A 144179-nucleotide genomic window follows, 5' to 3' on the forward strand; every position below is an offset into this window, starting at 1 on the left:
TAAAAAACTAAAAAAACTAAAAAAGGTAAAAAACAAAAAAAAACTAAAAACTAAAAAAGAAAAAACTAAAAAACAGGAAAAAACTGAAAAATAAGAGAAAAAGAAAACTAAAAAAATATTAATAAATATAAAAAATATAAATATAAATATAATATAAATTAGCAATCAACAAAGCACCGAGACACAAATGACGACCGGGACACAGGGAGTATAAATGACGACCAGGACATAAGTAAAAAAAAAAACTAAAAAAACTAAAAAAACTGTCTGTCTGTCGAGTGACGTCGTGTTTTTCCGCATATGACGTCTGAATTATTTCACACTAATACAAAAGAAGAAAAAAAAACTAAAAAAGGTAAAAACTACAAAAAAAACTAAAAAGAAAAAAAACTAAAAAAGCTAAAAAACTAAAAAAAAACTAAAAAAAGGTAAAAAACTAAAAACTAAAAAAACTGAAAAAACTAAAAAAAGGCAAAAACTAAAAAAAAACTAAAAACTAATAAAAAAACTAAAAAAGCTAAAAAACTAAAAAAACTAAAAAAACTAAAAAAAGGTAAAAAACAAAAAAAAACTAAAAACTAAAAAAGAAAAAACTAAAAAAAAGGAAAAAACTGAAAAATAAGAGAAAAAGAAAACTAAAAAAATATTAATAAATATAAAAAAGATAAATATAAATATAATATAAATTAGCAATCAACAAAGCACCGAGACACAAATGACGACCGGGACACAGGGAGTATAAATGACGACCAGGACATAAGTAAAAAAAAAAACTAAAAAAACTAAAAAAATGGTAAAAACTACAAAAAAACTAAAAACTAATAAAAAAACTAAAAAATCTAAAATCTAAATAAACTAAAAAAGAAAAAAAAGAAAAAAAGAAAAAAATAAAGGAGAAAAACAAAACTAAAAAACGAATGTATATACAGACCGGGACACCGGGATACAAATGACGACCGGGACACAGGGAATATAAATGACGACCGGGACACAGGGACACAACTACAATGGGGACGCCGGGGGGCACAGGGGGATATAAATGACGACCGGGACACCGGGACACAAGGAATATAAATGACGCCCGGGACACTCAAAGAGAAATCACAGACTGGAACACCGGGACACAAATGACGACCGGGACACAGGGAATATAAATGACGACCGGGACACAGGGACATAACTACAAAGGGGACGCCGGGGTGCACAGGGGGATATATAAATGACGATGGCGACTCAGGGAATGGTCGATTAGCAATCACCATCAACAAAGCTCAAGGGCAATCATTAGAATCATGAGGTATAGATCTGAATACGGATTGTTTTCCCATGGACCATTATATGTTGCATGTTCAAGAGTCGGTAAACCTGACAATCTATTTATATGCACAGACAATGGGACAGCAAAGAATGTTGTATATTCGCAAGTTTTACGTAGTTAAAAACATATATATATATATATATATATATATATATATATATATATATATATATATATATATCACAGGTGGGACATAGGGACACAACTACAATGGCGCGTAACTAATATGGCGCGTAACGACTTACGCGCGCGGGGGGGCTTGGGGGGGCGCGAAGCGCCCCCACCAACTAGGTGTTGGGGTGGCGCGAAGCGCCACCCCAACAGCTAGTATATATATATATATATATATATATATATATATATATATATATATATATATATATATATATATATATATATATATATATATATATATATATATATATATATATATATATATATATATATATATATACATATATATATATATATATATATATATATATATATCACAGGTGGGACATAGGGACACAACTACAATGGCGCGTAACTAATATGGCGCGTAACGACTTACGCGCGCGGGGGGGCTTGGGGGAGCACGAAGCGCCCCACCAACTAGGTGTTGGGGTGGCGCTTGGCGCCACCCCAATATATATATATATACATATATATATATATATATATATATTTTGAATGAAAATATTTTGATTGAGAAATTTTTGGAGCAAACTTATTACAAAAAGTGTCGTTTTCTTCCATGCCAAGGGGCTTTTTGGGCAGCTTTTTTTAGGACATCCAAAAAACCCCAATCTTATTAAAAATAAATGGTTGGTTTCATGAACGTTTTCTATTGGCAGATGAAGGTTATAGTCCTGATCCTTATGGCGCTATTATTAATGTTGTCTGGCATCAAAGCTTAAGAAGGTGTCAAGAAATCAAGTGTCAAGTAAAGGTAAGTTAAGTCAAGTCAAGTTAAAAAGTGTCAAGGCATCAAAGAAAAAAAAATCTGTTTCCTATGTAGATCGACAGATAATCTAAATATTCTTTGATAAATCCATTCAATATTATGTGTTCTTGTACTGTGATATTTTTTGGCTTCCCTTACAAATAAAAACCTTTCAAATAAATCACCTTAAAAATGAAAACGATAAGAGCAGGAAGTAGTAAAAAAAAAAAAAAAACATAATATCAACTAGAATTTGTTATCTCTGTTGAAAACTATGCAATGAAAGAATTGTTTCTTTTCCGAACTGATTAACAGTGTAAAGTAAGAATCAAGATAAAGCGGACATAGTAAAAAAAAAGACAGATTATTGGTCACGAAGTTTTTCAATTCGAATTATAAAATAAAGTTAATTGTTTTATTACATATTTAGTGAACCATTGATTTTGATGACAATGTTTATTTATTATCTATTGCTTATTTATACATAGCGTTATGAGGGTTATTAAGGTTATTACATATTATGAGGTTATAAGAGTAACCTCAAAAATACGATATGTTTTTCAGAGGAATTGTATAAGGTTAGTTTAAGGTACCCATTTGACTGAATGTATGTCAAACAAAAGGCTGTACGAAAACTGTGGTTCACTCCTTCTTTCTGGGGCTATAATGAAAGAGAGGTTAAAGCGGTTAGGCCATGTCATGCGTATGAGGGATGGCATATATTCTGTTTCCACAGATAAATAAAAAAGGGTTCATAATTTGGGAACAAACCCAATGCCTAAGGATAAGCCTGGTATAGTATGTCGTTAAAGCCGATTGTATTAATAAATATTTTGTCTTGTGTACCCACTTCCCCAATTGAAACACAGTTCCCCCATAACCTGATTCACACAAGACAAAAAAAAATTGTGTATTTTTTTTTATTTAGCTGTGTTGCATCGTTTTGTTTTTGCTTAGTCAGTTATGAATTGGTGCCCTGGAATTGTTCAAAATACAAACAAGTTTACTGAACTATTAGTTCGACATGTTCTCGATATTTAAAAAAATTCAATTAAATCTTCAATTTCCTCCAAATTAGATCGCAATTTATTCCATACTTACGGTCTTTTATGCTGAGCAGAATGCAAAGACCTTGCGTTTGCTGGGGTTGGGATCTAAATAAAATTAGCACCGTTTGTCGTAAGTTTGTGAGGAATCAATTCAGTGACTATAAAAACAAGCTGACGATCAACCTTCAAAACACTTGTACATAGACCAACGGAAGTTCAACCAACCAGAAAAGCGGCAACCATTTATTATAAACTTTGTCAATCGGCTCCAAAGGAAATGTGTTTAGTTTTCAGTGGTCGTAAATTAAAAATGGCCTTAGGCATAAAAACAATGACAAGTTTGTAAAAAAAACTTTGTTCCAGGTTTTATCGCACGGTGTACTATGGTGAGACCGAAACTACCCCAATGCGAATGTCAACTCTCCAATATGAATCTGAACAGAGAGAAACAACCGCAATGGTAAATGGGTAAGACTCAAACCTCTACTTCCATTGTTTAGCAGGTATCCTAAATTGTGGGTCATCTGACCTCCAAAGACACCTTGAGCATCCGTAATTTGTCTGTTTTAATATTACTTTGTCTGTTTTAATATTCTTCCTTTTATTATAAGACGGGTTACAATTGAAAAAAGAATAAACTGTTGCCAGTGCTACAATCAAATTCGACATCGCAATAAGTTTTGTGAGAGATATGTTGATCCTTTTGCCTTAGCTTTTTTGTGAATTAAATAAGTTCAGAAGAAATAATTATGACTATATTTCTGCATCAGGTATAGTCAAAGCCAAAAGAGTGCCAAGAACTACAAATGCTTAGAGTCGGGCTAAGGTATGTTTATTTGTTTAATCTGGATTTCAAGGTGCGTTGTTTTTACATAGTTGGCAATTCAATATTTTGATCTAGGGTTGTCTTCAATGGACACTTGAAACTAATTCACAGTTTTCATTTTACCAATAAAAGTATAGTGGCGAGCAATGAAAGTGTAAGGCTGCGTGTGTAAAGGTGAAAGGGCCCAGTTATCAGCTGGAGCAGGTGAACAGAGGCGAGTATGTATGTAACAATTTCTTAACGACAGAAGAATTTGGTAATTCTAATTCCACCTTATAACCTTCTGCTTAGCCTAAATTTCATTTTTGCTTTATTCTTTTCTATATATTTTTTATTTTTCTTGTCAGCGACTCATAATGTCATAAAGATTAAATCCAATAGTATAAATACCTAAAGACGATACGATATCATTAAAAGCTCTGTTAAACGAAAACAACCATTTTCAATTACAGGGTTTCCAACCCCTATTGATTTACCAGATTTTATATTAATTTTCTTTATTGCGCAGTGTTTTTTAACAAAAACTACTCTGTTCGTTCTTTTTCAGAAACCATTATAGGATTATAGGATAAAGATTCTCCTGAGCCATTGTTGACGCATAGGGGTCGAATTGACGTTTCTGTTACTGGGACTTTTTTATACAGTGAACAAGCTTGTCGCCTGACCTTGCTGTGACGGGGATCAAACCCCAGACTAAACCAAAATTAATCAAAATTAGGTTAATCAAGTGTGAAGAAGACTGGTTTAATAAAATTTGTAACCATCGGTTTGCATAAAGTGGTACTGCCTTATCAGAAAAGGTTATGGCGGTACTTCATCACATCAAGGCAGCTAATTAGCCTTTTTTTTTATGAAACCTTTATTTGAATCTGTATTGAAAATTACATAAAAAAAAACTAGTTTTTTTAACTGAAAGTAAGGAGCGACATTAAAACTTAAAACGAACAGAAATTACTCCGTATATGAAATAGATTGTTCCCTCCGCAATCCCTCTCTCTTTACACTAAAGCTTTTAATTGTTTTAAAAAGCAGAATTGTGGCAAAGAGTCAAACTTTAGCGTAAAGAGCGAGGGATTGCGGAGGGAACAATCTATTTCATATACGGAGTAATTTCTGTTCGTTTTAAGTTTTAATGTCGCTCCTTACTTTCAGTTAAAAAAACTAGTTTTTTTTATGTCATTTCTGAACGTTTTTGAATTAATGCATGTTTGATTTTGACTCTCCACACGTAAACTATTCAAATGAAATTTGCATATTAATTCCTTTTTTGGCTAAATGGCTTTTTCTTAGTTTTGATCATACGATTTTGAGAAATATAGGATGGGGAAGGAGGCCTAGTTGCCGTGCAATTTTTCGGTTACAGAAAAAGGCAACTATTAATTTTAATTTTAACGATTTTTTTTATTAGCAAAAAATATACGTAACTTTAGAATTAACTTACGTAACAAACTTTTATATTCTTTAATTATTATTATGTATATGAGGGGGTTTGTACCCTCGTTAATACCTCGTTCTTTACACTAAATCGTAAATTTTGTCCCAATTCTTTAAGAATGACCCCTGAATCAGAAAGGCCGTAGAATAAATAGTTGAAATTACTAAAAATACTTTAGCATAAAGAGCGAGGTATTTATCTCATCCTAAATACCTCGCTCTTTATGCTAAAGTATTTTTAGAACCCCTCATATGCGTAATAATCTCTGTTTGTTTTAAGTTTCAATGCTGCTTCTTCCTTTCATTTGAAAAGACGTTTTCATGTTTATTTTTCATTGTTTTCTTATAGTAATGCTAGAGAATCCTGCGCCCTTTTCATTGAATTTCTGTTCCCCCATGACAGATTCCTCCAAGGAAAGATCCTCCAACATAGCCCCCTCTCCTCAGCCTCACCCCCAAACAAAATAAAATCCCCCTGAAAACGTCTGTACACTTCCCAATAACCATTACTATATGTAAACACTGGTCAAAGTTTGTAATTTGCAGCCCCTCCCCCAGGGATTGTGGGAGAGTAAGTCATCCCCAAAGACATAGTTATTAAGATTTTTGACTATGTTGAACAAAATGGCTATCTCAAAATGTTGATCCGTTGACTTTGGGAAAAAAATGAGCGTGGGAGGGGGCCTAGATGCCCTCCAATTTTTTTAGTCACTTAAAAAGGGCACTAGAACTTTTCATTTCCGTTAGAATGAGCCCTCTTGCGACATTCTAGGACCACTTGGTCGATACGATGACCCCTGGGGAAAAGAAAAAAAAAAAAAAAATTTGTCTTCTGGCAAAAAATACAAAATTCCACATTTTTGTAGATAGGAGCTTGAAACTTCTACAGTAGGGTTCTCTGATACGCTGAATCTTATGGTGTCATTTGTGCTAAGATCCTACGACTATTAGGGGTGTTTCCCCCTATTTTCCTAAATAGGGCAAATTTTCTCAGGCTCGTAACTTTTGATCGGTAAGACTAAACTTAATGAAATTTATACATTTAAAATCAGCATTAAAATGCGATTCTTTTGATGTAGCTATTGATATCAAAATTCAATTTTTTAGAGTTTTGGTTACTATTGAGCCGGGTCGCTCCTTACTACAGTTCGTTACCACGAACTGTTTGAATATCTATTTTTTGTCTTTTGTCGGTTTGTTCTTACTTGCAATATCCTCATGAAGATTTTGTTACAAATTTAACAATAAGTGGTCAATATAAAGTAAATATGGCGTGAACCTTTTCTTTACTTTCTGAAAAAACCTCTCTTTTCTTGATCCTTCAAATATAGGAATGTAATCTATATTCAGTTTTCCAAGAATACCTTCTTTGCACAGTTTGATTTTTTGATCAAACTGTGAAATTTTTTCCAATGTAAATAGAAATGAAACCAGGTATGCACGTATAGTTTTAGCTTAGATGTGATTAATTAGTTGACATTAAATTAGATGTAAAACACGCCATAAAAAATGGCAAAATTACTTAGAATAATGACGAACACTAGAAATTAGATGAAAAATTGTAGATTTAGAGTTTTTTTGAGGACCATTGCCTAGAACTTCTATTTCGCATGTGTCTGATTAAGCATTAAAGATTTTATCTTTATCATTAGTCCATTAAAACTACAAAAAAGGTTAAAAATCAGCATTTGAAAAACAGAAGTGTTTCTGGTACAAATTTTCTGAAAAATTAGCTTAATAACATATCCAAAATGGACCATAATCAGCTGTGGAGAAATACGGCTTTTTTCAAGGAAATGGGGGAAATCTCGATTTTAGATCTCTGCAACATTATCATGCAACGTAAAATTGTCCATGGGGAAAAATATCTGTATTAAGATCCATACTGCATTTATCTAATGATTGCTCTTGAGCTTTGTTGCTGGTGATTGCAAATGCTAATCAAATTGGGAATTGCAATCTTTTAAATTGAAAGGGCAGATCCGTTGGAATTATGGAAATGCGAGGAATAAGAAAAACCTCACCCTCAAAAGGCCCTGTCAAGATTATTGCCTCTATTACGTTTTCCATTGTTTGTTTTTTTTACGGCAAGTCGAGTGCCATTGCAAAGCTTTGGTGGGTTGATATTTCGTCACTGTATTATTGGTACGCCTATTTTTAGTTGTAGCACGTGTGGTGGAAACCCTGGGAGATCTCCAGAACTGTGTCAACTGACTTTTAAAGGACTGCCTGGTCTCGAATCTTGGTCAAAATAATATTGGTGATTTTGTGGACGTCTTTATTCTTGGCTGCCAGAATCGCTCGTTCACTTAGCCATTTAGGATTTTTATAATTGGTTAGAATATTCGGAAATACATTTTAAACCAATTCATTTTTGGACGTCACTAAATTACAAAATTCAGCAGGCAATTTTATACGTCCTGAAATTGAGTCTACTGGGAGCTTTCCGTTTCCAATTTCTACAACGTTGTTATCGACACAATGCATTATCTTATCATAAATGTCCTTTTGCTCAGACGTTAACTTAGAAATATCATTTTGTACTAAGACAATAGATTACTCGTGTTGCAACTTTATTCTCGATCCAATTCTACACAAGTCGAAACAGCACCGTTACGATTAGGTGTAGGCATTCCCAAATCCCAAAGAGGTTTGTTTGCCACACATACGCACAAATCTTCAATAATATCTAAAGCGTAGTTATAAATTTCTGATGTAAAAACAAAAGCCATATCTGACGTCTCTGGCCGTTTGCGATGGAGTATGTCCTCCACAATTTTCGATTTATATTTTTCCCATAACTCTGTAGGAGCTGAAGGAGAGCAAGTTGTTAGTATGATTCCAAAACAATTAGTGGGTCGTGCCATATTCACCTTTTATACCGAAAACATACAATGCGCACACAAACGTGGAATATTGTAATTCCATAAAGATAATCAAATACAAATGTAAACATGTCAACAAAGGCAGCGACATGGCAGTTTTGGCTGGCAGTCCGAAATCAGTGATATCGATGATGTCATACAATATCAGGTTGGGAGATACATAAGCAGTAATGAAGCTGTGTGGCGAATTCTTTCATTTCCAATAAATGAACGAAGTCCAGCTGTTGTTTACTTAGCGGTACATTTACAGAATAGTCACTGTGTTTATTTATCGGAATCCAACGTGCAACAAAGAGCCCTGAATCCACCGGATACACCTTTAACTACTTTCTTCGCCTTATGTCAAAATGACTTATTTTAGAAAAAAATTCTGTATTCTGAAGTGACTGCATATTACACGTGCAATACTAATAAAAAATCATTTGAACGTCAAAAATGGGGTGAGACGGTCGACGGCCAACCTAAAATCTTCAAAGAAACCACGATTGGAATAATCTACCCCATTCACCCCAATCAAGATGAATGCTTCTTTCTCCGCCTGTATTTGGTTAATATACCCGGCCTGACGTCCCTTGAGCATTTGAGAACTGTAAACGGGAATATACATGACACTTATCGTAATGTATAATGAGCTCTGAATTAATTGGAGAACGAACAGCACTGGGATAATTACATCAATGACGCATGCGAAACGTCAACTCCAAGTCAAATTCGTGCATTGTTTGAAATCATATTGACAACTTACTCTCCTTCATCTCCTCCAGAGCTATGGGAGAAATACAGATCGCGAAGCGATGGTGGATTAATATTTTCACAACAGTATTATTGGTATGCCTATTTTTAGTTGTAGCACGTGTGGTGAAAACCCTGGGAGATCCGGGGAATTAAAAAATTCTGATGGATAGTCAACCGCTTCATTTGATTCCAGAACTGTGTCGACAGACTTGTAAATGACTTCCTGGTATCGAATTGTGGTCAGAATAGTATTATTGATTCCGTGAACGTTTTTGTTCTTGGCTGCCAGAATCGCTCGTTCGCTTAGCCATTTATGATTATTATAATTGGTTAGAATATTCAGAAATACCTTTTAAACCAAATCATTGGTTGACGTCACTAAATTACAGAATTCAGGAGGCAGTTGTATACGTCCTGAAATTGAGTCAACTGGGAACATTCAGTTTCTAATTGCCAGAAATTGATCTAGAAATGTTTCACCAGAGCGATAATAAAATAATTTATTATTCAAACAGGACTTACATCTTTAGGTTGAATACCCAACAGCATGAAAATAAAGAAACAATAAAATACTATAAACAATTTAATGCCGGCTAAATTTCCTATAAATACTGAATAAAGAACATGATAATCTTGGATTATGGATATTGCACAAAGAATCCAAAGAATAATGAGCATTACAAACAGAAGCAAAAATATTAAATCTATTGAAAATACTATTAAATAATGTTTATATGCATGTGCGCAATCAGAAAACCAATAATCTAAGCGCCAGTAGAAGATCCATCTATTGATCCTTTGGAAAGAAACTAGGATGAAAACAGGCAGAATTATCCATAGAAATGGTTGTATTATATTTTGCAACATCACAGTATAGTTCAATAGCATTAAGAGACACGCGCTTTGCAACATGTGCAGAATGAAGTCAATAACAAGAAGATTTCCTATCTTATGTTTAGACAATGGCGTTAATATATCAACCGTCATCTTTGTTTGTATTTATTTAAACTACTTTGCATTGTAATATCATATGATATTCCTTAGATTGATGATAGACCAGAAAGAACCCTTGCATAGTTTTATCTTATGAATCATAACTATTTTGTGGGTACATGAAATGGAATTGATTGCTTAAGGAATAATTTCCGTATTTCTCGAATAATAGTTTGAGATTCAGCTGTCCTAATAAAGAACGTTGTTAAGTAATATAATAACTATAGCGTAATTTGTTTCAGGTATATAGGTAAGTAGTTATCTAACCGCTTTGCAAAATTACAACCCAATGAATAGCAATTCCAGCATTTCGACTTCTAAAGATCTACAAAATCCGAAGTCTTATTTAAAGATGCGCTGCCACAAAAGTTAAACTGCGCCAATAGCTCTTTTTTCTTGTGAAAATGCTCCATATGTACGATTTCCAATTTACGGTAAGAGCATAATCCTATTAAAAATGTTATATTCACCTTCTCCTTAAAATATTTACCCTAAATCATCAGAAAATACTGCTGCAAATGGTAATTTTTTGTAAGAGCCTAATCCTAAGAAAATATCATATTCACCTTGTCCTTATAATACTTACCCTAAATCACCAGAAAATGCTGCTGCAAATGCCAATTTTTAGTTTGACGTCAGTGGTTCATCATACCCAAATCTTGATGCGATGTGATCTGCGACTTATTTCGTCTGTGGTAATAGGTATTGGTATTTTCTGTTATTTATCCAAGAAAATTTTTATGCAAAATTAGTTTCTCAAAAAAAAAGAAAAGAACTCTATTTAACAAAAAATTACCAAAAATAAAGTCAAATAATCCCCCAAGCGTAAAACTAGCAAAAAAAATCAATAAATAAATGAAACATAAAACAAACAGAAATTGCAATGGCTTCTGGTTTAACCCTGTCCATGCAGAAAATATGAACGTTCAAATGGTGATAAGTCCATTTATTAGACAGTGAAAACTGACGCAAAAGTCTGGATATTTTGATCAAATATACAGTGATCGTAAACAGAAAAAATACTTAAGCATTAAAACTAAAACTAACATATTTACACAGAGCAAAATAATTAAGTTCTGGTTCAATCACTAGATTTGTTTGAGAGAGTTCAAAAATTGGATTCATCCATAGTTTTGATTTGAACATTTTCTTCTCTAATATTACCTAAATGTAAACTGAATTTCCAATGAAGGTGGTAAAGTCCTCTTCATCTTTTAATTGCAAAATAAATGTTGTACTTATAGTTATATCCTTGATCGGTCACATCACCCAATATATACGACATGTTTCGACATAATACGTTAAACAAATTTTTTTCTAAAACCACACTGCCTTTCTATGACGAACAAATAACCGTTCGATTGGGGATGAGTCTATTCATAAGACAGTGAAAACAGATAGAAAAGTCTGGATTTTTTTAATAATAATAATATATTCGCAAATTTGATGGCATCTATGACGATGGCAATCGTTGTATATGCGATCGAAATATCCAGACTTTTGTCACATTGATGAACTCTATCCTCAATAACACAGCAAGATTAATAAAAGAACATGGAATGAAATGGAGGAGTAAAACTCTCATTGACTTTATTATTGAAGTCTATTATTAGACTTTATTATGATGATTTCAGCATCCCAGATGAATGTGTCAGGAAAATGAAAGAAGTTTTGGAGGTTTTACGAAAAATGGAGTAGCATTTGATAGATGTTTTCGGGATAAATTGCCTACCGAGTTTTCTGGTAGAGCCAACTGACTTACTATATCTCAAACAGTAAGATGTACCAAAAATGTTGTTCAGCTCTATGTTCTAGGCTTATAATTAGAGAAAGGTGGAGGTGGCTAGGACAAGTTTTGCGGAGGAAGGATAACATATTCTCAAAGTTTTTCCCTTCTGTCTACCGTCTACGGCTAAACAAAAAGTAGATCACCCTACATTTGGGTGGAAGGATATAGTGAGAAAAAGATGTAAGGGAAATGGACGTTCCAGGGAAGTTATCATGAGGGAATCATTAATCGGGACGGGGGAGCGTGCGTAGCTGTATTAATATGAGGTGGGTTTGTGCTACTATAAGCTGCTAGTAGTAATAGCAGTATGCACCTTATGCACTCTCTGTTTTGGGATCAGGGAAAGTCAATTAGACGGAGAGTGTGTAACCTCTATGGAATATTTCTCTAGTTGTACAACAGTTAGTCTCCGTTGTAATAATGTTTTAAGGGGTAATTCTGGCGAGTTAAGGGACAACTCTTTCATATGATTAACTTCATCTCAATTTTGCTTAAATATATTTGCTCAACCCCCTCCATCCGAAACCATCAAGAGACATAAAAAATAAGTATTATAAAGGCTGTGATTAAGTGTAGCAATACCCAGTCGCTTGGCACATTTACACTCAGCGGTTTTTCTATTCATTTGAACTTGGATTTGTAATGAGAACCGTTTTGTTCTGTTACTCATTTCTCTTGTTTTTGTCACTTTTAGTTTATTATTGCACTCTAACACTTTGAACACCATAATTGACGTTAGTTTGTTTTATATTTTTTCTTTGATCTGTTTTGCAGTAAAGCTGTTTTTTTTTACATTTTATTTTGTATATAGAAAGCCTTATTTTACTTGTTAGTTGTTTTTTAGTTTTAACGCACCATCATTTGTGTCCCGGTCTGCAATTTCTCTTTGAGTGTCCCGGTCGTCGTTTATATTCCCTGAGTCCTGGTGTATTGATCTTGATTTTCGATTTGGGCACCAAACAACGTCATTTAGAAACATTAGTTATATTTTCTGATGTTTAATAAAAAACGCTTAGATTCTGACTTAGTTTTAGTAAGCAAAGGCTTCAATCGCTCTGGTGGTGCAGCCAGTTGAGGAAATTTAACTTTTCCTGAGGCGCAACACATCTACTCAAGATATAATCATCGACTGGGCTGTAGCTGATTCCTCGGCACCCTTTCTTTTGGCATTATCTCTTTGAGCCACAAGCCTGTTATCACGTTGTTCTTGTGATTCCTGGGCATGATTTTTTTTGGTAATATCTCTTTGAGCCTGAAGCCTGTTTTCACGTTGTTCTTGTGATTCCTAAGCACGCTTTCTTTTGGCATTATCTCTTTGAGATGGGAGCCTATTTTCACGTTGTTCTTGTGATTCCTCGGCACGTTTTTTTTTTATAATTTCTCTTTGAGACGCAAGCCTGTTTTCACGTTATTCTCGTGATTCCTCGGCACGCTTTCTCTTGAAGCCGCAAGCCTTTTGGCATTAATTCTTTGAACAGCTTCCTCGGCTGTTTCTATGTATATATATATATATATATATATATATATATATATATATATATATATATATATATATATATATATATATATATATATATATATATATATATATATATATATATATATATATATATATATATATATATATATATATATATATATACACCTAGTTGGTTGGGACGCTTCGCACACCCCCCCCAAGCCCCCCCGCGCGCGTAAGTCGTTACGCGCCATATTAGTTACGCGCCATTGTAGTTGTGTCCTTGTGTACCACCTATGATTATAGATAGATTTATATATGTGTCTTGAACTACGTAAAACTTGCGAATATACAACATTCTTGGCTTTCCCATTGTCTGTGCATATACAAAGCCTTATGTACTAATAACGACGTCATATGCAACCGCTCTTTTTACAAACAAACAAACATGCATACACACAACTCGTTTTTATATAGATAGATAGATAGATAGATACAATACAAATTAACAGCGTAAAACTTGCAAATATACAACATTCTTCGCTGTCCAATTGTCGCTGCATATAATAGATTGTCAGGTTTACCGACCCTCGAACATGCAACGTACAATTGTCCATGGGAAAAACAATCAGTATTAAGATCAATACCACATTTTTCTAATGATTGACCTTGAGCTTTGTTGATGGTGATTACAAATGCTAATCGAATTGGGAATTGCAATTTTTTAAATTGAAAAGGCAGATCCGTTGGAATCATGGGAATGCGAGGAATAAAAACAGCCTCACCCTCAAAAGGCCCTGTCAAGATTGTGGCCTCTATTACGTTTTCCATTATTTTTTTTTACGGCAAGTCGCGTGCCATTGAAAAGCTTTGGTGGGTTGATATTTCTTAACACTATTATCGGTACGCCTATTTTTAGTTGTAGCACGTGTGGTGGAAACCCTGAAATATCCACGGAATTCAGATGGATAATTAACCGCCTCATTTGGTTCCAAAACTGTGTCAACTGACTTGTAAAGGACTGCCTGGTCTCGAATCTTGGTCAAAACAATATTGTTGATTTTTTGGACGTCTATATTTTTGGGTGCAAGAATCGCTCTTTCACTTAGCCATTTATCTATCTATATATACATAAAAATAAGTTGTCTGTCCGTTACGCAAGATTATATCTTCTATATATATAAAAGAAAATAAACTAGAATGTAAAAACTGGAAATTGCATAAATATTTCGAAATATTTTGACAATAGATTAAAGTAATTCGAAAAAAGAAAAATCGTAAAAAACTAAAAAAACTATAAAAAAAAACTAAAAAAAAATTAAAAAAAGAAAAAACCCTAAAAAGAAAAAACGTAAGAAAAATAAAAAAGATAAAAAATAAAAAGAAAAAAAACTAAAAAAAAAACTAAAAAAAAACTGGGAATTGCACAGATATTTCAATAAAAATCAATAAAAAGACGAAACTAAAAAAAAAGAAAAAACTAAAAAAGAAAAAAAACTAAAGAAGAAAATGTATCTATATATATAAAAATAAGTTGTATATATGCATGTTTGTTTGTTTTTGGGTTTGCGTTTGACGTCATTATAAGTATATGAGGCTTTGTATATGACGTCATTATAAGATGACACTACAGACCGGGACACCGGGACACAAATGACGACCGGGACACAGGGAATATAAATGACGACCGGGACACTCAAAGAAAAATTACAGACCAGGACACCGGGACACAAACAACGACCGGGACACCGGGATAGAGGAAATATAAATGACGACCGGAACACTCAAATAGAGAGTACAGACTGGGATACCGGGACACAGGGAATATAAATGACGACCAGGACACAGGGACACAACTACAACGGGGACGCCGGGGGCACAGGGGGATATATAAATGACGACGGGGACACAGGGAATGTTCAATTAGCAATCACCATCAATAAAGCTCAAGGGAAATCGTTAGAAAAATGCAGTATAGATCTGAATACGGATTGTTTTCCCATGGACAATTATTATGTTGCATGTTCAAGAGTTGGTAAACCCGACAATCTATTTATATGGACCTGAAGAAATACTTTTTAAAAATTTTAATATTAAAATAAATGACAATGATAAAAAGTTCCCTTTCCTATATTGGACTGTAAAATTTCATAAGAATCCCCCTAAACCACGGTTTATTGCTGGAGCAGCTAAATGTCCAACCCACATTGCTGCTACTGACCTTTCTTTAATTTTAAAGGAAATTGTAAATAAACTTAAAACTTATTGTTCTGGTATTAAAAAATTTTCGATTTTTAATCCATATTGGAGGGTTAATAATTAACTGCAGGTGATAGATTCTTTAACGATGGTTTCAGCTAAAAGAATTGAGTCTTTCGATTTTGCGACAATGTATACTAATTTATCACTTAATGTAGTGTTTGATAATTTAAAAACTGTTATCAAGAAATCTTTCCTCTTATCTAGTAAAAGGTTCTTAAAAATAGACATTTATAATAAAAAAGCTATATGGACAAATTGCTTTAATACTACAGTTAACTTGAGATGTTACAGCTTGGATATGATTTTTGAGTTATTGGAATTTGTTTTATACAATACTTATATAAGATTTGGGGGTGATTTGTACAAGCAAACTGTGGGAATTCCCATGGGGGGGGGGAATGCCAGCCCATTTATAACTGACTTGTTTTTAAGTCACCTAGAATATAAATATATGATGGATAAGAATAATCCATGCTTTCTCAATTAATTTAAAACATGCTTTTTCAAATAATAAAAGATATTTAGATGATATTTTGGTCTTAAATTGTAAGGATTTCATTGATATTTCTAAAAATATATATCCATCAGAGCTTATTCTTGAGCCTAGTCATAGCGCTGGTCATGAAGATCATTTCTTAGATTAAATATTAATATTTGTGATAATCATAAATTAAGTTTTAAAATTTATAATAAAACGGATGATTTTGATTTTGAAGTGATTAGTTTCCCATTCCCTGAAAGTAATATACACTCAAATATCACATATTCAGCGTTTTTCTCACAGTTACTTCGTTATGCAAGGATTTGTAGTAATTATATTGATTTTAAAAATAGATGTAAAATCTTAAGCCAAAAATTGATATCAAGAGGTTTTTCTGCAAATAAATTAACTTTGCAATTTAAAAAATTTAGTTTTCATTATAACGAACTTTTAAATAAATATCAAAAGAATTATCTAGAAATACTTAAAGAAATTTTCAACTAATTTCGGAGGTTCGAGAAATGTTGTCGCAGTGCCATTTATTTTGAATTGTGTTTCTAATTGAGCGGATTTTCTTAAAAATTAGCCACATGGTAAAGATGAATTCCATAATTGTTTAGTTCATTCAGGTTTTTTGCAATGTGTTAATATTTGTGATTTGGTAGAATTTATAATATTTAGTTTACCTATTGTTTCTAAAGGGAGGGATATATTAACAGGATAAGCTTGTTTTGGTTTTACTTGGTTGTTTTACATTTGCTGTTTTTTTTTTCTTTCATAGGCATGTATTTTGGGGGTGATACCTGACGCGGGGATGCCATGGATATTCTGTGGTAGCCACAACACTGTGCTAGGTAGAGAATTTAGAGTGGCGAAACACTATATAGGCCAGTGTATTCTCCTGATGAGCCCTTATGTTGGGTGTTGCCTCTGAATTATTTGTCTATATTATTTTTTCTATTGTTTGGTAAGTGACGACTTATACTTATTGACGACTTGACTGCCTGTCCATGGATTATTCTTTATGGTTGATTGTGTGTGGCTATGCTGTTTGACCTATGTGATTGTATGGATGAGTAGGGTTAAGCCCTAATTCAAGTGCTGGTCTATATTAATCACTAATTTAGGAAATCAGTCTTCCTTTTCTCCTTCTGTCTCTTTTTTGTGTGTGTTTGTGCTGTTGCATTGGTGATTTCTCTTTTCATGATATATATATATATATATATATATATATATATATATATATATATATATATATATATATATATATATATATATATATAGAAAAAGGAAAAAAACTAAAAAATAAAAGAGAAAAACAAAACTAAAAAAAAAGAATAAAAAAAATAAGAAGGTAAAAACTACAAAAAAGATTAAAAAGAAAAAAGAAAAAAAACTAAAAAAGTTACTAAAAAAGGTAAAAACCAAAAAAAAAACTAAAAAGAAAAAAGGGGAAAAATACAAAAATTTATTTCATCATATACCAATTCAAAAACGAATGTATATACAGACCTGGACACCAGGACACAAATGAAGACCGGGACACAGGGAATATAAATGACGACTTGGACACAGGGACATAACTACAATGGGGACACCTTGGGGCACAGGGTGATATATAAATGACGACGGGTACACAGGGAATGTTCGATTAGCATTCACCATCAACAAAGCTCAAGGGTAATCATCGGAATCCTGAGGTCTAACTAAAAAAAGTAAACAACTAAAAACTAAAAAAAAGACCAATTAAAAAACGAATGTATATACAGACCAGGACACCGGGACACAAATGACGACTGGGACACCGGGACACAGGGAATATAAACGACGACCGGGACACTCAAAGAGAAATTACAGACTGGGACAACGGGACACAAATGACGACCGGGACAAAGGGAATATAAATGAAGACCCGGACACAACTACAACGGGGACGCCGGGGGGCACAGGGGGATATATAAATGACGACGGCAACACAGGGAATGTTCGATTAGCAATCACCATTAACAAAGCTCAAGGGCAATCATTAGAATCATGAGGTATAGATCTGAATACGGATTGTTTTTCCCATGGACAATTATATGTTGCATGTTCAAGAGTTGGTAAACCTGACAATCTATGTATATGCACAGGCAATGGGACAGCAAAGAATGTTGTATATTCGCAAGTTTTACGTAGTTAAAAACACACACACACACACATATATATATATATATATATACATATATATATATATATATATATATATATATATATATATATATATATGTATATATATATATATATATATATATATATATATATATATATATATATATATATATATATATATCTATATTCACAGGTGGGACACAGGGACACAACTACAATGGCACGTAACTAATATGGTGCATAACGACTTACGTGCGAGGGGGGCTTGTGGGGGCGCGAAGTGCCCCCATTAACTAGGTGTTGGGGTGGCGCGAAGCGCCAACCCAACAGCTAGTACCTTATATTAACATCAGCACCAGACTTTAAAAGACATTCAACAGTCTGTGAGTGTCCATTCGAAGCTGCTGAATGAAGTCGACTTCTACTATTTTTAGTTCTTATACTAATGTCACCACCAGACTCTCAGAGACATTCAACAGTCTGTGAGTATCTATTTGAAGCTACTGAATGAAGTGGACTTCTACCATTTTTAGTTTTTATACTAACCTCAGCACCAGACTTTAAGAGACATTCAACAGTCATCGAGTATCTATTTATAGCTGCTGAATGGAGTGGACTTCTATGATAACTAATTATTATATAAAAGTCAGCACCAGACTTTAAGAGACATTCAACAGTCTGTGTGTATCCTTTCAAAGCTTCTAAATAAAAGGGGGCTCCACCATCCTTATTTCTTATATTAACATCAGTGCCAGTGGTTGTTTGAAGGATAGATCGATATTGCATCTTAAATTCTCATTTTTATGTTTTTCAGTGACCTGCTTCTTATGAAGTAATAGTTTAACAGTTTCTTGTTCATTCACTTTTGTATGAGTTACTCGCACTTTCCATTTTTATTCTGCATGGACGAGAGTTAAATTTTTTGTTTTTGAAATTCATATAAATAAATTGTATGCTCTCCCTTTCAATTATTTTATAGATAAAATTCCAAGGTAAAGATTTTCGTAATACTGTTTTCAAAATCTTCATAAGCTTAATTTTCACTTCAACCTTCTTTTCATTCTCTTTTGAAATGCTTCATCAGGATCTTTTTCAAGTGTTTATTATAACATTTTGAAATTGTCAAAACGTTCAGATAATTCCTTAAAGTTTTGCGATTATTCCAATAACGCTGAAAAGTTAACTACATCTGCCCCATTTTCGGGGGGTCCTCAACATTTCTAATTCTTCTGTTCTCTGCCTTAATATCTTTTTTTATTACTTTTTAGTTTTTACTAATGATCCTTTGCCATCAACTCTTGTCAATATATTGCACGGAGATTGATTAATTTTAGTTAACTTATTCATATCCTCACTTAAATACTGAGTTGTAAGAATTCATTGGTTAAACAACTTCACCCACAAAATTATTTAAAATAATTTTCACATTTTTTAAATCCATAGTATCTCTCTCCGATTTCGGATCACCTAGATTAGTTAATTGTTTCAATTGTAAATCAAGATTACCTTCATCAAACATTAATCTGCTTTCATTACTTTTATACTTCCGATATTCACTTCCTAAGCTCCTAAAATTATTAATTTAGTGTACACAAATTTTGTTAAGCGAATATCCAAGTTCTTTCTGAATTTGAGATATCTATCATTTGTTTTCAAATCAATTAGTAACATCCGTGATTCTATCTTACCTCATTAAAATAGTTGAAAATTTTTTCGTTTTTCAAGTCAAATGCATGGTTTTGTCTGATTCTATCAATTTCTTTTGGATTACAACACTTGAAAAATGCAAAATACTTACAATCTAATCGCATAATTTTAGATGTATCAAAATTGCTCTGAGAAATACAGATTGTTGACGTATTTCGTTTTCTACCTCTCAAAAATAAATCTCCATTTTTGTCTGATCCTTATATGTTACAAAATCGTCAAAAATAACTTAATTTTGAACTTTGGGATCTAGGTAATCTACATCATTGATAACACTTTATTATTACTCGCAAAAAAAGATTCATATCAGTTTTTTTTCCAAGAAATTCAAGTTAATCATTAAATCTTTACATTAATCTTCTTCAAGATCTTTAGCATACACATAATTTTTTTGAAAGTATAGTTAATCATAAATCAAGTTCAACAGTATATCGGTTTTATCATAACCAGAGTTACCACAAATCAATATTCGAAACAGCCATTGAGGTGCTAGCAAATGTTTATTTTTAAAACGATCTTTATTTTTTCCACATTTATATACTTTATTTAGTACTTTTCCATCCATTTACTGAGTAAAAGCAATTTTGCTAAATGAAATTTAACTTTGAATCTTATAGCTTTGAAGCTTACAGATTTGAAGCTTATAGCTGAACTTCATGGATTGTATCACATTGCTTTAAGGGAATAAATCCCCAGGGTACCCTGGTTACTTTATTTTCCAAGCCCTTTTTTCAGTGTCATTAGGGCCTAGAGCTGTTTAATTTCGTTTTTAAGAACATTCGATGTTTCTTTGGTCTTAATGTAAACTATCCCTATGAATATATTGATAGCTATTGATTTTGCATTATTTATTTTTCATAGCTACCAATATATTCATAGGGATACATCCCTTTCTTTTTTATTTTTTAATTGTTCAGTATTTTGAAATATATCGGAAAAAAAATTGTAATTTATTTTATATTCAAATTTAGCAACATTTTCAGAAAGCAGATCTAATGATGAAGCCATAAAGCAGTGTGGATCAATGAAATACATTTTGTTTGATCAACAATTATTGTTTTACAAAATGATATAAAACTCTCTGCTGGACCAAAAATACCGCTATTAGAATTTGACCTCTAAGAAAAAAATGAGAGTCATATTTTGCGAGATTATGCATGACAATGGGAATATGTTTAGGAATTCTAAAGTTTTTAATACATTTTGCCTGAGTAGATCCACCCATATTTTCATTCATATGGTTGTGATCTAAATGAAAACTACTATCTACCATTTGCTTTTCACAAATATGACTGTTTCTAATAGTTTCCATTTTTCTCTTACTTTTGCTTGTGTATAACCATTATCTCTCTTTCTTCATATTCATTGGCTATTTTTGCACACACTTCTTTCACAGTAGTTAAAAAATGCCCGCTATCATCTTCACCAAAATATTCGTCAATAAATGGTCCAAAATCAGTTCCATTTCAATTCATTGATTATTTTGTGTAAAGTAATTAATCTATTCCATTGAATACTTGGACTACTATAGTGTACTTCTTCTTTAAGCATATTCTCTGGGTTATCGGGAACTTTTTTGTTTTTTCTTATTTATAAATAAATTTGAAATGTCAATATTCCATTCTTTTTTAAACTCTTTTTAAAGTTATATTTCGAAAGAATTGTTGAATTTGGTCAACATCCTTTTTATTGATTTCTATTTGATTATTTAAAATAACTTTCTACTAAATAATTTTTCAAGTTAAGTAATATCTTTATTTCGTACCCTATTATATTTAATTATTTTGTCAATATTCTTTAAAGTATGGTTTTTGGCAAATAACCACAATTCATTCATTATACAATGCGGCATTTGATTTTTTATCTTGACGAATTTGGATTTTCGTTCTGAACAACTTTTAATCACTTTTGAAATGTCAATAAAAAGGGCGCAGGATTTTCTAGCATTACTATTAGAAAACAATGAAAAATAAACATGAAAACGTTTTTTCAAATGAAAGGAAGGAGTAGCATTGAAACTTAAAACGAACAGAGATTATTACGCATATGAGGGGTTTCTAAAAACACTTTAGCATAAAGAGCGATGTATTTAGGAGGAGATAAATACCTCGCTCTTTATGCTAAAGTATTTTTAGTAATTTCAACTATTTATTCTACGGCCTTTCTGATTCAGGGGTCTTTCTTAAAGAATTGGGACAAAACTTACGATTTAGTGTAAAGAGCGAGGTATTAACGAGGGTACAAACCCCCTCGTATACATAATAAAATATAAGATCATGAAAGTTTGTTACGTAAGTTAATTCTTAAGTTACGTATATTTCTTACTTATAAAAACATTCGTTAAAAATTAAAAGTTCTAGTTGCCTTTTTAAGTAACCGAAAAATTGGAGGGCAACTAGACCTCCTTCTCCACCCCTTATTTCTCAAAATCGTCTGATCAAAACTAAGAGAAAGCCATTTAGCCAAAAAAAGAATTAATATACAAATTTCATTTTAATAATTTATGTGCGGAGAGCCAAAACCATTAATTCAAAAACGTTCAGAAATTAAATAGACAAAAAACCGATTTTTTTAGCTGAAAGTAAGGAGCGACATTAAAACTTAAAACGAACAGAAATTACTCCGTATATGAAATGGGTTGTCCCCTCCGCAATCCCTCGCTCTTTACGCTAAAGTTTGACTCTTTGCCACAATTCAACTTTTTAAAACAATTAAAAGCATTAGCGTAAAGAGCGAGGGATTGCGGAGGGGACAAACCATTTCATATACGGAGTAATTTCTGTTCGTTTTAAGTTTTAATGTCGCTCCTTACTTTCAGCTGAAAAAATTGGTTTTTTTTTATTTAATTAAAAAAAAAATCGAAAAAAAACTGTACAATGATAAATAGTTTGTCTACTTTAGGACTATAAGAATAGTAAAACAACTTTAGGGTTGCAAGATAAAAAACAATCTTGGGCTACAAAACTTAGCGATACAAAATTGAATTACAATACACTTATTCCCTCTCGAAAGGCTCCACGGTCAGGGACGCAAGGGGGATAAAAAATACAAGCAACAACTACAATATAAGCAATATATGTAAGGGGGATACAATATAAGCAACAACTACAAAAAAAAACAAAAAAACATAGAACACGAGAACATACCTGAGGCCTGGGAGTCGAACGCGGAGAATAAAAACACACACCATGAACAGAACACAGGGGATATCAACTCCTTAGAGGAGAAAAAAAATGTTATTTCTTTTATCTTTATTAAATGATATAAGATTCGTCCTTTAGGAGGGGAATTGCAGACCACTTTAAGTATTCTTTATACACCAATGCACGCATGGTAGGCAAATTTAGAACATGGGTCTTTGCGGTAGAATCAATTGGAAAATATCATCAACAACAGAATCATCTTTCTATTTGTAATAAAAAAGAAGAATAGGCAAATTAAAAAAAAATCGAAGAAAAAACGGTACAATGATAAATAGTTTGTCTACTTTAGGACTATAAGAATAGTAAAACAACTTAGGGCTAAAAGATAAAAAACAATCTTAGGCTACAAAACTTAGCGATAAAAAATTGAGTTACAATACACTTATTCCCTCTCGAAAGGCTCCATGGCCAGGGATGCAAGGGAAAAAAAATACAAGCAACAACTACAATATAAGCAATATATGTAAAGGGGATACAATGTAAGCAACAACTACCAAAAAAAAAAAAAACATAGAACACGAGAACATACGTGAGCCCTGGGAGTCGAACGTGGAGAATAAAAACACACACCATGAACAGTACACAGGGGATATCAACTCCTTAGAGGAGAGAAAAAATACTATTTCTTTTATCTTTATTAAACAATCCTTAAGAGACCTTTTAAAGTCTCGAACGAGTAGCAGTTGTGTACTGAAGAGTTTAGTGAATTCCAGACTTGTTGACAAGCAATGAGGGGATTGAAATCTGATCGAATAGTAGGAGTAGGCGGAATGAAGATATCATTTGAAGAACGAAGGCTATAGGGAGCTGAATCAGAAATAAGCATAGGATATTTCCGAAAAGATTTTGGAAGATTGCCGTGAAGCTGATGAAAGACAAAAGAAGCACAAGAAATAATGTAAATAGACCGTAGACTTAAGGGTGGTGTTGGTGAGGAACGGTTGGTGTCCATAAACAGACGCTTTGCTTTATTATACATTACAGAAAGTGACCGCAGCGTAGACGGAAAAGTAGACATCCATACAATGGGGGAATAAGAAACATATGACTGGATAAGACAGAAAAAAGAAGTTTCAGAATAGATCAAGGAAATTTGTGTCTAAGTTTTTGAATGATACCCAAACTCCGTGAGACCTTAACCCTAATCATGGCTATATGGTTTCTGATGAAAAATTCTCATCAAGTAGGATACCGAGAAACCGGAACACCCGATTTTCTGGTCTACACAAGGAGTCTTGTGACACCTGAAGTTGTGCAAGCTGAGGGAAAGCTAAACCAATTCGAGAAAAAATAAGAAAATGTGACTTACCAACATTCAAGACCAAGTAATTCGATCTTATACCAACAAGCGATAGTTTACAAAGAAGAATCCGATGAGTTATCCCTGTTAATCCTATCTGGCCCTTTACTCCACAAAAAGGAGTATTTCACAAGGAACTTACGATACTTGCTTTGCAGATTGTACTCTTCTTCTAAAAGTTTGCTGAAAAATAATTGAATATACATTAAATTCAAGAAAAAATTGTCTTTCAAAAAAAGAAGTAATTTTTAAAAGGGCAAGTAAAAGAACCAAAATCATGGACATACTGCATCTTTGGTATACTTTATTTGTTAAAGAAATATATATAAAAGACACAGAGAAGTAAATACGATTAATATATTCACATACTTGTCGTGGGAGGACCTAGACAACAAAGCAGCCAATCAGATTAAAGGAAGCACTTTGGTGATCCTTTTAACCTTGGGCAATAAAATTTTTGAAAAAACTAACTATTAATTTAATTTATCAATTAGCCCAGAAATGTATTTCTAATTAACAAAACCTAAGCCAGCTTTTGGCGCTAGTATAAGGTTTGCTATGGTTTAAATACACTTTTCAAAAATGGCCTTGACTTCCGAATAGAATAGCCTATTCCTTAAAGTGTCCGCATTCGAATAAGATGTCACTCGATAAAACAGTTCACGCTTTTCAGCTTCAATAACAAGCTTGTTCTACAAATCATTGCATCTCAATGTCGTCATATGGCCGCATATGATAGAACAATGTTTTGTGACATTTGAGGCGACATTGAGCTTCTCAGGCTCAGGGAAGGAGCCAATTCCGCCGTCCCTGTCCCTTGCAGCGGATATTACGATGGCATACTTTTCTCTACCTTGCGCCGTTGACAATGTCCACTTGAACACTTTTTGCACAACTTTTTGCACCGTTGACAATGTCCACTTGATCACTTTTTGCACCACTATAATCACTAGAACAAAAAACACACGTAAGAACTATGTTCCGATAAACATGGGTGCTAGTAGTAGTAGCCCCTCTGAATGCCTCAAAAATATCAAAGTACGAAACTATGTATTAATCATATAAAATATGCTTTTAAAGTAGAAAGAGCCTCTGGCTCCATTCTATTGGCGTACCTAGGGATTTGTGCCCTCTAAAAAACGCTTAACCTCATGAAACAAACACAACTCAAAGCTGAATGTATTGGTGCATTTTAGTTTAGCATGGTAATTATTTTATTAATACCTAGTTGCCCTTCCCCTCTCCTGCAGAAAGTATGGGGGAGAAAAGAAGAAGAAACACCATTATGCTCTATATGAGTTTGTACTTATAAGCATCTTCACGCCCACAGTGACCTAACTCGTTTACTTTAATTTTTTCTTGTCTTTGTCCAATGTTTGTTTTGTTCTTTTATGCTCCGGTTTTAACAGTTAGTTTTCTATGATATATTTATCTTGTTAATAGTGTCTTTTCTTACTTTGTACTCTTTATTTAATAAACCACTGTTTTTTTAGTGGGTAAATAACTAAATACACACTAAACTAAACCAGACAGATAATTCCCAGCGGAAGTAATTTATTGGTAGGGACCACAAGCTAGGGTAGGCTGCACGATTTTTCTACAGGTCAATATTTGGGGCTGTTGAACATAATTAATGATTTGAATGACGCAGAAAACATCGACTGAAGTAGTGATTCAGGAAATTCTGAATTGAGTTTCTGGAGGTTGAATATACAAGCCAAAAATTACCGAGTTGAATTATTTTCGATATGATGTTCTGACCCGTATGAAATTACAGATATGTAGATGAATATAGCCGGGAAGGCTATAAGAAGATGTATACAGAAAAATATATAGATATTTATAGGGGCATAGCTGCAGAATTATTATTGGGGGGAAGAGGGGCTGCTATAATAGCAGGTGCTAATCAAGCGGTAGCAAAGAAAAGTAGCTATTAACAAACTCTCTATTAGGTGAATGTAAAAACATTACGCAATGCATTATAAACTATAAACACACGTTAAACAATCATAAATACAAGTGCTGGTGCTTGGCTTTTACTAAAATTGTCAGGAGTGAGCTGCTGGAGACGACACTAGTATAGCATAAACAGTGTTTTGGGTGGGCGAAGGTGAGTTTTCTATACACTCGTTTTTTTTCAGCCAGATTTACTACTGATACTTCAATACATATCTATCCTCCATGTCACCCGATCCCCACGTCCAGCACATGATGTGCAATCACATAAATGAATCGATCTTTATTCTAATAGCCCGGGTATCCCGCTATTCATTTGCGCGTAATATTGAATGGATTTTGACTCAGTAAGATTTCATTCGATATATTAAACTTAAAATATACGTGATTTATCATTATTTATGATTTTTTATTAAATTGATTTATTTGTGGGCTCACAGATTTATATTAGTAAATAGCTTTGATAGCAACGGACCACATAATGCCGATAATAAAAATCATAGGCAGCGCAATAGTGCTGTCTAAGTAAAGACACAGAATAACTAAAAGTATTACCAAAGATGGTGTAACATTATATTGGTGTTGCACCAAACTTAAATAGTTACCGTATTTTAAATTTGAAAGTATTGAAAAAATAAAGTTACAATTACAGTATTAAGGCCATGATTAAGTGATCTTGAAAATATCGACCTTCAAAATTGAAGTTATGGTAGCCTTCTGTCTCTTCCCAACTGTATCTTTGTTTAAAAAAATGAATTCTATAAAAATTACACCCAAGTATTTATTGTGTAAATCAGAGTATGCGGGGGTGCACATTTCCGAAAGGGAGTATACTCAACATTGTTTTTAGATCTATAATTCCCTTTATAAGGAAAGTTCAATCTTCTAGTGCTGCGTGACAAAACTGATAATAATAGAAAAAGAAAACGAGTTGGTACCGCTTTAACATGCACACAAATATTTCAAATTGTAAGAAAAATATATATATTTTCGCTAAATTCCCTTTATTCTACTCTCACCTGACAATTCGTACAGTACTCTGATGCAGAGACAAAATGTACTACAAGTAGTGCTGTCGTTGTGTGAAATGCAACTAATTTCAGTGAAATGCAACAGGAAGCACATAATATTTTTACGATCTGTCACTAACTAGGCTCACACTTTTACTTGATTAAATGAAAAAAACAAGTTTTTTTAAATGAAAGTAAGGAGCGACGTTAAAACTTAAAACGAACAGAAATTACTCCGTATATGAAAGGGGCTTTTCCTCCTCGACACCCCGCTCTTTACGCTAAAGTTTTTTATTGTTTTAAAAAGTAGAGTTGCGAGAAAGAATCAAACTTTAGCGCAAGGAGCGGGGTGTCGAGGAGGAAAAGCCCCTTTCATATACGGAGTAATTTCTGTTCGTTTTAAGTTTTAATGTTGCTCCTTACTTTCATTTAAAAAAACTTGTTTTTTTCATTTAATTTCTGAAAGTTTTTGAATTAATGCATGTCTGATTTTGGCTCTCCGTACATAAATTATTAAAATGAAATTTGCATATTAATTCTTTTTTTGGCTAAATGGCTTTCTCTTAGTTTTGATCAGACGATTTTGAGAAATAAGGGGTGGAGAAGGAGGCCTAGTTGCCCTCCAATTTTTCGGTTACTTAAAAAGGCAACTAGATCTTTTAATTTTTAACGAACGTTTTTATTAGTAAAAAAAAATACGTTACTTAAGAATTAACTTACGTAACAAACTTTTATATTCTTATATTTTTGATTATATGTAAGAGGGGGTTGGTCCCCTCGTTAATACCTCGCTCTTCACACTAAATCTTGTTTTATCCCAATTCTTTAAGAATGACCCCTGAATCAGAAAGGCCGTAGAATAAATAGTTGAAATTATTTAAAAACTTTTTAGCATAAAGAGCGAAGAATTTATCTCCTCCTAAATACCTCGCTCTTTATGCTAAAGTATTTTTAGAACCCCTCATATGCGTAATAGTCTCTGTTCGTTTTAAGTTTTAATACTTCTCCTTACTTTCAATTGAAAAAACTTTTTCATGTTTATATTTCCATTGTTTTTTTTTATAGTGATGCTAGAAAGTCCTGCGCCCTTTCCATTGAATTTCTCTTCCCCCATGAAATATTCCTCCAAGGTAAGATCCTCCCATATAGCCCCCTCCCCTGAACCCCACACCCAAACCAAAAAAATCCCCCTGATAACGTCGGTACACTTCCCAGTAACCATTACTGTATGTAAACATTGGTCAAAGTTTGTAACTTGCAGCCCCTCCCCCAGGGACTGTGGGGGGTAAGTCATCCCCAAAGACATAGTTATTATGGTTTTCGACTATGCAAAACAAAATGGCTATCTCAAAATTTTGATTCGTTGACTTTGGGAAAAAAATGAGCGTGGGAGGGGGCCTAGGTGCCCTCCAATTTTTTTGGTCACTTAAAAAGGGCACTAGAACTTTTCATTTCTGTTAGAATGAGCCCTCTTGCAACACTCTTGGACCACTTGGTCGATACGATGACCCCTGGGAAAAAAAAAAAAAAAAAAAAAAAAAAAAAAAAAAAAAAAACAAATAAACACGCACCCGTGATTTGTCTTTTGGCAAAAAATACGAAATTCCACATTTTTGTAGATTGGACCTTGAAATTTTTTCTATAGGGTTCTCTGATACGCTGAATACGATGGTGTAATTTTCGTTAAGATCCTATGATCCCCCTATTTTCCAAAATAAGGCAAATTTTCTCAGGCTCGTAACTCTTGATGACAAAGACTAAATTTGATGAAACTTATATATTTAAAATCAGCATAAAAATCCGATTCTTTTGATATATCTTTTAGCATCGAACTTCCGTTTTTTAGAGTTTCGTTTACTATTGAGCCGGGTCGCTCCTTACTACAGTTCGTTACCACGAACTGTTTGATGGTAAGGATTTAAAGACAGTATATACGGAAAATATGAATTTGGAACATATTTTGAAGTGTGATGGACTGTTTCCTTATATTAAAAACGAGCACGGAATAATTAAAAAAAAAATCTGCTTAAAGTAAAGATCAAATTTTACACTTAAGACGAGTAATAGTTTTAAAACAACTTAACAAATTAAATTTTATTTGAAAATTATTGGGGGGACAACTGCTCCCCCCCCCCCTTTTCCCCCCTGAACGACGCCATTGGATATTAAATCATATAAAATCAACGAAATAGTAAATGAAAAGAGGCTTTTACTTATTTAACTCCCCCCACCCTCTTCTTGTAATGCAATACAAGCGGGAGTGCAGGTAGCTTTTATCATTTAATTCTGGGCAGTTTTAATTGACTTCAGGTAAGGTAAGGTATTTCCCCACATAGAAGATCAGTAAGGGATACAAATCGGTCGACGAGGTGCAGAACATGTTCATGTTTCTAGAGCTAGTAAGGCAGCTGCCCTTACCAAATTTGTGAAGTAATAAGTTTTAGTGAGAAATAATGACAGCCCAAGGGCTTAATGTTCAGTTTGAGTTGTGATAAACACTACCCTACTTACCTTACTCAGTTTGACTTACGTTTCTAGGTTACGTATAGCTTGCATACGAGTTAAAGGACCGCTTGTGAAGAATCCGGTTATTGGTATTTTCCCATTTCAATATATAAACTCGCAATATGGAAAAATTTCGCCACAAAAAATCTGAAACAAACAAATTTTAATCGTTAAATGGAAAAATTGTTAAAACTTGACATCATTTTCCAAGCTCATTGCATAATTTAAGTATTATATATAAAATATGCAAAAATTCCCAAATAAAATGAAAATAAGTTCAATTTTCAGCAGAAAGCCTAAATTTTAGTATTTTCAGCTAATAAAAGAAGAATAAACAACAATCTAAACTCAAAATATAATTACTTTTATAAGATACATAAATATATAAGACATATTAAAATTATAAATATTTCAATATTATCAAATATAATAGATTGTTACATAAATAAAATTAAAATAAAAATATATTTTATTACTCCTTGTTTCTACTCTTTTAATACCTTGCTAACCACAGTCCATGTTCCCCGGCCCATAAAAGTATTTGTTAAGTTTGCAGTGCCTACAGCTACAGTCTAAGTCCAAGTTTGATTTCGGTGGAGTAACAACGCCAATCGTTTCCAAGTCATCTACTTTAGATAACATTTCCACCAATCGGGTAGTCAGAACTGATAAAGGCTTGTTCAATGGATACCTGAATAATTTGAATCAACAGTTTATTTAATGTCAAGTAGCTGAACATAAAATCATCAATATTAATAAATTCGACGAAGAGTAAGTAAAGAGCAACCTATTTCAATAGGAACAGAAACTCTATAACATGAAATTTAAATAAAAATTAGAGAAGGGGTAACAGTTGGAGTAGGGGGCTCACACTCCATGACTTTACTTTGGCTACATCGTTTGTTTGAAGTTTAAACAGTTGTTAGATTGCCAAATGTTGAAGCTAAGGGCCACTAACTTGTCCTATCAAACAGTTCGTGGTAACGAACTGTAGTAAGGAGCAACATGGCTCAATAGTAACCAAAACTCTATAAAATGGAATTTTTATAACAATAGTTGCATCAAAAAAATTGCATTTTAAAAGGGCTGCTTCCTCATTAACGCCCCACTCTTTACGCTAAAGTTTCTTACTGTTTCAAAAAGCAGAGTTAAGAGAAAGAGTCAAGCTTTAACGTAAATAGCGGGGCGTTGATGAGGAGGCAGCCCCTTTCACATACAAAGTAATTTCCGTTCATTTTATGGTTTAATGTCGCATCTTACTTTCCGTTTAAAAAACTTTTTTTTTTATTTGTTCGGATGTAAGGGGTTAAGGTAAGTATAACTGAGCGGAAGTTAAAAATTACAACCCCGTATTTTAATACGGGGAAAAATTTAGAAATATAAGGTCCTTGCTTGAGGATAGAAAACCTTAGAGGTGAGTATACCCTTAAGACAGCCCAAGCTGCTGTTTCAGTGCTTCTATTCCCAATTAATTGAGGAAGCTACATTCATTGATGTAATGCAGAAAAAATAATTTTTTTTTAATTAATTTTTTTTAGATAATTAATTTTATTAATTATTGATTAATTTTTTAATTAAATAATAATCAATTATTAATTAATAATTAATTTTATTAATTATCAATTTTTAATAATTTTAATTTAAAATTTAGCACAATTCATCGCACAACAAAAAACATCAAGGACAAATATTAACGAGTGCTCAAATAACTAGTGTTAATGCCGAATCAATATTCCGGGATGCCAATAGAGTGTATTAGTTTTGATGATGAACTTGATGACGTTAGTATGTCTAATATTCCAGAACGTTTGAAAACTACTGGATGTACGGGGATAAGTATAGGTTATATTTAAACAAACTTCCTCAAAGATTGAAATGGCAATTCTATACCATGGAATATTAAAAAAAATCTTGTTTCTGTGGCACAAAAAGCATCGATGCTAACTTAAAAATTTCGAACACCAAGGAAGTTTTGACTTCAACAATTAGTTTGGTCAATTTGATCTGCTGAGCTCAAGAGCTTGGAACTATCAGGAAGAACTGCCATTTGAAACTAATTTGAATTTGTTACTAATTGCTAGCAAATTTGCAACTGTTTTAACGACATCATGTTTTAATTCAAAACCCCAAGGAAACAATGGCAGTTTAATACTTAAATAATTTTTGATTCATTATTCATCTCTCAGCTTTGACAGGTTTTCTTATTAGAAAACGTTTTTATGGCACTTGGTATTAACCAAGTGACATATAGCAATCGCAAATTCTGTCTGTCGGTCCCGGTTTTGCTACTTTAGGCAAAACCGGACTATCAAAAGGGACACTAGCTCTGGCAATTTTAAATAGAATAAGCCTTTTTGGAAATTTCTACGACAACAAATGGTCATATCAAAATTTTTACCAAATGCATTTTGGGAAAATTCGACGCTTAGGGAGGCGTTATCTGTCCTCCGATCACTTTGAATTTTAAAAAGGGCAATATAACTTCTGACTACCAATCCACTAAGCCCATCTTGAAGCTTATACGACCACCCTTTCTATAAGAGACATAACACAGCCTTATTAAGATCTGGTTGGTTTTAAAACTACCTGTGTAAAATCTTTAGCCAGTCTAAAGAAGAATAAGCTCTCTCTCCTCTTTCTCTCCTCTCTCTCTCTCTCTCTCTCTCTCTCTCTATATATATATATATATATATATATATATATATATATATATATATATATATATATATATATATATATATATGCTCAAAGAGTCTATGCCAAAAAACTTGCGGCTGATAGAGAAAGTAAGAAAAGAAAGGGTGCCGAGGAATCACAAGAACAGCAAGAAAACAGGTTTGTGGCTAAAGAACGCAAAACCGCGCAGTTAGATGAAAATCCACCTGGACAGCGAGAGTCAAAACATATCAAAACTGAAAATGATAGCGATGATGAATGGGTTTGGGATTTCGACTTGGATAAGGTCATCAATGCCTACCAGATTTTAGTTAAAAAAAACAAAGGTTCGGCGATATGTATTTCATAGTGACGCTGAAAAATAAAGAAGAAAAAGAAAACTGAAAAAAAAGGTAAAAAACTAAAAAAAAACTAAAAAGAAAAAACACTCAAAGAGAAATTAACAGACCGGAACACAAATGACGACCGGGACAGAGGGAATATAAATGACGACCGTGACACTCAAAGAGAAATTACAGACTGGGATACCGGGACACAAATGACGACCGGGACACAGGGAATATAAATGTCGACCAGGACACAGGTATTTAAGAATATCGCTCAAAGACAAATTTTTAATTGTAAGAAGATCGTTGAAAGAGACATTTCTAATTGTAAAATGACTGAAGAACCTACAATGGCAACACCTGAGGAAGCTGTTCAAAACGAATGTATTCAAGCCGAAGTAGCTGAGTTGGTAAAGCGTTATGTTTCAGGTTCTAGGTCCAAGAGGCTCCAGGTTTGAACCTTGGCTTTAGCATTAATACAAAAGAGGAAAAAACTAAAAACGGTAAAAACTACAAAAAAAAACTAAAAAGAAAATACTAAAAAAAACTAAAAAAGCTAAAAAACTAAAAAATACAAAAAAGGTAAAAAACTAAAAAAGAAAAAAAACTAAAAAAAGGTAAAAACTAAAAAGAAAAAAAAACTAAAAAGTATTAAAAAAACTAAAAACTGAAAAAGAAAAAAAACTAAAAAAAGAAAAAAAACGGAAAAATAAAGGAGAAAAAGAAAACTAAAAGCCGGGACACTGGGAATATAAGTGACGACCGGGACACTCAAAGATAAACTACAGACCGGGACACAAATGACGACCGGTACACAGGGAATATAAATGACGAACGGGACGCTCAAAGAGAAATTACAGACTGGGACACTGGAACAAAAATGACGACCGGGATACTGGGAATATAAATGACGACCGGGACACAGGGAATGTTCGATTAACAATCACCATCAACAAAGCTCAAGGGCAATCATTAGAATAATGAGGTATAGATCTGAATACGGATTGTTTTTCCCATGGACAATTTTATGTTGCATGTTCAAGAGTCGGTAAACCTGACAATCTATTTATATGCTTAGACAATGGGACATCGAAGAATGTTGTATATTCGCAAGTTTTACGTAGTTAAAAACATATATATATATATATATATATATATATATATATATATATATATATATATATATATATATATATATATATATATATATATATATATATATATATATATATATATATATATATCGAAAAGAGAAATCTTTTCTCTTTTATCTATATTCACAAGTGGGACACAGGGACATAACTATAATGGCCCGTAACTAATATGGCACGTAACGACTCACGTGCGCGGGGGGGCTTGGGGGGCGTGAGGCACCCCCACCAACTAGGTGTTGGGGTGGTGCGAAGCGCCACCCCAACAGCTAGTATATATATATATATATATATATATATATATATATATATATATATATATATATATATATATATGAGAGAACATCATAGAACATCATAGTCTGTTATAAAAACCCCTTAAGCCTCAACATATTAAAACGGAAGAATAAATGGATTTTAGATTATCCTAGCTAAAGATAGATGGCGTTTTTTTCTTCTTATAGATCAACTTCAGTTTTGACTTTGACTCTTAATGTCTTCCTTGTCCTCCTCTTATTTGTGCTAATATATGTTCATTTTAAGTTTTGTTTCATTATTCATTTTGTTTTGTATTGGTATTACTCTTCATGATGCACTTATTAATGTATTTTTTTCTAAATCATGATAATTTGCGTAATCAGCCGGAGGTTCCCTAAGGCCTGGGGGGGGGGTTAAAGAGACGTACGAGAGGTATAGCTGGGGCAAAGTTATCCCAAATCCTAAATTTCTTGGCACTTGCAGAGGATAGTCCGGGTACTATTATAAAATTTAAAGTGTTTCTATTATCACCCCCATCCCAGAAAAAATCCTGTGTATGTCTGCTTATGGTAGATGTGTAACATATAACAAATTGTTTTTGGTTGACTTTTTTAATTGGTTTTTTTTTTTAGTCCCTTAAATCAAAATTGAATAAGACAGTACGTGTTGCACATTGAAGAACGTGCTGCAAGCAGATGAATACCCCAGGGAAAATGGTGTTTTAGGAGGAAATTCAACCACCGGATCGGGTGTGTAACGTAGTAATTTATTGAATTCGTTTGAATATGCATATTTTTTTTCTTAATTTTTTAAATTGTATGAATATAGTAATTCAATTGTGGTGCATGATTTCAATCACATCCTCAAATAGCGCATGGTATCTTATTATAAGCTAAGGATGATCCGTGTCAATAATAATCAATCACACAAAGATGCTATTACGCGCAAAAAGAGAATATTCATTTTATTGGGATTCCAAGTAGCTAAGGTTCATTGAAAGGGCTCACCCTTCACGAGGCTGAAAGCTGGAGGGAAGTCATTCATCCCCAGAAGTACATTTTATGTGCGAGACTTTTCTAACGAAAGAATGTTTTTCTTCCTTTTTTCTCTCATCGGAATCTACAAAGTCAGAGACTCACCATAGAATATACGAAGAGGTCTATTTCAACCCCCTCGTAAGATCAGAGTAGGGCTGAATGGGGAAACTCCCCCATTGTTGAGGAAATCGTTGTTTCCATGCGAATGGTCGGTGAAGATGAATTCAACTGCCATTGTCATGAAGATGAGCAGTTAGATCTTAAAATGAAATTTGAAAAACAGTTGTTTTTTTTTATCAAATCTGCTTCGAAAATCCTGTAACCACCTGATTTCTCCAACTAAGATACCACTCCAAAATGAGAACATTTCCAAAAACCGGACTTTCTATATTGGACAAAACGAGTTTTGTGGTTTTGGTGGCTTTGAAAATGTTCTTCGGATTTGTTTTTTGAATGGATTAAGTTTTTCTGTCTCTTCTCGGAGGATTTAAGGACGTCAAACTGAGCAAGAATATTGTAAATACGAGTGGACAAGGGAAATATAGTTCCTTAAAGAATGGAAAAGAAGATGCTAACTTTGTTTAGGAACGTAAAGATGGAAATAGACGCATTAGTCTTTATAATAAGAATCTATATCTGCACACATTGCGCAGGTCACAATAAAATCGGATTGCACTTACAGTCTGCATATTTCCATCATACGGTTACAGAGTATTTATGTATGTGCTCTAACTATTAAGTGAGCTAGTGTATATTTTTGCGTGAGAGGGGGCGCCTGAAGCTTCATAAAGTGCATTTTTAAGACGAAAGATTTTAACTTTTCTAAAGAGGTCATTCAGATCAAGGGGTACATAATGTTTTGAAGTGTTATTTTGCAAACGTCAGCCTTTGCCGTGTAAAATAGTTTTATGTATGAGATATAGTTCAAAGTAATTAGTAATAGTTCATAGGAATATAGTAAATAATTCTATGTTAATTGTTAGGATAGTGTTTTTAGGTTGGTTTTACGCAAAACTATTCCTCCTCCATCTAAAAACAATAATTTATCTGTCTGTCTTACATATGCGAAACTTGGTAAAACTTTCCATGCCCCAATTGCATCTCATGGCTGCAGTAGTAAGTGCAAACTAGTAAAAAGAAAAACGAGGCTCATAGTAGCCAAGAGCTTAAAAACACGCTTAAAAAATCTCTCTCTTGTAAGATAATTTTGGCGTTATTTAATTTAGATTAATTGTAAGATTAATTTGGCGTATTAAGATGGGGTTGAATTAGATGGAGATATAGCTAAACGAAGATTCAGTAGGATCCCTCTCATTCGTTGCGGTTAAACCTATATCACACAGAATAAGTTCATATAAGGACAAATCAAAAAAAAAATTGTGAATTGACGCATTGTTTTATTTCAGAGACGACGAGTCATTCGTCGTCAGATTCCGCAGGTTCGTCTGTGGGCAAAACTATTGTGGACAATTTTATGCAGATGTTATGCATGTGGAAACAAATACTAGAAGACCGGAAGACAATAGAATGTAAGTTTTACCCTGTTATTATTTTTTAAATAGTGTAGATATAGTAAAATGGTTATACCTACTGTATAGTAATATAACTATAGCATTAGTATATATTACTATTTTATATTTTGTTCTCTTATTTCAATATCTTATTGTGTTACCTAGATTTTGTAAGACCTTTTGTTTGTCTCTAATGTACCATGCATTAATTTCTACTTTGCTGCCTAGCCATAGCCTAGGTTTCTACCCATAACGCGTTCCTATCTTCCCCATTGAAGATTTTATGGATGTACCATGTGTTGTGTATTTATCCTTGATTCTACTTTCGAGCGTGCGCAATGACGAATTTATATATTTTTGCTTTGCTTTGATGCGTGATAAAAAAAATATCAGTAGTTCAGTCCCCTGACCACCGTACATTTGTGGTACTGTTATCTGTCTCATTTTTGAAAGAAACTTGTATGACCTAAAATGGGATGCATAACCTTGAAAAATCCTGCTTTTGATACTAGAACTATTCTAACCGTGTCTTAATGGCGAAATCAGACGCTAACACTAAAAGATGAGCAATTCAGATTCATGTTTTAGTTTATTTCCTTCCTGTGAAGTCTCAGTTCCTATTGAATTATTGCAGTGCTTTTAGTTCTCCAGGGATCTAGAGCTCTTGGAAATAGGGTATATTTTCCTTCAGAACTCTCCTAATAAGATTCCAAACCTTATAAAAACATAACTTAATCTGTATCATTAATCAAATTTATTTCACATATATTTCTTTTAACTTTATGGAAGTAATTTGATTAATACTATAAATGCTTGCCAACAAATAAAATAGATTTTATTCAGTTTTTTGTTGTTTATTCATTGTCATAACAATTTAGTTTTAGATATTGTTATGCTAAAGTTTCTGATGGGCTCTAACTCGCTGAGCATCTAGATGATATTCGTTAATTCTGTGTGCTCTAATTCCGTTGGTGAAGTGCTTTCTCACTTAACATATATCCACCCCTTTGCTGTTCTAAAAAAAGAGCACATACTTTATTGAAAAGCTTTTGTTATATCTTGTATCTTTTTTTTTCAACTACCTGACAGACCATCATCTTTAGCATTCAGTCCAGTTAATTTGTACAAGCTCAAAGAATTTCGCTTTTCCGACGATTTTGGGAACTTCGTTATAGGTCTTTCTGTTGTTTTTGAAGCATGTCACCTTTTTGCTAAATATCATATTGCTATTACTAGTACTACTACAAATCAATGCAGCATTAGATGATATTCAAATGATATAAGCTGTTAGACTCCTTATCCTCGAACCCGTTATTAGTATTAGCTTACAGTTACTTGAGTGTCCTAACTATAATAAATTAATAGTAATAATAAAAATGAATAGCTTCCAATAGAAAAAAAACCTTTGATGCCAGAAGAGACAAAACCGAGCGGTATAAATCCTCGCTTACTGGGTTATATATTTCGATTAAGAAGACCTATTGTGTTAATATGTCTGACTAATGTAACTTAAAGTAGTCTGTTTATTTTTTTCAATAGGAAAATAGCTTTGGCAATTTTAAGTTATCAGTTATTATTTTTGGAAGTTGTTTAATATGCCCTTTCATATGCGAAGTTTTTATATGCGAAAAAAGTAAATTATACTGAACTTGATCATTTTTGATAGGTAACAGAACTGACTTTTGAAATAAGATTCGGGCCAAAGGTTATCACAAAAAGAATATATTCAGGCTTGAAAAGAGACGTGAGTAGTAACTGGTCGAAATAATCGCTTTTATTTTTGTTCTGTCCATATTGTCTAATGTTCACCCTTGTATCCCCAATCACCACTTTCTGGCTGTTCTAAGCGTGAAAATCGTATTTCAAGCCGCGACTTAGGCAAATTTATAAATGAAATTTCATTTGACTCCCCCTTCCACCAGGGAAAATCACTCTGCCTCGAACAAAATTTTAGAAGCGCCTTAATACAGGCTACATTGCCCAAAATCAAAATGAAATTTCATTTGACCCTAATGATTTATCGCAGCTACTTTAGATGCGTGCTCTTTCTTAATATTTAGAGGTCATTACTTAGTGAGATATGGATAAAGGAACTAGGACAATTGATTCCTCAATCACCTTCGTAAATTCAGGTCTTGTTTTCATAAACCCATGTCTTGGGTAAGTAACACGTCTTTACCAGTTAGATTTCTGTTGTTGTTTTTTTTATTTCCTCAATCTAACTAATATTTCAGTTATGAAAGTTCTTAAGCCGAACTGGCAAGACATGACAAAACTAGGCGTCCTCAGCACTCGATAAAAAAAGGAAAAGAAAAAACACTAAACTAAAAACAAATGAAACCACCACCAACAATAATAAATACAATTGTCGCTATCAAAATAAAGATAATATTTATGTGTAGAGGTGAATTTTACAAACAGGTGTTTGGTTTGGCTATGAGGGCATCTCTCTCTCCTTTGTTGGCAAATATATTCATGGACTCTATTGAAATCTCCGCTATACACAGTATTTTGAGGGATATTTTATTTTGTACTAGTTACGCGATTAAATTCATTGGTAAAATAATAGGAAATAGACGCATTAAACATAACAATAGGGTTATTGGAGTGTCAGAGTGTACATAATTAAATATGCCGAAAAGTTTCATTTCTTTGCCTTGTGTACCTATTTTGGGAGAGATGCTTAAACGAATTTTGCATAAACGTAACATTGATGCTTGTTTCGAATCAGTGAGACCATTAGGTATTTTCGCTTAATTCTGGGAAGGATTTAACCCGGGGAGATTTAGCTAGTGGGTTGTATATAATTCCTTGTTCTTGTGGGAAGTTTTATATTGGTAGAACTCACCAACACCTTATTGAAAAATTTATTGAGCATCGTAACTCAATAGATAAAACCCTACTGTTAAGAAAGCCTCCTGAAACTTTTGTTTCGGCTCTGGCTGAACATACATTCTTTCATCCTGAACATTTAAACAATTTGATGAGGCTATAGCTATTTCTGATATGAGGCTATAGCTATTGGACAAAAGGTATTTGCATATAATGGTTTTGTTTAGTCCTAAAAAAAAGGGTAAATTCAAACCTAATGACTTTTTATTCCATTTAAATCTGACGACCAGCCATGTTTTACCGCAAATCTACAGATGTTGCCATAGTGAGTTGTTGCAATTTCAAAGTATTGGGTATAATATCTCCCTTTTGAGATAGTTAGCGTAGATCTTCCAAGCCATTCCTGTGGCTGCACCACTTTGCTAGTTACTTCTGTGGCTCTTGCTTCTATTTTCGTGTATTTTTTTTCGGATTCATTCTCTTTTTTTCCCAGTGAACCGTATAAGCTCGCCAAATAACCAATGTAATGTGCCAATACTTCCAAGAAGTCATGAGGACGCAGCTCCTAGCCATTGGAGCCTTGATGCAGTTCAACCAGCGGAAGTGATAGTCAATATGGGTGAAACTCCTGAAACCTCAGATGACGGAAGTGTTTGAGCATTAAATTTGTAATATCCTATACCCCATAAGCTCAAGTTTCATAATCACCTGAATTGAAATCTCTTTCCTTTTCATTCCATTTTACTAGATTTGTTTTTTCCTGATTGAGCTTTTTGAAGATCCTAGTTTGACCGTCACCAAACCATTCATCTCCTTGTTAATGAACAAATTTTTTATTTTTCTCAATTTAAATGCTCTTAAATTTGGATGAATTTTTAGTAAAAATCTCTCAAATGCTTAGTATTACTATAAACACTTTGCTTTCGTTTTGTTTTGTTGTTGATAGCTTTAAAGTTGGCCTGTTACGTGTACGTGCTGTAGCAGATACGTGTATTCACATACCGTAAGCACTCTCCTTGAATCTCAATTTTCTGTACCAAGATTGGGACTTGTAGTCATCATACATCACATTGTCATCAACAACAAACTGAAACAGATAATACTTATTTGCACGTTATATTTTTTTTTTTTTTGTGTGTGTGTGTGTGTGTTCTAAAGCTAAAGAGCAGACGCCTTGTGAGTTTTTTAAGTGGTGCTTATATCCAGTGTTGCCAGTCTAAATATATTTATTTTCATTATCTGAAGGAAATTTCATGTACTTAATTTATTTAGCACACTGAAAAAGATGCACCTAATAACACTAAAATATTTGTTTATGTTAAATTCGAAACTAGATTAAAAATCTTTGTGAAGTTTTTAAAATTGAAAGGAAATTTCATGCCCTTAATTTATTTAGCACACTGAAAAAGATGCACCTAATAACACTAAAATATTTGTTTATGTTAAATTCGAAACTAAATTAAAACTCTTTGTGAAGTTTTTAAAATTGAAAGGAAATTTCATGCCCTTAATTTATTTAGCACACTGAAAAAGATGCACCTAAGAACACTAAAATATTTGTTTATGTTAAATTCGAAACTAAATTAAAACTCTTTGTGAAGTTTTTAAAATTGAAAGGAAATTTCATGCACTTAATTTATTTAGCACACTGAAAAAGATGCAACTAATAACACTAAAATATTTGTTTATGTTAAATTTGAAACTAGATTAAAACTCTTTGTGAAGTTTTTAAAATTGAAAGGAAATTTCATGCACTTAATTTATTTAGCACACTGAAAAAGATGCACCTAATAACACTAAAATATTTGTTTTATGTTAAATTCGAAACTAAATTAAAACTCCTTGTGAAGTTTTTAAAATTGAAAGGAAATTTCATGCACTTAATTTATTTAGCACACTGAAAAAGATGCAGCTAATAACACTAAAATATTTGTTTATGTTAAATTCGAAACTAAATTAAAACTCTTTGTGAAGTTTTTAAAATTGAAAGGAAATTTCATGCACTTAATTTATTTAGCCCACTGAAAAAGATGCACCTAATAACACTAAAATATTTGTTTATGTTAAATTCGAAACTAGATTAAAACTCTTTGTGAAGTTTTTAAAATTGAAAGGAAATTTCATGCACTTAATTTATTTAGCACACTGAAAAAGATCCACCTAATAACACTAAAATATTTGTTTATGTTAAATTCGAAACTAGATTAAAACTCTTTGTGAAGTTTTTAAAATTGAAAGGAAATTTCATGCACTTAATTTATTTAGCACACTGAAAAAGATTCACCTGATAACACTAAAATATTTGTTTATGTTAAATTCGAAACTAGATTAAAACTCTTTGTGAAGTTTTTAAAATTGAAAGGAAATTTCATGCACTTAATTTATTTAGCACACTGAAAAAGATGCACCTAATAACACTAAAATATTTGTTTATGTCAAATTCGAAACTAAATTAAAACTCTTTGTGAAGTTTTTAAAATTGAAAGGAAATTTCATGCACTTAATTTATTTAGCACACTGAAAAAGATGCAGCTAATAACACTAAAATATTTGTTTATGTTAAATTCGAAACTAAATTAAAACTCTTTGTGAAGTTTTTAAAATTGAAAGGAAATTTCATGCACTTAATTTATTTAGCACACTGAAAAAGATCCACCTAATAACACTAAAATATTTGTTTATGTTAGATTCGAAACTAGATTAAAACTCTTTGTGAAGTTTTTAAAATTGAAAGGAATTTTCATGCACTTAATTTATTTAGCACACTGAAAAAGATCCACCTAATAACACTAAAATATTTGTTTATGTTAAATTCGAAACTAGATTAAAACTCTTTGTGAAGTTTTTAAAATTGAAAGGAAATTTCATGCACTTAATTTATTTAGCACACTGAAAAAGATGCACCTAATAACACTAAAATATTTGTTTATGTCAAATTCGAAACTAAATTAAAACTCTTTGTGAAGTTTTTAAAATTGAAAGGAAATTTCATGCACTTAATTTATTTAGCACACTGAAAAAGATGCACCTAATAACACTAAAATATTTGTTTATGTTAAATTCGAAACTAGATTAAAACTCTTTGTGAAGTTTTTAAAATTGAAAGGAAATTTCATGCACTTAATTTATTTAGCACACTGAAAAAGATGCACCTAATAACACTAAAATATTTGTTTATGTCAAATTCGAAACTAAATTAAAACTCTTTGTGAAGTTTTTAAAATTGAAAGGAAATTTCATGCACTTAATTTATTTAGCACACTGAAAAAGATGCAGCTAATAACACTAAAATATTTGTTTATGTTAAATTCGAAACTAAATTAAAACTCTTTGTGAAGTTTTTAAAATTGAAAGGAAATTTCATGCACTTAATTTATTTAGCACACTGAAAAAGATCCACCTAATAACACTAAAATATTTGTTTATGTTAAATTCGAAACTAGATTAAAACTCTTTGTGAAGTTTTTAAAATTGAACAGAAATTAATTAACAGGACTGACAACCTTGGATTTTGAGCTGGCTAGTGATCAACGGTGATAATTGTAGTAAGTATTAATTATTGGTTAGCCAAATGTAGTAATAATTGGAAGTTTTCTTCCAATCTTAATTTTTTACTTTTATAAGTGTAGTAATAATTTGAAAAAATGACCTGTGATGTCACTAATCTGTCTTGATAATGCAGCTTTTCTGAACAGTTTTGTCCAATTTTCAAAATTTGTCAAAAAACACACACAAAAAAAATCTTGATCCAACAGATTTTGAGTGTTGTTGTTTGTGTCAGGTTTTGTCAGGTTTTCTTCTAATTTACTTTTGTCATCAGTAACAGGAGTCCTCAGACTCTTAAAGGGCTCTAGCAGACACACCTGCTTGATCAGATTTAAACGTTACACTTCTAGGGGGGGAGGGGGTTGAAAAGATTTGAAATTCCTTTCTAATAAAAAAAATTGCCGTCAACCACCTTCACACTCCCACGCTCCCAAAAAATCAGCTTTTCAACGCCGCAAAGAAAACTAAGATGGTATTGGGTCTAGACAAGGGATAGGATAATGACCTGGTGCCTGTATCTTTTCAGGCCGTCTAATCACACGCAAGGAATTTTTGTAATTTTACCCCCCCCCCCTTTACACCCCCTTACAGACTTTGATGATATCCTCAGTTTGCTAAGTTGGGCTCTGATGTATTTAAATCAAAGGAATGTCACTCACTGCACTGTTCTCCAGCATATGTTGGAGTGCAGAATAGTCATTAATGATATCTGTACTCACTAGATCACCATTACTATTCAATAAGGAAAATGTTCGGCTCGATGATGAACACCATCGCTTGGGTTCATTATTGGGTGCTTGGGTGCAGGTATAAAAGCTATTAAGTTTTAATTTTGGATGTAAATCCACTCAACGCACTAAAGCCAATGAACATTTTAAAAAAATTTGGCCTTTTCGAGCATTTATTGCTGGCACATATCTGTCATGCGGCTCCACCACGCCTAGGGTGCGTGGCTCGTTCCACCTCCCAACTATGCTGAAATGTCTTTTGCTTGGGTCAAAAGAGAGCAGACAGTAGAGGTACTTTCAAGCAAGTTTTGCCAGTCTTTGAAACAAATTCTGTTTTTTTACCATCACTCTAACGGACAGCCTTTTTTGTTTTTTTTTTTTTTTTTTTTGATATACTGTCAATGACATCCTCACTCCTATACCTTTTTAATCCCTGATAAATATCATCTGACGAATGTTCTTCATCGCTTGTCGAAGTTGTAAGTCTGTTATCAAACCTGCAGTGCCTCCTTTGTTTGGATTCTGGGGTGCAAAATTCAGATGTGCATCTAGCATTATAAGTTTGAACATAGGATTTAAATATTGTGTCGACAAAATATTCCAACATGCTGACAAATTTAGACACATAAGCTAGATTTCCAACATAAATGATTTCTTAACAAGAGATTCTTGGATCTTTTACCCATGCAAGTGCATTTCAAATATTGATGCACCGCTTGTGATTTGACAAATATTTAATATACTCATTATAAGGGAGATGTGGCAGCCCTAGAGAGCGTACAGAGAAGAGCAACTAAGCTTTGTGCCCCACACCAACAGATTTCCTACCCTGAACGTCTGCGTCACCTAAAGATACCCACATTGGTTTACCAGCAGCACAGAGGAGATGTCATTTTTGTCAAGAAAATGTACCAAAACAACATGGCTAACTCCATTTTTACTCCCTCCCTTGCCACTATGACACGAGGCCACTCAATGAAGCTGCAATAGAAGCACTCCAGGCGCAGAGAGAGGACGAACTTTTTCACAGAACGTGCTGTCTCAACTTGGAACAGTCTTTCCAATGAGACTGTCACTGGTGAATCGGTTAATTCTTTCAAAAATGCAGTTGATTTGGAGTGGAGTAACGCGGAATAGAAGTACCAGTAGGAGGCCACACCCCATATCACCCACTAATTGTGTCACCTTATCAATTCAACAGCGAGATGTTCTACTGGAGGATGCAGTCCACCTTATCTCGCTGTAAATGCGATTTAAAGTAATTCTATTCTGAAGTATTACACCTGCCTATTCATGATTAAGTACCATAAAAAATCCATATGTTTTTTTTTGTATTTGTTAATGCTGTAAGGTGTCAGGTATAACCCTTGTGACTCTAATTAGGTCCCAAGGGAATCACTATATTTTGAACATAACAGTACGCTTACAGGTTTAGGGTTGTTTTATGGTCTTATAATTGCCCGTGCTTGTTTGAGCGACTATGAAATGTTAGGTGTTTTTCTTCAGCTGCGTAGACTCGCAAGGGAATCGGGAAGATAAGGCCATTTGCAGGTTAATAAACCCTCAGGTAAAGGCTTTCTTAAACCCATCAAGTTAAACTATTACGTTCACATACATTTTACCAATTTATTCTTTTAACTGTGTTGCTGGTGTTATTTTTTATTATCATTGCTATTTAATATCAAGTACCGGCTACCTGCAGCTCCTTCCAATAATTTTGAAAACAAAAATGATATAGATTTCAGCAATTTAATTTTGACCATTCTATGTTTCAGGAGTGGTCTCGTTCAAGTGGCCTTTTTAATTTCTAAAAAATCAAATGGGGTATAAATGGTTGAACACCATTCATTTCGCCCTTGTGATGTTTGCTACGATCATTAACACCATCGCTTGGGTCCATTATACCCCCAAACAAGGAGCCACCCTACTTAAGACCAGCACAAGTAATATATTGCAATGAGTATGCAATACGTCGCTCCTAATCTGGAAGACGTTTTTCTTCTCGTTTGAGGTGCTGAAAGAGGAGCAAACATCTTACATCTTTTTCCAGACAGTGAGCGCAGTTGTCTGCGAGACGCTTCTGCCACGGGTATATAACCTTTGATTTATATTTCTTCTTTTTTTATTTGGCATACATGGTATAATGAAGTGTCAAATAAATGTTATTTTCGGTATAATGAAAGTGTCAAAGCTTAATTTTAATATGTAATGAAGGTATAAAAGCTATTAAATGTTAATTTTGGTTGTAAATCCACTCAATACACTAAAGCCAATGAGCATTAAAGAAAAAAATGGCCTTTTCGAGCCTTTATTGCTGGCACATATCTGTCATGCGGCTCCACCACGCCTAGGGTGCGTGGCTCGTTCCACCCCCCAACTATGCTGAAATCTCTTTTGCTTGGGTCAAAAGAGAGCAGGCAGCAGAGGCACTTTCAAGTAAGTTTTGCCAGTCTTTGAAACAAATTCTGTTTCTTCACCATCACTCTAACAGACAGCCTTTTCTTCTTTTCTTTTTTTTTTACTGTCAATGAGATCCTCACTCCTATACCTTTTTAGTCCCTGATAAATATCATCTGACGAATGTTCTTCATCACTTCTCGAAGTTGTAAGTCTGAATTGACAAGTAGGTATGTATTGACAAGTATTTACAACAAATATGCTTTGACTTCATTTGACGCATTTTTGCTGATTTCTGCTGATTTGTTAGCTGAACTAAATTGCACTTAGTCGTTTTGGCATAGCCTCAAGCTTCTGACCCATAATGAAGACTTGCAACTTCTTTTATCTAAAGTGGTTTTTTCTGAATTTTCAAATCAACTAAATGACCTAAATTACTTCTCAACAGGATATTTATTTGCCAATTACCATTTCAATTACAATCTAGTACATGCTTAGCCATTCCCATTAGCGTACTTACTTTGGGCCCAAATAAACAGGTTGTTCATCAACCTCTAATATTTGTCCTCCAAAATTAGCTTTAGTCCCACATTAAGCCTCTGATTTACTCCTAAATTAAATTAAAAAACATGTTTATCTACTGAAAGTAAGTAGCAGCATTAAGATTCAAAACAAACACAAAGTATTCCATATGTGAAGGGGTTACCCCTCTCTTCCTTAATACCTTGCTCTCTGAGCTAAAGTTTAACTGTTCTTTCCATTTTTTTTTGTAACGACTCCTGAAACATAATGGCAGTTTAAATAGAATAAGAAACTTTTTCTAAAAATACTAAAAACTTTACCGTAAAGATTTAAAGGTTTTAAGGATGGGAGAAACCCCTTCAGACACGAAATAATTTTGTTCGCTTTTGTCACTTTTTACGTCTTAACCGCCTAAAAAAAAAAAAATCGTTTTGTTTTTTGTCTTGAAAAACTTTATTTTTTCTGGGTGCAACAAAAGAAAAATCCTTTTTAATTATGAGCCCGTTCAGACGTAAGAATTTTTTAAGTTTTTCGTAACTATTTTTCTTTAGTCCAGTGCGCTATTCATGATAGACCTGTGCTATTAATGATACAGAGAAAGAAAATACAAAAGAGCCTGCCGTTTAGATCAATTTTTAGAGTATGTTATCGTATATTAGAGCAGCTATTTATTTCTTTTTTTTTGAATGGTGCCAGTTTTATTTTCCCACGTTATTTTAGATAATATTTCCTCTAAGTCGATTTTCTACTTTAAAATTAAGCTTTTATTTAAAAGACCTTTAACCGTAAAGTCAAAGATCGTAAAGTGTTTTTTTTTTCGCTGAAGTAATGCACAAAATAAACAATTTTTTTTTTTAATGAATTTAATTCACAACCGATAACTTACTTAATTTCTTTTTTATTCTTTGAACGATTCCAAGGGTAACGTTCAAATTTATTCTTAAAATTTTTCATTGTGGATTTTTATTTGGTAGATGATAGATATGTTTAAAACCTGTAATGTACACTATTTCTTTTTTTTTGCCTGTTTAGAGAATATAGACTATTTAGTAGTTCTCAATTGAAAGTCAGCAGTCAACATTAAAACTCAAAACAAATAGAAACTATTACGTAGAGGAGGGAGACCGCCTCCTCCTTAGAAACTTGCTTTTGACTCCAAAGTTTGTTTTTTGTTCCAATAATTTGGAATAACTCCTTAAACACGAGGTTCATTTAATTTAAAATAATAAAATTTTGTGAAAAAAAGAGGTGCAATAAGGAGTGGCCTACCTTCATCATGTCATATGTTTATGTTTTTTTGTTTCAGCTGCTGTTCTGGTTATGTCCAATCTCTTTTACCAACCTGGCCTGGTCTTTACGCAATGGGATTTTATATGTGTTTCGCCATTGAATCGCCTCACAAATATCCAAAATATGGGTTTCTCTTTCCACCTTTGCCGAGGAGTTCTTGGAAGTAAGTGTTTTCAATCTAATAAGATATTGTTTCTTCCTTCATCTAACAGTTAATCTGAGCCACTTATTTACGAAAATAATATGACCATGCGTTGGCCCACACTTTGGATAGTTGGACGGAGAACACAAGGTGGATGGAGTTTCGCTGAAACAAAATACTTAGAAGAAAAGTTTCTGAGCTATTTGTCACATCTCCATTCTTACAAATTACGATTCGGACTGCGTATACGCTATTCTTTGAATTTGACGAAAATATGTAAAACCTCAATAATAATTTGCTGAAACGGATTGTAAAAAAAAAGTTAATTTTTTCCCCTGGCTTTGATTGTTGCTAATTTCCAACTAAAATAAAATTTCTTATTTGAAATAGAATTTATTAGCTGTTTTAAGAATATTATTGGCTTAAGAATATGGTATATTAGCTTTAAAATATTATATAAACAATAATTCTTTTACCATCTTGTCTGCTAAAAGTAACAATAAATCAGTCGAACATAAGAGATTCTACAATCAGTTGTTATCCAACTATACCAACACGATGAGTAAATTGACTATTTAGCTCCATGCATCTGTTGAAGTTGGATCCCTTTTACTACAAGTTTAAAGGCTTTAAAAAAAAATTTATATGAAGCAATCTAAAAAAAAATAAAAAATCTCAGCCCTTTAATCAGCGTTTTATTGCTTTCCACATGAATAGCCAATTTATTTGACTTGTTTTTATAATCAGCAGAAAACTAATTCGAAGAAAAATGCTTTACATGGTTTGAATTGGTCTACCTACATGGTCTACCTACAGTCCCGGTTCTTTATGGATTACGTACCTTCAGGGGACAGACATTATTACAAAAGTATGCCCTAGGTAATAAGAAAAATGTTAAGTCTTATTGGATATATGATAATTAAAGTATATTTCATTGCAAAAAAAAAGTCTAGTTTAACCCAAAGATAATATTTATAATAAATAAACGGTTTGAAGAACAAATTTACTTATAAAAGCAATTGTTCAGCAAAAAAAATCCGAAAGTAAGCAAAGAGAGATTTCCCTTATTATATATTTTGCGAAGTCGTAAAACATCCTGTATCCTATCTATATCCTATCTATTTGTTTAGTTTATTTATTATTTATTACTTTATTATTTATTATAGAGAGATTTATTATATATTTTGCAAAGCCGTAAAACGTCCTGTATCTCTCAGGAAGGCGATATCTATCCTCCAGTCACTTAGAATTTTAAAAAAGGGCAATTTAACTTCTGACTATAAATCCAATAAGCCCCTCCTGAAGCTTATACGACCACCCTTTCTACAAGAGACATAACACAGCCTTATTAAGATCTGATTGGTTTTTTAAAACTACCAGTGTAAAATCTTTAGCCAATCTAAGAAAAATAAGCTCTCTCTCTCTCTCTCTCTCTCTCTCTCTCTTTCTCTCTCTTTCTCTCTCTTTCTCTCTCTCTCTCTCTCTCTCTCTCTCTCTCTCTCTCTCTCTCTCTCTCTCTCTCTCTCTCTCTCTCTCTCTCTCTCTCTCTCTCTCTCTCTCTCTCTCTCTCTCTCTCTCTCTCTCTCTCTTTCTTTCTTTCTTTCTTTCTTTTCCTTGTTTTGCCCATTAGAATAGTCTTCTTAGTTTATTAGAACATGTATGTTATAAAAGCTCCAGAAGGAGTCATTTTACTTTCAACATATTAAAACGGAAGAATAAACGGATTTTAGATTTTCCCAGGTAAAGATAGATTTTTTTTTCTTGTAGATCAGCTTCAGATTTGACTCTTATTGTCTTCTATACCCTCCTTGTTTTTGCTAAGATATGTTCATTTTAATTTTGTTTCATTTTTCATTTTGTTTTTTATTGTTATTACTCTTCATGCATTTACTAATGTATTTTTTTTTTCTAAATCGTGATAATTTACGTAATCAGCCTTAGGATCCCTAAGGCCTGGGGAGGAATAAAAATAGACGTACTAGAGGTATAGCCGGGGCAAAGTTATCCAAAATCCTAAATTTCTGGCCACTTGCAGAGGATAGTCCACCCAAGATAAAATCCTGTGTTTGTCTGCTTGTGGTAGATGTGTAACATATAACAATTTCTTTTTGGTTGACTTTTTTAAATGATTTTTTTTTTTTAGAATCTAAAAAGGAAAATAATTTCCTGTTGGTAAAGGTTTCGTCGTTTCGTCGCTTCGAAGTTGACCAAAGATGGAGGAAATTCATTGGGTGTGTAACGTTGAGTAATTTATTGAATTCGTTCAAATAACCCCTTAACACCTGAATATACATAAATGAAGGCTAACGATAATTAAATAATTAAATAATTAAAAATCTCTCTCTCTCTCTCTCTCTCTCTCTCTCTCTCTCTCTCTCTCTCTCTTTCTTTCTTTCTTTCTTTCTTTTCCTTGTTTTGCCCATTAGAATAGTCTTCTTAGTTTATTAGAACATGTCTGTTATATAAGCTCCAGAAGAAGTCATTTTACGTTCAACATATTAAAACGGAAGAATAAACGGATTTTAGATTTTCCCAGGTAAAGATAATTTTTTTTTTCTTGTAGATCAGCTTCAGATTTGACTCTTATTGTCTTCTATACCCTCCTTGTTTGTGCTAAGATATGTTCATTTTAATTTTTGTTTCATTTTTCATTTTGTTTTTTATTGTTATTACTCTTCATGCATTTACTAATGTATTTTTTTTTCTAAATCGTGATAATTTACGTAATCAGCCTTAGGCTCCCTAAGGCCTGGGGAGGAATAAAAATAGACGTACTAGAGGTATAGCCGGGGCAAAGTTATCCAAAATCCTAAATTTCTGGCCACTTGCAGAGGATAGTCCCACCCAAGATAAAATCCTGTGTTTGTCTGCTTGTGGTAGATGTGTAACATATAACAATTTCTTTTTGGTTGACTTTTTTAAATGATTTTTTTTTTTTTTAGAATCTCAAAAGGAAAATAATTTCCTGTTGGTAAAGGTTTCGTCGTTTCGTCGCTTCGAAGTTGACCAAAGATGGAGGAAATTCATTGGGTGTGTAACGTTGAGTAATTTATTGAATTCGTTCAAATAACCCCTTAACACCTGAATATACATAAATGAAGGCTAACAATAATTAAAAAAATATATCTCCCCACTCCCAATGAATATTTTTTAAATTTTACTTTAAACGACCAAATATGTTCTGCCTCCCTAATGCCAGCTGGGATATCATTCCAAATAGCCAGAGCTAAATACCTAATTCCAAAAGCTGCACGTGTGTTGTCTCGGTACTCAACAATCAAATTATCTGCCTCTCTAGTCTCATACCCATGGAGTGAACGATTTACCCGAAAGAAACTGGTAAAAACTGGAGGACATACATCATTGCAACATCGATACTCAAAAATAGCCGCTTGATAATCTCGAATCTGACCAATGTTAGGCACTCGTAATTTCTTAAAACATGACGCGGTATTATTAACATTTTCTACATAATTACCAAGACGACGTACTGTTTTATTTTGTAGGACCTGCACTTTTTTAAAATTTCCATAGAAATTACTAGATTAAAGGACACAACCATAAGAAATATAAGGCGCAACAGTGGTGTGATATAATAATGAAAGAACTGATAATGGTAAAATATGCTTTAATTGACGCAAAATTCCCAAACCTCTAGCAACTTTAGCTGCAACAAGATCACTATGGTTCTTCCAAGATAGATTACAATCAAGCTGGAACCCCAAATAACGCACTTCATGCACCACAAAGGCCTACCGTTCAAAAATATCTTTTTATCAACACATGGAGGCTTAACAACTCTCCTATAAATCATAAAATTAGTTTTATTAACGTTCACTGACAAAAGGCTCAAACTTGTAAATACAAAAAATGCCTTTAATACCCTATTTATTTTCAACAACAAATCATCGACGGATTGACTAGACACAGTTAAAGCTGTATCATCCGCAAAAGTCGTAATACAACACTCAGGTAAGTAGAACCGCATTGAATCAACATACACAAGGTACAGAAGTGGTCCCAAAACAGAACCCTGAGGTACACCACAAATCATTTGAAAAGGAGTAGAAAACACATCATTTAAAACAACTTGAATAGATCTACCACTTAAAAAACTATTAAACCACCTTAAATAGTTACCACGAACTCCAAGGGACTGTAGACGTTTGAGAATTGAAAAGGGAATATTTGTGGGAAAAGTCAAGTCATGGTCAATTGTAGGAAAAGCCAAGATAGATTGTCCAATTAAATGGGCATCAAGTGCAAGGTTAATTTTACCCCTTGAATTGCCGGTTGTTACTGTCTTCCACTTTTGCTACACCTCTCATATATGTCTCTCCACAATGCCGAACTAGAGTCAACCTGTTGAGGTTCTACCTTGCCTTTTTCGCAATTATAATTGCCAAATTGACAATTGTCGATTATAACTGACGAAGGCAAATTGTTTATATATAGTCTAATTTGCCTACATATTGGCAGATATTGTCAATATATCCATACTTTAAGGGGAAGGCATAGGCTAGATGGGAAGAGGGTCTGAACGTAAAGATGGAAATAGACACATTAGCCTTTATAATAAGAATCTATATCTGCACACGTTGCGCAGGTCACAATAAAATGGGACTGCACTTACTGTAGAGTCTGCATAGGGTTACAGAGTTTTTATGTATGTGCTCTAACTATTAAGTGATCTAGTGTATATTTTTGCGTGAGAGGGGTTGCCTGAAGCCTCAGAAAGTACATTTCTAGGACGAAAGATTTCAACTTTTCTTAAGAGGTCATTCAGATCAAGGGACACATAATGTTTTGAAGTGTTATTTTCCAAAAGTCAGCCTTTACCTTGTAAAATAGTTCTGTATGACAGGAAGGGTTGTGTCCCCAGCATTCACGCTAAAGTTTATTTAGTGCTATATTGATGAAAATTATTTAGGAAGGAAGGGGGCGTGAGAATTGGCATTCAGGCCAATTTCTTTTTCTCGTCAAGTTTTGATATCATTTTTTATAGAGCGTTTTCTTCTTGAATACGTTAAGTATGAAAACTATCTGTTTTCCCTGTTTCTGTTCTCTGTTAAACAGAGAACTACCTCTATTTCAAAAATTTTTCCTTAAGAAAATGCGTGTACTATTCCCTATACCTACTGTTCCTTGTTCCCTACTTAAGTTAGGTGGCAAAAAATGGCTATCTGTATCGTTCTTGCCTTTAAGCACAGGATTGTGGCACAAATTTGGCTGCTGAATTTTGAAAGATGTGCCGCTGTTTGTATAAGTCAGCCAATGTTAAGCTGGTTTGGTTGTATTATCGAGCTTGATCATTAGCATCTACTTACACCTTTCTCAAGCCCGACGACCTCTTACAGGCTTAAAGTCCGAGGGGATACAATCTAGGTAACTTGTTTTTCCCACAGGAACGAAATATGGTGTTCCAGAACTACCTCCCCACAAATTTTTGTCTGACTCATAAATGTAGCCAATGCAAATATATGCAAATTTTTGGTGCGACTTCTTTTTTTTCTGTGAAACAAATCCCCCTTTCACCAGGGATAAACACTCTGCCCCGAACAAAATTATAGATACACCTTTATACAGGCTATGTTGCCTAAAATCGGGACTCTAATGAGAACTGATTACGTGTATCTGAACTTCCTTTTAACGCAATACTTGTTTAATTGAATCCCCATTCAACTAAACCCCTGTGTAACTGAATCTTCGTACAACCCAACCCCTGTTTTAGTGAACCAATTTTAATCTCAATTGTGATGCAATTCAACCATTATTTTACTCGACCTTCATGCAACTCGACCCCATTTATCCCAATCTTGTTTGACTCAAATCTTATTCTAGTCAACCCTCTTAAGATCAACAATGTAAGTAGCAAGAGTAATTCAACCGTTTTGTCGGAATTGATAAAATCTTGAATAAAGTGGTCTTCATTCACTGGTTAATTGTTAGGATAGTGTTTTTAGGTTGCTTTTACGCAAAACTATTCCTCCGCCATCTAAAAACAATAATTTATCTGTCTGTCTTACATATGCGAAACTTGGCAAAATTTTCTATGCCCCAATTGCATCTCATGGCTGCAGCAGTAACTACAAACTAGTAAAAAGAAAACCGAGGCTCATAGTAGCCAAGAGCTTAAAAACACGCTTAAAAAATCTCTTTCTTGTAAGATAATTTTGGCGTTATTTAATTTAGATTAATTTTAAGATTAATTTGGCGTATTAAGATGGGGTTGAATTAGATGGAGAAATAGCTGAACGAAGATTCAGTAGGATCCCTCTCATCCGCTGTGGTTAAACCTATATCACACAGAATAAGTTCACATAAGGACAAATCAGAAAAAAAAATTGTGAATTGACGTATTGTTTTATTTCAGATACGACGAGTCATTCGTCGTCAGATTCCAAAGATTCCTCTGTGGACAAAACTATTGTGGACGATTTTATGCAGATGTTATGCATGTGGAAACAAATACTAGAAGACCGGAAGACAATAGAATGTAAGTTTTACCCTGTTATTATTTTTTAAATAGTGTAGATATAGTAAAATGGTTGTACCTACTGTATAGTAATATAACTATAGCATTAGTATATATTACTATTTTAGCTCAGCTGCAGAAATACGGAAGACTTAGGTTGAAGATCTGTTTCAAGTTGAGATTTATTTCATACGTCTCAATATACTCTGGTTGAATTTCTCTTATCTATTATTTTCTCTTATCTCAATATCTTATTGTGTTACCTAGATTTTGTGAGATCTTTGGTTTGTCTCTAATGTACCATGCATTAATTTCTACTTTGCTGCCTAGCCATAGCCTAGGTTCCTACCCATAACGCGTTCCTATCTTCCCCATTGAAGATTTTTGGGATGTACCATATGTTGTCTATTTATCCTTGATTCTACTTTCGAGCGTGCGCAATGACGAATTTATGTATTTTTTCTGCTTTGATGCGTGATTAAAAATTTATCAGTAGTTCAGTCCCCTGACTACCATACATCTATGGTGCTGTTATCTGTCTCATTTTTGAAATAAACTTGTATGACCTAAAGTGGGCTGCATAACTTTGAAAATCCTGCTTTTGATACTAGAACTGTTCTAACCGTGTCTTAATGGCAAAATCAGACGCCAACATAAAAAGATGAGCAATTCAGATTCATGTTTTAGTTTCTTTCCTTCCCTGTGAAGGTCTGTCTCAGTTCCTTTTGAATTATTGCAGTGCTTTTAGTTCTCTAGGGATCTAGAGCTCTTGGAAATAGGGTATATTTTCCTTCGGAACTCTCCTAATAAGATTCCAAACCTTACAAAAACATAACTTAATCTGCATCATTAAACAAATTTATTCCACATATATATCTTTTAATTTTATGGAAGTAATTTGATTAATACTATAAATGCTTGCCAACAAATAAAATAGATTTTATTCAGTTTTTTTTTTGTTTATTCGTTGTCATAACAATTTAGTTTTAGATATTGTTTATGCTTAAGTTTCTGATGGGCTCTAACTCGCTAAGCATCTAGAAAAATACGAGGGCACCTAGGCCCCCTCCCACGCTCATTTTTTCCCAAAGTCACCGGATCAAAATTTTTAGATTTTCATTTTGTTCCGAATAGTCGAAAATTCTAATAACTATGTCTTTGGGGACAACTCAATCCCCCACAGTCCCCGGGGGTGGGGCTGCAAGTTACAAACTTTGACCATTTTTTACATTTAGTAATGGTTATTGGGAAGTGTACAGACGTTTTCAGGGGGACATTTTCTCGTTGGGAGTTGGGGGCGGTGTGGGGTGGTTACATCGGAGGATCTTTCCATGACGGAACTGCTCGTGGGGAATGGATTTTTCCTTGGAAGGGGAAATGGATTTCACAACAAAATTTAAGAAATGATCAGCAATTACAAAAATAAATTAGTATTTTTTTTTAACTTAAAATAAGGAGGACATTAAAATTTAATATGAACAGAAAATGTTACGTATTTAAGGGGGGTTGCTTTTCGTCAATAGCTCTCTTACGCTGAATTTTTTTTTTTTACTTTTAAAAGATGTCAGCAATCTGCTGATCTGATGGTGTCAGAATCGTCAGAATCTGATGGTGTGATTTTCATTCAGAAACCTTGAATTTTTGGTGGTTTCCCCTCAGTTTTGAAAATCAGACAGTTTTTCTCAGGCTCGCAGCTTTTGATCGCTAACAATAAATTTAATTAATCTTATATATTTGGAATCAGCTTAAAAAGCCAATTCTTTTGACGTTTCTATTGTTTTCAAAATTGTGTGTTTTAGAGTATCGGTTACTGCTGAGCGGAATCCATCCTTATTTGCAGTTCGTTACCATGAACTGTTTGATAAATGGAGCGAATTTTCTAGGGCTTATAACGTTTCTTTGGTGATTGCAAAATCAAAGAATTTAATATCTTTCTAGTTGCCATAAAATTTGATTCTTTAAGGTATGTTCTGCTATCAATTTAAATAATATCAGACAATTTTTTCTTTTTTAACCTCTCGGCTTGCAATAGTCGTCATGTTTAACCAACTTCGTGCTTAAGCTGAACTAAGTTCACTTAACAAACATCTTTTAGGTAAAAAAAAAAAATTCTTTTAACAAATCTCTTCAAAAATTTTCTAGGTAACAAATCTTTTTGTCTATCTTTTGCACTTCTATTTCTATTTCCCTGCGTAAGAGCTAATGACCTTAGCCGGTAAGTTGGCAAAACGGAGAAAGAATTGTCTCTTGAATTACGCAAATTAGTTCTTTAGCGTTATCATAGCTTTCCCCTTTGTCTGTCCCTTTTTAATCAAATGAAAACAGAGTTTAAGGCTTCTTGAGCAGTGACAGGTTTGTGATAATTTATTTTAATATAGTCAAGACGATCAAAGAAACTAATCAGATGAAAAAAAAAATCTATTTATTGGTTGCAAGAAGGGCTTATTTTTATAAGTATAATACACACAATTCTTCTCCTTTCCAGTTATGTAATAGAATAAAAAAAAATGTATGTCATACAAATCTTTCTTTATTTGAATTAATTGCAATTTATATAACAGAAATAAACAAAAGCAACTATAATGAAACTATATTTGCGATGCTTATTCTAAATATAATGTTACTTTAGTTTCTATTTCAATTTCCCTCGTTTCATGTATTTACATTATTCAATTTCTTATAAAAGATCACATTTAGTATGTAACTAAACAAGAAAACGTTGTCGTACTTTGACAATTTTTTTTTAAAGATTGATTTTTCAAAATTTAATTTTACCTTAGTTAACAGCTTAAAAACGAAGAAAAACAGCATATATTCCCTAGTATATATGCATGTCCTTTGGTTACATTTGCTTTGTGTAAACTCTTTCGAAAAGTACAGAAATTTAAAAAAAATCGGGCTCTTTGACCTCCCAAATCTAAATGGCTCTATTCTACCTGAATGAAGAGGACACCCCAAAAAAACCTACGATGCAGATACCAGGCTGACCTCACAAATCTAAATGTCTCAATTCTGCCTGAATGGGAAGACGTCTGGGTGGTCACAATGATGTGAGATGACTGACGACTCTTCTTGGATGGCAAAAAACATCCCTGGAAGCACAGCAGGATATAAGGTCTAAGGTAAGTTCAACAGGAAACCCTTCAAAGCAATGTTTTTGTTGTTAATTTCGTTTTGTTTTTAATAAATTGCTATTAATTTCAATTTTCTTGAAATCTCAATTTTTTGAAGTATTCAAGATTCACAATTGAAGGCTTTATTTGGATTAAATGGTCTCAATTGGAGCATTTAATGTTAGTAGTTGATGCAGGAATTAGTGAAATAAAAGTTTTGTTTCTTAGGAATTAAAGGAGAAAAATAAGATTTGTTTTCTGTTTAATTTAAAGAATATGGAGTCAAACTCTAAATCACAACCAAGCAAATTAAAATTGACAAAGCTCATTATTCTAAATAAGTTTAAGGAACTTTTCAAGGCGGGTTTGTTTTAGAGAGATATGGTAGATACCTATCCATGCGTACGAGGGGGGGGTATGGGTTACCTTCCTTGCTAAATTCCTTTCACCCTTCACGCTATGTCTCCTTATACTTTGTCGGAGCATAAATAATATAAAATTTAAAATATATATTATGATATATTTTTGCATATATTGCATATATAATTTTGCATATATATATATATATATATATATATATATATATAATATAAATAGTTCAACTAGAATATTTAAAAAATTAAATCAATTTTTTTTATTAAAAAAATTATATGTACTTTACCCCCCCCCCCCCCAATGTGAAAATATATAGCACAAATTCTTTGGTATATTTCATTAGGATTGAGTGTCAGAAAAATACACTAGAAGAATATTAGGTAGGGCGTAGATTTTACAATTACCAATAATTGTATACAACTGGTTATTCGTATTTAATTTTGTTATTGTTTACTATTATTATTCACATAATTCTCAGTATTACATTGTAAATCATTATTTGCTGTGAATAGATCACGCATTTCAGGCCTAACAATAAAACCAGTAAACATTTTTTTTTCTATTTTAATTGTGGCTCTCGTACAGATACCCATGCACTTTTTTTGAGGAATTACTGAAGTGAATTCCTCAAAATAGTCAAAAAGGCAAATTAGATAAAAAGTTAAAGGTAAAATGCAAAAATGAAATTAAGGAGGGGACATATACTTCCTTTAAACATATATCCCCATGAATTTCTTAGATTGCTATACTTTTTGCGACATTGAATGTAATAGTATGATCATTTATAATATAATCAAATATTTTTATTTTTTATTAAATAGAATCTCTTGTTGTGCGTCTTATGATATTCGCAATAACCGAATAGTTGTCAGTTGTATCCATAAAATTATGGATATTTTGTTGGCTCTAGGCCAGCTTTCCTTTAAATGTAAAAATGAAATGAGGGAGGAGGGCTAAACCTCCTTAAATCACATATCTGTCCCAACGAATTTCCTTTCATAGGTTACTATACTTTTTTGATGTATATTGAAATAATTTTTCTATTTTATAATAACCATTTTTATTATTATTGCACCAAATTTGTTGTGCGTATTATAATATTTTTTCCGCTCGATGTTAACAATTATCGAACCGTTGCCAGTCTGGCTTATTCTATGGACATTTTTTTGGCTTCCAGCCGCCTTCTTTTAAGCGCAAAAATAAAATTAGGGAGGGGGCTAAACCTCCTTAAAGTACTATGTCTGGTTATTCTATGGAAATTTTGTTGGCTTCCGGCCGCCTTCTTTTAAATGCAAAAATGAAATTAGGGAGGGGGTTGAACCTCCTTAAAATACAGTGTCTAGTTATTCTATGGAAATTTTGTTGGCTTTTGACAGATTTCTCTTAATTATGAGGAATCTCGAAAGAGTGGCCCTCATTCAAGTGTAGGTCGTTGTCGTATCAGTAAAGGAAGTTGTCAAAAAATCTCTTTCCTTATTCATCTTCTACACATGATCTAAACTATTTACATTTATTTCTGCTCTAATTTGTTGTTGTAAAATTTTGACTATCACCCCTCTCATAAATAGACACAAAAAATCCCCGAGAAACAGCAACTTCAGGATCGCTGTAAAATTTGAAAATTTAGGCATTGTACTAGTGTTGCATATAGATTTAACTTCAAGTGTCAAAATCAGACTTGGTGTGGAAGATGGAAGAATTGTCTGGTACTAAGAAAAGTTCAATATCACACTCCTTTTTTTCATAGAAAATTACTAGTTAGTAAAGTCTTATCATGTCTGGCTTTAGGTTAAATAAGGTTTCTTTTAAAAGAAAACGCGCTCACATATTTATATTGTATTGAATTTCCTTATGTGTGTTTTAAGGAAATGGATGTTTCTCAACACCCGGTGAAGGCGGTCACTACCATTATGACGCTACACTAGAAGAAATGGTGTATGAAGGTTATTTCATAATGGCAGGAACCATGTATCATGTTAACCGTCCATCTGCCGAAGCTCATTTCAACTGTGCTTTTGAAACTCATTAGTTAGACGTAACCAGTCGCCCCTAGAATTCTTTTTCTTTCGTTCTTGCGTTTGTATTTTCATTTTTATTTCTTTTGTTTAATTTCTTACTTTTTAAATAAATATTAATTTCAATTTTTGGTAAATGCCTTTATTTTATTTCAAAGTGTTTAGATTCATCCAAGGGTCTCCACAAGAAGGCAAGTTGAGCAGAAACCCCTTGTCAGGAAGTTCCAAGAAAAAGATTTCAACACAGTATAAATTAACCTTATCTTAGACCTTAGATCCTCCTGTGCCTCCAGGGCTGCTCCAGGGGCATCCAAGAAGAGTCACCTGTCATCTCTCATCGCTGTGGCCACCCAGACGTCTTCCCATTCAGGTAGTATTGAGGCATTTATATTTGTGAGGATAGCCCTGTAGCTGTGTCGTAGGGTTTTTGGGGTGTCCTTTTGTTCTGGTACTACAGGGCTGCCACTGAAAGGTGATATTGAAGGACTGTCACTGAGGGATTTATGGCGTTACTGTTGAGCGCCATACGAAAAACAGATACATGAATAAAAATTGGAGAAATGGGTGAGCACAATTACACACAAATTGTAATAGAAACACAAAGAATGTAATAAATGATTCGATATCTTATCTGAATCTTATAAGAATAAAAAATGGTGTTAAGTGTCGGTAAAAAAAAAGCTTAAAATCGTTTAGTATTTGACAACATTTGGCATTAAGATCAGATTCCTTTAGCCGTCTTACACTACTACTGAAATACTGCTACGCTACGTCAATAATTTGACTATCGACACTATTTAATTAATTATTCTTATTATTACTCTGAAAACAAATGTCAGGTTCTGCCGAACACTGGATGGTGTTGAGGGATATATGTCGGTACGAATGCCAGCTCCTAATTTTGTAAGTTACCCGTACTCTTTGGGAAAAACGTTTATATATGAGACAATAAGAGAGTCAAATAGTTCTACATTCCCTGTGAAACATGTGCTTTTGCGACTACAACTAAAATTTACTGCAAAAGGACAAAATACCCATATCTTGTATTCAATATGTATGTATTGCATTCATTACATATACTATTATACATAGTCTTGTAATCATACACACTAATGTATGCATCCATAGTTTCAGATCTATACGCTCACAGCTGGAAGAAGGATTTTACTTTAAATTTTCTCAAAGACCAATATGAACTTGCCTAAGCCCCGTCTTTAGTACGGCTTTCTCAATCAAAGTCAGGCAAGTACTGTGTTAGTGGAAACAGGTTTTTGATCGGCGATCTAACTTTTACTTAAACGACTTTTTTAGGACTTTTCTGAAGTCTAAAAGGGATTTTTTAATGTGTCTAATTTGTTTTTTCTTAAAATACCCAAGATGAGGATCGAGACAGCCGGAAAAAGTCTTAAATTACTTTCGAAGAAGAAGAGCAATAAGTCGATCCCGTCACTCAATTTTGTCCAGTTCATGATATTTAAGATTTAGGTTAGATTAAATACGGAGTCTAAAACTATAAAAGCAAAAGCAAAAACTTATACTTAACCCTCTTTAAACTTTCATTTCTTTGGAGGACATCAAACCATTCAACAAATGTATTATTAAATAAGGAAAGAAATTAAGAAAAAGAAGAAAAGAAAAGAAAGAGAAAAATGGAGCACTTACCAGGCTCTTACGAGGAGCACTTACCAGGCTAGGAGCACTGACCTAGAAAGGAAAACAAATTATTGTTGAGCATAAAAGTGTGTGTGCGTGGGGGGGGGTTGTCGTTACTTGACAAATACTGAAGTACTAATATTTACTACAAATACTTATGATCTTATTACGCCTGTATTTTAATATCTACGCTGTGTAATATTTGTGCCTTCTTACCTAGAGAAGATTCAGCTTGCACGGTTGGATTAATGGTATTTTTGTTGCTTTTTTTGGAGGAGGGGGAGGGTTTGAATTATGTGTATAAATTTTACATAGTAATACATATTTGGAACTCGAACCGAAGTAAAGCATTGGTTTTCTATTCATACTTATATGCAAGGTAGGGAAGAATCCTTGTCTTAGATCCGTCTGAATTCCCACCCCCAGAAGAAAAATAGAAGTGTGTGCGTTGAAATTTCATTTTGCACTAAAAGAAAAAATATTTTTTTTTACCCATGTCTTAATAACCTATAGAAAAGTTTGGAAAAAGAAAAAAAAAATACGGTAAACATATTTCACAAACAACTGGTACCAGCTGTTTAATTGTCATCCAATAGCCTACAAATAATGCATAATGAAGACGAGAAAAATCTTGAATATTTATTGCCTGCTGTACGAGGTCATCTACCTTCATGCGCAGACTTCTTCTTCGATTGCAATCATTTGAGTTTCGAAAGCAGATATGAAATTTTTTACTTCCAATTAGGATTCAAACAGGTTCTCTCTGATATCAAATACAATCAAAGACAACATGGATTGATCCCATAAGATAGCCTACATCATCTTAGTTGAATTCACAACCAGCTTCCCGTAGATCTGACAATCCATGCTTTATGCTGCATAACCATAATTTTTTTATGTTGGTGCAATAAGGTCGTTATCGTGGTATCTAGTTTTTTTCAATATTTCCAAAAATATGCTCTTTCCATCCAATCTTGTGCATTATAACATTATAAAAAAAAACTAAATTCTTCCAAGTATCTATTTCCTTCCGTCTATGAAAGTTAAAATAGAGTAGGCACCTGGGAATTGGTTTAGAGTTAGAAACCGATACATAGTCATCATCTAAGTTAGTCATACCTCAGTGCTGTTACGACAGTGAATTTTTTTTTTTTTTTTTTTCAATTTCTTTACTTTTCAAAAGAGTTTACACAAAGCAAATGTAAACAAAGGACCTGCATATACACTAAGGAATTTATGCTCTTTTTCCTCGTTTTTTAAGCAGTTGACTAAGGTAAAATTACATTTAGAAAAATTGATTTTTGAAAACAATTTTGTCAAAGTGCGACAACGTTTTCTTGTTTAGTTACATACTAAATGTGATCTTTTATCAGTAATTGAATAATTTAATAACATGAAACGAGGGAAATTAATATAGAAACTGAGGTAATATTGTATTTAGAATAAGCATCACAAATATAGTTTCATTATAGTTTTCTTTTTGTTAGATAAATTGCAAGTACTTCAAATAAAGAAATATATGTAAGACATACAATCTTTGTTATTCTATTACATAACTGGAATGGAGAAGAATAGTGTATACTTTACTTACAAAAATAAGCCCTTCTTGAAACCAGTAAACAGATTTTTCCATCTGATTAGTTTCTTTGATCGTCTTGACTATATTAAAGTGAATTATCACAAACCCGTCACTGCTCAAGAAGCCTTAAACTCTGCTTTCATTTGAATAAAAAGGGACAGACGAAGGGAAAGCTATGATAACGCTAAAAAACTAATTTACGTACTTCAAGAGACAATTCTTTCTCCGTTTTGCCAATTTCTATAGTGCTTTGCCCGCAAAACATCAAATGAAGACGGGAATTAAGCTTTCGAAACTTTCCGGTTAAGATCATTGACTTGTATGTTGGGAGATAGAAATAGGAGTGCAAAAGACAAACAAAAAGATTTGTTACCTAGAAAATTTTTGAAGAGATTTGTTAAAAGACTTGTTTACCTAAAAGACGTTTGTTAACTCCAGCTTAAGTACAACGTTAGTTAAACACGACGACTATTGCAAGACGAGAAGTTAAAAAAGAAAAAAAAAATGTCTGATTCCTTTTAAATTGATAGCAAAATATACCTTAAAGAATCGAATTTTTTGGTTACTAGAAACATATTAAATTCTTTGATTTCAGTCACCAAGCAAACGTTACAAGACTTATAAAATGCCCTCTATTTATCAAACAGTTCGTGGTAACGAACTGTAAATAAGGATTGATTCCGCCAAGCAGTAACCGATACTCTAAAACACACAATTTTGAAAACAATAGAAACGTCGAAAGAATTGGCTTTTTAAGCTGATTCCAAATATATAAGATTAATTAAATTTAGTGTTAGCGATCAAACGCTGCGAGCCTGAGAAAAACTGTCTGATTTTCAAAACCGGGGGAAAACCACCGAAAATTCAAGGAGTCTGAATGAAAATCGCAACATGAGATTTAGCGTATCAGACAATCTTACCATAGAGGTTTTAAGCTCCCATCAATATGGAATTTTGTTGTTGTTTTTTCGCCAGAAGAAAGGTCACGGACGCATGTTTATTTGTTTTTTTTCCAGGGTTGATAGTATCCAACTAATAGTCCTGAAAGATCGTGAAACGGCTTGCTCGATTAAAAATTAGAAAATTCTAGTGTCCCTTTTATGTGACCAAAAAGATTGGAAGGCAGGTAGCCACCTTCAACAAACCTTTTTCCCCAAAGTCACCTGACCAAAATTTCGCGAAAACGATTTTGTTCAACAAAGTTGAAAGGTCTAGCAACAATGCCTCTTGGGATGAAATGGACCCCCAAAGGGTGGGGGGAAAAGACTGTAAGTTTTGAAATCTGCAATTGTCCACATGTAGTATTTGTTATGGGGGAGTATGCAGTCGGCGGGGGGGATTTTCCATGGGAAGGGAAGTTTTTGTCAGTGGACTTCGGTTTTTTTTTCACCTTGGACTTGGTAGGAGTTTCTCTTGTGAGAATTTAAAACTGGAGAAATTCTCAATGCGGTATTTTTGGAATCCATGCAGCATTTCAGCGTAAGAAAGTAAACACAGCGACTATTGAAAGACAAAAGGTTAAAAACGAAAAAAGTCGTCCGATTCTATTCAAATGTAACTGAATCACTTTCCTACCTGGATTCTAGAAATCTTGGAAATAACAGCAGGTGTGTCGGACCCACCAAAATCATAGTAGTTGGTGTAGTATTGACCATGGCGGATCTTCCCGGAATACGCTATGGAATGCGTTTCATCTTCTACCCTGTAATTTCCGGCTTTCTGCTATACCATCCGTAATTTTGTTCATGATAAAGTGTCGTTCTAATTGCTACCGTGAATATATAATTTTACGTCACTCTAGATATGAAATATAAATGTTTAAAAAAAAATGATAGAAGAGAGGTTTTTAAAAAATCAAGGAACCACATCAAAACTTAAAATGAACAGAATTTATTCTTTATATCGCGGAGTCTTTAGGACAAATGTTTAAAGTGTTCAAACCCTACTTTTTATTGTGATTCAATGATTTTATGTTTAATGGGCAGTTGTTCTTAGAAATATAGGAAAATAATTTTAGTGTAAAGAGTGAGGGTTAAGAAGATGTTACTTCTGTTGGAAATTCCATGTTCGTCCTTACTTTCATTTATATTTTTTTTTATTTGTTTAACAATGTCAAGTATCTAAGCGACCAATTATACCAGAAAAAAATAATACCGGAATGTTTGTTTGAAGAAACTTGAAACTGGGTTCAATTCATAAATGATTAAACAAAAAAAGACAGGTTTTTTTAACTGCAAGTAAGGAGCAACATTAAAACTTAAAACGAACAGGAATTATTCCATAAACGAAAGGGGTTGTCCCCTCCTCTACGCTTCGCTCTTTATGCAAAGGTTTTTTTAATCGTTTTAAAAAGTAAAGTTATGAGAAAAAGTAAACTTTAGTGTAGAAAGCCAGGCGTTGATGAGGGTGACAACCCCTTTCATATACGTAATAATTTCTGTCCGTTTTAAGTTTTAATGTTGCGCCTAACTCGCAGTAAAGAAACTTTTTTTTCATATCTAATTTCTGAACATTTTTGAATGTTAAAATTTAGGTTTCAGTTTTTGCTCACCATACATGAAGAATTAAAACAAAATTTCAATTTTATTTTATTTTTAAACTAATAATAATCTTATAATAGCCTAAGTTTGATTTTTGTTCCAGTTATTTAAGAATGACTCCTGAATCACAGAGGCCGTTTAATTGGAATAATAACCTCTTTTAAAAGTAAAAAACTTAAGGATAAGAGAGAGCTATTGACAAAAAGCAGCCTCCCATAAATACGTAACATTTTCTGTTCATATTAGTTTTTAATATTCCTCCTTACTTTAAGTTAAAAAAATAATTTATTTATGTAATTGCTAAACATTTCTTAAATTTTGTTGTGAAATCTATTTTCCCCTCCAAGGAAAAATCCATTCCCCCACGAGAGATTCCGTTATGGAAAGATCCTCCGGTGTAACCACCTAAGTTGTCCCCAAAGACGTAGCTATTTAAATTTTCGACTATTCTGAACAAAATAATAATCTCAAAATTTTGATCCGTTGACTTTGGGAAAAAACGAGACTGGGAGGGGGCCTAGGTGCCCTCCAGTTTTTGATTGCTTAAAAAGGGCAATAGAACTTTTAATTTCCGTTAGAAGGACCTTCTTGCAACATTCTAGGACCACTGGGTCGATACGATCAACCCTGGGAAGAAAAAACAATAGTGAAAAAACAAATAAATACGAATCCGTGATCTGTCTTATGACAAAAAATACAAAACTCTAAATATTTGTAGATGGGAGCTTGAAATTTCTACAGTATGGTTCTCTGATACGCTGAATCTGATGGTGTGATCTTTAAGATCCTATGACTAATAGGGGGTGTTTTCCCCAATTTTCTAAATAAGGCAAATTTTCTCAGGCTTGTAACTTTTTATGGGTACAACGAAACTTGATGAAACTTATATATTTAAAATAAGCACAAAAATACGATTCTTTTGAGGTAACTATTGGAATTAAAATTCCGTTTTTTAGGGTTTTCGTTATTATTGAGCTGGGTCGCTTCTTACTACAGTTCGTTACCATGAACTGTTTGAAAGGGCTTGATGGTAAATTTGTTACTCCCTTTCTTCGTAAACAGAGTGACTGTGTTAGTAGGGCTCCAATCATAGTGGGTAGCACCACAAGAAACTCCCAAAGCTGCAAAATTAATCAATTGATATTTCTTTTGAGCTAGTTTTTGTTAATTTTTAGCAGTTGTGCTTTTCAAGAGATTATTTTAAAATTTTAACTATGTTCGTAAGGGTCCAATCATAGTGGGTAGTACCACAAGGAAGTCCCAAAGCTGCAAAATTAATCAATTAGTATTTGTTTTGAGTTGATTTTTGGTATTTTCTCGGTAGTTATGCTTTTCAATAGATTATTTTGAAATTGAAACTGTGCGTGCAAGGTTCAATCATAGTGAGTAGCACCACAAGGATCTCCCAAAGCTGCAAACTTAATTAATTCATATTTCTTTTGAGCTGATTTTTGGTAATTTCTTGGCAGTTATGCTTTTCAAAAGATTATTTTGAAATTGAAACTGTGTCGGTAAGGGTCCAATCATAGTGGGTAGCACCACAAGGCACTCCCAAATCTCAAAATTAATCAATTGATATTTTTGGGGGGGCTAGTTTTTGATATTTTCTCGGCATTTATGCGTTTCAAGAGATTATTTTTCAAAGTGAAAATGTATTGGTAAGCCTCCAATCATAGCGGGTAGCACTACAAGGAATTCCCAAAGCTGCAAAATCAATCAATTAATATTTCTTCTGAGTTGGTTTTTGGTATTTTCTTGGCAGTTATTCTTTTCAAGAGATTATTTTTCAAAATGAAACTGTATTGGTAAGGCTCCAATCATAATGGGTAGCACTACAAGGAACTCCCAAAGCTGCAAAATTAATCAATTGATATTTCTTTTGAGCTGGTTTTTGGTATTTTCTCGGCAGTTATGCTTTTCAAGAGATTATTTTGAAATTGAAACAGTGTTGGTAAGGGTCCAATCATAGTGGGTGGGATCACAAGGAACTCCCAAAGCTGCAAAATTAAATCAATTAATGTTTTTTTCGAGCTGATTTTTGGTATTTTCTCGACAATTATGCTTTTCAAGAGATTGCAAGAGCTGGAAAAATACTCATTTAATATTTCTTTTGAGCTTATTTTTGGTATTTTCTCGGGTTCCCAAGGCCGTAATTTTTTTTTTGAGTAAAACTGTTTAGTAAATTTTCACTGTGATTCAACAGCTTCTAAGAATTAGTAAAGTCTCTAGCATAAAAGGGGGGTCGAGGAAGAACAACCCCCTTCATGCACAGGATAAGTTACCTTCATTTAAAAATTAAAGTTGGTTCTTACTTTCATTTGAAAAACATTGTGTTTTGATTTATTTAATAAAGTATCCCAGCAATCGAATGAAACATAGTGAATTTCCTATGGACCCTAAAATTGGTCAAGTAGCTTTAAACTAAGCAAAAAAAATCCCAATGTTGGTAATGCCATAAGAAAATCAGGCTTTTTAATGTATATGTTCATATTAAAACTTTTATTTATATTTCTTGTTACTATTCAGTATGTCAAAATCAAAATAAAAATGACAAATACAGTTTAATTAGAATAGATAGATTATTTGAAATTGCTAAAAATGATTTAGCGTAAAGAGCAAGGTACTGTGAAGGAGATAAACCCCCTAATATACGTAATAATTTCTGTTTGTTTATAGTTTTAATATTTCTTCTTTCTTTCAGTTGAATTTTTTTTTTTTTTTAATCTATTATCTCATTGATTTTTAAATAATGCTGGAAAATCCAGCGATGATTCATGGAAATTCTCTTCCCTCATGATAGATTCCTCTATAGAAAGGTCCTTCCACGTTACTATACCCCGACCCTCTCCCCCCATCACCACCAGAAAAATTCCCCTAAAAACGTCTGGTATACTTCCTAATAACCAATACTATATTAAAACAATGGGCAAAGTTCATAACTTACAGCCCTTCCACGGGGACTGTGGGGGATTCAGCCATCCGTAAAAACATATTTATTAAATGTTTTGAATATGCTGGGCAAAATGGCTATCGCAAAATTTGTGACTTCGGGGAAACTATGAGCGTGGGATGGGGCCTAGTTGCCCTCCAATTTTTTTCGTCACTTAAAAAGGGCACTAGAACTTTTAGTTTCCGTTAGAATAAGCTCTCTTGCGACATTCTAGATCCACTGGGTCACTGAAAGAGGTCACTGGGTCACTCCCAGTGGTCACTGGGTCACTGAAAGAGACACTGAAAAATCTCTCAAGTATTTCACTGCTTACTGATCATAGTTTCCAAAAACAACAATTCAAATAAAGTAAGTAAGTAGCTGAAGTCGAAGGATGAAGGTTAAAACTAAATAGAAATAGAAGATGCAAAGGCCACCATTTGTGCTGGATTGGGAATCGACCCAAAGTTTCTATTTATGGCCCTTAAATTTGTTGGATTGAAATTTCTTGCAGATTTCAACAAGGTTTGACATGTCCAGGCGTATTACATGTGTAGCCAATCAATTAACATTCTGAATTAACTTACACGATGCCAGGGGATAACGAAATTTCCTTAAAGTACTTAATTTTACATGTTTTATACTAATAGCCTCGGATTCAAAATCAGCAAGTCCGGAAGTCCTTAAAAATTGATTTTTGTTAAAATAAAACAGTACTTGGGAAAAATTTCCTTAGAAGGAGGCCAGTTGGTGGGAATTGCTCCTTTTTCCTTCCTATTTTGTTTTGTCACTCCCGTCCCATAAATTTTGAAAGTAACTTTTTGCATGTTTAATTTGAAAATTGGAAGAAGCCCTTATTCCCCTATATTTTCGTAAGTTTGAGCACCTGGTCAGGCCAGTCAAAATGCAATATGCGGTGTTTTTAATCATTAAAATTTGATATCTTAATAGTATCTTAAAAGTAATTAATAATATCCCAATAGTCATGAGATGAAAGAGGTGACACACATTCAGATTGTTAATAAGAAAATATGTAATCAGCAATCTTCGATTTTTAAGCATCAAATCAAAAGAATTAAAGCGTGTTTACATGTGATTTATCCTGACTTTACTTCCCATACGATTCTGTCGTGCAAGCGGTACTCAGGGAGTGACAACTTGCTTAGTACTATCTGAACCCAAAAATAAGCTAGTTTGTATTATTTTACTGATGTGGAGGCTGCTTATTGGTTTCTGCTCACAACATAATACTTATTATTAAACTTATTTGCTCGAAAAGATTTAAATAGTTAGTCATATTACATTTAAGAGGTTTTACCGCCGCCTTATTGTTTGCCGACAATGTTAGCTAACAGGAAATGGTTTTGACGGCGAAAAAAGAATTGTCAGCTGACTGAAATATTTTACTTTAAATTCCCAACCATTTATTCGATTTGTTTAAGATACTCTCTAATAATGCTAGCAAGTTTTTTTTGGACGAGTAAGTTTAGAGCTAGTTACGAGTAAAAGAAAAAGAAGAAAGAGAACATATGAAATCTAACCATGCAAAAAATCGATCGTCCATTTAGTTTAAGTTGGGAGTTGGAGGGGGAAGGTTATGGGGTTTGAAAGTGTGCTGAAAGCGTTTTGGATGATGGAAAATTCAGTTGTAATCTTCAGGATCTTTTCAAAAATTTTTTGATTACATTTTGAATATAAAGCTTCCATATTCAGAGTAATCTAAAGAATAATTTCCATTCTAGAATTACCTGCAAATGATAATTTTTCTCACTGGGCAGTTTTCTAGGCATTTTTATACTTTTATTTACTATGGGACGTCTTTCGCTCTTTAATAGGTTACAGCTACCACTGCAACCACGTAACCACCAAACTACCGTAAGCAAACTCCAAGAGTTCTTTCTATCTACTGAAGAATAACAGGGTGGCCTCATATACAATACCACTGATAACTAGAACACTAAGTAGCTGCTTTAAACAACGCTGATCAGTCAGGAAGGTGGGCTATATTCCACGTGATAGAGATACTAGCTTCTTCAAACAACGCCAATAAGATAAGGCTAACCAACTGGTTCATATATCACTAGTTAGTCTGGGGGGGGGTGCATTCCACCTGAGATAGATATCAGCTATTCAATCAACGCCGATAAGATCGGACTACCCAGCTGCTTCACACAGCATTAGTTGTTCCCAAAGAAAACTCAAAAATAGAACAGGAGAAAGGGCTAATTTTATTGCCAAACGCAAAATAAAACACCTAATAAAAAGGAACTATTTTATTTTCGCTGAGAAGTAAAAAGGAATATTTTTGCGCACGGTGGCAGCAGCGTGTGCGCACTTTTTTTTTACTTGAACTCATTTTGAGAAACAATCTTCCATTTTAGGCATTGATATACACTCTCTGACTTAGGCTTGGCTGCCAACAGCGGTACAATTGTACCATTTTGGTACATTTCACTTCCAAAGGTACATTCTGGTACAATCACAAATTTCCTGGTACATTTTGCAAAATGTGGTACAATATGGTACAAAAAGATTTGACTGGGCGTCAGGACGCAGTGAGCGGAGGGAATTGTAGTTTTCATTTGTTTTCTCTTCTAGAGTTTTAAGTTTTCCTTTACACATTTATTTAAGTGCCTGTTATTGGCCTCTTGCGGTCATAATATAGCGTGAAGCAGCACACCTATCTGTACGGTAAGTACAAAATAGGTGAGCAGCTATTTGGAAGAGTGACACCAAAATGGTCTCTGCAGGGGAAAGGAGGTCTCCCACATATCTTTGAAAGAAGATGTCCGATACTTTATTTTCTTTCTTGTAATGTAGTTTTCCGATCGTCCACGTGTTGTGCGTAGCAAAAAAATTTTTTGTCTTGCCCGTAGCACAACACGCAAAAAAATAGATATGGTACGATTTTTTTGATCAATGGCACAATTTTAGGGCGTTTTGCGATACTTTTTCTTCTGAAGCGTTGGCATCACTGGATTTAGGTATCCGGCAATACTGTTCAAGTTCATCATCAATCATCAATACCACACTTCCTTAAGATGGTCTGATCTTGCAAGAGGTAAGAAAAAAAAATATAATTATTTAGTTCTCTGAGCCTTCAATAAATGTTTAGGCTAGTTCTAATGGAAAATTTGAAGGCATGTGATGTTTAAACTATATTCATGAGATCAGGCTTTATCTCCTTATCAAATAACATAGCCTAATTGTTTAGTTTTAATATAGATAGTGAATTGGTAACTTAAATACACGAGACCCAGAATTAAGGTATGATAAGCTTGTTTTGGTGTTACTTGGTTGTCTTACATTTGTTTTTTCATTGGCATATATTTGGGGGTGATACCTAACATGGGGATACCAAAGGGAATTTATGGTAGACATGCCACTTGCCTGGGTAGGGAATTTAAAATGCAAAAACCCTATTGGCAAGTGTGTATTCTCTTGATGAGCCCTTGTGTTGGGTTGTTGCCTCTGAATTATTTTTTTTTCTTTCTTTGTACTGTTTTTAATATTTGTTAAATGACAACTTATACTTACTTACAACATAACTGCCTGTCCATGGACCATTCTTTATGGTTGATTGTGTATGGCTATGCTGTTTGACCCATGTAATTGTATGGATGAGTAGGGTTAAGGCCTCATTCAAGTACTGGTCTATATTAATTACTAATGTAGGAAAACAGTCTTCCTTTTTATCCTTCTATTGTTTTTATTGTGTTTGTGCTGTTGCATTGGTGATTTCTTTTTTCATTATAATATTATCAGGCATAGATCTAATGTTAATCACATTAAATTATTTTTGTCCTTGTTTCATACTACACTAAATACTTGTTACTCTATTGGAAGCTACATCATTCCCCTTTATGTTGTGTCTGCTTCTCAACAGATGAAACAATTCAGCATGTATTATTTGATTGAAAGGCTCTGAGTGAGGGGACTATTTCTCTTAAGCATTTCTGTTTTTGGTTAAGATTCCAAATACTTAAACAGCTACCCTGCATCCTAACCTGCCTTGGCATATAGTCTGTAAGATGTTTAAGGCTTCTATTGATATCTTTACCTTAAATGCCTTAAATTACCTTTAATCACAGCTTGGAGCAATATAAGGATTATCCATTCTTGTGATGCTCCATAAGAAAAAAAGAATTTGTTAGGTGTAGATTGTGGCTGTTAGATTAGACTCTTGTGGAGGACTCTGCAGCTTTCCAATTGTAAAGGAACTCCTGACAGTGTCATTCCCTATCAAGGTGGGACTTGAACATGTCAATTGAAGTAGCAGAAACTGTTTCTTCAGAGAGCTGGTTCCACATATTGATGATTCTTTGGCTGAAGAAGTGGCTTCTATGTCTACTTGTGGAATGCTGCATGGAGAGCTTCATAGAATGTCCTCTAGTACCAGAATGCAAGGGCTGTGCAAAGAGACTGGGAAGGGTATTTTTAGAGAGGATTTTTTTGGTTAAAATAATGTCACCCCTTTTTTTAATCTTCAAGAAGACACAAATTGTTTAGTAATTATTAAAGCAGGATGAAGTCAACTGAAAAGGAGATGATTCACCTATAGGATTTGACTGGCAGAAGACAGCAAGAATGAGTAGGAAGAGGTGTATTAGTACCAGCTGGCCTAGTGGCTTTAAAGTGCTGGAGACAGGCAGCTCAGGTACCTGAACTTCCTGCAATCAATAACAATGTATATAATAGTGTGCACTCATTGTTTGCTAACTGGAGGATGATAATGCTTCCTATGGCTAGTTTTTATGGCACTTGGTATTAACCAAGTGACATATAGCAACTGCTAATTCTTTTAGTCTTTCTGTTGGTCTGTCCTGGCTTTGCTACTTTAGGCACTTTAAGGTAAGCTAGGACAATGAAATTTGACAGACATACATGGGACCAAACCAGATTAAATTAGAAATAGTCATTTTCCCAATTTGATAATCTGGGGGGGGGGATTGGAGGGCTGGTTGATTCAGAATAAATAGAAAAAATGAAGTATTTTTAACTTACAAATGGGTTATGGAATCTTAATGAAATTTGATATTTGGAAATCTGTCATGTCTCAGAGCTCTTATTTTAAAATCTGGCCAGATCTGCTGACATTGGGGGGACTTGGAGGGGGGAACCCAAACTCTTGGAAAATACTTAGAGTGGAGAGATCAGGATGAAACTTGATGGGAAAAATAAGCAGAAGTCCTAGATACATTATTGACATAACCAGAATGGATCTACTCTGTTGGGGGGGTTAATTCTAAAAAATTAGAAAAAATGAGGTATTTTAACTGAAGAAGGAGAGATTTGGTCTTAATGAAATCTGAAGTCTGGAAGGATATTGTGTCTTGGAGCTCTTATTTTAAATCCTGACTGGATCAGGTGACATTGGGGGAATCGGAGGAGGAACCTATAATCTTGGAAAACGCTTAGAGTGGAGGGATTTATTCCCTAAGGCCAACCTGACTTTCATACATAATGATGATAGAAGGTAATAAGCTTGCCTAAGCTATGGATGTCAGGTGATTGATTTTTCTTCTAACAATAATTTCGACAGGACCTGTGCCTGTCATCATCAGGTTAATTCAAATTTCTTGCCAGAAAGTAAAATCACCAAATAAATAAAACTAAAAACACTGAACAACACTAATGATGAGCCGAACCTGGAGTTATTGTTGTGCCATGGCCTGAATTTTGGTAGAGGCGTTGATGCCTGCTGTCCTAGTGGATCTTAAAGAGGTTGGGCCTTTAGGAAAGGGGTGGAGTTTTATGTGAGTTTTCAATTTATGGGTGATTGGTTCCCAAATTTTGCTAATATGAAACTCACCATTGTCTTTATTGATGGCTGGTTTATTTTTAGCAATTTCCAAAGCTTCTCTGATTTTCTGCTTTAAGAGTTGTGGGACAATAGCAATAAGTTGGGCTTGGCCAAACTTAATGGAGTGAGAAGGGTTTTCAAAGATATGATGGGCCAATGCAGAGAAATTATCTTCTTCCTTTAGCTTTGTCCTAGATACATGATTGACATAACCAGAAGGGATCCGCTCTCTTTGGGGGAGGAGGGTTAATATAGAAAAATTTGAAAAATTAGGTAATTTTAACTTATGAAGGAGTAATCAGGTCTTAATGAAATTTGATGTTTGGAAGGATATCATGTCTTAGAGCTCTTGTATTAAATCCCGACCGGATCGGGTGAAGAGGAAGTAGGGGAGGACGGAACCTAAAATCTTGGAAAATGCTTAGAGTAGAGGGATTGGGATGAAACTTTGTGAGAAAAATAAGCACAAGTCCTAGTTACAGGATTGACATAACTGGAACAGATCTGCTCTGTTTGGGCAAGTTTTTAATTTGATTAAATAAAAAAAACAAGTTTTTTCAACTGAAAGTAAGGAGTGACGTCAAAACTTAAAACGCACAGAAATTACTTCGTATATGAAAGAGGCTGCTTCCTCATCAACGCCCCGCTCTTTACGCTAAAGTTTGACTCTTTCTCTCAATTCTTCTTTCTAAAACAGTAAAAACTTTAGCGTAAAGAGCGGGGCGTTGATGAGGAAGCAGCCTCTTTCATATACGAAGTAATTTCTGTGCGTTTTAAGTTTTGATGACACTCCTTACTTTCAGTTGAAAAAACTTGTTTTTTTTATTTAATTTCTGAACGTTTTTGAATCAATGCATGTTTTGATTTTGGCTCTACGCAGAGGAATAATCAAAACGAAATTTGCATATTTTTTTTTTGGCTCAATGGCTTTCTCATAATTTTGATCGAATGATTTTGAGAAAAAAAGAGCGGGGGACGAAGCCTAGTTTCCCCCCGATTTTTTGGTTAATTAAAAAGGCAACTAGAACTTTTAATTTTTTACGAATCTTTTTATTGGTAAAAGATTTATGTAACTTATAAATTAGCTTACGTAAAGAACTTTTGTATTCTCATGTTTTTATTACATATATGAGGGGATTCGCCCCATCGTCAGTACCTCGCTCTTTACACTAAAGCTTAAATTTTATCCCAATTCATTAAGAATGACCCCCTGAATCACAAAAGCCGTAGAATAAGTAGTTGAAATTACCGAAAATACTTTAGCGTAAAGAGCGAGGTATTAGAAGGAGGTGAGCCCCTCATATGGGTAATAATTTCTGTTTGTTTTAAGTTTTATTGCTGTTCCTTACTTCCAGCTGAAAAAGCTTTTTCACTTTTATTTTTTAATTGTTTTTTTTTTTAAATAATGCTAGTAAATCCTGCTCTCCCTTCATGGAAATTTTCTTCTCCCATTACAAATTCTCGAAGGAAAGTTCCCCCAGCATATCCCCCTCTTCTCAACCCCTCCCCCAAACCAAAAAATCCTCCTGAAAACGCCTGTATACTTCCCAATAACCATTACTATATGTAAGCACAGGTCAAAGTTTGTAACTTGTTGCCCCTCCCACGGGGACTGTGGGGGAGTAAGTCGTCCCCAAAGACATAGTTATAAGGTTTTTCGACTACGCTGAATAAAATGGCTATCTCAGAATTTTGATCAGTTGACTTTGGGAAAATAATTAGCGTGGGAGGGGGCCTAGGTGCCCTCCAATTTTTTTGGTCACTTAAAAAGGGCACTAGAACTTTTCATTTCCATTAGAATGAGCCCTCTTGAAACATTCTAGGACAACTGGGTCGATACGATCACCCCTGGGAAAAAAAAAACAACAAAAAAACAAATAAACACGCATCCGTGATCTGCCTTCTGGCAAAAAATGCAAAATTCCACATTTTTGTAGATAGGAGCTCGAAACTTCTACAGTAGGGTTCTCTGATACGCTGAATCTGATGGTGTGATTTTCGTTAAGATTCTATGACTTTTAGGGGGCGTTTCCCCCTATTTTCTAAAATAACGCAAATTTTCTCAGGCTCGTAACTTTTGATGGGTAAGACTAAACTTGATGAAACTTATATATTTAAAACCAGCATTAAAATGCGATTCTTTTGATGTAGCTATTGGTATCAAAATTCCATTTTTTAGAGTTTTGGTTACTATTGAGCCGGGTCGCTCCTTACTACAGTTCGTTACCACGAACTTCTTGAAAAAATAAAAAAAACAAGATATTTTTATATTACCAAAGAGTGATTGTATCTTAATGAAATTTCATGTTTAGAAGAACCTCAAAACTCATCTCTAATTTTAAATCCTGACCAGATCCAGTGTCATTAGGGGGGGGGGGGCAGAAATCTTGGAAAACGCTTAAAGCAGAGATCAGGATGAAACTTGGTGGAAAGAATAAGCACTAGTCCAAGATAGGTTACTGACGTAACCGGACCAGATCTGCTCCCTTTGGTGGAGTTGGGGGGGGGGTAACTCTGAAAAATTAGAAAAATGAGGTATTTGTAACTTACAAACAGGTGATCAGATCTTAATGAAATTTTATATTTAGAAGGATCTTGTGTGCTTTAGAACTCTTGGAGGGGGGAAACAGAAATCTTGGAAACCAGAAATGTGGAAAACGCTTTGAGTGGAGAGATCGGGACAAATCTTGATGGGAAGAATAAGCACAAGTTATGGATACAAGATTGACTTAATTGGTACGGATTTGGTCTCTTTAGTGGTGCTGGGCGTTGTTAATTTGGAAAAATTAGAAAAATTGAGGTAATTTTAACTTAAGAATGGATGACCAGATCTTAAAGAAATTTGATATTTAGAAGGAACTCATGTCTCAGAGCTCTTATTTCTAATCCTAACCAGATCTGTTGACATTGTGGAGAGTTGGAGGGGAAAGTCAGAAATCATGGAAAACGCTTATAAATGTTGTACATACATGATTGATGGAACCAGACTGCATCCACTCTCTTTGGGGGAGTTAGGTGGTGGGGTTCAGTGCTTTGGTAAGTTTGGTGCTTCTTGATGTGCTAAGATGATGAAAATTGGTAGGCGTGTCAGGGAGCTGTACAAATTGACTTGATAAAGTCGTTTTCCCCGACTCCATCATCTTGGGGGCTGAAGGGAGAGGAAAAATTAGAAAAATTGAAGTTACAAGCTTTGACCAGTGTTTACATACAGTAATAGTTATTGGGAAGTGTAGAGACGTTTTCAGGGGGATTTTTTTGGTTTGGGGGTGTGGTTGAGGGGAGGGGGATGTGTGGGAGGATATTTCCTTGGAGGAATATGTCATAGGGGAAGAGAAATTCAATGAAAAGGGCGCAGGATTTTCTAGCATTAGGTTTGACTCTTTTCACAACTCTACTTTTAAAACAATTAAAAAGTTTTGCGTAAAGAGCGAGGGATTGCGGAGGAGACAACCCATTTCATATACTGAGTAATTTCTGTTCGTTTTAAATTTTAATGTTGCTCCTTACTTTCAGTTAAAAAAACTAGTTTTTTTGTTTAATCTAAGGTTAGAGACGACAAGCCTGTGGTCGGTGTTTCCCAATTCTGCACTTCTGTAAGTTCGGCTATTCGTCCGCCATTGCTATAACATTTTATATGTATATTTGTGAACCTCTTTCAATTGAAAAAGGGTGTTGATGATCACAAGATCCTGCATGTTGCACAGCTGAAGGAGCCTTAGCCCATTGTCGTTCAAGCATTAGGGTGTTACAGGTCCTAGAACACTGTTCCAAACTCCGTCTGTATCTCTGACAGTGCTGTTGAAGCTGCCAAGAAGGGTTAAAACATCATGAGGGGGTACTTTTGCTAGGATGCTAGACAGCTGGGCATAAAAACGATCTTTCGTCTCATCTGAGGCTTGGTTTGTTGGGGCACAGCAGACAATGATGGTCCATTTTCCATATTTGTGCTGGATTGCGCTGTTAGTATCCTGTCGGAAATTTGCTCGTAAGAAAGGAGGTACCTACTGGCCCAAGAGCCTAGCACAAGTGCGACTCCATTAGTTTTGGTTCTCTGGTCACCTGACCAGATTAGGTGATAGCCTTCACCAATGTCTTCAGAGTCGTTTCCTATAAGAAGAGCTTCAGTTACGCCTGCTACAGCCACACCAAAACGCTTGAGTTCTAGCGCAAGCATTGACTTTGCTCCAGGAAAGTTAAGGGTCAGAACGTTCCCGGTGGCCAGGCGAAGACCACCTTGGTCAATAAGGTTCAAACGTTGGTCTAATTTTGGTCTGGGGACATGCTGAAGTCTTGAAGTGTAAAAAGAAGATTGATCATCCGAGGAAATAACATCACTATTCGTTGCAATTAGGTTTGGGTGGAGGGTCGCAAGCCCAACAGTCCCTAGGAATGGGACCTGATTAGCTAGAGGAGTCTAACTATTGAGTTCGCCTGGGGTGGGCTCCACCCACCTTGTGAGGTCAAGGCCACCCTTTACGTGGAGTGTTTAGTTAGGGGATTCCCCCATATCCAGTGGCATGTGGTCAGCAGACCAAGGTCTGCTTCATTCCGGACGAGCACCACCCACCACTATATATATATATATATATATATATATATATATATATATATATATATATATATATATATATATATATATATATATATATATATATATATATATATATATATATATATATATATATGTGTGTGTGTGTATATGTATATATAAACAAGAGGTAAGAGCTCATATGGCACTTGTGATGAGGCAAGAAGAGCCAAAACTCATATGGTATGAGCTCTAACAAAATTTAAGAATTAATTGATTGATTTAAAAGGAAAATCAGAGGCTTAATGCTGGTTGGGATTTAAAATAAGAGCTCTGAGTCACAATGTGCTTCTAAATATCAAAATTCATGAAGATCCTTTTACTTGACTGTAGTTTGGGACTTGGACTTGTAGTTTGTACTGCTTGGTCTGGTTTGGGTTAAGACAAAAGTATTTTTTTCTGTAATTGGTTTTAATGGTTGATTTTTTAATAAGTTTCCAATTTTTAAGACTGTTTCGTTTTGCAAACAAGTTTGACACAAGGTTTCAGTTACTTTGTACAGTCTCTGTGAGATTTTGCTAATGACGCATACCGTCAAAAAGTATTTAATTAAATTAAGGTTTATCAAGGAAATCTGTCCATATTGCCACAAAAGCCGGCTGGGAGGCAAAAATCTTCATTTCGTAATAACAATGAGGGTAAATTTAAGATTCTAACTTCTTTAGGCTATATAAATGAAATTTTAGGATTGTGCTGTCACAACGGAGTTGAAAAGCACAACATTCACTTCTTTTTACTGTCAAAAATTTGTTTTCGAGTCTTACTATGGCACTAAGACGAATAAACTGATGTTATTACTGTTTTTGACTGTCGGTTTTGGTTTTTTGGGTTTGCTTTTTTTTGCAAAGCAGGATTGTTTTTGTAACATTAATTTTTTTAAGGGATTTGTATAATCGAAAGTAAATGTATGAAAATTGCATAAATTATAAATTTAAGATTTGGATTTTGGTGAGAAAATGGTGGCCACTTTACTGCCTAATTTCATCTAGTTAAAGCTCTGCATTATATGACGTACCACCTCCTCTGTTCATCCTAAAACATTAAATAAAGCCCAAACTTTTTTGAACTTTAATAAAGACTCTTTATTGAACTCTAATATAAGTATATACTTAAAACTAAGCATAAGAGTCGAAATACTCCTTCAAAGGTCGGAGCCTACATTTAAGAAGAACAGATTTTCGAAAAAATTGTCAATAATTATGTGTTTATTCATCTTTTATCTCGCTGGTATAGATGGGTCTCTAAATTCTCTCTCAGTTTGTATCAGTGGAATGGCATCGATTCTTTTTTTCAAACATTTACTAATAAAGTGTTGATAAAAAGTGGAAATTCACACAACTTGAGTTAACCACAGAAACGGAAGTCAACTACAGTATTACTTCAGAATTTCCCACCTTCTCAATACCAACCAGTCACAAAATATAGTTCTGTTTCTGTATAGGGGTTACATATATTTGTCCATAAAATCGTCTAAACTACTGTATATACTGCTGAGGATTTTTATATTTCTTTTGATGCATGCCATCTATTCATATTTCCATGATTTGTTGTATATAAATCAAATTTCTACTGGCACAATTCTCTTACTTAATGCTAAATCTGAGTCCAATTTAAAAATTTTATTTTTGTTCTCCTCAGACATATCGAGATTTAGACTTTGAATTGAATATATGAAAATCTCAAGACTAAAAAACATTAATTAGAAATCTACCACAGCTTGAAACACTAAAAATTTAAACGAGTAATCTATACCTATCAAACACAAAAATAACAAACACGCAATTATTTGTTCTTTAGGGAGTATTTTGACTCATATACTTTGTTTGAAGCGCATACAACATGCATCTTTATTAGGGTTCATATTTTTCTCTCGATTTTGGTCTTTATTTGAATATTTTGGGATGAATAGAAGAGGAAATACTAACGAAGAGCTCTGAACTGACAGAGCTCTTGACTGACATGACTAGCCATCTAAAACATTCACCAAAATATTAGGATAGACATAATGTCTTTTGACAGACTCATCTATATAGTTTATATTACGAGTTTACCGTTCCGAAACTTTAGCAGCTGTTCATGTAAGTGACAATCTTGAATAGTTCCAAGTCAATTGGACACATGGGAACTAACATATCCTTTTTTATCTAAAACAATTTTGTGTACAGTGGACAGTTACCACAAGAAGAAACAGGAAATATAAGCTGATGATACATCACTCCTTACTATGTAACTGCTTTTTAATGGCTTTGACTCTGACAGCAGTTGCAATGAGCTTGTTTAAGCCGCAATCATTGACAAGGATAAAAGGAAAGAGACACTGCGTCATCAGACATACTGAGTGTAAAGTACAAAAGTTGTGTTCTAGCTTTAAACTGGGCAACTTCAGTATCAAAATGCTACTTTTTACATACAAAAAATTAAATTAACTTACTGAAAATACTCAAAATACTTGAGAAATACGTGAAAACTCCAAAATAAGTAACATAGCACTGGCGGCTTCTTTTTGGAATCCTTGAAAATGGCCTTAAATTCTATTTCAATACCATAAATTTCTTCATTTCTTGTCACAGTTTGACCTTTGAAAATGACGAGATCTGATGAGATGTGTCATCAACTTGTAATTTCTTTTTGTGGTTGCTGTGGATTTTTTCCTCGACCGCATTATATGGAAGGAATAGTCGTGAAAACTTGAAACTCGATTAGAAAAACGCAAAGGTAATTCTTCTTGTGGCTTTTCAGAAGTCAGTAATGGTTGAAAGGCTTCTTGGACATTCCCCAAGGCACACTGTGCTTCAAGGTGCCTCCATGTACACTGGTCGTATACCAGTGCGTAGGGGGTTGAAGTATGTAGTGATTCTACATCTTAAGCCACCATGGCCCCTCGTCATGCCTAAGGTACCTAAAGTACACAAACTATCTGCTGTACACAGACTCACTTTAGTCAAAAAAGGATATGATAGGTCCCGTGTGTCCAGTTGGCTTGGAACTATTCAGGATTGTCACTTACATGAACAGCTGCTAAAGTTTCGCAAAGGTAAACTCGTAATATAAACCATATAGCTGAGTCCATAAAAAGACCTTATATCCATCCCAATCTGGTTTCAACTATGATATCTGCAAATTTGTCAAAATGGCTAAGGGGATCAACCCAAAATTTTTATGAAGTGGGGGAGGGGGAGGGAATTTCATACATTATGTTGGTGGAAAGAGTGGAAATGGGGAGGAGGGTAAAATTTCTTATAAACATGGGGAAATCTGGTGGAGGGGACACGGGAACCGTCAGACTAACAATCCAATTACGTATTGTACTCCGGACCGAAAGCAGTAAATCATGAGATCAGTGCCTATGCAACGCTGTTCATTGGTCAGCATGCAAAAAATTGAGTTTTTATTTAACAGTCTTTTTTTACAGTGTAACAGCAAAACAAATTAAAAAGAACAATGAATGCTCAGCCTCTCCAAACTAAGGGTATAAAACATCCCTGGAATGGATAAGGTGGTCATATTGTGAATTTAGGGAGTGTTCATATGTTATGTGAATCTAAAATTTTAATCTGTAGGATGGGGTGGAGCAAAAGGCAATTTTTTTCAATAATATAGCCCAGTATATATTATCTTTTTTGTGTCACAACTTTATCTATTTAGATCAAGGAAATCTATAAAAACACACAAAGCTAAAGTGAAATGAGTTAAGGCCTAATCGGGTGCTTAATGTGAAATTAACGAGCGGCGTAAAAACCTCAGTAAGTCCCAGCACATTTTTATCAATTATTAAAATTAGGAATCCTTGCAAAAATCTTATAAACTCACCTGGACTAATATTTTCATTCAGACTACACATAAAATTGAAATTGTATTTACTTTTACGGCTTTTTCTAACAAAATTTAGATTTTTAAACAAACTTTGAACAGCATGCAAAAAGTTGTTCTTAACAAATAACAATTGAAAGAAGCATTACAGATTTTTAAGCACTCTATGTATGGTAAAAGCAACACTAGTTGAAAAAAAAACTAACTTTAATTACACTTGAAAAAAACTAGTTTTAAGAAAAGTAAACAGTATTGCCAGCTTAAAACCAGCGGGATAGAGTTACTATTCTAGTTTGAAACTATGAAAAACTGTTGTGAATCAGTAACTGAAACCGAAAAAAAAAGTTGCTGACTGCTTTGGTAAAACCTAAACTAAAAGAAATTATCATTAAAACCAATCAAAAATAAATTATTCTCTCTGTTACTCTGCACTGCAATTATCTATGTTCATTTGTGGGATATTAGTAAATAAATAACAGTCAAAATTTATGTTAAGGTGAAACCTCCGTCAGACATAAATAACGTCAATAAAGATTCAGTGCCTACATTGGATTGCTTCAAAGATCTAAAAATAATATTTGAAAATTTAGTTGAAAGATCAAGCTACTAGTTTTTATTAAGCTATTTGTTGAAGAAAATGAACTTATCACTGAAGCAGGACAAACCTTCAAGTATGAGAATACTAACCGTAAAAGTGCAAACCCTTTTTTGTCAAGAAAAAAAGCGAAAATGAAAATTAGTAAGGAGATTCTTAAACAATGCCAAGGCATCCTTTTTTACAAGAATAGGTCTTTTAGACCCGACTACAAGTAACCCAAAGCTAGAAAGTTTCAAAAAAGCATTAAATCCAGTGGACATCGGAAACCTAAACATAGGTGGCCACTTCGAATGATTAGTATATATTTATCAAATAAAGAAAATTCAGAATTCAACTATTAAATATTAATCAAATTTTGCGAACTTTCTTATAACAGTAATATATTTATTAATTAAAATAGTTTGATTCTGTGACTCCCAAATTTCAATCTGCGTATGCTTATTTCTGTAGGAAATAGTTAAGTTACCGGTAATTCTAAGCTGCATTATTTCTGCACTATTTTATTATTTGCGCGTGGAAAGGAGGAAAAATTCAAAGTTATTGTCGAGGATAATTGGGAAGACCTGTTAAAAGGCGAATGGATGATTGAGTTGTAAGTAGCCTAACAAGCTGAGACTTCTCCAGACAGTAGGACTGGGCTGATTGACTAGGGTAAAAAAAAAGTATTTTTGTAATACTTTCATATGGCCGGCTCATTCGAAACCTGCAAATTTTGCAGGTTTCTTAGTTGGAGCTCGGGCTACGAAATGCATCCCTCCCCATCCCTCTGCGACCACTGGAACCGAAGATCGCTTAACATTGTCGTGTGTCGCCTCTTTATAGAGGCACGAGTGTGCCTCCTTGACTACTGTAACGCAAGGGCCGTTTAATTGTAATAAGAAGCTTATTTAAAGTACTAAATAACATTTTTAAAGTACCAAATAATGTAAAAGCGTGGGATTAAGCATGGCGTTGCCTCCTCATATACGGAATAATTTCTGTTTGTTTTAAGTTTTATTGTTGTTCCTTGTTTTCAATGGATTTTTTTTATTTCATTGCTTAAAGAACGACTTATATTTGCTATCAGAGAGGGGGATGTCCTATTTTTCAAGTTTCAAAGCACTTTTCAATGTGTGTATCAATAATAATAATAGAAGCTTTTCGCTTATAAATGTAAATCAGTAGATGAATAAAATTGAATCAGCTATCGAATGATTTTAAAATATGTGACTTACCTTGTAACATGAAAAAAATAGGAATACAGAATAATAAGTATTTTCCACTTTGTATCTCTGACATAAATCTGAAACCTTTGTATGGTACCTTAAATACCATCATTACTATTGATAGACTCTAACTTGTATAAACTCTTACTTCTTTGTCAGCACAATTTTTCAGTTTACCAAAGGAAGCTTTAGAAAATATCTTAGAGGGAACTTCTGCCTCTCGCCCATTTCTGTATTCACATATTACTATAATTATTCGGTGAATAACGAAGGTTTTTCTTGGCTCTTACAAAATGTTAAAGCCAAACCTACAAGTTTTAGCCATAATTTCATTTGAAAAAGAAATAAATAATAATTGAGAAAAGCGGGAACTTCTAATTCTTGTGAAAACCAGATAAGATGCATCCCTACCAAGATGCGTGCTCTTGCCAAATAGGAATGTTTTGCCTTATGAGCTAAATTTTGTATGCTTTGTGGTGTGAGTTTGTTTCAATGACTTTACCCGATTGCTTTGGAATATTTTAACTCAGTCGCTAAAAGTCGTACCCTTTTTTGCATTACATTTGATTTCATTTTGAACCCTTTATATGAGTGGCCTTTTCTACTTAATCCGTTTTAAAATATACAAGGTTTAAAAGAATTGTTGTACTAACATGGTTGCTTCGCTTGCAGCGCGGAGTTGTCAAAAGGACGAATATCAGTGTCCTAACGAGCCTGGCCACTGCATACCGATGGAGTGGCTCTGTGACTCTATGACGGATCAGACGAATTGAATTGTGGTGAGTAAACTAACCTTACAATTACATTAATTTCATTGTCTAAGTATGCCGTCCTTTTTGCTTTCTTTAAAAAAAACAAAAAAACAACCAAAATATACTATATGCAGGCTACTGCTACCACTACTTCTACTGCTACTGCTATAACAAAGGTTATGTGTATTCAGAAGAAATGTTGAGGTTAATGATGAGTTAAATTGAAAAACACTACGTGTATGCAGGCTGTCAAAAGGGTGTATGAGAAGTGTCTCAAAAACGGCCTAGCTTAGTGTATTAGGTTGAAACTTTCATAGCATGTTGGGGGTATATTGAACTAATAAAAATACACTATGTGCGTGCTACTTCTACTACTAGTGGTAGTATGGTTGCTGCTATTAGTATTACTGGGAGCCGACGTTTACCTTCTCCCCCTGGAAAATACCCCCTACCGAGAAATTTCGTGGAAAATCCCCTCCCCCGTGAAACACCTCCCCCCAGGAAATAACCCCGTGCCTGGTTGGTCGCCAATCATTTCTTACCATTAGGTAGAGCTTGGGACTTTTGATGTATTAAAAAATTTTGTTGTCTCCCCCCCCCCCAAGAAAATAGACATAACAAATGTACTTGATACGGCCATGGGGACTATATATCAATTTCTACCTCCACCCGTCATTCGTCTCTCCCTTAGAAATAATACCGTATTCATGTGAAGGATCAATGAGGATTGGGATGTTTTGGTATTAGAATGCTCCCTTTGAGTCATCCCCCCCTAACTACTAGACAATCATAGAATCCCATTGCAGAGGTTTAAAGCCCTTATATGGAAATGGAAAACAGCAGAGAATTTACCTAAGGTAGTGGAATTTTTTCAGACCTAAAAATTATGTTGCCTAGTTAGAGAGGGAGGGGGATGCCACAATGAGTGCATTTCATAATATCCCAACTCTCACTGATCCTTAAGATAATTAAATTTAAAAAAATTAAGTTTTATATGAAAGGTTGCCCCCTTCTCAATACTACTACTAAACCTGTTAGCACTTTCAAAAATTTTTTGAAGAACGGCTACTATATTTCGGTATCCGCTCTTGAAAATTCGGACAAACACTCGAAGTTTAGCGTAAAGAAGAAGGTATTGAGGAGGGGACAACCCTTCATATACGGAAAAATTTATGTTGTTTTAAGTTTTAATGTTGCTCCTTACTTTCAGTTAATTTTTTTTTCATTTAATTTATGATCTTGTTTCAAAAAATGCAGGTAAATATGGCTCACTCTCCATGAAATTTTCCCTCCCCCCTCACGGCAAACTGCTTCGTGGAAATTTCATCAAGTATAAAGTGCACCCCCCTTCAGTTTCCCTCCATACAATTATATCCCCACTGAAAATCCACCTCCCCGTAAAAAAATTTCTGTCCGACTCAGCCTGAAAAATTCTCTTTTGCATTCTTTCATTTGAAAAAGACTTCAATCTCTAATCGGTTTCTCTATCACTCCAGAAATGCCTCCTTCCATCGAATTTTTTCCCCAGAAATCAAAATGCGTGGTAAATAACCCCTGAATGTTTCCCTCGGAACATCTCTACATTCAAAATTGAGTTGGCAAAGAGAATGTAAGACAATTTAAAAAAAAATCGTATAGGAATTATGTCAGATGTTTCCAATGTAAAATTTCCCCTGAAAAATTCCCGTCCCCTAAAAGTTTCCCTCCCGAATGAAAATTTCTCCTATGGAAATTTACCCTAAGCATAAAACCTTTCCCTCCTCCTCCTCTCCCGTAAATGTCTGCATACTTCCCAATAACAAACATAATAAGCAGACAATGGACAAGTTTCATAATCTACAAGCCTCTCCCCACGGACTGTGGGGGGTCATTTTACCTCTAAACACATAGTTGTTTGATCTTTCAACTATACTACAAATGAATTGATATATATATATATATATATATATATATATATATATATATATATATATATATATATATATATATATATATATATATATATATATATATATATATATATATATATATATATATATATATATATATATATATATATATATATATATATATATATATATATATATATATATATATATATATATATATATATATATATATATATATATATATATACTAGCTGTTGGGGTGGCCCCCCTTCGCGCCCCCCAAGCCCCCCCGCGCGCGTAAGTCGTTACGCGCCATAGTAGTTACGCGCCATTGTAGTTGTGTCCCTGTGTCCCATCTGTGAATATAGATAGATTTATATATGTGTCAAACTACGTAAAAATTGCGAATATACAACATTCTTGGCTTTCCCACTACTGGGAGCTTTCCGTTTCCAATTGCCAGCATATATAAATATATATATATATATATTTTCTTTTTAGTTTTTACCTTTTTTAGTTTTTTTCTTCTTTTGTATTAATGCTAAAGCCAAGGTTCAAATCTGGAGCCTCTCGGACCTACAACCTGAAACAACGCTTTACCAACACAGCTACTTCGGCTTGAATACATTCGTTTTAAGCAGCTTCCTCGGGTGTTGCCATTGTAGGTTCTTCAGTCATTTTACAATTAGAAATTTCTCTTTCAACGGTCTTCTTACAATTAAAAATTTGTCTTTGAACGATATTCTTAAATACCTGTGTCCTGGTCGTCATTTATATTCCCTGTGTCCCGGTATCCCAGTCTGTAATTTCTCTTTGAGTGTCCCGGTCGTTATTTATATTCCCTCTGTCCCGGTCGTCATTTGTGTCCCGGTCTGTAATTTCTCTTTGAGTGTTTTTTCTTTTTAGTATTTTTTAGTTTTTTACATTTTTTCTTTTTTCAGTTTTCTTTTTCTTCTTTATTTTTCAGCTTCACTATGAAATACATATCGCCGAACCTTTGTTTTTTTAACTAAAATTTGGTAGGCATTGATGACCTTATCCAAGTCAAAATCCCAAACCCAATCATCATCGCTATCATTTTCAGTTTTGATATGTTTTGACTCTCGCTGTCCAGGTGGATCTTCATCTAACTGCGCGGTTTTGCGTTCTTTAGCCTCAAGCCTGTTTCCTTGCTGTTCTTTTGATTCCTCGGCACGCTTTCTTTTCTGACTTTCTCTATCAGCAGCAAGTTTTTTGGCATAGACTCTTTGAGCATCTTCATCGGCTTTTGCCATTGTAACTTCATCAGTCATTTTAAACTTAAACATTAATAGATTTCCACATGAACATATATGTCTTAAATATCTTTAATGACGTCACCGTCATAGCAAAAATGACGACAACTAATTTCATGACGTCAGCCGACACAGAAACATGACGTCACCTGATCCACAGACAGACAACTTATTTATTTATTTATATATATATATATATATATATATATATATATATATATATATATATATATATGTATATATATATATATATATATATATATATATATATATATATATATATATATATATATATATATATATATATATCAATTTTGATCAGATAACTTAAAAACTGGGCGTGGGAGGGAGTCCAGTTGTCCTCCAATCTTTTTGGTCGCTTAAAACAAGTACTAGAACTTTTCCTGCAAATTTTCGGATGCGCAAAAATTTTGCGCAGCCGCAAAAACTTTTTCTAACGAAATTTTCTTTCTACAAAGAAAAAGTATAAAGCGCTCAATATTCCAAAACAGAGTATGTGTTTTTTCGGCTATGATTTTGTACACGTATGGCAATTGACCTTGCCGCATTGATTGCTGATGATTGAGAAATGTTTTGTAGTCTCCATTCCAGTGCTGTCACTTACTTGAAGTACTACTTAAGTAAAATTTTCCATTACTTGTACTTGTACTTAAGCAAAAATCTAGGGTGTACTTATTACTTGATACTTAAGTAAGATTACGAAATACTTATTACTTAAGATACTTCTAATGTACTTGTTTTTCAAATACTTTACCTTTGACACGAAAATTTTGTGTGTGTGCGCTTCGGCAATGTACAAGAAAACATCACCTTTAGATTTAGAGCAAACTCAGATATAGCTTTTGTGTGTCTGTGCTTTGGCAATGTACAAGAAAACATCACCCTTTAGATTTAGAGTAACCTCAGATATACCTCCATGCCCTATTTTTGGATATGAAATAAGGTATTTGTTCTTGACAAAAAAAAATTATAGTATTATTAACACTTGGTTTAATTTTGGTTTAAAAGTTATATAACAAAGAAAATTGAAATTATTTCGCAGTTCACTGGTCGACAGTGAGCTAAAATCCCTTGTTTTGTGTTAAATGTTGCATACTATAGTCCATTTGGTGTTATATTTCTAAAACATTAGTGTTTAAGCTTTGTCATCTCGTCAACTGAACCTGATTTCTACCATTTCATCATCTTCAGGACCATATTATTGGTAAAACTACTGAAGCTATGAATCTTTGCCCATCTAAATGTTGTCTGCAATAAAAAAGTCTAGGTAATTCTAGCAGGATCCAATGCAGTGGTATTTTGTCAAATTCGTTTCAGCAAACTCAGTTATTCAGACGAATCTGACTTAGATTTGTCAGTCCATTCATAAGTTATAGGCCCTACTAAATTAAAGGAAAACTCAGCTTTCTTAAGACTTGAAACCCTCTCCCTCTCGCCCTATTTGAGATAGGGTTTGTGATACCGGAACTTAATATGAGCCCTGATCTTAGGCATCTTTGGTCTAGTTTAGATTCGGATCCGTTACTCCATTTGCAAGTTATACTAAATTAAACAGAAAACTTAAATTTTTCAGGAATTAAAACACATTCCCCCTTGTTATATTTAAGCTAGGGTCATTATCTCAAAACTTGATATGTGTCATGGTCTTAGGCCTCTTTAGTTCAATTTTCATTCAGATCCATTACTCCATTCGCAAGTTCCTCTGAATTAAATTAAAAACTGATTTTAGCAGGTAAAGCCCTCTCCCCCCTCTTTTATTTGAGCTAGGGTCTTCATCTTTCAACTTGATGTGTCTCATGATCCTTGGCACCAAATCTGGCCATCAAAATTTTCATCCAAATCCGACCAACGTTTCTCCCCTATACGTGATTACACAGACAGACAGACAGACGGACGGACGGATTTTACAACGTCTTAGGTAGCCATGTTGGCCAATTGGAACCAAAACAAGGAAAACAATGGCATATCATCATGCAGGTATCATCACCTATTTGGACAGTGGAAAATATCCATCAAGATAGGTTTTTGAGATCTGTCTGTCTGTCCATCCGTCTGTGCAATCGAGTATAGCTGATTTGTATTTGTCCGTCCGTCTGTGCAATCGAGTATAGCTGATTTCTATTGAAATTGAACTATTTGGATTAAAATTGAGCTTAATTAGGGCGATGGGGCTTTAAGTGTTGAAAAACATTCGAGTTTTTCATTTAATCCACTGTAACTTGCATATGGATATGAATTTCGATGAAAATTGAATAACGATGCCTAAGAGTATGATATGCATTGAGTTCTGGGATGGAGACCCAAGCTTAATTAGAAGTTGAGTTTTTCACTTAATTCAGTGTAGCTTGCGAGAGATCGATGGATCTCAGTGAATATTGAACCAAAGGTGCCTAAGACCGTGACAGGCATCAAGTTTTGAGATGAAAACCATAGCTCAAATAGAACGAGGGAGAGAGGGTTTAAGTGCTGAAATAAAGTCAAGCTTTTGGTTTAATTTTGTATAACCTGCGAATGGAGCAACGGATCCAAATGAAAGCTAGATTAAAGATGACTAGGATCAGGGCTCATGTCGAGCTGATATCACAAGCCATATCTAAAATAGGGCGAGGGGGTTTCAAGTTTTCAGTCGAGTTTTCCTTCAGTTTAGTAGGGCCTATAACTACTTCCACCCATGGCTTGCCCAAATCCTGGAAATAACCCTTTTCCAAAATAAGTCATACTGAAGCCAACCTTCAACCAAATATTCCATCCCCAGAGAAAAATTACTTTGTGTGGCACTTGGTATTTACGGTTAATTTGGAAAAATTAGATCGGATCTTAATTAAATTTGATATTTAGATGGATATCATGTCTCAGAGCTCTTACTTCAAATTCCGACCGGATCAGGTGACACTGGAGGGGGAAACCTAAAATCTTGGAAAATGCTTAGAGTGGACGGATCGGGATGAAACTTAGTGGGAAAAATAAGCACAAGTCCTAGATACGTGATTGACATAAAAACAACGAATTCAATCTCTTTTGGGGGGTTGGGGAGAGGGTTAATTCTGAAAAATTAGACAAAATGAGATATTTTTAACTTACGAAGGAGTGGTCGGATCTTGAATTTCATCGGATGAAATTTCATATTAGAAGGACCTCGTTTCTCAGATCTCATGTTTTAAATCCCGAACGGATTCAGTGTCATTGGGGGGATTTGGGGGGAGGGCGGAAATCTTGGAAAACGCTTAGAAGTGGAGTGATCAGGATGAAAATTGGTGGGAAAAATAAGCACAAGTCCTAGATACGTGATGGATTTGCTCTCTTTGAGGGAGCTGGAGGGGGTGTTAATTCGGAAACATTAAAAAAATTGAAGTATTTTTAACTTAAGAGCAGATGACCGTTCGTGAGGTATTTTTAAATTTGATATTAAGAAGGAACTGATGTCTCAGATCTCTTATTTTAAACCCCGACCAGTTCTGGTGACATTGGGGAAGAGTTGGAGGGGGAAACCGGAAATCTTGGAAAACGCTTAGAGTGGATAGATCGGGATGAAACTTGGTGGGTAGAATAAGCAAATGTCGTATATACGTGATGGACGAAACCGGACTGGATCCACTCTCTTTGGGATAGTTAAGGGGGCCAGTGATTTGGCCGGTTCGGTACTTCTGGACGTGCTAGGACAATAAAATTGGTAGGTGTGTCAGGGATCTGCGCAAATTAACTTGATAAAGTTGATTTTCCCGATTTAACCATCTGGGGAGGGGGACTGAAGGGAGAGAAACAATTAGGAAAATGAGGTATTTTTAACTTGCGAGTGGGTGATTGGATCTTAATGAATTTCGATATTTAAAAGGACCTTGTGTCTTAGAGCTCTTATTTTCAATGCCGACCAGCATTGAGCCTCTGATCTTTCTTTCAAATTAATCTATTGATTCTTATAATTTTGCTAGAGCTCATGCCATATGAGCTCTTGGCTCTTCCGACCTCGTCACAAGTGCCTTATGAGCTCTTAGCTCTTATTTTATTCCTTTTTTTCTCAGAAGATTTTCGACTTAGTCTCATGGTTTTTGATTGGACCTATCTAAGATTGGACCGTCAGTTAATGCGTCTAAATGCGAGTGTATTTGTTTTAATAGCCCTTGTGTGGTCGCTCCATTCGTTGCTGGGACTGCAATTCTGCCATGTTCTTCTTTAGTTAGTTGGCTTGGTCTGTGTTTTGGTTCAGCACTTTCCACTACCTTTTCATCCCTAGTGAATCAAGCCGTGAAAAACCTACGCGTCGCTTACGGAAAATATCCCCAAACAAAAGCCGTTACAACCGCAACGGTTTGTGCATGATTTATAACGCTTATTGCGCCCTTGTGCTTTTGTTTTTATCAGGCATGGCTCATCGGGTTCGTAAGAAAAATCCTCATACTCTATGTGCGGCTTATTTCAGATATTGCAAATTCCTCCTCCGGCTTCCTAGATGGCACCAAAACAGAAAAATAATTGCTCGATTTGGTTTAATAGATGTGCCTTCTCGGATTAGGTCTTCCAGTGATAATTTATGTAAAAGGACTATCTACTTATATATATATACTAGCTGTTGGGGTGGCGCTCCACCCCAACACCTAGTTGGTGGGGGCGCTTCGCGCCCCCCCCCCCCAAGCCCCCCCCGCGTGCGTAAGTCGTTACGTGCCATATTAGTTACGCGCCATTGTAGTTGTGTCCCTGTGTCCCACCAACATTCTTTGCTGTCCCATTGTCTGTGCATATAAATAGATTGTCAGGTTTACCGACTCCTGAACATGCAACATATAATGGTCCTTGGGAAAACAATCCGTATTCAGATCTATACCTCATGATTCTAATGATTGCCCTTGAGTTTTGTTGATGATGATTGCTAATCGACCATTCCCTTTGTTGCCGTCGTCATTTATGTGCCCCCCCCCGGCGTCCCCGTTGTAGTTGTGTCCCTGTGTCCCGGTCGTCATTTATATTCCCTGTGTCCCGGTGTCCCAGTCTGTGATTTCTCTTTGAGTGTCCCGGACGTCATTTATATTCCTTGTGTCCCGGTGTCCCGGTCTGTATATACATTCGTTTTGAAATTGGTCTTTTTTTAGTTTTTTACCTTTTTTTAGTTTTTTAGTTATACCTCATGATTCTAATGATTGCCCTTGAGCTTTGTGGATGGTGATTGCTAATCGAACATTCCCTGTGTCCCCGTCGTCGTTTATATATCCCCCTGTGCCTCCCGGCGTCCCCGTTGTAGTTGTGTTCCTGTGTCCCGGTCGTCATTTATATTCCCTGTGTCCCGGTAGTCATTTTTTTCCTTTTTTTATTTTTTTTATTTTTTTAGTTTTTTTATTAGTTTTTAGTTTTTTTTTCTTTTTAGTTTTTTTATAGTTTTTACCTTTTTTTAGTTTTTTAGTTTTTTTTACTTATGTCCTGGTCGTCATTTATACTCCCTGTGTCCCGGTCGTCATTTGTGTCCCGGTGCTTTGTGATTGCTAATCAAACATTCCTTGTGTCCCGGTCGCTTTCTCTTTGAGTGTCCCAGTCGTCATTTATATTCCCTATGTACCGGTGTCCAGGTCGTCATTTGTTTCCTGATATCCCGGTCTGTAATTTCGTCAGTCGAAAACATGACGTCAGTCAACACACAAACATGACGTCACCCGACACACCCACACTCACACAGACAACTTATATATATATATATATATATATATATATATATATATATATATATATATATATATATATATATATTTATAATAAATACTTGAAGTAGTACTTGAAGTAATACTTAAGTACAATTTTGGCAAGTACTTGATATTTGATATTTAAGTAAGAATTTGGAAAGTACTTAATACTTGATACTTAAGTAAAAATTTGGAGTACTTGTTGCAGCACTGCTCCATTCCCATCCATGAAATTGAATCTTTTATCTAAATTTCAATTAGACTGGAGTTTTCAGTTTGTGGGTTATACAATAATAATCATACAATTTTTCTGTACTTATCTGTTGTATCGACCCTACTCAACAAGTGAAGTTATGTTAATCCTAATGAAATATATCAAAACATAATGAAAATATGACACTTTAGAAGTAAATTTGGGCTATATATTTGCACATTTGGGGGAGGGGGTTAAATTATAGCGGATGTACATGTTATTTCTGTTAGCTACAATTACTCTGCATATTATGAAGTAAGAATTATTTTCTAACTTCACACTGTTCAATTACATCCCCCCCCCCCCTAACGTGGAAATATATAGCCCAAAGTACCTAAGTCTAATGTATTCTGTCACCTGTTTTCAACTGAGCGTAAGCTAATTGTCTCTTAAAAATAGTCTCTCTAGTTAATTCTTGTTTATATAATTTGTGAGCGTCTTTGTTTGCATAATGTTGATATGTCTAGCTGTTTATTTTACATCCAGTTACTACTCATTCCTCCTTCATAATGTTATGTGGGACTCTTAAGACTTGCAAACGTCACTGCCTACTACTCCGTCATGGTCGACAAAGATTTCAGTGGCCTTTTTATTATATTGACGCCATGCATAAAATGAATCTTGCAATGCTTGCTATCCCTCTAGTGGGGTAAGATAGTACTTAGGGTTAATCGTCTAGCTTCTCCAAAAAATAAGTTTGTTTACAAATAACACTTGTGTGCTTTGATTCTGTCATAACCTATTTTAGTAGATTTGGAACTATGCTTGATAAAATTTGTCATTTCTATTCAAATAGAATGTTTTTATGCCTCATTTCTTGATTTACTAAATGAAAATGTTGACATATTTATGTTTATAATGCAACAAAATAAGTTACAAACATAAACTAGACCTACGTTGCCAGGGCAACGTGAAGTGTTGCGGCAACCTTTGTCCGGCTTCGCCGACTAAATTGTCGCGAGAGCAACACTTTGGTTTTGTTTCTGCGCTATCGAACAGTAATCACATGATCAAAGGCTATTCCTCAGTGTTGAAAAAAACAATATTATAGTATCGAAAGAAGGGACTAAATTGACTTTACAGCCAGTTAAACTTTATCCTTTTCAATCGTAGACCTCGTGACGGATGAAAACTCAAAACAATATCTTATATAATCTAGTTGGTATTATAAAGTTATCCCTAACTTTTCTGGATCAAAATACCATAGATGACATTCTATTAATTATTACGAAACTATCTCATTGTTTTACATTCTCGTTTGTGCTTGTTTCTTCACCATCCGTTAAATGATGAAGTTGTCAGCCTATCGAAGTTTTTAAAACGGTATGTTCAAACAAGAACGCAATCAGTTATCACATGACGAAAGGCTATTCCTCAGCGCTGAAAAAACAACAACTACAAAATAAAATCGAAAGAAGGGACTAAATTGACTTTGCAGCCAGTTCAACATTATCCTTTTCAATTGTAGACATCGTGACGGATGAAAACTTGGAAGAACACCTTATATAATCTAATTGGTATTGTAAAGCTATCTGTAACTTTTCAGGATTAAAATGCCATAGGTGACACTAATTATTACGAAACTACCTCCTTGTATTACGTTATCGTTTGTATCCGTTGCGTAAACACTTAATTCTGTCAGATTTAAAGAAATCAAATACGATGTGCACCAATTTGCACAAATTTCTAGCCCAAAGTGAACAGATTCTTACTTACAAGGTCCTCTCCCGTGATAGATATCAAGTTCACCGGAAACAAATAAATGGGTACACCAACTAGCAAAACACTCATTTAACACTATTTAACACTTATAGATTTTAGTCCATCTTCAATTTGAAAGAAGTGCCTGCCTGCTTGCCTGCTAGAACGGAACTTTCCACTCGAAAGCAGAAACATGGTTTGATGAAACGAAATCTTGGCTGCACAACTTCAGATACTCCTCTCTGACATCAAGGAGGCACACTCGTGCCTCTTTAAAGAGGCGAACCACGACAATGTTAAGCGATCTTCGGTTCCAGCGGTCGCAGAGGAATGGGGAGGGATGCATTTCTTAGCCCGAGCTCCAACTAAGAAACCTGCCAAATTTCATCCCCCTCCGACTTTTCCTTCATGGGGAAAATCTGGCCGAAAGTTTCGACCCGTCAACCCCAGCCCCCCTTTAACGTTGTCCGATCGGGCTGAAATTCACAAGTCCCCTAGGGCCCAGGAGCTTATCCGCGAAATTTCAGCTCGATCAGATAACTCCTTCCCTCTTTTCCAGAAACCACGCATAGCCACTTAATGTTCATTTTCTTTTTTTCCTGATAATCACCATTCTAAGAAACCGGGTAGGGGATGTATTAATTTTATGGGCATTGGAGCTAATATTTTACTCTAGGAGCTGAGACTATATATTTTTAAGATATTTATCTTTATCAATCATGCTCCTTTTTATTCTATCTTCTTTCACCAAACGAGCTCAGTTACCTTTTTGTGCATGATTACCAGCAGGTATAGCAGCCCCCACTCCCGTCTCATCTTTAGTTCACTCCTCTACACTGGTAACAGACGGCATCTATTTTATGATTCGTCTGTCTCCTTCATTTGAAGAGAGAGGATGCTCCCTACTTCTTACCATGGGGGCTCTAACATTTTCTCAGGGTCGGGCGCATTCTATGACTTTTAGGGGGTGTTTCCCCCTATTTTCCAAAATAAGGCAAATTTTCTCAGGCTCGTAACTTTTGATGACAAAGATTAAATTTGATGAAACTTATATATCTAGAATCAGCATAAAAATTCGATTCTTTTTATATATCTTTTAGCATCAAAATTCCGTTTTTTGGAGTTTCGTTTACTATTGAGCTGGGTCGCTCCTTACTACAGTTCATTACCACGAACTGTTTGATAAATGCGCATTTTTTTACCTTTATGTTCACAGTTGCTTATGACTTAGTTGTACAATGTTTGTTTATTCCCTGAAAGTTTCTACTGTGGTCCATGGAACTTCCTGAGATACTGTCAATATGTCTTTTTGGCAACCTTGATGCACATTGTGCGTTTTGATTTTGATCAGTACCATCTGTACAATTATCTGAAAGTCGCCTTAATACCCTAAGAAGTTGCTGAGATATTTTTGAGATGCCCTTTTTTCAACCTGAATGCAGGTAGTATCTTATCATTGAATTCAATTCGCTCTCTGATCATTCCTTGGAAGTTAAACTTGATATCAAAAGCTGTTCGTGACATGTTGCGGATACTGTCTTTTGACAATTTGTTCGGGATTTATCTCAACATGCACCGAAGGTTTCAGCTTTATACTTTAAACAATTCTTGTTATATTATATCAACTTTAAGCAATTCTTGTTATATTATATCAACTTTAAGCGATTCTTGTTATATTATAGGTTCATCATTTTGACGAAATGGATGCACATAGTGTCTTACGATTTAGTTTAGAATCCTCCCCCTGCATCTTCTGAAAGTGTCTACTAAATACTCTTAGCCGCTCTTGATATTTTGCAGGCGCGCCCTTTCGACTGCTTAGGTGTATATAGTATACTTTGACTTTGTTCGACACCCTCCTCACTAATGATTGAAGGTTTCAACTTAATACCCTTAGAAATTACTAAGATATTGGAGATGTGCTTTTTTGACTACCTGGATGCACATATATTCTTATGATTCAGTTCGATTTACTTCTCAACCTTCTCCTTAAAGTTTAAACTTATAACCCCTAGCTGCTCAGTTATTGTATACTAGCCATTTTGACAATCATGATATCAGTCTACTTTTAGTCTACTTTCAGTCTACTTTCATGTTTAATTTCTGGTCTGACATGTTGAGAGCCAAAATAATTGGACAATATCAACGCGGTAGCTCCCGAAAATGTCTGGGACAGCACTGCAGCGCAACTGTGACTATGACTGGGGTCTCATTCGGAACCGGTTTTAGACTGATTGGAAACCAGTAACATCTGGATTGCCTCGTGGGTTGGACCTCACTTCCTCAAGGCCATGGTCACACAAAAGTTGCATGCGCAATCAGTTAGCGATTCTAGTCTCAAAACAGTTGCCGGGCGGCCGCTGGGCCTTAGTCGCTCCTGAGCCGTTCTTGGTAGTGCAAATGCGTCTTTCTTACGACCTTGTTACACGTAGTACACCATCCTGACTCTCATACAGTTCACCACCCTTCTCACCATCCCCCAAGACCTGAGTACTAAATTGGATTTCAATAAAAGGGGTACCAGAATTGATAATAAGTAAAATACGTTTAGCTACATATATATATATATATATATATATATATATATATATATATATATATATATATATATATATATATATATATATATATATATATATATATATATATATATATATATATATATATATATATATATATATATATATATATATATATGTATAATATATTAGTTCTTCATCACTTTTTCGATGGTTTTATCTCCGTGGGGCTCTTAGAAAATGTAAATTTTTTAAATTACACCTTATCTACCCATGAAAGTTTTTGCCCAGAAAATTTCTTTTCCGCCAAAAACTGATCCATGTTACCCCCGCCCCTCCTTAGGTAGTGCTCATTTTCACATTTAGCATTTATCTTGTATTGACTAATTCAGTTTTAAGGGACACATTTGTATCTGTGCTTTTCCTATATCACAAAATGTTCCAGGAAAGTCTAAAAGAATTTGTTAATAGCAAGCATAATTACATGTGAAGAAAAAAGGTCTTGACCAAACATCGCAACCATCTTGAGGTTTTCGCTCTTGTAATGTATTTAGCCAGTCTTCAAAATTTATCCTTTTATAAATATTTTAGTTCGGAAAAACATATTGTCTAGTGTCGCAAATGATTGACTTTTCTTTTCTTTTCTAGATAATGAAGTAGCTGGGCAGTAAATTTCGGAACCCTCTGTATAAGCCTGTTCTCTGTTGCATTCGTCTTTTTGTGTATAGACGCTTATTTTTACATAAAAAGACAGTGCAGCAGAACTGGTTTCTTATAATTTTAAAGTTTAAATAAAAAAAAACAAGGGTTCTAAACCTCAAGTTAAATAGAATCTCAGTAAAATTCGCATATATTTTTTTTGCTCCCCTTTTTATATTTTACTAAAAAAAAAGAACCCTCAAAAAAATTTTAATCAATTTTGCTTCAATTTTTTGCTCATCCTTCACCTAACGAATTTACTGCTCATTGAAGCTGTGCAATTATGTGGCCTTTGCTCCTGCCAAAGAACCTCTTCCTGACTCAACATACAACAATATTTTTTTATTTTATATTTTAATATAAATTTAATCAATAAAATATTGTTTCTTTGTATTCTTGCAAACTGCTTGTTGTTCTTAGAGCTAGGGATAGTTCATAGGGACGGAGTACAAGATAGAGAAAATTAAAATAAATACATAACTATGTTTATCAAAACAATTTATGAAGAGCACTTACTATACACAAACAACTATTGTATACTTTCAACTTTAAGCATCCCCTTTTAAGAAGGGGATGCCATGAAGGAAAAGTGATATTGTGGTTATGTTTCAAAAACAGTTTCGAGAGACCTATTTTGGGCCCGCCATTTTATATTTGCGGATTAATGCTAAACTTAAAAAATGTAGCTAGGACTTTTTTATATATAGAGTGAACCTGATAAAAGTAGGAAAGGGGATCTTGCTTGTTCAAAAACCCCAATACCAGGGTTTACTGTATCTATATGCTTACTAATGGCGAAGAAATAATAATCGTAAAATGACTAAAATAATTCATTCTTTCAAATATATTGACCATCGGGTAAAGAATAATTTCAATTGAAAATATATTGCGTATTCATTGAAGAGGCAATGCTACTAATTGTTTTGGGGAGTTAAATGAGGGTTTCACAACTCATATTAATGGCCTTTTCCGTTTCTTTTTGTGCTGGATTTCTTCATTCAATTTAGTCTGTTTGGTTTAAGATTGTTAACTTAGAGGATTCGACTTATGCCCGCTCTGATCTCTAAAATTGTGTCTTTTCTTTCGCGAAAATGCATCGTTTTCATTTATTGAATTTTTAAATCAAATAACAGTGTATACAGTACTTTTGCGTTGACGATAGCTTCTGGTCTATGGATGAGCCTCCTAGCCCCAAAAAACCTTTGGGCGCTTTCACGAGTATCTAGGCTTGTATGAGAAGCCTAGAGGAAACTTTTAAGAACCTAATAAAATTATTGAAAAAGAATTTTTATCGTCCTTCAAAAGAACTATGCAGTAAGGTCATGGAAATATGGCATATATTTTATGACATTTTACAAAATGTTGAAGATTAGCAAAAAAATATATAAAACGCCTTTTAAACCGTCAATTGTTGAAAAGACGTTATACTTTTGACTGTGGGGGAGACCTGTACTTAACGCTTCGGTTTCTAAAACTCATGAAAATTTGGTTATAATAGATTTTGAGTTGATTGTAAATCGAAAGTAACTCTAGAACAAAAGAGGTTATAGCGTTAATTATTCATAGCATAAGTGCAAGAACATTTTTCATAAGCTTGCTCTTTGGGAAACAAGTTATTTCTGCTGTTGTAATTGAAAATACCCTTTATAACAATTTTTTTGCCGATTCGAGATATAAGGCTCAACCTTTTTTCATAGATTGTTGGCAACAGTAGTATTTTTTTAATAATGACTTTAGTGCAATCAGGCTGTCTAAACATAGGAATTGACTATCCCTTGTGAGGTGTTTCTTTACCTACCGTAACGGTGATACTAGTATATAGCTAGTAAGAATGGTGGATACTCAGAAGAATATCCATTGACACCCTGTTATATCTCTAGAAGCCGTATTATTAATCCTTTGGAGGAGTATAAACAGCTTTCTATGAGCTCTGCAGAACACGGGCATTCATTTTTGGGAACAAGCTTTGTGTAAGATTTGCAGAGAAGTATAGTTGAGATGGATGGCATTGTGTCCATAGAAGGTATAATTTCACCATGCTTTCTTGCCAAGAAGGAACAAACCCATTCGAGAATATCTACCACGTGAATGGATGGTGAAAATATTTTTTCACCATCCACCTTGAAAATATTTTTGAGGAGATTTGATTAATCAATATTCTGTATAGCTTTACCTCCAAAGAGGAAACCAGGGTGTTGCACGATCTTTGACTGACTAACTGATTTTTTTGTGTGTTCCCTCTGTCTTTGATTTTTGGAAACTGACCCTCTTGGCAATAGATAACTTTTCTGTCTCCACAAGATATACCTGTGGGTACCGGTAAACCTAGGTTGTGTCTCCATTTCTAAGGACATTTATCAGTATCAGTAAAAAAGTAAAGAGAATTCTTTACCTCAAAACAGCGTCGATCTGAAAACACTGTCAATTAGTCCAATCTGTTTTAATGTATTGCACCTTGCATACGGTAAAGCTCTGCTTGTCCATAAATGTGGTCATGATAAAAATTGAAAAAATCAAAAAGAAAGTGTTCTCCACTAATATTTAATATTTGCACCATAATGCATTTTAAATTATATAAGCCGATTTTTTTTCTGTTGACAAGATTATTACCTGCCCTTTAAATAAAAATGGTTAATGGCCTCTTTTGAATTATATTATTGAAAACATGAAGTTTTGCATAAAAAGCAAAAAGTTCAAACCAAACGAGAACCAAAAAGTAAAATCCAAAATATTTTGCATAAACTTAGTTTGAGCAAAATAATTTTGATAAATCAAGCAGAAATCCATAAGAGAAGGAAACTTAAAATGAAAAAAAATGAAAAGAGTGAATGAAAGCAAGCTTAGAATGAACGTAAGTTGCCGTAAGTAAGGGCGGTGATGTCTAGTGCGGGCTAATCAACAAAAAACTTCAAAAATCCCCAGAAAAACCGGTAATTTAAGGCCATACTTAAAGTTTATTTTAGCTCTTTGGATGCAAGTTTCGAGTAGGGACTATAAGAATGATTGATAAAACCCAGCAGATTAAATACGATTTTACGTTTTACGTCTTGATTCCCCGAAGTGTAAAAGGAGCGCTCTGTTGTGCTGGTCGATACAGGTGTAGTGATTAAAATATTAAGTAAGATATGGATGTTCGGAGAGACTGCTTTGCCACAAATATTTAGAAAATCAGTTGCATTGACATGGTGTGCCTTGTTCCTTTAGAGAAATTTTTGCCAATTTTTTCTCTCCTCCATCAAACGTTTAAGGTGTTGTTTTCCAAATCTTCATAAATTTCGATCAACTTCAAAAATGGCTCTTCCATCTCTTTACTTTCTTCACTATTCTGTGGATAAGTGTGAAGCAAACAGTGAAACCCTTTTAAAATATTCTTGTGCTTTAAGAGACGTTCTTCTATAAAGTTTTATACTTTCAATCCAGCAGATGAATAAGTTAATTCTTTAAAATTGGTCTGTGCTTTCGGCTGAGACATTTCTTCTGTGTATCTGCCTGTCTACAATCCTTGTAACACTAATTGAAGTTCCATTCAATTTACCATTTTTGGCCAAATTTCCATTCAATTTGGCCAAAGAAAATAAAATCAGTGAAAAATAGAATGTTAAACTTTATTCTGCCGTGGGGGGAGGGAAGGTGTCAGCACGCCATAAGTTGAACACCTTACGAATCGTGCATGTTTTTTCAATATCTCTGGCGGGGTTTCCATATTGCTGATGGACGGGTTCTCTTTAGTAACAAACGTAGTGAGAGCCAATTCAAGTTTTTTCCAATTTCTTTTTGTAGCTCTTTAATGTTAACAATGCTTGATATAGCAACAGGGCCCTTGACTGATACCTAGTGCTTTGCTCAATTTGCTCATTTGCTCAACATGCAACCTTCCACCGTATTATACGGTGGAAGTTGTGAAGATTTTAGAAGTAGAATAGCCAAGGCTTAGGGTCTTTATTTCACAGTTAAAAAACAGTTTGAAAGAATAGGAAAATAAGTCTGCAAACCAATATTAGAATATTTGAAGGTACAGTGATGACAGTGGTCAAATATGGCTCTGAAGCATGAATGGTCCGAAAAGTGGATGAAGATTTACTAAATGTTTTCCTCAGGAATTTCCTAATGATTTTTCTGGGTACCCGGTTGACTGACCGTATTTCAAACAGCGGGCTGTACGAAATGTATTGTTCAATCCCGTTTTCTAGGACTATAATATTTAGGAAAGGGCTTGTTCAGTTTAAATTGAAAGTTGCAGCACGGTTTTTGAGAATCAAAAGTAATTTGACTTAGTTTAGGTGCAAATTAATTTTTTTTTTTGATGTTTTAGACCTTTAAAGAGGGTCAAAATAGGGGAAAATAGAATTTCCAAGATCACCAGTCGATATTTATGGTCTAAAGTCTTAACCGAAAGCTTTTAAGAACCTCATCTAAAAAGAAAACCTTTACAGAGTGCGGATCTTACTATACAGAATGCCGTGATTGCCGCATCACTTTGTAATATGGGATGTGAACTGTTGTATAATTGAAAGCGAGCCACAAAACCGTGCTGGATGCTGGAACCGTGCATCCAGTTAAATAAAAAAAAAAGAAAGAGAATGTTTACTTAGAAGCAAAAAAAAAGATGGCTAGCCAAGAAAAAAACAAAGACTAAGCTTAATCTCCGCTGTTCAATTCCGTAGCACTTGTTTTAAAAGCATAGACGATTTCAGTGTCGAGTCACGGTAATTGCTAGGTCAGCTATTTTATTCATCGACATTATAGAAGTTATTCCATATCTTCTCTAACTCGCTTGAATTATTCACCAGTCTGGAATTTCGGGCACTAATACCTTTTTCTTCATTTTTTTTTGTAATACCTGCTTTAAAAAAAAGAAAATCATCACTGCCTCTAATATTTCAAGATATCTCCTCATAATGAGAATGTATCCAACTTTCAAGATTTGTCAGACAATATTTATTCTTAAAGAAAAATAGATGGCTAGTATGGCTTTCTAAAAAACATTATTTATGTCTTAGTCATAGGTTTCATTGTCCTGTTGAAAGGAAGTAGACTCTTGAAACGTACAATTCTCTTGGAAAATTTTGACTTGACTCTTTTCACGGAGTATTTTCTGCTTTCTTCATTCATTTGTTGGATAGGTAGGGTATCGCTACCCTACCTATTTTGTTATAGTGTACTAGCTGATTTATTTCGGCAATTTTTCTTTGAGCCGCAAGCCTGTTTTCACGTTGCTCGTGTGATTCCTCGGCACGATTTTTTTTGTTAATTTCTCTTTGAGCCGCAAGCCTGTTTTCACGTTGTTCTTGTGATTCCTTGGCACGCTTTCTTTTGACCCCCCCCCCCCTCCATGGAAGTTTCTATCTTCTAAGGGTAAAGCTATCACAAACCACTATCAATAAATAAATGAAACTCAACACGATAGAAATAAGAATAAATAGCCGAGTCAAATTCAAAAGTAGAAGAAACTTGAGCAGGGTTGATGACCCCAATGCCTTCTCTAGACCAGAGCATAATTTACACTTTACTGAAAAAAACAAAACCGTGGATGGTCAGTTTACTTTGATAATTTTTTATTTATGAGAGTAAAAAATTGAAAACATTTAAAATTTACTTTGCTTTCAGTAAAGTGCAAATTATGTTCTGGTTTCAAGAAGGCATGGGATTTTTTAGCCGTACTTAATTGTGTTGCGAGAGCAACACTTTGGTTTTGTTCCTTTTTTTTTTTTTTTTTCCTATGCCGTCTATCTCAGCTTATTCCTGGAAACTGGTAAGGGTCTAACCTGTGCGGTTTTTGCGGAAAGTGTGGACCTCAGGCCGGTTTGATGAATATGACATAACATTTTGGAAAGCTCCGTAGAACTCTTGCCTGTGGCCAAAAAGGATGGTTTTTGCTTGTCCTCGAGCCAGAGCCTATGGTGTGCGAAGTTAAGTGGAGTTGTATAGCCTATGTCAGAAAGGAGTATCTGAAGTTGTGTAGCAAAGCTTTTGTTTCATCAAATCATGTTTCTGCTTTCGAGTGGAAAGCTCCGTTCTAGCAGGCAAGCAGGCAGGCACCAATTTCAAATTGAAGATGGACTAAAATCTATAAGTGTTAAATATATGCGGCAGTTCCCCGGCCCTACAGCCAATATATCTACTTTGAGTGATAAATAGAAAAATTTCCAGAAACAAAAAAGTGCGATTTTCCCACGGGTCCGAAAGTGCTGCCATCTATTGTTTCTACCCATTTCTGTTCGTGATTTCAGCTGACTTTACCATTCTTTTTTTCTACTTGGGATTGCAATAGAGAAATGGTATCAGATATGCCTCTTAAAATTTAAAAGTTCTCTCATTGCTAATGAAATTAGAGCTTATCCTTTGCTCCTTTTTAAGTGGTGGTGTTAGAAAGTTGGCCTCCGGCAAAAAAGTCAACTTTTGAACTAAGACAGATAGAATTTTTTTTTTCAACGGCAATCGCTAGACCTTGATGAGCTGATCAAAATATATGTCATCCATTTTTTGGTACAAAAATTAAATCATGAGATACATCAGTTTGAAAGTTCCTAGGGGTTGACAACTTCAGTGGTAAGGTACACACTTAAACCAAAAATAGGCCAATACCAATTGTGAGATATGTAGAGGACTTTGAAGCAACAGTCGACTATTAGCTTATAATCATCTTTGGCAATGAGGGATTTGCAACTTTTGCTAGTTGGTGTACCCATTATTTGTTTCCGGTAAACTTGATGTATGCCTTAGTTGTCAAACACCTTAGGTCCTCAGTTTTATTGATTATTAGCAAGCGTTCGATTCTGTTGATTGAAAAGCTTTAGCTAAGGTCTTATCCTTGTATGGTATACTGGACAAATACATTAAAATTGATTAGTGCTATGCACGAGAATAATACTACTTTGTTGAAGGTAGGAAATGGGATTAGCAACTGTTTTTGTGTTAGATCAGGAGTTAAGCGGGGTTGTGTTCTATCCCCCTTTATATGGATCATTTTGATCGAATTTGTCTTAAAAAGCACAGGAAAGGCAATGGGAGACCACAGAATCAAATAGGGAGAAAAAACTCTCCTGGACTTAAATGATACTGATGATTTAAGCATCCTAGATGAAAGTTTGAGCAAAATGAATGAATATTTTGAGGTTTTGCTAGTTCAAGGTGCTAGAATAGATTCGAAAATTAATGTTAAGATGACTAAGTCACTAAGGCTAGGAATAAGTGAAGATGAAAAGGTAGAATTGAGTAACGAAAGATTGCTCAGATGGGCAACTTCATTTACCTTGGTAGTATTATTAGTAAAGACGGACAGTTAAAAAACAGTTTGAAAGAATAAGAAAATAAGTCTGCAAACCAATATTAGAATATTTGAAGGTACAGTGATGACAGTGGTCAAATATGGCTCTCAAGCATGAATGATCTGAAAAGTGGATGAAGATTTACTAGATGTTTACCTCAGGAATTTCCTAATGATTTTTCTGGGTACTCGGTTGACTGACCGTATTTCAAACAGCGGGCTTTACGAAATGTATTGTTCAATCCCGTTTTCTAGGACTATAATGAAAGAAAGGTTGAGGTGGCTAGGGCACGTTCTGCGGAATAAGGATGACAGATTGCCGAATACTGTCCTTTTTAGCTAAACGGAAAGCAGGTCGTCCTCGTCTAACGTGCGAGGATGTTACAAAGAAAGATTTAAATTAAATGGGAACATCCTGAGAGGGTGTAAAGAAGAGACTTTGAATAGATTGGGATGGAGGAAGAGTGTGTGTAGCTGTGTTGGCTTCAGGCAGCTTGGTGCTGTGGTGAGTTTTTGGTAGTATTAGTAGTAACTCACTATTACTTATTTCATTGCTTACTAACTCTTAAGCATTGTTTACTTAGCTGTGTACAATTTCCGCCTTTGCATCTGGAACTAATCAGAAAACATTCTTATATTTTCCCTTATTTCAATTGAAGTCACCGACCAGTCTTTTTTGTTTTGCTTACAAAGATGCCCCTAATCAAGGCATAAAACCGCTGTCGGTCATTATCGGTGGTTTACAACTTCTTTTTCTACCTGTGATTAAAAATGGCTGGACTATTGTGACATCGGTGTTTTGTATCTTAATTTGAAAGGAAGTTGAAACCCCGGAATCTGAATTCGGTGATGAACTTTCGCGAAAGCGTCCACAAAACGATCCAATCAAGAAGAAGAAGGAGATTAAGACTGAGAACACTTTATTCAGCATGTAACAAGAGAAGAGAACTGTTCCTTCTCTTTTTCATCTTGATACTAAGATTTATTTCTTTTTTTATGGTATTCCTTGTTATGAGCGTACCGAAACTGACTCAGTCAGTAGAAAAGGCAAATTATGGGAAACTTCAAAATATCTTGTTGATGCTAAATAATTGCTGTACAAGCCTTTAGTTAAGCGTTTTTTTACGCTGTATGGCGATCGTTGATAAACATGATAAGTCTAGCTAACCCTTTTTTAGAATCATAGGTCTTGGGAATGACAAAATCAGTTTTGTAGCTGCCACATGGATGAAGTGGCATTTTCACAACTTATGAACAGCTTTCGTAATGACTAGAAATATAATTGTTGCAAATTCGTAGCAAGTCCTGCTTCAATGGTTGATAACATTCCTGAATATCTATAAAATTTACCCTTTCACCTTTTTTTCCTCTTTCCTTGTAATTGTTCGCTCCTGATTTTAAACTGCCATCTAATGAGGGTTACTAAAGCAACAATATTTTTTTTTTGTCGATACATAATGTTGACATACGGATCTGAAAATCATGGCAAATGTTGTGGGAATCGGAAATTTGAGACTTCAATGAAAACAGAACTATGTAGTATTAACTGAAAAAAAAATTCTCCGCAAAATAAGTTTTCCAAAGGAAAGTAAAGAGCTACATTAAACCAAAAGTCAGCAGAATTTTCTAACATAATATTATCAACTATCACCATTAATAGATAGATGAAACCCAAAACGAGCGGAAACTGAGATGATTGAGGCTGACGCCCGCAATGGCTTCTAAATACCAGCACATCATTTGTACTTAGCTGAAAATAATCATTATTTCAACCTGAATGTTTCTATTTTTCATAATATCAAGAGGAAAGAGCATTATAATAGAGATAGCTGAAAAGGATCACGACGAATGAATGTAGATTGACCGTTTAATAAAGGCGTCAGCCCTAGGACTGACGCTTACGCCAAGAGGCGTCAGCAGTAGTACTGATAGTAGCTATAGGAGAAGTAATTGCAGTAGTGTGCAAATATTTCCTCTTTGGTCAACTGATCATTCCTCTCATCAATCCTTGTCAACTGATCATCAATCTCGCGAAGAATTGACGAAATGGGGGGAATCAGCCTAGAACCATTTTCTAGATATTATCCATGGAGAACGGGGATAAACAGCTATAAATATTATCATAATCGTAAGCAGAAAGATATTTAGAGCTGGGTTCAGTTACAGTGAGGGGGAGCTCTAACACCCATCGGCAAGTTTTGCTTTAATTACTTCAACTATTATTGTCTACTTCAATCTTCCACCATTTGAATATGATTTTAGTTTCTGGACTACGTGCTTTTTATGAAGGAGGGGGGGGGGTAAATTTTCAGGTACTTGGCGGTTTAGACCAAATAAGATAAAAGATTATAGAAAAACCAAAATAAAACTAAACATAACCAAACTTACTGTGAAAGCCATGCTTAAAACAATCATTTTGGGATAAATGAAATACACTTAGGACTTGGAGCTGCATAACGTAATAGTTTCCATATTATTCTCCAAATACTTTCAGGAATATAGTGATTCATATTGAAAGACAACATTTACCATTCCTTATCTGTCTTGTTACAAGAGTCAGAGAAAAAATTGATAGTCGAACGCCATCTATTCCGAATTTGTGTGACGATTATAATTGTAAGTTTCAATAATTTCGTGGATGGAAATGGAAAAATATTATGAATTTCAATTGATTCTTCTGAGCTTAGAGACTAGAATTGAGTCTAGAGCTATATAAGTGTAAAAGGCAATTCTTTAGCACTAATATGCACACTAATATTCAATTTTTGTTCTATCCACTCATGTATCCTTTTTTAAAGAAATGTACTTTTAAACAAAATATTCAACACTTGCCCTTACTTCAGCTACACCCAGGTTTCTACGTCTTGAGGCTTAGAAAAGCAACAAAACTGACACTTGCATTAAGTAATCTATGAAAGTCAAATTGTCAGACATTTTATATACCTTGGAGGATGGCCAATTGAATTTGGAAAATAAAGTGGTAATGGGTGCAGTACCGTCATCGGAGGGGGGGGGCAAAAAACTTGTCCCACTAGATTTAGAACTTCTGTGACATTAGGCCCTCCCACGATGATTTTGCTCATTGGCGCCCTTTTCCCTTTTCTTGGGGGATTGGGCATCCCCCAAGATTTTGCTCTAGATCTTCCCCCTGTGCATCTTTCTTAAAACAAACTTCACACAAACATTATGAAAAAAAAAAATATTACATGCGTTCACAAATATTATAAAGAAAAAAAAATCAGCATTGCCTCTAATATTTCAAGATATCCCCTTATGATGAGCATATATCCATCTTTCGAGATTTTTCAGACGATATTTATTATTAGGAAAGATAGATGGCTAGTATGGTTTTCTAAAAAAACATTAATCATGTCTTAGTCAGAGGTTTAATTGTCCTGTTGAAAGGAGTAGACTCTAGAAACGTAGAAAAAAAAATTGATGGCTAGCCAAGAAAAAACAAAAGACTAAGCTTCATCTACGCTGTTTAAAAGAAATTAAACTCTATTCCAGTAATATATGTTACCGTGAAAGACCAAAATTGGAGAATAATGATGTTCGCCGGTGAATGTCCGTAATTCTTTTTTTTCTCCTTGGATTCAGCCAGCTTTGCCAGTCAGCTTTATGTTAGGTTTGATGGTGACAGGCTAGGTTTTAATCAATTTCTGTGTTTAAAACCTAACCTAAACGAAAATTGAATTTTGGAAATTCGCCGGTGAGTGTTGATATTTACCAGATTTCGGTCTTTCACCGTAACATATATCGCCTACACTTCTGCAATTATTGGGCTATTATTTCTTTTTTTTTCTGTGAAATATCAATATTTTAGATTATTTAGATAACAAAGTTTTGATGGATTTAAAGAATTTGTCTAAGGCTGTTTCTGAGCTGAATTCAAATCTCCCATGATTTTTGCATAATTTATTTAAAGTCTGTTTTGTTTAAGTTGCGTAATTGTGTTATTCTGACATCCCGAACATTCAATGAAAACTTATTTTACTTGAGAAGTGCTAAGGAAAGTGGAAAAGAGGAATTTATGTATAATTTAGCCCTTCCCCCTTCATGTAAAATTGTTTTTCTCATGGAAGATCCTCCAGGACCCTTCCCCCTTCAGAAAACTCCCACGCAAAAAAAAATGTTCATATGTTTCCCAATTACAAATGCTATCTGAGAGCAATAAACAAATTACAAAACTTTAAAAAGGTGCTTAAACTTCTGCAATGGGGTTCTCTGATTGTAGCTAGTGAGAAAGGGAGGTACCTCAAAGGGTGCATTTTAATGCCAAAAAACATTTCAGTTCTCATTGAGGCTTCTGAAGAAACACAGAATTAGCTCTAACGGAGAGACAAGAGGAGGATGGAGGTTGAAATTGTTTTATAATCCCCTGTTAGTCTTTTTTATAAGTCGAAAGCGACTGAGGACCAACCAATTGCGAGGGGTATTTTACGCGGGGAGATTTTTCACTGGGAGATATTTTCCAAGAGGGGTATTTTCCGAGAGGTGGTATTTCCGGGGGGGGGAGTTCTTTCCACATACGGCATTTTCCCAAAGGGGGGTGGTTGCCCTTCAACTTTTGACTTAGAAAAAGGGCGCTAAAACTTTCAATTTTCATTCGAATAATAAAAGTGATTAACAAAAAACCCCACAGTCCTTGGAACAAGAGCTGTAGGCTATTAAAATTTACCCATTGTTAAAATTTAAGATTTTTATAGAAGGGATGGTTGTACAAACTTTAGAGAAGACTCATCTGATTGGAAATTGGAATTTCAAGTTCAATTTTGAAGAATCAAAGCTAATTAGAGGACAGTCAGCCTCTTCTTCTTAACCCCCCCCCCCCAATGCATCTGATCAAAATCTGCTCTCTACATTCGGAAAGATCAAATATTTTCAACACATGTCCATAAAGGTATGATTCATCCGAAAAAAGAGAAATAAATTTGATTTAATGGTTTGTGAGATCGGATCGTCTTTTTTTGCAAAAATAAAACGAATCTTTTTTTTTTGAATAATCTTGACAGGCGTTTATATCATGACTTTAAGCAACAAACAACTCCAACAAGGTTGATTCTAACTTGTGTTTTACCCAATAATATTGCCTCATAATCTTATAATACTCAAAAAGTGAGTTCAGTGGCTCAGTTGCACGAGGGTTCAGTTGTAAGGTGGTTGCACGGGGGTTTAGTTGAATATAGTTCAGTTGCCCGTTGGTTTGGTTACACGAGGTTTCAGTTACACGGGGGTTTGGTTATATAGGGGTTCGGCCATACAGCAGTTCATTTACACGGTGGTTCAGTCACAGGGGGTTCAGTTGCTTGGGATTTTAACCAAACCTATTTACAGAATGATTTAAATGTCGATGCAGGTTCCTACAAATCAGAAAAAGTTTTTTTTTTTGGAAAAGCCAATGATTAGAGTGTCTTAATTTTTCAGGGGGTCTATTTAACCGAGTTTGAAGGTAAACCCATATCCATTAAGCCTATGAATGTGAGTACTAGGGTTGCCACCCGGTGAAAACAAAAATCTCTAGATGTTAATGATTTGTTGCTTGTTTTAGTGATTTTCTTCAATAATTTAGGGATTTATGTTGTGATTTAGTAATTTTTGGTTGAGACAATATAAAAAATCATTAGAAATAGGGATACATCACTAGCTATGGTAACCCTGGCGAGTACATTCTAACCATGCATAATCAATTGTAAAAAAGTAACTTTCTCCCCTTGTAGACTTTGGCGGAAAAGGGACTTTGGCGGAAGAGCCGCGACTTTTTACTATACCAGCGGCCCCTGAATTCACTGTGCATCGTGGCAATCCCACGGTTTTTGTTTGTAAAGCGGAAGTACCTGACCCAACTTTGATTACGGACCTTAAATGGATTAGCCCCGAAGGATTAGAAATCGGCGTTAGTGACAGGTAATTCAGGTTATTATTATTGCCTTATTGCAACAACTATATAAAATGTACCTTTTGAAAAAAAAGTTAATCGATTCCTCGTAAGGTATTGTATCAATTTTTTTTAAGGAATGAAATGAACCATGCTAATGCTTATATCTAAAAAGAAGGTTTTTTAATTGAAAGTAAGGAACAACACTAAAAATTAAAACGAATACAAAATTATTCCGTGTATTAAGGGGGCTGCCACCGCCTCAATCCCTCACTTGTCACGCTATAATTTTTTAGTCTTTTAAGAAATATTTTTGTACCCAACTCTATGAGCCTTGTGTTTCAGTAGTCTTTCTTCAAGAATTGGGACATAAAGTCGGAATTTAACGTAGAGGAGTGGGGGCAGCCCCATCATACATAAAACGATTTTTGTTGGTTTTAATGCTCCTCCTTACTTTCAGTTGAACCATTTTCTTTATTGTTTGATTTCTGATCATTTTTCAATAAAAATAGTTACAATGAAGTTTAAACAAATAGATTTATAATAGATTTTTCACTAGGGTCGACCGAAATGACAAGCATTTGTTTAAATAAAAAGTGCATTTGAAGTAGATAGGTCTATACAGACATTGCATACGGCTAAAGAGCCTCGTTGGGGATTTATACCTTCTATTTGTTTGTTTTTGTGCTTTTTTTATGCTTTTGAACATATCTTATATTATGACATTCAGTGTAGTATTGAAGAATAGTTCTGGTCATCTCTTGAATAGTATTGAAGAATGGTTTTCCGTCATGGTGTATTGCTGTGGTATATTTTTCTAAACCGTCTTTGAATATTCTTCAGTTCTCGGTGCATTATAAAGAGAGCCAAGTGTGCCTTTTTTGAAATACCCCATAGTATTAGGCTACGTTTTTTTCTAGCTGTTTAATATAGCTAATTAAAAACTTGGAGTTTTCATCGAAATTGTGTAATTGTAATTGATCAGTCTTGCTTGCTAGGTGATAAGTAGTTGCCTTGAAGTTTAGATAGTTTAGAAGTTTAGATGAAGTTTAGAGGTTTAGTCCCCTCAGCAATGCCTCGCTCTTTACGCTAACGCTTTTAATTGTTTTAAAAAGTAGAATTGTGGCCAAGAGTCAAACTTTAGCGTAAAGAGCGAGGGATTGCGGAGGGAAAACCCATTTCATATACGGAGTAATTCCTGTTCGTTTTAAATTTCAATGTCGCCCCTTACTTTCAGTTGAAGAAACTAGTTTTTTTTTTATTTAATTTCTGAACGTTTTTTAATTAATATATGTTTCAGTTTGGCTCTCTGCACCTAAATTATTAAAATTAAATTTGCATATTAATTCTTTTTTTTTGGCTAAATGGCTTTCTCTTAGTTTTGATCAGACGATTTTGAGAAATAAAGTGGTTGGGAAGGAGGCCTAGTTGCCCTCCAGTTTTTCGGTTACTTAAAAAGGCAACTACAACTTTTAATTTTTAACGAACATTTTTATTAGTAAAAAATATACTCAACTTAAAAATTAACTTACGTAACAAACTTTATATTCTTATATTTTTAATATGTATATGAGGGGGTTTGTACCCTCGTTAATACCTCGCTCTTTACACTAAATCGTAAGTTTTGTCCCAATTTTTTAAGAATGACCCCTGATTCAGAATAAATAGTTGAAATTACTAAAAATACTTTAGCCTAAAGAGCGAGGTATTTATCTCTTCCTAAATACCTCGCTCTTTATGCTAAAGTATTTTTAGAACCCCTCATATGCGTAATAATCTCTGCTCGTTTTATGTTTCAATGCTACTCCTTATTTTCAATTGAAAAAATGTTTTCATGTTTTTTTTCATTGTTTTTTATAGTAATGCTAGAGGATCCTGCGCCCTTTCCATTGAATTTGTCTTCCCCCAAGACATACTCCTCCAAGGAAATATCTTCCCCCATAGCCCCCTCCCCTCAACCCCCCCCCCAAACCAAAAAAAAAATCCTCCTGAAAATGTCTGTACACTTCCCAATAACCATTACTGTATGTAAACACTGGTCAAAGTTTGTAACTTGCAGCCCCTCCCCCAGGGATTGTGGGGGAGTAAGTCATTCCCAAAGACTTAGTTATGATGGTTTTTGACTATGCGGGACAAAATGGCTGTCTCAAAATTTTGATCCGTTGACTTTGGGGAAAAATGAGCGCGGGAGGGGGCCTAGGTGCCCTCCAATTTTTTGTCGCTTATAAAGGGCACTATAACTTTTCATTTCCGTTAGAATGAGCCCTCTTGCGACATTCTAGGACCATTTGGTCGATATGATGACCCCTTAAAAAAAAAAACGCACCCCTGATTTTTCTTCTGGCAAAAAATACAAAATTCCACATTTTTGTAGGTAGGAGCTTGAAATTTTTGCTATATAGTTCTCTGATACACCAAATGCGATGGCGTAATTTTCGTTGAGATTCTATGACTTCTAGGGGGTTTTTCCCCCTATTTTCCAAAATAAGGCAAATTTTCTCAGGCTCGTAACTTTTGATAATAAAGACTAAATTTGATGAAACTTTTATGTTTAAATCAGCATGAAAATCCGATTCTTTTGATGTATCTTTTAGCATCAAAAATCCGTTTTTTAGAGTTTCGTTGACTATTGAGCCGGGTCGTTCCTTAATACAGTTCGTTACCACGAACTGTTTGATACAAGTAAAACTAATACCGAAACTATAAACTGCCATTAAAGCACAAATTCCACTCTAGCCTTTGGTAGGGTTCAAGGGATGGGGAAGAGTTTTTAAAAAGTTGAAAAATATCAATAAAAATAACTTCGTGTTAGATTAGTAAAATTAAATTGGTTGTTACAGGTCATAGGTCATTTTTACAGCCTTAGAAAGGAAAAATTTCCCTAGAAGATTAAGCAATACCTGAACGTCCTTGTGAATTTATAATATAATTAAAATAAATGAAAGAGTTTTTAGATATACTTGGTTTTAAATCGAAATAGGTGCCAATTTTCTATTATAAGGAAGTTGGGAGGAGGTAGGAGGAATTTGGTCCTCCAGGCCATATGACTGTATTGACAAAAAACTGTAGATGATTGACAGTTTGCATCCAGACATTGAATTTCTGCAGTTTATTCAAAATTTTAACCATGAAACTTTGTTTTTAAAATGGACTCTATGAAGTTGCATTAAATGACGAAAACTTGTAGGGGGGGATATATTTCCCAGGGGTACTTGTGTATTATCCAGAACACACTCGAGAAGCGAATTTAGGTTAATCACATTAAAATCTACCAAAATAGGATGAAAAAATAATACTTTAGTAACAAAATTATGGAAACTACAACAAAGAATTATGGAAAGCAGGCCTCTCAGAACGCATTATATTGAGTACTTAACCTAACCACATCTAAATATCTAATGAAAATATATGTGCATCGTAGTTTATTTCACGAAAGAATAAGCTAATTATAAACCAAATTCGTGAAAAAAACGTTTTACTCAGACTAAACAATGCAAACTCCTTGAGTGTGCTCTGGATAATACACAAGTCCTTTCCAAGATATAGGGTAGGAAAATTTGTCGTTTTTTTCACAATTTTTCCAAATTACAATACCAAAAAAAGACATTCTTCCATGAATATGTCCATCCTCCTAAAATGTAGGCTATTTTACAAGATAATTAATACGCATATAATACGCAAGTTCCAATTGTTCTACGGTTTCAGATTTTCATTTTTGAGAATCTGACATATATTAGCTTTTTATGACAGTCCATTTCTGTGGGTAAATGGTCATTGAAATCAATCCTCGCGTGTTTTGTTAGAAACTTTTCTGAAAATACCCATTCAGTCTCAATTAACTTATTGCTTAAATAGCTGTATAGAAAATACTAATGATTCATCCATTAATTTATTTTGTGGAACTTCTGATTTTTATCTATTGTAGAAGTTTTGTACCTATAGAATTGATTTTTTTTTTTCAATTTATGAATAGTTTATTTTTTTCCACAGTGACTGAGGTTTAATCTACGAAAGGTAGGCCCTGCCAACGTTGCATGAGCCATGTTGAAACGTAGCACGAAATGCTTTGATTGTTACTCGTTGTTGTTTTGATGGGTTTTTTTTTTCAATTTTTACCCACTATTTCCCTTTTTATTTAGAAATTTGATTATTTCAGAAGCAAGTCTGAACAAATCTATTTTTCTTGGAGTTGTTAGCACTGAAGCACCTGATAGACTCCTAACTATGTAGATTCACTGGAACATTCTCTAAGTCTAACGGATAAAAGAAAAAAAATACTTACGCACCAAAATGTTTTCATGCATACTACATATAATACGGCCAATTTTAATAAGTCTTTTCTAAAGATGTTTAAGGACATTCGCCATATGCACCAGCAAGCACCAAACAATCCCATACTTATCTTCTTCAGATAATTGGTACACTAAGTCAAACCAGTAATGAATCCTCGTTTGCAATTTCTTTCTTGCGATTGGTTTTTATGGATTTGTTATTGTGTGTTTACCCTTTTTATTGTTGGTTTTAATGAGTTGGTCAAATTGACCTCCAACTAATCCATTCTATCCATAGTTTTACCAAAAACATGGAGCAACAGTTTGAATCTTGTATTGTATCTAATAAATAATTGAAAGGAGTTTTTAGTCGACACTCATTTCACATTGCTCTACAAAGTTGAATCAGTAGTTAAATTGTACTTAAAAAGCTCATATAAATTTAATCTAAATCCATCGTTCTTAGGATATTTTTAAACAAAAAAAAAACAAGTTTTTTTTTAAATGAAAGTAAGGATCGACATTAAAATTTAAAACGAACAGAAATTACTCCTTATATGAAAGGGGTTTTTCCTCCTCAACGCCCCGCTCTTTACGCTAAAGTTTGACTCTTTCTCTTAACTCTACATTTTAAAACAGTAAAAAACTTTAGCGTAAAGAGCGGGGCGTTGAGGGGGAAAAGCCCCTTTCATATACGGAGTAATTTCTGGTCATTTTTGAATTAATGCATGTTTTGATCTTGGCTCTCCGCAAATAAATAATTAAAACGAAATTTGCATATTAAATTTTTGGGCTAAATGGCTTTTCCACTGTTTTAATCAAAAAGATTTTGAGAAAAACGGAGCGAGGGAGGAGACCTAGTTGCCCTCAAATTTTTTAATTACTTAAAAAGGCAACTATAACTTATAATTTTTTACGAACGTTTTCATAAGTGAAAAATATACGTAACTTACGAATTAAATTACGTTGCGACCTTCTATATTCGTATGATCTTATTGCGTATATGAGGGGGCTCACCCCTCGTCGATACCTCGCTCTTTACATTAAAGCTTAAATTTTGTCCCAATTCCTTAAGAATGACCTCTGAATCACAAAGGCCGTAGAATAAATAGTTGAAATTACTAAAAATACTTTAGCGTAAAGAGCGAGGTATTACGAGGAGGTAAACCCCTCATATGCGTAATAATTTCTGTTCGTTTCAAGTTTTAATGCTGCTTCTCACTTTCAGTAGAAAAAACTGTTCATATTTATTTTTTCATTATTTTTTTAAATAATGCTAGAAAATCCTGCGCCCCTCCATTGAAAGTCTCTTCCCCAATGAGAAGTTCCTCCATGGAAAGATCCTCCCACGTAACCCTCCCCTCAACTCCAACCCAAACCAAAAAAATCCCCCTGAAAACGTCTGTACACTTCCCAGTAACCATTACTATATTTAAACACAGGTCAAAGTTTGTAACTTACAGCCCCTCCCACAGGAACTCTGGGGAGTAAGTCATCCCCAAAGACATAGTTGTTAGGTTTTTCGACTATGGTGAATAAGATGGCTATCTCAGAATTTTGATCCAGTGATTTTGGGGAAAATGAGCGTGGGAGGGCGCCTAGTTGCCCTACAATTTTTTTCGTAACTTAAAAAGGGCACTAGAACTTTTAATTTCCGTTAGAATGAGCCCTTTCGCGACATTCTAGGACCACTGAGTCGATACGATCACCCCTTGGAAAAAAACAACAAAAAAACAAATAAACACGCATCCGTGGTTTGTCTTCTGGCAAAAAATGTGAAATTCAACATTTTTGTAGATAGGGGCTTGAAACTTCTACAATTAGGTTCTTTGATACGCTGAATCAGATGGTGTGATTTTCGTTAAGATCGTATGACTTTTTCACCCGAATGAAGTTTAAACTACAGGTGGGCATGAAGCCGAAAATAGGAAGAGGTCTTAGCAAGGTGCATGTTTGTTTTTGTCCAGAAATTGCATTAAATTTGCATGCCACTTAAGCTAGTTCCCCAGTATGCGACAAATGAATCGTAATGCACAGTGTTTCCACTGTGCGGAAAGCATAGCATATATTAAATACAGCAATGGTTAGTTTACGCATTTAATATATGCTATGCTTTTTTTACTTACGCTAAGTCAAAAACAAGTGACAGGTGACAGATTACATTGGACTGGAATAATTTGGGCTATATATTTACACATTAGGTGGGGGTGCCCATAAGCTGAATAGAAATATGGGAATAAAATAGTCTGAATAGAATAAAAATAGGGGCAGTATGTATGTTATATGGCCTGAAATGTACTTTAATGACTTTTTGAGAGTCGAGTGACCATTTTTTACTTTTTGGGAGCTTGAAATCCCTCGCAAAATCAAGACAGGTTTTTTGAAATTTCTGTTAGATCAGTTGCAATCTTACTAACATTTCATCCGAAACCGCAATTTGGATAAACTTTGAATTTGACTGACAATTGGTTTCTTGTTTCTGTTCTGAAAAATAAATCGCATTGTTTAGTATTCACATACAACATTAAATTGTACTTTTTCCATCAGTGTTTATTAATGTTTTCCATTGGGATGAATTTTATTTTGATAAATAAATCTGGAATGTAATTTTTTTCTGTTCTTTTTTCAATACCTTTAGGGATCCGTGGGATTCCTGTCATTTTCCAGGGAGAGCCCTAGGGTCCCCGAAAATGAAATCCTACGGAGAGTCAGAACACTAGTACACATTAATTCCAGAAATTGAGGTCATAAGCGTATAAAGAGGATGCACCCCCCCCCCACAAAAATAAAAAAATAAGGTTTTTTCAATTTTGTCCTAACATACCAAAATGTTGAAACCCCTTTTGAAACCTTCGAAGACACGTTCATGTTTTAGTGATTCCCTAAGTCATCAAAATGTCAAAAAAAGATAGACTAACATTTACGAGGAAAAATACTTGTCTGTTAAACGAAACACACTCAAGAATTACGCTGGGTAAGATCTGACAGAAAAAACCGGTTTGCCTCTCTGGGATAGGTTATGATTTGCTTATTTTGAGTGAGAAAAACTTTGATATAGGCTATCTATATTTTAATTAAATATTTAATATTTACAAAAGGGTTGGGGTTAGATATTTAACATAATGCGTTCTGCGTGGCCTGATTTCCATAATTCTTTGTCGTAGTTTCCATAATTTTGTTTCTACAATTTTATATTATCACTATGTTTTAATATATTTCGTTAGCATTAACACAACTCCACTTTTTGGATGTGTTTTGTTTAATAGACAAGCAAATGTAATGTGTGTTTGGGGATAGTTTAACCACTAAAACAGGCAAATTAAAAAAATTATGGATTTCGTACTGTAGCACGTTCTTTTCCCTTAATTAAGTTAAATCAAATGTTCTCCTATTTTAAATTGTGAAGAGGCTAAGTCCCCGGGAAATTCCGCCTTAATTGAAGTAGAAAATCCCTTCTCAATTTTAAACATCACTTACGCCACTAGTCTCCGGGTTGTCTATCGTTACATATCCAGGTTTTTATATGACAACAGGTTTTTATTCTAAATATAGGTGCTTAGGTGACTTTCTTTGACGGAAATGTTGTCATGCCTGAATCAGCAAACTTTAATTTCTCACGTAGGCAGTCGGGAAAGGCCATATTAACTGGAATCTGGTGGCAAAAGTTTGTGTTGGAAATTGATTTGTAATTTATTATTATATTTTAAATAATAACGAACATATAACAAACTTATAAAATAAATTTATGTAACTTACGATAAATTTATTTATTTGTAACTTACGATAACCTTCTATATTTGTGTATTTTTATTACGTATATGAAGGGGATCGCCCCCTCGTCAATGCCTCGCTCTTTGCACTGAAGCTTGAATTTTGTCCCAAGTTTCTAAGAAGGACCCCTAAATCACAAAGGCCTTAGAATAAATAGTTGAAATTACTAAAAATACTTTAGCGTAAAGAGCAAGGTATTGTGGAGGAGACGAACCCCCTTATACACGTAATATTTTATGTTCGCTTTAAGTTTTAATGCTGCTCATTACTTCCAGTTGAAAAAAATTATTTATTTTCTCATTGTTTTATTTTTTTGAATAATGCTAGAAAATCTCGCATCCCCTTCATGGAAATTCTCTTCCTTCATGAAAAATTCCTCCATGGAAAGATCCTCCTACGTAACCTCCTCTCTGCTACCCACCCCCATCCCAACGCGAAAAAGTCCCCCTGAAAACATCTCTACACTTCATAATTAACAATTGCTATATGTAAACAATGGTCAAAGTTTGTAACTTGCAGCCCCTCCCTCGGGGACTGTGGGTGATTAAGTCGTCGCCAAAGACATAGCTATTATGTTTTCGGCTAAGCTGAACAGAATGGCTATCTCAAAATTTAGATCCGGTTACTTTGGGGGGGGGAATGTGCGTGGGAGGGGGCCTAGGTGCCCTTATTTTTTATTACTTTAAAAGGGCACTAGAACTTTCTATTTCCGTCAAAATGAGTCCTCTCGCGATATTTTAGGGCAACTGGGTCGATACGATCACCCTTGGGAAAAAAAAAAAAATATAAACACGGATCCGTGATTTGTCTTCTGGCAAAAAATACAAAATTCAAAATTTTCTTGATAGAAGTTTGAAACTTCTACATTAGGGTTCTCTAATACGCTGAATCTGACAGTGTGATTTTCGTTAATATTCTATGACTTTTAGGGGATGTTTCCCCCTTTTTTCTAAAATACGACAAATTTTCTCAGGCTCGCAACTTTTGATGGGTTAGACTAAACTTGATGAAACTTATATATTTAAAATAAGCAATAAAATGCGATTCTTTTGACGTAACTATTGGTATCAAAATTCCGTATTTTAGAGTTTCTGCTACTATTGAGCCGGGTCGCTCCTTACTACAGTTCGTTACCACGAACTTTTTGTTAATGAAAGAAAGGTTGAGATGGCTAGGGCACGTTCTGCGGAATAAGGATGGCAGATTGCCGAAAATTGTCGTATTTGCCTAAACGGAAAGCAGGTCGTCCTCGTCTGGCGTGTGAGGATGTTATAAAGAAAGATATAAATTAAATGGGAACTTCCTGAGAGGGTGTAAAGAAGGAGACTTTGAATAGATTGGGATGGAGGAGGAGTGTGTGTAGCTGTGTTGGCTTCAGGCAGCTTGGTGCTGTGGTGAGTTTTTGGTAGTATTAGTAGTAACTCACGATTACTTATTTTATTGCTTACTAACTCTTAAGCATTGTTTACTTAACTATGTACAGTTTCCGCCTTTGCATCTGGAACTAATCAGAAAACATTTTTATATTTTCCCTTATTTCAATTGAAGTCACCGACCATTCTTTTCTCTTTTACTTACTAACATGCCCCTAATCAAGGCATAGAACCGCTGTCGGTCATTATCGGCGGCTTACAACTTCTTTTTATGGCACTTGGCAGTAACCAAGTGACAGAATAATTTTATATAATCTATCAAAAATTCCCTTTTTTCAAATGAAAGTAAAGAGGGACATATAAAATTGAAAGGGACATGAATTATTGTGTGTGGATAAGGAGAGCTTCCACCGCAGTGCTAATTTCTCTGATTTGCTCTCTTATCAGTAAAATACACTGTCATTTCGTCGCAATAAAATATCTGAGATTTTCATCATTTTGCATACAGCAAAATAGGATCTTGAATAATTTACGAGTATAGTTTCTTTTGGAGATTTAACATTAAAATATGTATATTTGTACTAAAGTATGTGACAGCAGTTGGTAAACAAGAATATTGCCTCTATGGTGTTTTTCTCTCTCTTTTTATGGCACTTAGTATTAACCAAGTGACATATAGCAATCGCAAATTCTGTCCGTCTGTCGGTGTGTCGCTCTGTCGGTCTCGGTTTCGCTACTTTAGGCACTTCCAGGTAAGCTAGGACGATGAAATTTGGCAGGCGTATCAGGGACCGGACCAGATTAAATCAGAAATAGTCGTTTTCCCGATTTGACCATCTGAGGGGGAGTGGGGGGCTAATTCGGAAAAAATAAAAAAATGGAGTATTTTAAACTTACGAACGGGTGATGGGATCTTAATGAAATTTGATGTTTGGAACGATATCGGGTCTCAAAGCTCTTATTTTAAATCCTGACCAGATCCAGTGACATTGGGGGAGTTGGTGGGGGGACCTAAAATCTTGGAAAACGCCTAGAATGGAGGGATCGGGATGAAACTTGATGGGAAAAATAAACAGAAGTCCTAGATACGTGATTGACATAACCGGAACGGATCTGCTCTGTTTAGGGTAGTTGGGGGGGGGGGTTAATTCAGAAAATTAGAAAAAATTAGGTATTTTTAACTTACGATGGAGTGATGGGATCTTAATGAAATTTGAATTTTGGGAGAATATCGTGTCTCAGAGCTCTAATTTTACATCCCGACTGGATCTTGTGACATTGGGGGGAATTGAGGGGGGAACCTAAAATATCGGAAAATGTTTAGAGTTTAGGGATCGGGATGAAACTTGGTGGGAAAAATAAGCACAAGTCCTAGATACATGATTGACATAACCGGAACAGATGTGCTATATCAGGGGGAGTTGGGGGAGAGAGGGTTAATTCTGAAAAATTAGAAAAAATGAGGTATTTTTAACTTACGAAGGAGTGATCGGATCTTAATGAAATATGATTTTTGGAAGGATATCGTGTCTCAAAGCTCTTATTTTAAATCCCGACTTGATCCAGTGACATTGGGGGGGTGGTGGTTCGGGGGTTACCTAAATTCTTGGAAAACGCTTAGAGTGGAGGGATCGGGATAAACTTGGTGGTAAAAATAATCTTAAGTCCTAGATACGGGATTGAAATAACCGGAACGGATCCACTAACTTTGGGGAAGTTGGGGGAGGAGGGTTAATTCTGAAAAATAAAAAAAATGAGGTATTTTTAACTTACGAAGGAGTGATCGGACCTTAATGAAATTTGATATTTAGAAGGATATCGTGTCTGAAAATTCTTATCTTAAATCCCGACCGGATCCAGTGAAGGGGAAGTTGGGTAGGGGTGGAACCTAAAATCTTTGAAAAAGCCTTAGAGTGGAGGGATCGGGATGAAAACTGGTGGGAAAAATAAGCACAAGTCCTAGATACGGGATTGACATAACCGGAACGGATCTGTTCACTTCGGGGGATTGGGGGAAGGGTTGATTCTAAAAAAAAGAAAAAATGAGGTATTTTTAACTTACGAAAGAGTGATCGTATCTTAATGAAATTTCATATTTAGAAGGACCTCGAAATTCAGATCTTTTATTTAAATTTCGACCACATCCAGTGTCATTAGGGGGGGGGACCGGAAATGTGGACAACGCTTAAAGCGGAGAGATCAGGATGAAACTTGGTGGAAAGAATAAGCACAAGTCCAAGATAGGTAACTGACATAACCGGACTGGATCCGCTCTCTTTGGTGGAATTGGGGGGGGGGGAGAGTAATTCGAAAAAATTAGAAAAAATGAGGTATTTGTAACTTACGAACGGGTGATCAGATCTTAATAAAATTTGATATTTAGAAGTTACTCATGTCTCAGAGCTCTTATTTCAAATCCTGACCAGATCTTTTGACATTGTGGGTAGTTGGAGGGGGAAAACTCTTATAAATGTCGTAGATACGTGATTAACGTAACCGTACTGGATCCGCTCTCTTTGGCGGAGTTAGGTGATGGGCTTCGTTGCTTTGGCGAGTTTGGTGCTTCTGGACGTGCTAGGACGATGAAAATTGGTAGGCGTGTCAGGGAGCTGTACAAATTGACTTGATAAAGTCGTTTTCCCTGATTGGACCCTCTGGGGGACTGAGGGGGGAGGAAAAATAAGAAAAATTAAGGCATTTTTAACTTACGAGTGGGTGATCGGATCTTAATGAATTTTAATATTTAGAAGGACCTCGATACTCAGAGCTCTTATTTTAAATACCGACTGGCATTAAGCCTCTTATTTTTCTTTAAAGCAATCTATTGATTCTTAGAGTGCTGCTAGAGCTCATACCATATGAGCTCTTGGCTCTTCCGACCTCGTCACGAGTGCCATATGAGCTCTTAGCTTTTGTTCTACCTGTGGTTAAAAATGGCTGAACTATTGTGACATCGGTGTTTTGTGACTTAATTTGGAAGGAAGTTAAGACCCCGGAATCTGAGTCCGGTGATGAAGTTTTGCAAAAGCGTCCACAAAACGATCCGATCAAGAAGAAGAAGGAGATTAAGACGCAGAACACTTTATTCAGCTTGTAACAAGAGAAGAGAATTGTTCCTTCCTTTTTTCATCTTGATACTAAGATTTTTTTCTTTTTTATGGTATTCCTTGTTATGTGGGTACCGAAACTGAATCAATCAGTAGAAAAGGCAAATTATGAAAAACTTTCAAATATCTTGTTCCTTTTTTAGGGGGGGGTCGGGGTGGAGAAGGATATCAGACCCAATGATTGCCGCTAAGACCTTGGAGCCGACTTGGGACATGGGATAACATGCAACCTTCCACCGTATTATACTGTGGAAGTTGTGAAGATTTTAGAAGTAGAATAGCCAAGGCTTAGGGTCTTTATTTCACAGTTAAAAAACAGTTTGAAAGAATAGGAAAATAAGTCTGCAAACCAATATTAGAATATTTGAAGGTACAGTGATGACAGTGGTCAAATGTGGCTCTGAAGCATGAATGGTCCGAAAAGTGGATGAAGATTTACTAGATGTTTTCCTCAGGAATTTCCTAATGATTTTTCTGGGTACCCGGTTGACTGACCGTATTTCAAACAGCGGGCTGTACGAAATGTATTGTTCAATCCCGTTTTCTAGGACTATAATATTTAAGAAAGGGCTTGTTCAGTTTAAATTGAAAGTTGCAGCACGGTTTTTGAGAATCAAAAGTAATTTGATTTAGTTTAGGCGCAAATTAAATTTTTTTTTGATGTTTTAGACCTTTAAAGAGGGTCAAAATAGGGGAAAAATAGAATTTCCAAGATCACCAGTCGATATTCATGGTCTAAAGTCTTAACCGAAAGCTTTTAAGAACCTCATCTAAAAAGAAAACCTTTACAGAGTGCGGATCTTACTATACAGAATGCCGTGATTGCCGCATCACTGTGTAATATGGAATGTGAACTGTTGTATAATTGAAAGCAAGCCACAAAACCGTGCTGGATGCCGGAACCGTGCATTATGTAAAAAAAAAAAGATGGCTAGCCAAGAAAAAAACAAAGACTAAGCTTAATCTCCGCTGTTCAATTCCGTAGCACTTGTTTTAAAAGCATAGACGATTTCAGTGTCGAGTCACGGTAATTGCTAGGTCAGCTATTTTATTCATCGACATTATAGAAGTTATTCCATATCTTCTCTAACTCGCTTGAATTATTCACCAGTCTGGAATTTCGGGCACTAATACCTTTTTCTTCATTTTTTTTTTGTAATACCTGCTTTAAAAAAAAGAAAATCATCACTGCCTCTAATATTTCAAGATATCTCCTCATAATGAGAATGTATCCAACTTTCAAGATTTGTCAGACAATATTTATTCTTAAAGAAAAATAGATGGCTAGTATGGCTTTCTAAAAAACATTATTTATGTCTTAGTCATAGGTTTCATTGTCCTGTTGAAAGGAAGTAGACTCTTGAAACGTACAATTCTCTTGGAAAATTTTGACTTGACTCTTTTCACGGAGTATTTTCTGCTTTCTTCATTCATTTGTTGGATAGGTAGGGTATCGCTACCCTACCTATTTTGTTATAGTGTACTAGCTGATTTATTTCGGCAATTTTTCTTTGAGCCGCAAGCCTGTTTTCACGTTGCTCGTGTGATTCCTCGGCACGATTTTTTTTTAATTTCTCTTTGAGCCGCAAGCCTGTTTTCACGTTGTTCTTGTGATTCCTCGGCATGCTTTCTTTTGACCCCCCCCCCCTCCATGGAAATTCCTATCTTCTAAGGGTAAAGCTATCACAAACCACTATCAATAAATAAATGAAACTCAACACGAAAGAAATAAGAATAAATAGCCGAGTCAAATTCAAAAGTAGAAGAAACTTGAGCAGGGTTGATGACCCCAATGCCTTCTCTAGACCAGAGCATAATTTACACTTTACTGAAAAAACAAAAACCGTGGATGGTCAGTTTACTTTGATAATTTTTTTTTTTATGAGAGTAAAAAATTGAAAACATTTAAAATTTACGTTGCTTTCAGTAAAGTGCAAATTAAGTTCTGGTTTCAAGAAGGCATGGGATTTTTTAGCCGTACTTAATTGTGTTGCGAGAGCAACAATTTGGTTTTGTCCCGTTTTTTTTTTTTTTTCCTATGCCGTCTATCCCAGCTTATTCCTGGAAACTGGTAAGGGTCTAACCTGTGCGGTTTTTACGGAAAGTGTGGACCTCAGGCCGGATTGATGAATATGACATTACATTTTGGAAAGCTCCGTAGAACTTTTGCCTGGGGCCAAAAAGGATGGTTTTTGCTTGTCCTCGAGCCAGAGCCTATGGTGTGCGAAGTGAAGTGGAGTTGTATAGCCTATGTCAGAAAGGAGTATCTGAAGTTGTGTAGCAAAGCTTTTGTTTCGTCAAATCATGTTTCTGCTTTCGAGTGGAAAGCTCCGTTCTAGCAGGCAAGCAGGCAGGCACCAATTTCAAATTGAAGATGGACTAAAATCTATAAGTATTAAATATATGCGGCAGTTCCCCGGCCCTACAGCCAATATATCTTCTTTGAGTGATAAATAGGAAAATTTACAGAAACAAAAAACTGCGATTTTCCCACGGGTCCGAAAGTGCTGCCATCTATTGTTTCTACCCATTTCTGTTCGTGATTTCAGCTGACTTTACCATTCTTTTTTTCTACTTGGGAATGCAATAGAGAAATGGTATCAGATATGCCTCTTAAACTTTAAAAGTTCTCTCATTGCTAATGAAATTAAAGCTTATCCTTTGCTCCTTTTTAAGTGGTGGTGTTAGAAAGTTGGCCTCCGGCAAAAAAGTCAACTTTTGAACTAAGACAGATAGAATTTTTTTTTTCAACGGCAATCGATAGACCTTGATGAGCTGATCAAAATATATGTCATCCATTTTTTGGTACAAAAATTAAATCATGAGATATATCAGTTTGAAAGTTTCTAGGGGTTGACAACTTCAGTGGTAAGGTACACACTTAAACCAAAAATAGGCCAATACCAATTGTGAAATATGTAGAGGACTTTGAAGCAACAGTCGACTATTAACTTATAATCATCTTTGGCAATGAGGGGTTTGCAACTTTTGCTGATTGGTGTACCTATTATCTGTTTCTGGTGTAATTGATGGTAAGAACAACTTGGTTCCCGATTGCAAGACATGTAGGGGAGTTGTAAGTAATAATCAGCTGTTACGCTACAATGATCTTCAGCGACGAGGGGTTTGCAACTTTTGTTAGTTGGTGTACCCATTATTTGTTTCCGGTGAACTTGATGTATGCCTTAGTTGTCAAACACCTTAGGTCCTCAGTTTTATTGATTATTAGCAAGCGTTCGATTCTGTTGATTGAAAAGTTTTAGCAAAGGTCTTATCCTTGTATGGTATACCGGACAAATACATTAAAATTGATTAGTGCTATGCACGAGAATAATACTACTTTGTTGAAGGTAGGAAATGGGATTAGCAACTGTTTTTGTGTTAGATTAGGAGTTAAGCGGGGTTGTGTTCTATCCCCCTTTATATGGATCATTTTGATCGACTTTGTCTTAAAAAGCACAGGAAAGGCAATGGGAGACCACAGAATCAAATAGGGAGAAAAAACTCTTATGGACTTAAATGATACTGATGATTTAAGCATCCTAGATGAAAGTTTGAGCAAAATGAATGAATATTTTGAGGTTTTGCTAGTTCAAGGTGCTAGAATAGATTCGAAAATTAATGTTAAGATGACTAAGTCACTAAGGCTAGGAATAAGTGAAGATGAAAAGGTAGAATTGAGTAACGAAAGATTGCTCAGATGGGCAACTTCATTTACCTTGGTAGTATTATTAGTAAAGACGGACAGTTAAAAAACAGTTTGAAAGAATAAGAAAATAAGTCTGCAAACCAATATTAGAATATTTGAAGGTACAGTGATGACAGTGGTCAAATATGGCTCTGAAGCATGAATGATCCGACAAGTGGATGAAGATTTACTAGATGTTTTCCTCAGGAATTTCCTAATGATTTTTCTGGGTACCCGGTTGACTGACCGTATTTCAAACAGCGGCCTCTACGAAATGTATTGTTCAATCCCGTTTTCTAGGACTATAATGAAAGAAAGGTTGAGCTGGCTAGGGCACGTTCTGCGGAATAAGGATGACACATTGCCGAATACTGTCCATTTTAGCTAAACGGAAAGCAGGTTGTCCTCGTCTGGCGTGCGAGGATGTTATAAAGAAAGATTTAAATTAAATGGGAACATCCTGAGAGGGTGTAAAGAAGGAGACTTTGAATAGATTGGGATGGAGGAAGAGTGTGTGTAGCTGTGTTGGCTTCAGGCAGCTTGGTGCTGTGGTGAGTTTTTGGTAGTATTAGTAGTAACTCACTATTACTTATTTTATTGCTTACTAACTCTTAAGCATTGTTTACTTAGCTGTGTACAATTTCCGCCTTTGCATCTGGAACTAATCAGAAAACATTTTTATATTTTCCCTTATTTCAATTGAAGTCACCGACCATTCTTTTTTGTTTTGCTTGCAAAGATGCCCCTAATCAAGGCATAAAACCGCTGTCGGTCATTATCGGTGGTTTACAACTTCTTTTTCTATCTGTGATTAAAAATGGCTGGACTATTGTGACATCGGTGTTTTGTAACTTAATTTGAAAGGAAGTTGAAACCCCGGAATCTGAATTCGGTGATGAACTTTCGCGAAAGCGTCCACAAAATGATCCAATCAAGAAGAAGAAGGAGATTAAGACTGAGAACACTTTGTTCAGCATGTAACAAGAGAAGAGAACTGTTCCTTCTCTTTTTCATCTTGATACTAAGATTTTTTTTTTTTTATGGTATTCCTTGTTATGAGCGCACCGAAACTGACTCAGTCAGTAGAAAAGGCAAATTATGGGAAACTTCCAAATATCTTGTTGATGCTAAATAATTACTGTACAAGCCTTTAGTTAAGCGTTTTTTCACGCTGTATGGCGATCGTTGATAAACATGATAAGTCTAGCTAACCCTTTTTTAGAATCATAGGTCTTGGGAATGACAAAATCAGTTTTGTAGCTGCCACATGGATGAAGTGGCATTTTCACAACTTATGAACAGCTTTCGTAATGACTAGAAATATAATTGTGGCAAATTCGTGGCAAGTCCTGCTTCAATGGTTGATAAAATTCCTGAATATCTATAAAATTTACCCTTTCACCTTTTTTTCCTCTTTCCTTTTAATTGTTGGCTCCTGATTTTAAACTGCCATCTAATGAGGGTTACTAAAGCTACAATATTTTTTTTTTCGAGACATAATGTTGACATACGGATCTGAAAATCATGGCAAATGTTTTGGGAATCGGAAATTTGAGACTTCAATGAAAACAGAACTATGTAGTATTAACTGAAAAAAAAAATCTCCGCAAAATAAGTTTTCCAAAGGAAAGTAAAGAGCTACATTAAACCAAAAGTCAGTAGAATTTTCTAACATGAAATTACCAACTATCACCATTAATAGATAAATGAAACCCAAAACGAGCAGAAACTGAGATGATTGGGGCTGACGCCCCCAATGGCTTCTAAAGACCAGAACATCATTTGTACTTAGCTGAAAATAATCATTATTTCAACCTGAATCTTTCTATTTTTCATAATATCAAGAGGAAAGAGCATTATAATAGAGATAGCTGAAAAGAATCACGACGAATGAATGTAGATTGACCGTTTAATAAAGGCGTCAGCCCTAGGACTGACGCTTACGCCAAGAGGGGTCAGCAGTAGTACTGATAGTAGCTGTAGGAGAAGTAATTGCAGTAGTGTGCAAATATTTCCTCTTTGGTCAACTGATCATTCCTCTCATCAATCCTTGTAACTTTCAACTTAATACAATCAGTCATTCCCGAGTACAGCCCTTTTGAAAACTATTATGTACATAATGTGTTTTGACTTCATTCAGCATTTTAATCAACATTATCTGAAAGCTGTTTTTTTTCTAACATTAAGGGTCAGATATTGCCTCTTTCCTAGTAACAAATACTAAATGCACACAATTGGCGAATTGCGTAACTTACATCCCTTGTCCTGAGGGCTTCGTTGTTGTTTGACATCCCCAAAGATACAGTTTTAGGATCTTTCAACTATGCTGAACAAAATGGTTATTATAAAGAAACGGTTTCTTAATAATTTACCATTATTCCAAAATACATGCAAAATACATCCTGTGGACTATTCTATAGGATTCATTTTTGTGTTAATTCTTGAATTTTCATCATAGAAGGGTAAGATAAAGGTTAAAGAAAATAACTTGCTCGCTTAAAAAAAAGAAAAAAAGTAACAGAAATACAAAAGCAAATACTAGAGGATATTCTAAACAGTATATTCAACCTATATTTTGGAATAGATAGAATATTCCAAAATCCCTTCGTTTCTTCATTCATTATTTTGTAATGCTTTGGAGCTCAATTTTACATAAGATGGGGGCGGGGGTTGATTTTCCAGGGAGTTGCCAACGGGGGGGGGACTAAACTGCAGGGGAATCTCGCGAAGAATTGACGACATGGGGGGAATCAGCCTAGAACCATTTTCTAGATATTATCCATGGAGAACGGGGATAAACAGCTATAAATATTATCATAATCGTAAGCAGAAAGATATTTAGAGCTGGGTTCAGGTACAGTGAGGGGGAACTCTAACACCCATCGGCAAGTATTGCTTTAATTACTTCAACTATTATTGTCTACTTCAATCTTCCACCATTTGAATATGATTTTAGTTTCTGGACTACGTGCTTCTTATGAAGGAGGGGGGGGGGATAAATTTTCAGGTACTTGGCGGTTTAGACCAAATAAGGTAAAAGATTATAGAAAAACCAAAATAAAACTAAACATAACCAAACTTACTGTGAAAGCCATGCTTAAAACAATCATTTTGGGATAAATGAAATACACTTGGGACTTGGAGCTGCATAACGTAATAGTTTCCATATTATTCTCCAAATACTTTCAGGAATATAGTGATTCATATTGAAAGACAACATGTACCATTCCTTATCTGTCTTGTTACAAGAGTCAGAGAAAAAATTGATAGTCGAACGCCATCTATTCCGAATTTGTGTGATGATTATAATTGTAAGTTGCAATAATTTCGTGGATGGAAATGGAAAAATATTATGAATTTCAATTGATTCTTCTGAGCTTAGAGACTAGAATTCAAACGTACAAGTCTCGTGGAAAATTTTGAATTGACTCTTTTCCCAGAGTATTTTCTATTTTTTTCATTCAGTTGTTGGATAGGTAGGGTATCGCCATGTTGTTATAGTGTATGTATGAATGAAAGCTGGAATGACTTGTAAATTCAGAATATTTTGAATTCAATGGTTTTTTGTTACTTTACGGTGGATTGTTTCTATGACGCGTAGGTTTTCTCAATTTTCTTCGTAATCTTCAAAACGTTGCCTTTTCATCGTTGCTTCAGTAATAAGCACTTCTTTTTTAGTTTTTGTCTTCAATCCTTGACTTTTTTTTATTATCCTGTGGCATCTTGTCTATATTATCTTATTATTCTTCTTTTTCAGTGGTCATGATTAATATTTTTTTTGTTTGTTTGTTTTTTTTCGTTGTTATATATTCTCTCGTTTTGTTTTGCTTAACCAGTGTGGTTTCAGAAATTATTTGTAAAATTGGAGACTTGTACCGTTCGAATACACTGATAAACAAACTTTGAACATTTCTTTTATTCCAAAAACAGCAATATTTAACTGTAATAGAAATTAAACTCTATTCCAGTAATATATGTTACCGTGAAAGACCAAAATTGGAGAATAATGATGTTCACCGGTGAATGTCCGTAATTCTTTTTTTTCTCCTTGGATTCAGCCAGCTTTGCCAGTCAGCTTTATGTTAGGTTTGATGGTGACAGGCTAGGTTAGAATCAATTTCTGTGTTTAAAACCTAACCTAAACGAAAATTGAATTTTGGAAATTCGCTGGTGAGTGTTGATATTTACCAGATTTCGGTCTTTCACCGTAACATATATCGCCTACACTTCTGCAATTATTGGGCTATTATTATTTTTTTTTTCTGTGAAATATCAATATTTTAGATTATTTAGATAACAAAGTTTTGATGGATTTAAAGAATTTGTCTAAGGCTGTTTCTGAGCTGAATTCAAATCTCCCATGATTTTTGCATAATTTATTTAAAGTCTGTTTTGTTTAAGTTGCGTAAATCTATTATTCTGACATCCCGAACATTCAATGAAAACTTATTTTACTTGAGAAGTGCTAAGGAAAGTGGAAAAGAGGAATTTATGTATAACCCTTCCCCCTTCATGTAAAAATGTTTTTCTCATGGAAGATCCTCCAGGACCCTTCCCCCTTCAGAAAACTCCCACGCAAAAAAAATGTTCATATGTTTCCCAATTACAAATGCTATCTGAGAGCAATAAACAAATTACAAAACTTTAAAAAGGTGCTTAAACTTCTGCAATGGGGTTCTCTGATTGTAGCTAGTGAGAAAGGGAGGTACCTCAAAGGGTGCATTTTAATGCCAAAAAACATTTCAGTTCTCATTGAGGCTTCTGAAGAAATACAGAATTAGCTCTAACGGAGAGACAAGAGGAGGATGGAGGTTGAAATTGTTTTATAATCCCCTGTTAGTCTTTTTTATAAGTCGAAAGCGACTGAGGACCAACCAATTGCGAGGGGTATTTTACGCGGGTGATTTTTCACTGGGAGATATTTTCCAAGAGGGGTATTTTCCGAGAGGTGGTATTTCCGGGGGGCGGGAGTTCTTTCCACATACGGCATTTTCCCAAAGGGGGGTGATTGCCCTTCAACTTTTGACTTAGAAAAAGGGCGCTAAAACATTCAATTTTCATTCGAATAATAAAAGTGATTAACAAAAAACCCCACAGTCCTTGGGGCAAGAGTTGTAGGCTATTAAAATTTACCCATTGTTAAAATTTAAGATTTTTATAGAAGGGATGGTTGTACAAACTTTAGAGAAGACTCATCTGATTGGAAATTGGAATTTCAAGTTCAATTTTGAAGAATCAAAGCTAATTAGAGGACAGTCAGCCTCTTCTTCTTAACATCCCTCCCCCCCCAATGCATCTGATCAAAATCTGCTCTCTACATTCGGAAAGATCAAATATTTTCAACACATGTCCATAAAGGTCTGATTCATCCAAAAAAATAGAAATAAATTTGATTTAATGGTTTGTGAGATCGGATCGTCTTTTTTTGCAAAAATAAAACGAATCTTTTTTTGGAATAATCTTGACAGGCGTTTATATCATGACTTTAAGCAACAAACAACTCCAACAAGGTTGATTCTAACTTGTGTTTTACCCAATAATATTGCCTCATAATCTTATAATACTCAAAAAGTGAGTTCAGTGGCTCAGTTGCACGAGGGTTCAGTTGTAAGGTGGTTGCACGGGGGTTTAGTTGAATATAGTTCAGTTGCCCGTTGGTTTGGTTACACGAGGTTTCAGTTACACGGGGGTTTGGTTATATAGGGGTTCGGCCATACAGCGGTTCATTTACACGGTGGTTCAGTCACAGGGGGTTCAGTTGCTTGGGATTTTAACCAAACCTATTTACAGAATGATTTAAATGTCGATGCACGTTCCTACAAATCAGAAAAAGTTTTTTTTTTGGAAAAGCCAATGATTAGAGTGTCTTAATTTTTCAGGGGGTCTATTTAACCGAGTTTGAAGGTAAACCCATATCCATTAAGCCTATGAATGTGAGTACTAGGGTTGCCACCCGGTGAAAACAAAAATCTCTAGATGTTAATGATTTGTTGCTTGTTTTAGTGATTTTCTTCAATAATTTAGGGATTTATGTTCTGATTTAGTAATTTTTGGTTGAGACAATATAAAAAATCATTAGAAATAGGGATACATCACTAGCTATGGTAACCCTGGCGAGTACATTCTAACCATGCATAATCAATTGTAAAAAAGTAACTTTCTCCCCTTGTAGGGACTTTGGCGGAAGAGCCGCGACTTTTTACTATACCAGCGGACCCTGAATTCACTGTGCATCGTGGCAATCCCACGGTTTTTGTTTGTAAAGCGGAAGTACCTGACCCAACTTTGATTACCGACCTTAAATGGATTAGCCCCGAAGGATTAGAAATCGGCGTTAGTGACAGGTAATTCAGGTTATTATTATTGCCTTATTGCAACAACTATACAAAATGTACCTTTTGAAAAAAAAGTTAATCGATTTCTCGTAAGGTATTGTATCAATTTTTTTTAAGGAATGAAATGAACCATGCTAATGCTTATATCTAAAAACAAGGTTTTTTAATTGAAAGTAAGGAACAACACTAAAAATTAAAACGAATACAAAATTATTCCGTGTATTAAGGGGGCTGCCACCGCCTCAATCCCTCACTTGTTACGCTATAATTTTTTAGTCTTTTAAGAAATATTTTTGTACCCAACTCTATGAGCCTTGTGTTTCAGAAGTCTTTCTTCAAGAATTGGGACATAAAGTCGCAATTTAACGTAGAGGGGGGGGGGCAGCCCCATCATACATAAAACTATTTTTGTTGGTTTTAATGCTCCTCCTTACTTTCAGTTGAACCATTTTCTTTATTGTTTGATTTCTGATCATTTTTCAATAAAAATAGTTACAATGAAGTTTAAACAAATAGATTTATAATAGATTTTTCACTAGGGTCGACCGAAATGACAAGCATTTGTTTAAATAAAAAGTGCATTTGAAGTAGATAGGTCTATACAGACATTGCATACGGCTAAAGAGCCTCGTTGGGGATTTATACCTTCTATTTGTTTGTTTTTGTGCTTTTTTATGCTTTTGAACATATCTTAAATTATGACATTCAGTGTAGTATTGAAGAATAGTTCTGGTCATCTCTTGAATAGTATTGAAGAATGGTTTTCCGTCATGGTGTATTGCTGTGGTATATTTTTCTAAACCGTCTTTGAATATTCTTCAGTTCTCGGCGAATTATAAAGAGAGCCAAGTGTGCCTTTTTTGAAATACCCCATAGTATTAGGCTACGTTTTTTTCTAGCTGTTTAATATAGCTAATTAAAAGCTTGGAGTTTTCATCAAAATTGTGTAATTGTAATTGATCAGTCTTGTTTGCTAAGTGATAAGTAGTTGCCTTGAAGTTTAGATAGTTGAGAAGTTTAGATGAAGTTTAGAGGTTTAGTCCCCTCAGCAATCCCTCGCTCTTTGCGCTAACGCTTTTAATTGTTTTAAAAAGTAGAATTGTGGCCAAGAGTCAAACTTTAGCGTAAAGAGCGAGGGATTGCGGAGGGAAAACCCATTTCATATACGGAGTAATTTCTGTTCGTTTTAAATTTTAATGTCGCCCCTTACTTTCAGTTGAAGAAACTAGTTTTTTTTTTATTTAATTTCTGAACGTTTTTGAATTAATACATGTTTCAGTTTGGCTCTCCGCACCTAAATTAGTAAAATGAAATTTGCATATTAATTCTTTTTTTTGGCTAAATGGCTTTCTCTTAGTTTTGATCAGACGATTTTGAGAAATAAAGTGGTTGGGAAGGAGGCCTAGTTGCCCTCCAGTTTTTCGGTTACTTAAAAAGGCAACTACAACTTTTAATTTTTAACGAACATTTTTATTAGTAAAAAATATACTCAACTTAAGAATTAACTTACGTAACAAACTTTATATTCTTATATTTTTAATATGTATATGAGGGGGTTTGTACCCTCGTTAATACCTCGCTCTTTACACTAAATCGTAAGTTTTATCCCAATTTTTTAAGAATGACCCCTGATTCAGAATAAATAGTTGAAATTACTAAAAATACTTTAGCCTAAAGAGTGAGGTATTTATCTCCTCCTAAATACCTCGCTCTTTATGCTAAAGTATTTTTAGAACCCCTCACATGCGTAATAATCTCTGTTCGTTTTATGTTTCAATGCTACTCCTTATTTTCAATTGAAAAAATGTTTTCATGTTTTTTTTTTCATTGTTTTTTATAGTAATGCTAGAGAATCCTGCGCCCTTTCCATTGAATTTTTCTTCCCCCAAGACATACTCCTCCAAGGAAATATCCTCCCCCATAGCACCCTCTCCTCAACCCCCCCCCAAACCAAAAAAAATCCTCCTGAAAATATCTGTACACTTCCCAATAACCATTACCGTATGTAAACACTGGTCAAAGTTTGTAACTTGCAGCCCCTCCCCCAGGGATTGTGGGGGAGTAAGTCATTCCCAAAGACATAGTTATGATGGTTTTCGACTATGCGGGACAAAATGGCTGTCTCAATTTTGATCCGTTGACTTTGGGGAAAAATGAGCGCGGGAGGGGGCCTAGGTGCCCTCCAATTTTTTGTCACTTATAAAGGGCACTATAACTTTTCATTTCCGTTAGAATGAGCCCTCTTGCGACATTCTAGGACCATTTGGTCGATATGATGACCCCTTAAAAAAAAACGCACCCCTGATTTTTCTTCTGGCAAAAAATACAAAATTCCACATTTTTGTAGATAGGAGCTTGAAATTTTTGCTATAGAGTTCTCTGATACACCAAATGCGATGGCGTAATTTTCGTTGAGATTCTATGACTTCTAGGGGGTGTTTCCCCCTATTTTCCAAAATCAGGCAAATTTTCTCAGGCTTGTAACTTTTGATAATAAAGACTAAATTTGATGAAACTTTTATGTTTAAATCAGCATGAAAATCCGATTCTTTTGATGTATCTTTTAGCATCAAAAATCGGTTTTTAGAGTTTCGTTTACTATTGAGCCGGGTCGTTCCTTAATACAGTTCGTTACCACGAACTGTTTGATACAAGTAAAACTAATACCGAAACTATAAACTGCCATTAAAGCACAAATTCCACTCTAGCCTTTGGTGGGGTTCAAGGGATGGGGAAGAGTTATTAAAAAGTTGAAAAATATCAATAAAAATAACTTCGTGTTAGATTAGTAAAATTAAATTGGTTGTTACAGGTCATAGGTCATTTCTACAGCCTTAGAAAGGAAAAATTTCCTTAGAAGATTAAGCAATACCTGAACGTCCTTGTGAATTTATAATATAATTAAAATAAATGAAAGAGTTTTTAGATATACTTGGTTTTACATCGAAATAGGTGCCAATTTTCTATTATAAGGAAGTTGGGAGGAGGTAGGAGGAATTTGGTCCCCCAGGCCATATGACTGTGTAGACAAAAATCTGTAGATGATTGGCAGTTTGCATCCAGACATTAAATTCCTGCAGTTTATTCAAAATTTTAACTATGAAACTTTGTTTTTAAAATGCACTCTATGAAGTTGCATTAAATGACGAAAACTTGTAGGGGGGGATATATTTCCCAGGGGTACTTGTGTATTATCCAGAACACACTCGAGAAGCGAATTTAGGTTAATCACATTAAAATCTACCAAAATAGGATGAAAATATAATACTTTAGTAACAAAATTATGGAAACTACAACAAAGAATTATGGAAAGCAGGCCACTCAGAACGCATTATATTGAGTACTTAACCTAACCACATCTAAATATCTAATAAAATATATGTGCATCGTAGTTTATTTCACGAAAGAATAAGCTAATTATAAACCAAATTCGTGAAAAAAAAGTTTTACTCAGACTAAACAATGCAAACTCCTTGAGTGTGTTCTGGATAATACACAAGTACCTTTCCAAGATATAGGGTAGGAAAATTTGTCGTTTTTTTTACAATTTTTCCAAATTACAATACCAAAAAAAGACATTCCTCCATGAATATGTCCATCCTCCTAAAATGTAGGCTATTTTACAAGATATGTTTGGGGAGAGGGGTAAAAAAATCATAGGAACACATACCCTTATGTGTCCTCAAATTGACGTCACTGGCTCTTTGGATTATTTGGAGCCATTCCAAAGAGGCTGCAAGCAAGTGTGCGGCAAAAATTGCGATTTCGGCCATATATGAAACAAAAAATCCTGATGGAAGTTGAGTATCATTTGTAAAACATAAACTTTCGGGTTTTATTGAAGTGCCCCCCCCCCCTCTAATTGACCCTTGTATAATCACGAGCCAAAAGGGATGAAACAAGCACATATTATGTAGTTGAGGTTGGGTTGGGCGTGGAGGACTTTACTTTTTTACTTGGTCTCTCCTCTGGCATTGTCAACTTTGTAGACCAAAACCCCTGCGCGATTTCTTAACTTACCCGTCTTTCTTCAAAATTTATCTATGAAGCTTTTGTTTTAAAAATGGATATTTTAGGCATGTTCCCGGGAACTGTTTGCATCATGTTGTCCATGTTGCATCATGTTGTCTAGATTACCTAAAAAGACCTCTAGATTCTATATTTTTCGATCGTATAACACATCCCCCCCTCTCAGCTTCTTGCAGTCACTTGTTCTATATTATGATTCCGAGAAAAAAAGACACGCCGCTCTCTACCGAACCAATTTTTTTGCATTTCATTTTAACAAATTACAACTTGATTTCAAACATGGAGGGATTAAAATAGAGAGATATAATCTGGCCTATTTTACGGCTGAGTTTCATAACCTTCTCTACAAACATATAATATTTTCGATGTCTTTGTCATCACAAGTCAATGGTTTTATTAAAGTGCCTTTGATTATGAGACTTGTAGCGAGACTACTAGGGTAACAAAATTCAATTTCTTTTCTTATATCCTCAGTCTCTTGTATAAGTTTTTGACTTTTTCATATTTTACCAAAGAGCCCACAGTGATGTTAAGAAAATAGTCTTTTGGGATTTTTCCTCCAAAGCAAAAGAATTTAGCACTGCGAAGGAGCCCCATGAAGATGGTAAGTTTAGTGATTGTGTGTTATAGCGATCACACCAAAAAAGTAAAGAAAGGGTAATACAAAAAAAAATGCACCAAAATATGGTGAAAATGTAATACTTTAGTAACAAAATTATGGATGCTACGACTGAGAATTATGGAACGCAGACCTCCCAGAACGCATTGTATTAAATACATAACCTAACAAGCTCTATACATTATGTATTTAATTAAATTTTACCTGCATATCAGTTTATCTCACTAAGACTAAGCTAATTATCTCCAAATGCATACAGCAAAACCAGTTATAATCAGATCGATAACTTGAATGTGGTCGCTATAATACGCAAGTTCCAATTGTTCTACGGTTTCAGATTTTCATTTTTGAGAATCTGACATATATTAGCTATTTATGACAGTCCATTTCTTTGGGTAAATGGTCATTGAAATCAATCCTCGCGTGTTTTGTTAGAAACTTTTCTGAAAATACCCATTCAGTCTCAATTAACTTATTGCTTAAATAGCTGTATAGAAAATACTAATGATTCATCCATTAATTTATTTTGCGGAACTTCTGATTTTTATCTATTGTACAAGTTTTGTACCTATAGAATTGATTTTTTTTTCAATTTATGAATAATTTATTTTTTTCCACAGTGACTGAGGTTTAATCTACGAAAGGTAGGCCCTGCCAACGTTGCATGAGCCATGTTGAAATGTAGCACGAAATGCTTTGATTGTTACTCGTTGTTGTTTTGATGGGTTTTTTTTTCAATTTTTACCCACTATTTCCCTTTTTATTTAGAAATTTGATTATTTCAGAAGCAAGTCTGAACAAATCTATTTTTCTTGGAGTTGTTAGCACTGAAGCACCTGATAGACTCCTAACTATGTAGATTCACTGGAACATTCTCTAAGTCTAACGGATAAAAGAAAAAAAATACTTACGCACCAAAATGTTTTCATGCATACTACATATAATACGGCCAATTTTAATAAGTCTTTTCTAAAGATGTTTAAGGACATTCGCCATATGCACCAGCAAGCACCAAACAATCCCATACTTTTCTCCTTCAGATAATTGGTACACTAAGTCAAACCAGTAATGAATCCTCGTTTGCAATTTCTTTCTTGCGATTGGTTTTTATGGATTTGTTATTGTGTGTTTACCTTTTTTATTGTTTGTTTTAATGAGTTGGTCAAATTGACCTCCAACTAATCCATTTTATCCATAGTTGTACCAAAAACATGGAGCAACAGTTTGAATCTTGTATTGTTTCTAATAAATAATTAAAAGGAGTTTTTAGTCGACACTCATTTCACATTGCTCTACTAAGTTGAATCAGTAGTTAAATTGTACTTAAAAAGCTCATATAAATTTAATTTAAATCCATCGTTCTTAGGATATTATTAAACAAAAAAAAACAAGTTTTTTTTAAATGAAAGTAAGGATCGACATTAAAATTTAAAACGAACAGAAATTACTCCTTATATGAAAGGGGTTTTTCCTCCTCAACGCCCCGCTCTTTACGCTAAAGTTTGACTCTTTCTCTTAACTCTACATTTTAAAACAGTAAAAAACTTTAGCGTAAAGAGCGGGGCGTTGAGGGGGAAAAGCCCCTTTCATATACGGAGTAATTTCTGGACATTTTTGAATTAATGCATGTTTTGATCTTGGCTCTCCGCAAATAAATAATTAAAACGAAATTTGCATATTAAATTTTTTGGGCTAAATGGCTTTTCCACTGTTTTAATCGGAAGATTTTGAGAAAAAAGGAGCGAGGGAGGAGACCTAGTTGCCCTCAAATTTTTTGATTACTTAAAAAGGCAACTATAACTTATAATTTTTTACGAACGTTTTTATAAGTGAAAAATATACGTAACTTACGAATTAAATTACGTTGCGACCTTCTATATTCGTATGATCTTATTGCGTATATGAGGGGGTTAACCCCTCGTCGATACCTCGCTCTTTACATTAAAGCTTAAATTTTGTCCCAATTCCTTAAGAATGACCTCTGAATCACAAAGGCCGTAGAATAAATAGTTGAAATTACTAAAAATACTTTAGCGTAAAGAGCGAGGTATTACGAGGAGGTAAACCCCTCATATGCGTAATAATTTCTGTTCGTTTCAAGTTTTAATGCTGCTTCTCACTTTCAGTAGAAAAAACTGTTCATATTTATTTTTTCATTATTTTTTTTAAATAATGCTAGAAAATCCTGCGCCCCTCCATTGAAAGTCTCTTCCCCAATGAGAAGTTCCTCCATGGAAAGATCCTCCCTCGTAACCCTCCCCTCAACTCCAACCCAAACCAAAAAAATCCCCCTGAAAACGTCTGTACACTTCCCAGTAACCATTACTATATGTAAACACAGGTCAAAGTTTGTAACTTGCAGCCCCTCCCACAGGAACTCTGGGGAGTAAGTCATCCCCAAAGACATAGTTGTTAGGTTTTTCGACTATGGTGAATGAAATGGCTATCTCAGAATTTTGATCCAGTGATTTTGGGGGAAATGAGCGTGGGAGGGCGCCTAGGTGCACTACAATTTTTTTCGTAACTTAAAAAGGGCACTAGAACTTTTAATTTCCGTTAGAATGAGCCCTTTCGCGACATTCTAGGACCACTGAGTCGATACGATCACCCATTGGAAAAAAACAACAAAAAAAACAAATAAACACGCATCCGTGGTTTGTCTTCTGGCAAAAAATGTGAAATTCAACATTTTTGTAGATAGGGGCTTGAAACTTCTACAATTAGGTTCTTTGATACGCTGAATCAGATGGTGTGATTTTCGTTAAGATCGTATGACTTTTTCATTCGAATGAAGTTTAAACTACAAGTGGGCATGAAGCCGAAAATAGGAAGAGGTCTGAGCAAGGTGCATGTTTGTTTTTGTCCAGAAATTGCATTAAATTTGCATGCCACTTAAGCTAGTTCCCCAGTATGCGACAAATGAATCGTAATGCACAGTGTTTCCAGGCTTCGAGGAGTTGATCCTAACCTAATTACTCCAGCGTCGGTGTAAATCTCTATTAGGAATCATTGAATCTAGAAGTATAAGTGATTCCAATTGGTACTTTAGAATTTCCAAATGAAAAGGGAATGAAAGAGTCGAACTTCCATCGATTTGAATACTGGAAAAAAAAGGAAAGGAATACTAAGGTAGACAACAAAGCTTAAAAATATAAAAAGCTTAGAAAAAAACAACAAAGCTTAAAAATATTTACTCAAAAAAGCAATAAATTAGACAACGAATAAAATCCAAAGCCAGAAGAAATAAACACTAAAAAAGATGTGCAGAAATATCAGGCTTAGAAATCATTTTTTAAGAAAAAATCTATAATTTTTTTCTGAGAAAAAAAAAATAATGATGTTTATTTGTTTTAGAAAAAAATTATCATTTTTGAGAAGAGAAAGCTATACGTTTTTCCCCATTGTCTTTAGTGCTTATAAACAAATGCTGCTATTATCATTTTATTTGAATTTGCAGAACTAATGTGAACCAATCCGAAGTCTAGAGAGTTCCTTATTGAAAATTGGGGTTCAATTGGCTGCCTACATACTGTCACATATCCATGTCCTACAGTTTTTAAGAAAATTGTATGTTTTTTTTTATCATCTTCGGTACGGATGAACTGGATGAAGACACATACTTTGGTTTGACTCTTTCCGAAGTTCGTTACCTTCCAGTCTTTGGTACTCTTTTTTATGTCAGAAGTATATTCGGATTTGTGATTCTAGTGTATCCGTACTTGGTTTTAGCTACAGGAACCGTAAATTTGGCTACACCACTGTAATTATTAGGTCGTATTATAGAAAATATAGTACACGGTCACGGATCTGTCTGCACCACTAAATTTGCCGTGTTTAGATTATGGTAGGTCCATCGTTAATTCAAAATCAGTTTGTTGTGTAGATGGTAGGTCCTGACAGAGGACAGCCGCATGTAAACCGCATGAGGACTTTACTTTTTTACTTGGTCTCTCCTCTGGCATTGTCAACTTTGTAGACCA

The 144179-nt window shown here is 34.6% G+C and overlaps 2 long non-coding RNA genes across 2 annotated transcripts; one reads left to right on the forward strand and one right to left on the reverse strand.

The window, feature by feature from the left end:
- Positions 1 to 24825: 24825 nt before the first annotated feature.
- LOC136042308 (uncharacterized) lies at positions 24826 to 109657 on the reverse strand. Its single transcript, XR_010621248.1, has 6 exons — positions 109517 to 109657; positions 62045 to 62086; positions 48242 to 48569; positions 40782 to 40866; positions 29995 to 30135; positions 24826 to 25466 (listed from the first exon to the last, which is right to left on the reverse strand). It is a non-coding gene; the product is annotated as an uncharacterized LOC136042308 (long non-coding RNA).
- On the forward strand, positions 72084 to 100254 carry LOC136042307 (uncharacterized). Its single transcript, XR_010621247.1, has 3 exons — positions 72084 to 72144; positions 85760 to 85866; positions 99811 to 100254. It is a non-coding gene; the product is annotated as an uncharacterized LOC136042307 (long non-coding RNA).
- Positions 109658 to 144179: the final 34522 nt, after the last annotated feature.

The sequence above is a fragment of the Artemia franciscana genome, unplaced genomic scaffold, assembly GCF_032884065.1.
Source record: "Artemia franciscana unplaced genomic scaffold, ASM3288406v1 Scaffold_1066, whole genome shotgun sequence".
Classification (NCBI taxonomy): Eukaryota; Metazoa; Arthropoda; class Branchiopoda; order Anostraca; family Artemiidae; genus Artemia; species Artemia franciscana.